The sequence below is a fragment of the Lampetra planeri genome, chromosome 29 (genome assembly GCF_965212315.1).
Source record: "Lampetra planeri chromosome 29, kcLamPlan1.2.h2, whole genome shotgun sequence".
NCBI classification, from domain to species: domain Eukaryota; kingdom Metazoa; phylum Chordata; class Hyperoartia; order Petromyzontiformes; family Petromyzontidae; genus Lampetra; species Lampetra planeri.
In genome coordinates, this window is record NC_136135.1 from 1,602,884 (window position 1) to 1,719,598 (window position 116,715).

The 116,715-nt window shown below is 52.5% G+C and overlaps 1 protein-coding gene across 6 annotated transcripts; it reads right to left on the bottom strand.

Annotated features, from left to right (window-relative positions):
• Positions 1-5,230: 5,230 nt before the first annotated feature.
• LOC144728557 (uncharacterized) lies at positions 5,231-101,561 on the bottom strand. Of its 6 annotated transcripts, none has more exons than XM_078608068.1 (24): positions 101,473-101,561; positions 80,420-80,508; positions 75,079-75,199; positions 46,011-46,102; positions 45,419-45,503; positions 44,126-44,215; positions 40,249-40,389; positions 39,743-39,835; positions 38,828-38,950; positions 34,802-34,879; positions 33,132-33,219; positions 21,639-21,788; positions 20,392-20,494; positions 19,959-20,103; positions 19,736-19,818; positions 19,236-19,343; positions 17,905-18,050; positions 17,197-17,302; positions 16,813-17,091; positions 16,061-16,230; positions 15,426-15,494; positions 13,101-14,354; positions 11,593-11,960; positions 5,231-10,871 (listed from the first exon to the last, which is right to left on the bottom strand). In XM_078608068.1, exons 2-24 carry the CDS (start codon positions 80,473-80,475, stop codon positions 8,529-8,531), a joined length of 6,291 nt encoding a protein of 2,096 aa, XP_078464194.1. In that variant the 5' UTR covers positions 80,476-80,508; positions 101,473-101,561; the 3' UTR covers positions 5,231-8,528. The 6 variants fall into 6 exon arrangements, with proteins under 6 accessions (XP_078464194.1, XP_078464193.1, XP_078464195.1 ...); XM_078608067.1 differs by having other exon boundaries at positions 15,417-15,494; XM_078608069.1 differs by lacking the exon at positions 17,197-17,302 and having other exon boundaries at positions 15,417-15,494; positions 16,813-17,131.
• Between the last annotated feature and the right edge of the window lie 15,154 nt (positions 101,562-116,715).

Consider the following 116,715-nt stretch of genomic DNA (forward strand, 5'->3'; position numbering starts at 1 on the left):
GAAGTACAAATAGCGGGGCCCTTGACAATTCATTTCAGGTCTGTCCAAGGAACATAAACCATCCTCACAGCAGCAGCAGCAGCTTTTGGCTGGCCATCGAACAAAGCCGTTCACTGCATCGCGCGCTTTCAGATGCACGTGTGGCCGTCTGGAACGCTCTTCCTTCCGATATTAGGAAACCGCTGGAGCTATGCACATTTACATCAAGATTGAAAACTAATTTCTTTAAAACAGCTTTTTGTGTTTAGTTTGTTGTCCTTCCCTCGCACCTCCGATTAGCATGGTTGGCTACGTACGGTGTGAAAGAAGTTCAACATACATACGTTTAACACTCTCTGGACAAAAGAAACCTTTCAGTGAGCATCCTTGGTATGTGCGGGACACAAGAGAAACATTGGCCATAGATGAGACTCATTTTCCATTTGCATTCAGAGGGAGAACCACATCTGAAACAAAACTCAGGTATATGGATTATGACTGGTAAGGCATCCCTGAAAGGCAACTAATTATCTTCGTATTTGTGATCATTCACTTATAATGAAATGTACTAATTGCCGAAAAAATATATTAAAATAGATGAGCAGACAATACGCCTCCTTTCCCATGCCTGTCGCTCCACGTAAAAAAGTGAAATATGTATTTTACACATCCCATCAGCCAAATACGAGATGTATTATCTGCTTAACTTGTTTATATTAACCACAATGACCCAAATGATTTGGTTGTCATCAAAATACCAATGTCTCTGGATGGGTGCTTTTATGTTTGTGTGTACAGGTCGAATTATTATCCTGCTAAGACTGATCGCGCATACACACACACGCATGCAGAGTATTTGAATGATATTTCGTCATTTGTTCGAAGTCACACGAACTTCTGCATGGGTTTTCCAGGAACGTCTAAGAGCATGCACACACACGTTCACACACACACACACGTGTGCACGTGTACGCACTACCACATATGCACAACACACACACGAATGCACACCTAAACTCACACATACATACTTGCACATTCATACTCACCATCTCACCACAGGTATAGTGACTGATGGGGGCTTATTGAGCAAAGCAAGGCCACCGTAACGTACATCTAAGTGTACAACACATTCTGCGTTCGGATAACCGGGAAGGACCCGACTGGTTATGGGGTTTGGGTTCGATTCCAGGAAGCATCCGTGGTGGAAAATCTTGGGTAAAAGGTCTAACCCTCTCCACCACTTTATAATGCTCATTTCATGTGCAAATGTGTATATATATATCCTGCCACGAGGCGATTTGCAGGTAGTTTTGTTGAGAATTTGCGGGCAATGGCCGTTTTCTTTTTCTTCCAGAAAATCCCACCCGAAACAAGAGAGAAAAAGCATGCGTATGCATGGATTCTAGAATATATTTTGAACACGTGACCATTCTCGGGAGCATTTAATGAGCAACGATAAAGTTACGTTTCAAGTTGCACGGTGAGACGTTATTGGTAGAGGGTAGGCCACACACACTTGTAGTACTGGTTTCATGAGTTTGTTAAGCACTGCTTTTCATCTCCACGGATTTGGGGGGGGGGTGCAGCCCATTGACCGATGTAACCGGTTCTCTCGACGGCAAGACCCTAATAGAAGCACAACCCTACACGAAAGTTTCATTCACATTGGGCCACCTTTACAAGAGTTATCGTGCCCACCACTCAACCCCCCTCGTTACAGACGGCTGGACAGAGAATGCGGGTGGGCGGTGGGGGGGGGCGGTGGGGGGGGCACAAGGATGGTGGGCGTGGCCATAATGATGGGGGGCGTGGTCACAGCGATAGGGTGTGGCTAAGAGATGGGTGGGCGTCTCCAGAGCAATCCGTGCAGTTGCAGCTCCACAGGTGTTTTTTTGATGGTTAGCAGCCAATGAGTAAGGTTTGTCACGGTAAACAAACCGTGCCAATTCGTTACTACTACAGCACACCGGTGTGTTGGAGAGTACAATCCACAGCATTTACAATTCCGAGTACCGTGACGTTTCGCCAGTAATTACAACCAGCATCATCAGGAGGCAGCCAGAGTTGTGCAGCTCCCCCGCAATGGTTCCCCCCCCTTTACCAGAGGGATGGAGCTTAGAACCGGGGGGGGGGACAAGTCAGTCCGTCGAGTCGCGATTGTAACGGACAACTGGAAATTGTAATCGACTACTTCTTTTTGGAGGTCAATCTACTCGGGCCCCTGGAAAGCTGCCCCTCCCCAACATCTTTACAGGAATAACGAAGGCAGGCAACCCACCCTGCAATCCACGCCCGGCGTGATGCGAATGACATCACCAAGCCATGCCCGTCACCTCCCATCCAGCGGCAAACATGAGATTTGTTTCCCCCCCACAACTGATTTCACACTATCCAATGAGCTGAGTAATCAAACCGATAATCAGTGATCTATTACTTAGATAATCGGAAATCCCAGCGATACAGAGAACATCGTCAATGATGCCCAACACGTATTAAATACAAACATTACAAACACACATTACATACAGCCGCCTATGACCTAATAACTCAACGCACTCAATCCTGTAAGATCTCGCAAGCTAAGCATGTTTGAGCCTGGATAGTGCTTGGATTGGGTGATCCCTGTGCGTAGAAAGTTGATATATGTTGCTGCGTGGCTATGCAGTGGACAGCAGAAGGCAGCACAGAAACATCCATTGTTGTGCTGTACTTCTATGTTCCCATGTCTCTGCTCCCCACCTTCAACCCACACAATCCTCCCAGGCCTTTCCTTCCTTCAGCTACAATCCTCAATCGACATCTGACCTCTCCCGTCTCATCAAAGATCCCCCGTACAGCACAGACTGTTGGGGCAAGTGCTGTTAGCGAGTAGCACCTACCAAGGACGGCACGGCGCACGAGGGGGTGGGTGGCCAGCAACCACGCCCGGCCGCCTTTGTCTCCATAGTGGCGATGTTTACTACGCACCGCACCAGGTACTCGTTTGAGGCTGAGTCGAGCTCGGGGAGGCCCAGGACCGGCTCAGATACTCGTCACTGGTGTTGGTGACCGTGGGCGGGAATCAAACTCGGGTCGCCAGGTTCGTAACGCGGCACGCTAACCGCTACACTCCCCCCCCCCCACTCGTATTCATCAGTCACATCATCACCATCACCATAGGCCTTTTCTACAGTCAACATGTCATCCAGGGACCACCACTGTTACAGTCACCATATCACCACCGACTCTATAGGTCATCCCGTTAAGTACTGACCATTTTAGAACTTTTGACTCCAAATTAAAATTAATGTTGAGCTGAGCCGGTAGTGGCAATTCCACATTCCTATGACAAGGACCGGTCTGTCAACATGACCACCGTTGACTTCCCACTGACTGTATCGGCACATCTCAGTTGTGCATTTGTCTGTGTGCATGAGCGGAGCAATTTATGACCAAGAACTGCATTTCAGTGCTCGCGATGCATTTGTCGCCTGCACGTCAACGGGTTGAGAAATAATTTTGTCATGCACTCCAAGTAATGTTATTGTGATGAGATTACCTTTCATGTAAACACATTACCAAAGGTAGGTACTTGCAATTCTAACAAAGCAGGTGTACGTCACTTAGTTTTAGAATTATTCAGAGCATGTATCGGTTAAATATTTTTTTTTATTAAACGTACTTTCACTAAAAGAAGAAAAACGATTTCAGGCCGTTTCAATTGATGGTGTTGGCAGCTTCAATTAAGAATTAATATTATGACATCAGTGCAAGTGATACTAATTCACATGCATGAGCTCCTGACTGTGGATGTTATTCCCCCTAAGATGCCAGGACGCAATCCAGAGTTGTCGGTGAATGTTTCCTTTTCAGGTGTACATTTGAGCAAAATAAACCATGCCGATATCTCCATCACAATCGAGAAAACAACTTAGAAAAAAAACCACGTGATCTTATTTACGGTCAACGAAAAATCGTGAAAGCGTCCTGGTGACAGTCATCGATGTCCTGTAAAATCCTACGACTGAGCACGTGAAGGATATTGTTGTTCTGATTTAAAGCTTTCGCGACTGCAGGGATTCATATTCTTGGTTCTTTCGGTAAAGTCACGTAGAACGGAAATAACAAAATAATATAAATATAAAACAATAAAAATGCTCACACCTGATGGTGATTGCTTGTGTTGCAGTCGAAACGTCGTGAGAATTTTTATTGTTTTATATTAATATTTTATTATTTCCCTTCTACGTGACTTTACCGAAAGAACCAAGAATATTATATTGTTTGTCAAAAAAATCGGAGAGGCAGTTGAAACGATGGTGCTAGTTTCCCAAATCCCCCACTCCACATCAGTCTATCTCAGTTAGTCGATGGGCAGGTGAAACGTTGCGGTGTGATGGTGCTAAAGTGTGGGCACTCCCATCTCTGCCACGACACCCGTGCGGCATGGAAGAACGTGTCACCAATGCCCTCTCATGGGTGGAGTGTGGGGGTGGAGGTCCCACTCAGGGTCCCACCCACAGTAAACATGCAACGTTGGGACGTTGGTACAACGGTTCTAACCGCAAATGCAAACGTTGTGCCATGCTAACGTTGAGTCAACGTTTGCATTTGTTTGCTGGGTTCTTGAGCTCGTTCTAGTGGAGGCCCATTCCGCCAGTTGTGGCGTAAGATATCCTTGATCTCAAGGTGTGAAGGGTTCACACTCAGCTACAATGAGCTGCACGTTGTTTTGGTGTGCATTGTGCTTTATTAACGACTACATTTACTCCAAATTTACCTAAAATTTATGCGATCTTAAAAACATTTGTTATCGATGTGCATCAAAGACTGGTTACGTGAATAGAAAGAAAGACTGCTTGGAAGAGTTTCTTGGAAGCTCAGGTCTGTGTTTTATCACAAATGCGTTCTTGGATTGTATCAGCTCGTACGCAGGGACTGGAGCTAAGTTTAAACAGCAAATGACCTTCACACAACGTAGTTGTGTTATTCAAATTTCATGCAACATTCCTCGTTGAACAAATACACTTTGCTGCGTCCTCATTGCAACAAAGCTGCACATATTTGAGCCACTTACGTCCAATTATTTGAGCCACTTATGGCCCATTGGATCAATATTGTAGAGCCTATGAAGGCCGAAAGACCGACCCTCCTGCCCTCCCCTCTTGCCTGGAGAGCCCAGCCCACGGAGCTCACTCGAATCGAGCAGAGGAACCTAGGCAAGGGAATTCGGCCTACACGGTTTATAAGTGGGAGAGAAACAACGGCATTTTATAGCAATGTTTTAATGTACATTTTTTTTGCATTAAAAAAGTTTGAGACTGTCATAAAAATGCAAAATAAACTAGTTATCTTGTTAAACATATACATTTTGTCACAAACACAAAAAAATCCGCGTAATGGGGTTTTGTCATTGCGTGACAGCCCATTGCAAACTCATGCGGCCTCTCGCAGTGCTGTTCAATTGTCGAGTAATGCAGTCCGGGGTAAACGAAGCGCAACGCACACACAGCAACTGCGTTGTAATCTCTACACCATGGGCCAGGGGCCCTCACTGGGCGGGTGTCGTTTCTCCGTGGCTGCCTTTGTCCGTGTGGAACGCGGGGGGCAGCATTCTGCTGGGCATTGGCAGCGAGCGGGGCATTCGATCTGCACCCACTTCGATTAGACATTCGAAGGGCCGCGAACCTCTCCTCCGTGTCAAGCCTTTGGCACCTCACTCATCCGAGTCGTGGTTATTTACGTCGGAAACATTGTACGTGCTACAAATCGCATCATTAATGTTACTCTCAACATAACTGCATGAGGATTGCACTGCTCAATTTCAGCCAACATTCGAGAGGGGGTCCATTTATATGTGCTCTTATTCGACAAAATGCGTGCTAAATTGTGGTGGAAACGTGCCAAATTATCATCACCCAAAGTGGGTAAATCCGCAAGGTGATGGTGATTTGGTAATTTTGTTGAGATGCGAATTTAGGGTAGCGTGCGTTTTTTGTCACAAGGTGTGTGGATTGGGTCAGAACTTATTCCAAATCTTGCGTACGGCGACGTGTTCAGGAGCTAAATACCAATGTCGAGGTCTGATAGCCACGAGAGGGCTTCAGGAGAGAGATAGTTCGTGCAAAGATGAAGAGATGATTCAGGAAGGCAAGAGTGGTGGTACAAGTACGGGGGGTCGGGGCGGTCCCCAATATACGTCGGGGTTAGGGGCCGGAAAGTTGCCACTTATAACGAAACGATGTATAACGGGGACTTTTCCCCCATATGGAATACTACTACTACGTGTTAATGGGGGGTAGGGGCCGTAAGAGCGTAAACATTGCCTATGCGACTCAAAGTGGGGCAATTTCTCCCATAAGAAATAATGGAATAAGGTAGGGAAAAGGACCGTAACTTAGGGAAATGTTGTGTTTCATACCTAACAACCAAAATACGTACTGTACATGTTAAGGTAGGAGTTGTGTAATTTGGTAATGGCCAAACATCCCCGCTGCTAAAATATTGCCTGCGAATTGCTCAATTGGGATTGGTCACAGCAGCAGAATCGCCCCCTACTGCGAAAACATGGTAGGACCCTCCTGAAATACAGATGAGACTGTGAGGCTTTTTGGCTATCTGACAAGCTTGGTAATAAGAATAAAAATAGAACTTGGTGGTGGGCGACAAGTCAGCGCAGCAAAACAGATCGTCGTACTGCTCTTCTATGCCCCCCTATGGCAACTCACGCTGAGCGGCGTGGCAAAATATGGTCGAAATAACGCCCAAGATCCACACGGCGTGGGGAGTGGGAGCCCTCTTTCAGCAATGGATGGACAAAAGTGGGGCTGTGCATTTACAAGGTTTGAAAGGCAGATGAAGGAAGAGATTGCCGAAGGCTGAGCTGCGCGAGGATTGGAAGAAGAGGGAGGATCAAGGCTCTGTCCTGCAGTGAGGCTGCTTACACGCAGTGAGGATGATGGTCACTGGCACATTCATTCATTCATCGTCATCGTGAGTTGGGAGTCTCTGAGAAGTCGCGACGACCGACGCAACGAAACCTGTCGCATTAATGAACCGCCGCGTCCTACGTGGAATGGATGTTTTATGGGTTTTTAGTTATTTCGTAAAAAATTTGTTTAGCGGATTTTTTTCTCGCGCAAAACATGATACGTGCCAGAATCGGGGCGACACCGGTGGCAGCGGGCCGCCGGTGGCATCACGCGCCGCTGGCAGTGCGCTCGGCCCGGATCGCCGCTAGCAGCACGCTCAGCTCGATCATCGCTCGAAGCTCGCTCATCGCTCGAAGCTCGCTCGGATCTCCACAGGCAGCACGCACAGCTCGGATGGCCGCTGGCAGGGCGCTCGGCTCGGATGGCCGCTGGCAGGTTGGCTTGGCTCAGATTGCCGTGCACATCTCCTGTTTCTTGGACTCCAACGACAAGGAGGCGTCCGTGATCGATTGTAAAGCTTCCAAAGCCTTTTTTCTGCTAATGTCTCATGAATTCGGCACGCGTTCTGGGTTACCAGACGTGCGGCGATGTTCGAACCAACATGCGCGTTTATGTTGGTATTTATTTGTTGTTACTCAGGGCTGGATTTAGGCAGGGGAAGGGGGCAAACGGGATATTTGTCCATAGTCCAAAACTCCAGAGGGACACACACAAAAAGTTATATTTTTTTTATTCAGAAAAATCTGACTTGATTGGATCTTGTGTGTATCTGTATTTGTCTTGGGAGGAGGGGGTCTCTTCTCTGCCCTGGTGTCCCAGGAGCAACGATACCTAAACCCGGCCCTGTTATTGGTTTGCCGAACCTCACGTGATCGCAAATAGTCTTGCGTGATTGGTGGACTTGAACCCCTGAAACATAGTCCTTCCATCCCTGCATGTGGTCCCCATCAACAAACGGTGACAAACAAATTACGACAACGACGACTTAAAACGTACGGCGATGTCGCAAAATCAATGACGGCAAATATAAAATAAAAACACGCGAGTACTTTTAAAATAAAAATCATAGAAAAAAAAAAATTTAAAATACATGGCAAGATGAAAATTGCATCCCAACCATTTCCCTCTCCATTTTGGGCTCAACGACACCGATGCGCGTGTCGCTAAGCCACCCGAATATCGCGCAGGAAAACCGAGTGTAACAAACAGGAAGGACATTTACAAAAAAATAAAACAGACATTAACTTAAACGAATCATAAATAAACGTGTTGGGCGCTGCCGCTATGGAGATGAAATCTGCCGCTTATCACTTTAACGAGACCGCACAGGGATGAGAGTTACGCATCGGGTCTGAGCTCAGAGCTAGAGTGAAGGTTACCCCCCCCTAGCATGCATGGGTTTTCTCCGGGCACTCCGCTTCCCTTCCGCACAGTAAAACAAAAAAAAACCCCACCCAGATTAGAATTGGCTGGACATCCCAAGCAGGACCGTCACTAAAAACAAAAAACAAGACAACCACAGTCTTGAGATTCCGCGAGTGAAGCTGTCCCGGGTAAACAAAGCATCAAGGTTAAGAGTTCACGGCTAGTGCCGTCAATCACCCCCCCCACCCCTCCCTCAACGAGCGCGGGCGTCTACAGGTCAACCTGCAGCTCTGCTTCCGCCCGGTGAATCGACAGCTCCGCCGGGTAGAAGCCGCCCCCACCCTGCCTCACGTAAGGGCCGCCCCGAGGGCCCCCCGCGGGGGGGCCCGGCGACATGAAGTGCAGCGCGGCGGCGGGCGGCTGGTGCTGCGAGTAGAGCGCCGCCGGCGCCGGCGAGAACGCGCCGACCCTGCGGCCCGGCCCCCCCCCTCCGCCGATGTCGTCCGTCGGCACCAGGCTCTCGTACTGCGGCGCCATCGCCGCCGCCGTGCTCGGCCTCTTGGGCCCCGGCGGCGCGTGGTGCTGATGTGGCGCCGGCGGCGCGTGGTGCTGGGATGACGGGTGCGCGTGCGTCTCCCGGTAGCCGGCCTGCGCGCCGCCGGCCGACACCGGCAACGACTGCCGGCGCTCGTGGTGGTAGTGTTGCTGCTGCTGCTGTTGCTGCTGCTGCTGTTGCTGCTGCTGCCGGTGCTCGGGCGCCACACTGTCCAGGTCCGTCGAATAGAACCCCCGCGCGGGCTGCGCTTGGAGCGGTGGCGGCGGCAGGAGCTGCCGGTGCGCCCCCCTCTCCGGCTCCGCTTTGCCCACATAGTGGACCTCCATGGGCCGCCCGTGCTCGTACCCGCCGACCGGCACCAGCGCATAAAGCTGCGGCGTCGGGCCGTCGGCGCCCCCTCTCCCGCCGGGCGGGCCCTTCCAGTTGGCGCCGCGCCTGTCCGTCACGTGGTACATGTGCTGCTGCTGCTGGTACTGCTGCTGTGTCTGAATCTCGGCTCCATCCAGAGGCGACACCAGCGTGAAGCCTTGCTCCAGCAGCAGCGAACGGCGGCCTGGCTGGAAGAAGCAGCCCTCGGGCATGAGGCCGAAGCGGCCCGGGTCCGACTTGCTCCGCAGGTGAACCGGCAAGGGGAAGGCGTCCGAGCCGCCGCCCAACGGCGCCGGGCCAAAGGCCCGCGACGCAAACTCGTCCCCCGACGGCACCACGTTGTCGTAGCGCGAGACGAGCGCGGCAGACTTGGCCTGCTGCCGGGTGCGTGACTCCCTGCGCATGGGCGGGTGTTTGTCACGGGCGGCGCCGGCGGCAGCCGCGGCGGCCGCGGCAGAGCGGCGCGGAGACGGCGGGACGTCGCGGCTAACGAAGCTGTGCTCGCGCCGGCCGGGCGCCGCCACCCACGCCGGCTCGCCCAGCGCTTGGCGCCCGCCCCACGCCGTCGCCGCCGACGCTTCCTGCTGCTGCGCCATCGGCGGCTGCGGGGGGAAGTCGTCGCGCGTCGCGAACGTGTGCACGCGGCGCAAGCCGAACGGCGGCTGGGCCCCCCCGGCCAGGAAGTCCTGCAGCGTCTCGAAGTAGCTGCCGCCGCGGCCGGCCGCGATAGGCTCGTACGCGGCGCTGCCTCGGGGGGTCTGGTACGCCTCGGCCGCCTCGAGGAGGAAAGCGCCGTTCCGGGGAGGCCTGGCGCCGCTGCCGGGTCTCTGCTGGGGGTGCGCCGCCATCGGGTGGGGGTCCGACAGATTGAGCTGCCCACCGAACCCCGGAGGAGGCGGGTAAGAAGCAAAGCGGTAATGCACACGCCCGTTCTCGAAGTACGGCTGCTTGCTCATGACGTCGGTCGGCTGCTGCTGCTGCTGCTGGAGGTGGAGCTGGCGCGACTTTGACGGCGCCACGTACACCACCGTCTCGGGGCCTGGCGGCACTTCGGTTCGCAGCACGGGCAGCGAGCGGCTGTTGACGGCGTCGCCGAACGCCCCGGGCGCCAGCGCCAGCGGCGTCCTCCCGTCCACGGCACCGGCGCTGCCCACGCTCGGCCAGAACGGGGTGGACACCGGCGTCGCCACGGCCGACGAGGGCGCCGTGGCCGGACCGGGCCCCTCCGTGCGCCGGCCGGCGGCGGTCGCGAACGTCGGGAAGCCCTTGCCGTGCGCGGTGTAGGCGAGCGTCGTTACGAACTGTGTGGGCGAGCCGTCCGCCCTGTGCTGCTGCTGGTGCTGCTGCTGGTGCTGCTGCTGGTGCTGCTGCTGGTGCTGCTGCTGGTGGTGGTGGTGCAGGTAGTGGTTGTGCAGTTGCGACGACAAGAGGTCGGAGGGGAAGGGCGGCCGCGGGGGGGCGATGTCGGAGTCGTGCGCCGTGAGTGGGGGGCTCCACGCCCGTGCCACGGTGCCCTCAAAGCGGCGCTCGGAACCGTCCGCCGACAGCGACAGCTGCCTCCTGTGGCCGTGGTGATGCTGCTGGTGCTGGTGCTGGCGGTGGTGTTGGTGGTGGGTGGTGGGCAGTTTTGAGTGTTGCTGCGGTTGTTGGTGCTGCTGCGACGCCCTGTCCTTTTCCATCGCCTTCTCCTGCAGAGACAGAGTGCAAGTGTCAACAAGAGTTAGCGGAGTGATGGCACCAAGCTTCACGTGGGTTTAAATAAAAAAACATTTCTATCAATTCTAGACATTGTCAATCCACCAATGGATGAACATCCATGACTGCGATGGCAGGGGGTGTTTAAACACAATACTACGCTGGTCAGTAAGGAGCAGGACCGGTTCTGAAATTATCTTGACACAGGAATCGAACTCGGCTTGCAGAGTTCAGAGCGCAGCACTCTAACCACTGGTGCTATCACTCCTCCGCTGAACACACATCTGTGTGCGAGCAAGTAACGGCAGGAAGTGGGTGGGTCTGCTCAGGACACACGGTGCCGTCCACCGCAGAGATGCAGCGAGGAAACTTGCGTACAGGCAGAGGACGTATGAGAAATGGATTGAATGATGGAGCGGAAGAGGAGGATGGAGGCAACAGAGCTGACAACAATGACAAGGAAACATCAGCAGAAGATTAGATACGATGACGATGACGACTGCTGCTGCTGGTGTCACGAGTTTGTGAACAGCGGCCTCCATATAGGGGCTGGACAGGAAGAGGAGGAATAGAGCATCATGGATAAATGCTGTCCCTGCCATAGGAATGCAAAACACGAGAGAGAGCGAGACGTCTTGGGGATGCGGCTTTCATCCAGCAGTGGATTGATCACGGCCCACTGAAATCGATGACGGGATACGCGGGTGCACTCGCCTCCGCGTCGCGCCTCCCGCCCGCATCGTTGACGCCGACCAGCGGCAGCCTCTGCGGCCTCGCCGGCGGCCTGGCGGGCGCGTCCCCGTCCAGACTCAAGGCCCTGCCCAGTCGCTCGCCCCGCCCAGCGGCCGCCGCCGCGGCGCCACCGCTCGCCCGCTCATCCGCGGCCTCCCCGTGCCGCTGCTCCCTCTCCCTGCGGCTGTCGCTCGGCTTTTCCGTCGCCGCCGTCGCCTCCGTCTGCTTTCTCACGGCGCCGTCGGACGATTCGCGAGCCGCGCGCTCCTCCGTCGCGTCCTCCGGAGGGCCCTTGGCGTCGATTCTTTGGGCGGCTGCCACGTCGCCCGTGGCTCCTCCGTCCTTAATGCCTGTTCGACGAGCATTTGAGAGGGACGAGCGTCAAGGATTCGCACGTGCAGGGGGGGCGCTTGCTCGGCAATGAACTGCTGCAGTCAAACTAGAGGGTACCCCAGTGGCAGCTGTCCCTGTGCCACACAAGGCGGGCGCAGCACCGGCCGGAAAATGGGACTGAAGTCTGCCAGCAGGGGGCGATGATTGCTCCGTGTAGTCCCATTCGAGCAAATCGTGGGGCGTTTTTCAACTTTGGATCGTGAAACTGGCACCCAATGGACTACCCTTTTCAAATGACGTCACACGCTACTAAGAAGCAGACGGTGTATATTTTAAGGTTGATACTTATTAACTGAGGCAGCCTGGCAGATTTGAACCGCGAATCTCTGCGTGTTACCGCTGGGCCGGGATACTGACGTACAGACACGCAAAATGATAACACACACACACACATGCGTATACAGACACAAACCTGCGTAATGCACACAGACACAAATATACGCACAATTCAATTACACACAGACACATGCACAAAGAAATCCATTGTCTCCCCGCTTCTGATGTTTACATACCTTGAGGCTGAGTCGACCTAAGGGAGGCCCAGGACCGGTTCAAATTACCGTCACCGATATTAGCCGTGAGTAGGAATCGAATTCAGAGTCGCCCAGTTCGCATTGCAGTGAGCCACCGCTCTCCATTGACACGGATTGACGCGTAGACACAAGTCATGCACACTGCCACCCATCAATACACAAAACAAAGACACGCACAAAGATCCCCCGTATAGCCTTAACAGGCTGTTTAGGCAAGTGCTGTTAGGGCAAGCACCTATGAAGGCCAGCACGGCACACGAGGGGGTGGGTGGCCAGCACCACGCCCGACTGCCTCTGTCTCTCCGAGTGGCGATGTTCACACACCGCACCAGGTACTTATTTGAGGCTAACTGGACCAAGGGGAGGCCCAGGACCAGTTCAGATATTCGTCACAGGTGTTGGCCGTGAGTGGGTATCGAACTCGGGTTCCCAAGTTCGCAGCACAGTGAGCCACCGCTCTCCATTGACACACACGGATTGACACGTACAGACACAAGCCCGCAAATCAATCAATACACACACACACACCGAAACACAGAGACACACGCATGCGCGCGTGCGCACCTTCCGCGGTCGGCGTCCGCGCCCTGCTCGCTCCCCCATCCACCGTCGACGAGAAGTTGACCGTGTGGGCGTCGGGCGACCACGTGACCCCCATGACGGGCGGCGACTTCCCCAGGTACTTGAATCCCTTTGCGGCGGCACCGCCGTGGGGAAGCGGCGACGCCGGCCCCGCGGACCCGGCGGGCCCGGCCGGCGCAGAGGCGGCCGTGGCGGCCGCCGCGGCCGCCGCCGGCGTGGCGGTCGTCGTCGCCGGCGTGGCCCCGATCATCTCGGACACGCGCGCCGGCAGCGTGATGGCGATGGGCTCGGAGATGCTCATGGGCGACGCCTTGGCCGAGTTGCGGCCCGCTTTCGGCGAGAACGCCTGCACCATCTTCTCGGCGAACGACACCGACTTGCTCGCCGCCCTCTCCTCCGACGCCGGCGTCGACGCCACCGCCGCCCCCCCCTCGGGGCCGAAGAAGGGGCTCCGGAGCCGCTCGGCAGCCGGCGAGGCCGGGGCGGCGGCGCCGCCGGCCTCCGACGTCGGCGCCGCCTCCGCCTCAGCTTCCTTCCCCGCGTCCGCACCGACGCACGCCTGCGGCTTCTCCTTGCCCCTGCCAGATTTGGTCGGGGCCGGTGGCGAGCGGTCTTCGAGGACGGCCGCGGCATCTACGAGCGAACGCGGCTCCAGCGGGTCGTTCCGCCCGTCCGGCGCGGCGGCGGCGCCGGCGTCGCTTTCGCGAGTTTGCGGCTCCCGCGAGGCTTGCCCCGTCGGCATCGCCAGCCGCCCCGCCCCACTTCCCGCCTCGAACTCGCCGACCCGGAACACGGCCGGACTCCGGTGGGCGCCGGCGGACGACGCGGACGACGACGCCGGCGACGACGCCGACGAGGGCTTGCCGCCGCTGCGCGCTGGGCTCAGGTGGAATGCCATGGGGTCGAAGTCCAGGCCGTCGCCCCCGACGTCCGGGGGGTCCAGGAGATCTTCGTCGCTGCCGACGGATTCCTCTGCGGCGGCGGCGTTGCCCGTCCTCTCCGCCGAGCCGGCGCCGTCATCCCGAGCGCCGCCGCGGTCAACCCTTCCCTCCGCCGCCGCGTCGCGGGAGTTGATGTGACGGCGGGTGCCGTCGTGCCGGTCCGGGGGCGGTGACGGGGGCAGGTTGTCGTAGGAGCCGTACTGCGAGACGTCGGAGAGCGCCGAGGCGCAGTAGTTGGGGGGCAGCGCGTCGTTGCTGGAGCGAGGGCGGCGCGGTTTGCACGCCTTCACCTCGACTGCAACGAGACGGTGGGGAGGACGGTCACGAGAGGGGGCGAGTGATTAATGCGTTTTCATCGCCACCATCGTCATCATCTATCTGTGTTCCTGAGAGTGCCTTATTGTCTAAATGCATTTGCTTGAATTTCGATTTAAAGCTTTCGTGACTGCAGGGATTCATCTTCTTGGTTCTTTCGGAAAAGTCACGTAGAAGGGAAATAATAATTTATTATGTTTTCTTTTTATTATTTTATTTCCCTTCTACGTGACTTTACCGAAAGAACCAAGAAGAATCATTTGCGTCCTTGTCTTTGGGTGTGCATGTCTGCGCGTCTCTATCCGTCTGTAAAGGGAGCGGTGGTGCAGTGGTCGGCACACTGCACGAAGAGCCCGGCCCCCTGGGTTCAATTGGTGGCCGCGGGTCACATCAGTGATGAGGAATAACTGAACCAGTCGTGGACCTTCCCTAGGTCGACTTGGCCTTCAATACGTACCTGGTGCATTGTATAAACATGCCAGGTGCTCACACACGGTATTTATTCCAGCAGTTTAATTAGGCTACGCAGGGTTCTGTGTATTTGTATGTATTTGTACAAATGAGCACCTGCTACAGGATGTAAACATCGCTACTTGGGAAACCAAAGTGTCCGGGCATGGTTCTGTCTACCCATCTCGCTTGTGTACTAGGCCGGCCTTTATAGGTTCCCGCTTACAGCACTTGCCCTAAAAGTATATCAAGGCTATATGGGGGATATTTGTCTTGTCTTGTATGATGCATTGGGAGCAGTGGTAAGCTGGCCGGATGTGTTAAAGGCACAACTAACGGTCGCTAACAGTGCTTTCGGCAACAGTCAAAGTGCGTTTGTATGTTGGTCTTCTTTCACAACGTACGTAGCGAACCGTGCTAATCGGAGGTGCCGGGTAAGGACAACAAAATCAACACAACAAGCTGCATTGGCAAACCGCGAGTTTGCGTTGCCTTCAAGTTAGAAGTGTAGGCTATACGGGGGATTGTTCCAGACGTGCGTGTGTGCGTGTGCGCGTGCATGTGTGTCCCCAAGCCCTCGAACTAGGCATACCCTCCGTACTATGCAGCGAGGTCAGTGACTCCTCGCTCTTTGCCGACCTCAGGCTCCCGCGTTCAGACCGCACCAGACCTACGGGTGGGGGGCGGACACGGGAACGCAGAGGTAAAGCCGCACGGAGATCAACGATCCAAGCCGCGGTCGAACTCCCAAAGGCCACGTGCGGCTCGTGCAGCGGGGATTGTGAAGCATAATTATTCTGACTTGCTGGGTTCTCCCGTCGACGCCCGGCAAAGTTTCAATGGAAGCGTCATGTCTACGGGAAAACTCCGGTTATCGCGGGGTGATGTGAGGGACCAACCACCTACACCCGGATCCAGTAGTCCGTGGTGGCCGTCACTTGGTTGTGTTTTTGTTTGATAAAACCCGATTCAAAAGCTTCTTAACTCACAGGGTACTTGAAAATTAAACGAATTAACTGAAATTGATTTGCACGGCTGACTACGTACGGTGCGAATCGGAGATGGGGGGGGAAGGGACAACAAACAACAGACTCAACACAATCAGCAGTTATCTGGGGTTTGGACTGCAGATAATCCCGGATAACTGGAGTCCTCGCTCGTATAACCCCGGGGTAAATTTTTTTTTAAAAACACCCCGAGGTAACTGGATGCCGGGGCGTCAGGATTGAATCTCACCGGGGAAGGTGGAGCACTGCGTGGAGGTGGACGCCGGCTCACTCGGGTTGCGCTGCAGCTTGCGCCTCGTGGCGCCGCCGCCCCTGCCCAGCTGGAAGAAGGTGCGCCAGCTTCCGCCGCCGGGCATGCGCTTGCCCTTGCCCCCCGCCGGTCCGGCCCACATTTGCCTCCTGCCGGCACCAGCGTCAAGGGGTCAGGGAGGCAGAGGTTAGGGGTCGTCGGTCGACGGAGTGAGCGACCCCTCCTTAATCGAGGTACAAAGAATCGCATTGGATATCATCGCCGCCATATAAAAGAAAATATATTGGCGAGTGCATTGCCCGAATAGCTTTACCCCTCCACCCAGAATGCAGTTCTACGTTCGAATGTATCTATCTGAATTGACATCATTTAGTGAGTTTCGCTTAAGTTATCGAGGTCACGAAAAACAAAGCAGTTTGACTGTAACGAGACACACATTTCTCTCGGTGGCAGAGCAAGCGAGGTGGTGTTTCGAGGTCAATTGAAGGCATCCCATGGACTGATATCGAACACAAAGGGCTTGCACTGCTCTGCGAGAGATCCGAATGCATTCTCCAAGTCATTCAAAGACAACGATCGGGAGAGGGATAAACAAATGCAAGTATCAATTTAAAAGAGGTTCAACCTAACGGTTGCATCGCTCGTCAACGCGTTGCGCGTTCACGTCCTTCTCTCTCCATCACCATCCCCACCCCGACGCGCGGCACCACCGCCGCCCCCCCGCTACTCACCTCTCGCCGTGCATGTCCAGCACCGGCGTGGCCTCGGCCGCCATCTCCCACGCCCGCCCGCCCTCCGGCGTAGCGGCCGAGGGGAGGCCGCTCGCTCCGCCAGCGCCGACGACGACGGCGGTGGCAGAGCCACCGGGCGTCAGCGGGGCGGGCGACGCGTGCGGGGCGGCAGCGGCGGCAATGGCGGCGGCGGTGGCGGCGGCGGCGCCGGCGGTGGCGGCAGCAACGTCCCTCCGCGCTTGGGCCTCCTCCAGGCTCAGCAGTTTGGTGGACGAGGAGCTGACGAGGAGAGACTTAGGCCTCGGTACGGAAGCGCGACCTGTAACCGAACGAGCGAATTAATAAACGCGGAGTTCTCCCGACGCGCGCGCTCTTGGGCTGTACCGCATGTTTTGCGACTTGTCCGGCATTACGTCCGACGTTTCGCGCCACGAGCCGCCATCAAAATCCATGCAGCCGCTCGTGAATAGTGCAGGTTTCTCAACCGTCCCTGCGCGGCAGAACCCCCGAAAACATACGCACAATGTGGGGAGCGTAATCGCGGCGCTGAGACTCCCAAAGCCGCGAGGCTGCCGACGTGGCCGACAGATGACAGTGCGGCAATTGAGTCCATGTGTGCGGCGGACTTCTCCCTGTGCTATCCCTCTCAATCGTGAGGTTTCGGCGGCTACTTCGTTTTTTTATTTTTTTGCACAGTAAACCAAAATGCCGCTTCATTTTGAAGAGCATTGGTCAAGCGTTCCAATTACGAACCCTTATGAATGACGTTTTGGGTTTTACGGACACAGTAATGATGTCGTTTATATGAAAGAACGGGGCGCTTCCAATCAGCGCATAAACAACTCCTTTCACTTTCCCCTCTCACTCCTACGATTCACTCCTTCCGTGCAACACAGGCGCACTTTCGTGAAAGCTTCCCAGTCGACACCTAAACGTCGGGGGGCCGACGCGGGGCCGACGCCGGTCCAACCGCGGTGCCAACGTTGGCCCAACGTTGCCACGTTTGCCCGGGTGTGCCGCCACGAGAATGAGGGCGCGCGCGCTGACGGAGGCAGCCGACGGCTACGGCAGCGGCGAGACGCGAGTGGTCACCTGCGTTGTCGCGCACGATGGACGAGAAGCGGTCGCTGAACAGCACCTCCGTGTGGTTCAGCAGAAACTCCACCACCACGGACTGCATGCGCACCTCCATGAACGCCATCGTGCTGTTATAGCCCGCCATCTCGATCGTCTGCGTCCTGAAAGGCGCAGGCAAGTCGCCGTAAACGGCGGTGGTGGTGGTGGTGTTGCTGTTGTTGCTGTTGTTGGCGACGGTAGCGGTGGTTGTGATGTTGATGGTTGTGGTTGTGGGGAGCGGTGGTGTAGCGGTTACCGTGCTGCGCTACGAACCCGGCAACCCGAGTTCGATTCTCGCTCAAGGCCAACACCAGTGACGAATTATCTGAACCAGTCCTGAGCCTCCCCTAGGTAGACTTAGCCTCAAATGAGTACCTGGTCCAGTGCATAAACATTGCCACTCGGGAGACAAAGGGGGTCGGGCGTGGAGTTGGTCACCCACCCCCCTCGTGTGCCCGTGATGGCGTTCATAGGTGCTCGCTAACAGCACTTGCCCCAACAGGCTATACGGGGGATCTTTGTCTTTGTGAATGTGGTGGTCATTGTGAAGGTTATGTTGATGGTGGTGGCAAATAAACTTTAGTTTTTGGCTTCCTGGTCTTTAGGAAACTCTTGATGTATTTATGTGAACAACTTTATAGAGAACCCAAAATTGCGTAAATTATTTGTTAATGTGCATTGGCAGTGGTACACAAGCACAATTAACATGAAAGGTCATTTTCATCAACAACACTACCTTCAAAAAATATATCTATATACATATAGAATAGGCAACATTTCTGGCAATAACCCTTCTTCATAGCACGTAAAAATGATAATTGTGCATGTACATGGGTTGTATTAAAGTGGATATTCATTACTCTGAGATAAGTGGTGGGTTTTTTTATTAGAATGTTTATTTAATGGAGTATAAATATCACGGAAAAATGTATAAGCTATGATGAACACTTGTGTGGCTGAAATTTATTGATAAATACTTACATTTAGGTTACATAGACCAAAGATGTGTGTGTTTTGAGGCCTAAAACCACACCTGAAGCTTATTCGTTCGGAAAATGTATCTGGTACAAACTGGTAGTGATTGTGTTGATGCTGGCGGTGGAGGAAGTGGTCGTGATTGTGGTGATTCTGGTGGTGATGGAGGCAGTGGTAGCGATGGTAGTCATGCCGGTGGTGATGGAGGCAGTGATTGTGTTGATGCCAGTATGATGGAGGCAGTGGTAGCGATGGTGGTGATGCCAATGGGGACTGAAACCGGTGGCGTTGGTGACACTGGAGGCGCCGGCAGTAGCCGTGCCGATTTTTACCGGAGCAGGTTGGGCGCCCACACGATGGCCAGGTTCTTGCTGTGCATGCCCGTCTTGTCGCTATGCAACGCCAGGGCCCACAGGTGCTTCATCAGGTACTCCAGCGTCCTGCAGAGGCCAGAGAAACGCACGGCCACGTCCCGCACGTCAGCACTCGCGTCAACGGGTCGCTGGCGCCCGACCGTGCGTGGCTGGTCAACGGGGCTCGCAAGGTGCGCACGTTGACCATTGGTCAACGGGGCTTTGTCACGCAGTCCAATCTCGACCCCCGAAATGTGCAGAGGGCCAGAGAGCTCGACGGGAGTTTGACGCTCGCTCGCCAGCCTGGCTGCATTTCCCGCTCGCCTGCGGTTCTCCTCCCACCTCCTCCAATTCGTTGTCGCCTCTTCGAGAGTGAGCGAATTCCGTGCGGCGGGTTACAAAGTATCAAATTATTATGAAATTATTTAATTGTGGGCAACGGCACGCGCCCGGGCGGTCGCCCGTGCGTGCGCGCGTACCTGTAGTGTGGTGGCGGTAGCTGCTGGATGGCGTCGTGGATCTTCACGAGTTTGTCCTCTTCCGTCGGGGAAGTCATCGCCTCCTGCGCCGTCAGACGGAACCACTCATCACCGACGGGAGCCGCGCAACAACAAAAACGGCGGCGGCGTAACAAAAGGCGCGTCAACGCGCCAAACCCTCGCCCCCACTCCGCCCCCCCCCGAGGGCCGAGTGCACGCTCACCGAGAACTTGTCGTACAGCTGGTAGGTGAGCAGGGGGTTTGGCAGCTCGCGGAAGTAGAGCTTGCAGAGCGAGCTCACGCAGTGGATGTCCTGCAGGAACGCCTCCTTCATGAGGTCAGGCACGTGCTCCGAGTCGAACTCATGCCTGTGTGGGAGGGTGGGCGAGGGGGGGGGAGAGTAAGGGCTCGGCCTCGCCGCAGATCAACTGCCAAGGGGTGCCTGGTACCGGGTCAAACTCTGGATGGGTGAACACCGAGTGATCTACGTGATCATAATGAGCCACGGCCTATCCACTGCTAGATGGAGGTCTCCTCGTCGCTGTCCGCGTGCCCCACGGCTCCGTGGTGCTGCAGGCTATATCACTCATGCACGCAAACTGAGCCCGCCCTCCTGGTGCTGGTGCCGGGAGACGAGTTTCGCCGCGCGTCCTCACCGTAACTTCTGGATGTTGGAGGCGACCCCGGAGAGGCGGTAGATGCCATCCACGATGCCATGCCTCTCGATGAACTCGGCACAGCTTTTCACCACCTGCGGGACTGCGAGCGGACACGACCGAGCGATCACTCGCGACTCCGCACCACACGGGAATAACCCGCCGCCGCATTTCTAGGAGGCTCAACTTGGACCGCAATATGAGCTGGCAACCCCTCCCCACATCTGTCAACCCCCAGCCCCCCCTTCCTCTCATAGGCCCTACCGACCGGTAATCAGGTGGCCCCGCCCACTAATCTTGGCTCCGCACACTAACCAGGTGGCCGCCGCCCACTAACCAGGTAGCCCCTGCCCACGAACCAGGTGGTCCCGCCCACTAACCAGGTGGCCCCCGCCCACTAACCAGGTAGCCCACCCACCACTCTGGTCGCTCTGCCCGTTATCCTCATCATGAGTCGAGCACGTGGCCATAATCTTTCTATCCAGGGACAAAAGCCCGATAATAAATGTTGTCCAGATGCCTTGGACGACGTGCGAGTACCCACACTTGACCCCCACCACACAGATTTAAAACATTTTCCCATCCATTACATCAACTGCCACGCCGGGAGATCGAATCGGAGCGGCCACCCGAGAGACATGCACGCCCAGGGTGCTCACCACCGTCACTCCACCAGGGTGGAGGCGGCGGTAGCCTCACAGTCATCGGGCACCGGAACCGCTAATGGGGTCGTGTAGCCGTTACAGCCAGTTTGACCTGCGAGCCAGCTCTCGCTTCGGAGACGAGGGCAGTGCCGGATTCTCCTAGTAGCAAAAGTAGCGACATATGGAGCAGCTACATGTGTAGTAGCGACATATGTAGTAGCTACGGGCCTCGCATTAACTTTCAAGGGCCCCGCGCTAAATGCTTTCAAGCTATCAATTCCGGTTGAGTGATTCTGCACTTGCACTGTTACTATAGTACTATACTGCATTCAACTTTTATGAACGACTGGGTGTTTAAGGTTAGCGATTTGTCGTATTATCTGGCTGTATAGGAAATGAAAAAATACAATTACTTTACTATGCAAGTAAAAAAATGTGTGTTTTAATATTTGTGTCTTTTAATTTAGGGCCCTTTATAACATATGCTACAGGCCCCGCACTACCTTAATCCGGCACTGGGCCAGAGGGGTTGGTGGATCACGCGGGGATGGGTGGGGGGTGGGAGAGGGCTGGATAGGCTCCCGGCCGACGGGCGACGCTCACCGTCGTGCGCCGAGTTGAGCAGGTACTCCCCCAGGTCGCAGCCGAAGACCCGCTCGCGCAGAATCCCGCGCTGCTTCAGCCGCTGCTTGGACGGTCGCGACTTCATGAAGGATCTGAGGAAGGTGATGAGCTTCCCGTGCTTCTTGGACACTGCGACGGGAGGGGCGGGGGCGGTGCCGGCGGGTGAGACGCGACGAGCACGGCGGGAAAGGCGACGGAGGACAGCGAGGGGGAGAGCAAAGGGGGACGTCGGGAGACGACGGGAGGTCCAGACGGCAAGCGGCAACGCGAGTCAGAAGGCGACACGATAAGAGGCACGGCGATGTACAACATCGTTGCCTCCGTACAATACACATCAGGAGACGGCGAGGGGCAGCAGGCGAACGTGAACGGCGGGACGGGCGACGAGAGCTCAACGCGGCCGCACGCAACACGGCGAGGATGTGTTGGAGAAAACCGAACGAGGGGGGCGACCAGACGCGACGCGCAGGGAGACGCTCTGTCGCGCGCCGTGCGGACCGACGCCAGGGCGAAGCACCGTTGGCGAACACCTATTAGCCGGAGGCACGACGCACGCCCGACGGGTTTGTGCACGCACCATGGTAGCACGTACGTACGCACGCACGTACGTACGTACGTATTTTGAACATCTTTCGCACCGTACGTGGCCAACCGTGCTCAGCGGAGGTGCGGGGGAAGGACAAAAAACTAAACGTAAAAAAGCAGTTCTAAAGAAATTAGCAGACACCGCGATAGCCGCCTATTTTGGGCCGAGTCGATGAAGCGGTACGGAGGTCTAGTCCAAGGTCACAGAGGCCGGCTCCTCGTGTCGCGACGAAGCTACTTCCTGACAGGAGAGCCTCTTCTGTGTGTGTGTCTCAAGAACGTCATAGGGACTTCCTGCTCCGATGGAGAGTTGCCGCTGCGCTCAACCTCTCGTTCACAGCCCTGAGCCTCTGGCGGGAATTCCACGTTCCTACGGCAGCGGCGCCATCCTTCTCCGCAAAGCGGTAGCTATTTTACCGGCCTCCGTAGGGATAATGGGGTGAGTCAGCCCGAAAACCAGGATACGAACTCGCAGCCTTACGGCAGCGAGCCGGCTCGGCGACGGCGAAGGGGACGCCGGTGGCGGCGGCGAGATGTCGCTCACCGCGGAGATGGAGCGACGGTTAAGAGGCCGTGTAGCAGGGCGCGAGGCGGACTGCGGGCGGCATCGCAAGGGGCCGTGAGGAAACGGCGGCTGCGTAGCTTGGGGAACATTCGTCCAGCAGTGGATAGAAACCGATGGCTGGAGGTGTATGTGCATGTCCACGAGGGGCTTTTGAGACTAAAAGTATCTCTACCAAGGGAGCACTGGGTCGCAAATACCATACCTCCGATTAGCACGGTTGGCTACGTACGGTACATACAGCACGTATGTGATGAATGGGCAACGATACTAATTTGCAAGCTCTAACTATTGATCAGAAACAAACGAAAAAGCCGGTATTTTGTTGTCTCGAGGCTTTGAGCAAACCCTTTGCCCAACAAGACCGTTTTTCTCTCTAACAGCGTCACAACTTTACACGCAGGTGCCGTTCACGCTGGCTCATCTCCACGAGCGTCATCGTGCCCCCGAGTTGCACGCACGCACACAGACACAAGACCGACGGGCGGACGGACGGACACAAGGAGAGAGCTGACGCATTAAACAATTGCAACCTCGTCTGGAAAGCGCGCAGAAAAAACGGAGCGTGACGCCCGCACACCGGCTTCGGAAAGTCACACGGGCCGCCCCTTGCCTCACTTGTGGTGGAACAATCCGGCGCGAGCGCTCGGCACCCCCCCCTCCCTCACCGCTCACTGCCGGCGCTCGCCAAAGTGCGGTTCGCTGTTTGCCGAGTCGCTTGCAGGGGTGACTGGCGAGGAACAACCTCGGAGTCTTTATTGAACGTCCCAAAGTTGCCCGTCTTGTTCCCTCTCTCTTGCGCGCGCTCTCTCGCGCCCTTTAAGCCAATAAGTGGTGCTGCGCGTGTGGAATTTGCTCAGGTTCTTAACCCGAAGAGAATACGGTAAATGAAACGTAACCGAAGAAGTGGGCAAATAATTGAACGTCGTAGCCTCTAACCCGACTTTGAATTCCGCACGCCCGTCTGGCGGTGAAACACAAGTCGGCTACGGAAAGTTTTCCAGCGGCGATTTTAAAGCGAGCATTTTTACGAGGAGAAAATAACTTTTTTATTATCGTTACGATCGTTATCTTATTCTTTGGGTCTTTCGGTAAAGCCACGTAGATAGAAAAAATTATTTAAAAAATCACGACGTTTCGATCGCAACACAAGCAATCGTCATCATCGTGTTATATATTTTTTAATTTTTCTATTTACGTGGCTTTACCGAAATACCCAAAGAATATGAATTCCTGCAGTCACGAAAGCTTTAAGTCAAGATTTGATTGTTATCTTCATCGGCCAAGATCGATCCACTGCTGGATGAAGGGCCTCCCCGAGCCGCCGCCATCCGTCACGATGGTGCGACGGCAACACGAGGAGATTTCGTCGCTCCGTCTCCTCGTGAGACGTCCTCTCGGGGGGGGGGGGGTCACGTTCCATCCCCGTCGGCCGCCCCACTCCCCGTCAATTACCCTGAAATATCAGCCACTTCTGGCGTGGCAGTGCCATGCCATTAACCTGCCGCTAACCTGCGCACGTTCTCGAAGGGAACGTTAGTTTGAGTGCGTACAAATAAACAGCGTGTGCTTCGGCTGAAATGGCCAAATCAACATCGCCGCTGCTGCGGAGACCGAGCCCCCATTGTTAGGCACCGAATACCTCAGCACATTTTTTGGCAAAAAAAAAAAACCTGACGAACGTTGAACTTCCTCCGAGATCAAAATCTGGTCCCCGTGACTTTTTTTTATTTTTTTATTTTTTTTTCTCCGTGTAACTAATTAATCCTTGTTTTATTGCTACAAGGACCATGCGAGGCACACTTAATCCTCAACGTTTTTTTTGTTTATCCCATTCAACAATAAACCATAACCACGACGTCATAACTGTCATCGAAAGCAGCCTGCCACAAAGTTACGACATATTTTTTTAGATTTACAAATAAGTCTTTCCATTAAAAGAGAAAAAAACGTGAGTATTTTACAACTTATTTTTTACCCTCTGATCCTTAAAGGTCTACGGACAAACATCACCATGTGCCAGGCTAGGTGCACTTTGAGGTCAATGGCAAGTGCCCCGCCACTGAAGAAAGAAACCGTGAAACATCTTACGACTTACGTGACGCGTTGTCGTTTATCCGCCGATCCTAAACGTCCCACGGCAAACGGGGCCAGGTGTTCTCCTCGCTCCGCAGCAAGCGTGTCCACACGGCGTCGCCCACACAGGGGCAAGTTCCTACTCGCTCGCCGGGGCGATCTCCCTCGTGCGCCCTCTCGCTCTCAACTCGCTCACTCGCACGCCTGCTCAGAGATTCGCTCGCTCGCACGCCCGCACGCCCACTGACCCCGTGCGACTGTGCGCCAGACCGACCGGATTTAGCTGTTAAGTTGGCGAGCGCACGAGAAAAACCCGGAGCACCAACTCCGCACGGAACGGACCGGACCAAACTGGACCGGACTACAAACGCCGGTGACGGAAATCACCGAGTGGTCGCAAACAACTGTTCAGTTCCCCTTCTTGAGCGAGAACACCTCCCCCGCGCTCTGGGGCCCGACGTGTGCGTTAATGTTCTTTCTGCGTTGTACGTCATGCGTCAGCCTATACGCCTACGCAAGAACAAAAAAAAACGGAACACGTGCATTTTTGCCGGTGTTATTTTAAGGATCGCAGGCATGGTCCTTGAGTAAGAAACGAGTACGGGAAAAAAAGCTACAAGTTTGCCAAAGATTTTTTTGCCAAACATATTTGAGGAATGAGTCAAGGAATCAGTGAAATAAGGAAAGGAACAGGGGGGGATCGCCGATGCTGCTGCCACTGTAAAAGCAGAAGGGATCGAGCGGGAATGGGCAGGGCCAGGAACGACTGACTAGAGACGAGAGATGAGACTTGCCTCCGAAGTGGAGACCGAGAGAAGGGAAGAAGAAGGAGCGGCGGAGGAAGAGAGAGGAGGGGGCGGCGTCGGCGAAGCGACATCACAGAGCCCGGCGGTCACCACCGGGACAAGAGGGTTTGAGGAACAGGACCGAATGAAAGAGAACCGAGGTGGGGGGGGGGGCCTTTTCCCCGGCGGTGGGAAGTCACAACAGCGACGCCGCCAGCAACGTCAAGATGCAACTTAATGGGTGTCGTACCAAGAACATAAACAATGAGTCTTTGTTAAGCGCAGCCGAGTCCCGCGAGAGTCTCTCGAGATTCGTTTCCATCGGAGTCCCGCGTCGCACTGGGACCTTGAGCCAAATCCAGCTTTTTGAAGTTTGCTGTGCGTGTCATTGGGTAAAGAGAAGCCAGGGCGCTTGGAAAAAAACCCAACGACATGTGAGAAAGAATGCTCACAAGTCTGCCTCAAAGTAAACTCCTTGCTGTACTGCAGTATGTCCGCATAGCCAAGTGTCACACACGTCCGTTGTGATCAATTAATCGTCCGCACCCTGTGCAGTATGTGTGCAGTATGCGTGCAGTATGTGTGCAGTATGTGTGCAGTATGTGTGCAGTATACGTGCAGTATGTGTGCAGTATGCGTGCAGTATGTGTGCAGTATACGTGCAGTATGCGTGCAGTATGTGTGCAGTATGTGTGCAGTATGAGTGCAGTATGTGTGCAGTATGAGTGCAGTATGTGTGCAGTATGTGTGCACAGTGGTGTGAACCGCAGTGGTGTGAACTGTCGCATTGTTATAGACGTTCACAAATCCGAGCGCTTTCACGCACGGTCACGCGTTCTTAATCTCGCCTACATTCGCTCGCTCGCTCACGCCTATCAGAATATTTATTTATACTGGAGGAATCCGATGAGCTAAAAAGCTATTTTTTTTACAGATGCACCTAACGCGCAGCGACGCTTTCTCCCAGCAGTCAAATCAGTTTGCTCTTCATTTGTATCCGGTGACCTTTCTATGCGCGCCAATGGAACCGTCACTGTCTGTAGATGTTCAGACATCCGACCGTTTGACCCGGACCGATGCCTCAAGTCCTCAGCGAGTCAGATACGCGACGTCGCGTCGCACTTCACAAGCGGACACCAAAGACGATGGCTCCCAGCAGCCGACCGATTGCAGTGACGTCGCTCCAAGGGACGACTCGCTGGCAGTCGAGGCTAACGACAGAGAAGCCGTTACGATCCACCTGGCACCGGCACGCGAGCCGATTTCATTGCTCCGTCTCCTCAGCGGACATCTTCTCGGGTGCATTCCCTCCTTTGGCTGCCACTGCGTCGCTGCTCTTGACCTCTGGCCGTCACCAGCGACGTGTCCTGCCCAAGCCCGCTGACTTTTCTCGACAGTGAGCGACGTCATTAAACCTGGGTTATGTTTTATCTCTCTCTGCCTCTCTTTGTACTTGCAAGCGTGCAACTCTCCACGCATGTTTGTTCCATTGTTGTTGTTGTTGTTGTCTACCATGATTCTGAACCACGTGTTACAGACTTAAAGACTTCTCCACAAAGTGGTACCTATTGTACCAACCCCACAGAGGGGTGATGAGTCAAGCCCCAACTAGGATTTGAATCCTCAACCCCCCGTTTGCGAGCCACTGTGCCCTGCCACAGAGCCTGCTGGCGAGACAGCACTGCGTGGTACGTTGACCACAGAATACGCGCCGTCCGGTTAACCGTGAATGCCAACGATTACGTGACGTTGCGTGAAACGGGAGAGGCCACGTGCGCGACGTTGCAACCCGAATCTGATGAATCACTCGCGGATTTATCGGTCGGGGAAGTCGCATCGCAACGTCGGCCGCTGCCGGCGGGCTCGCGCCTTGTTGCAGGCCAGGTGCCGCCTTCACCCTGCCACAAGATGCGCCGCTGCAGGGGGGTGCGGTACAATCACGGAGCGATGTTGACGACCGCGGCGGCGACGATGAATTTCGGGTGGACGGTGGTGGAGGAGGAGGGGGTGAGTTCGGACTGCGGCCGACAACACAATCCCCGATCCCGTGCCGCCCCCCCTCCCCTCTCGTGCGGCGTCCATCAATGGCAGGAAGCCGGGTGCTGCAGGAGCTTCCTGTGTTTGGCTCGGCAACGCACGGGGGTCACTAATTATAACCGACGCCGTCCTTGTTCGCTCGCTCACCGAGACAAAGGTCCTCCCGGTTAGCCCGGCAGAAGCGGGCGTTGTTAGCGAGCGCCTATTAAACTCCTTGCACTGAGATGGTAATTGGGCCTGGCAAGCATTGCCGGGTGGATTGAGCCTTTGTTTCACAAGAACACATTTTCCCACAATGCAATGCCCCACCTCATAACTTTTCTTTTAATATAAATTAGTTAAATTTAGTAGGAATACTTGTTGACTATTGAAGAGTCTGTCTGATACTCAATAGCTACTATTAGTAGTCCAGTCCAAACAAGCAAACTAACAGACACACATACAGACACGACAAAACCCCCCATATCACCTGAATACACTTTTGGAGCAAGTGCTGTTAGCGAGCATCTATGAAGGCCGGTACGGCATACAAAGCATGGGTGGCCAACACCACGCCTGGCTGCCTTTGTCTCCCGAGTGGTGATGTTTATGCACTGCAGCAGGTACTCATTTGAGGCCGAGTCGACCTAGGGCAGGCCCAAGACCGGTTCAAATAATCGTCACTGATTTTAGCCATGAGCGGGAATCGAACCCCCGGCTCCCCGTGTTCGTAGCGAAGTGCGCTAACCACTGCGCCACCACTCCCCACACACACACGCACACAAAAATCGACGGGCATTCAAAAACGCATGCAAATTCGCATGACACACACAAGCGCGCGCGCACACACACACGCTAATTACGTAAGCGTGCTACAGTGCTTACATTAACTCTGTGTTTATCCTTCGCCCCGAGTGCGTTCGAACGCACGGACTCGGCGCAAACCTTTAAGGGGACGTGGCGCGATGCCCCCCCTCCCTTCCTCCCTCCCCCACGACTCTCAAAAAAAAACCTGCTTCAAGCCGGTGGTCACGGTCAAGGCCACGGAGGTCGAGTCGCGAAGCTTGCCAACTAACTTGGTGTGCCGTCCCCCGCGGTGCAGCTTGGCAAAGCGGTCTCCTGGGCGGCAGAGCGGCCGGCGGTGCGGTGATGATGCTCGCCGCCCCACGGCAAGTACCGCCCTGGGTTCGATTCCCAACTCGGGCGCCTTTCTGCGTGGAGTTTGTATGTTCTCTCTCTCCCCGTGTTCTGCATGGATTTTCCTTACGGGTTCTGCAGTTTCCTCCCATAAGTAAAAAAAAAAGACTACAATGTAACTGGCTTTGGCCAAAACGTCCCAATGCTTAAACATTGCCTGCAAATTAGTCAATTGAGATTACACAAAGCAACGTCTCCCTCTCAACCCCAACCCTTGACTGTGAAAAACTTGCAAGAGTTGAACCCGGGTTGTCGGGTTCGTAGCGTAGTGCACAACCACTGCACTCGCATACAAAGGCAAATATCCCCCATATAAGCCTTTAATCTACTTTTCGTGAAAAATAATGTTAGTGAGCACCTATGAAGGCTGGATTGGCACAAGAGGGGGTTGAGTGGTCAGCACCACGTCCGGCAGCCTTTGTCTCCCTACTGTCAACGTTTGCACATTGCACCGGGCTGAGTCGACCTAGGAGAAAATCGTCACGGTTTATTGGTCGTGAGCGGGAATCGAACTCGGGTCGCCGTGTTCGTAGCGCAGTGCGTCCCCCCCTCCCCCATCCCCACCCGACTGCGAAAAACTTGCAAGGACCCTCATGAAATAAGAGCCTTGAGACTCGACAAAGCTGCGGAATGATAATAACAATAAACAGGCCGCTGTAACACGGCGGGAGTTTCAGGGCGGGCGACGCTGCATCGTCGCCCTGCCTCTCACAAGGGTGACACAAGCAAGCTCATACCGACAGCTCCTGTGATAGGCCCTGCCGTGTCACGTGACCGAACGCACACGAAACCGGGGAGCTGTTAAGAATGATCCGGGCAAGTTTAACGCGAAGGATGTTCAAAATCGATGATAATTACGGTAATGCCACATATTTACCCAGGAAAGCCTCGCTGAGTCTCCAGACTTTTTGTTGTTGTATCAGAAAGGTTCCTGTAAACATTGCGATGTTTGGCTTCATGTGGGAGTCAACCCAAGGAAACCCACTACCTACGAATAGGGGTTCATCTTCTTGGTTCTTTCGGTAAAGTCACGTAGAAGGGAAGTAATAAAATAATAAAAATAAAACATAATAAAACAATTCTCACGACGTTTCGGCCACAACGCAAGCAGCCGTCCTCAGGCGAAGAATGAAACACCCCAAGCTTGGAGCGTATATTTAAGCTTTATTCTCTTACATCACACGCGTCTATACCGTACTATATACTTCCATAGGCAAAACCAACATTAAATTACATACTGTATTGCTATAAACCACCCTATACCTTATACATTTTTAATATAACACTATGTATTATTCTACCCACCCTAATGTGTATCAAAATGGTTTATTACGTCCTTCCAGTGATTGCTAAGCCAGAATCCATCTTCTCGGTTAAAATTGTCTCTGTGTTTGTAAATGTGGATCGCCTCATGAACGAATCTCTCATGATAGCCAGATGGCTTGCAGAGAACCTCTGTCTTGGAGAAGTCAATGTCATGTGAGCCCACTGAGTTGTAACAGTGATCTGCCACGGCTGAGGTGTTTGTCCTACCGTGTTTCAGGTCAGCTTTATGTTCACGGATGCGGTCCGAGACGTGTCGTTTGGTTTCCCCAATGTAACTGCTACCACAGAGGCAACTTAGTTTGTAGACACCAGGGTACTGTATGTCTGGAACCACATCTTTTTTTTTACAACGTAGAATTTTTTTATGTATTACTTACTGTTAGTAACTCAGCTTATTGTAGAGTATAGTAAGTTTACTGATGATGCTATGTAGTTTATACTTTAGTTTGTTATGCAGTTTATACTGTAGTTTTTTACGTGGTTGTTTAGTAACTACAGCTACATACTATTAACATTCCTTTCCTTTGTTAATGCTCCCCCCCCCCCCCCTTTGATGCTGCTAATCCTGCATAATGCACGGGCATAGTATTGATTTGGAACCCCCCCCTCCGCCCACCTCCTACACATTTTCCATATGCTGAATTCCTCTTGATATGCAAATTCTTTTGTTTAGGCGCTCTTCTTCCCACCTCCCCCCCTCTAACCCAGCTTAAATATACGCTCCAAGCTTGGGGTGTTTCATTCTTCGCCTGAGGACGGCTGCTTGCGTTGTGGCCGAAACGTCGTGAGAATTGTTTTATTATGTTTTATTTTTATTATTTTATTACTTCCCTTCTACGTGACTTTACCGAAAGAACCAAGAAGATGAATCCCTGCAGTCACGAAAGCTTTAAATCGAAAATTACGAATAGGGGGTTATGACACCCAGCAATGCCATGTTCTAGTCGTCTTGCAACCCACGCCTACCACACCACCCCAGGCAAGCCGCGGTGGTCACCCACACACTAACCAGGCTCAACTCGACTTATCTTCCATGAACCAATTAAATTATTCCACCAACCAACCTTTTCACCGAACCTCGCGTTTTACTGGCCAATACCTTACATCGTACCCCCTTCCCATGAAACCAGAAGGGTCGGTCTACATGAGAAACAAAATCAGCTGGTGTATCCCCTGATCATCATCACCACTGGCCATGATCCACTGATGGATGAAGGCCTCACCAAAGCCGTCACGATCTCTCACGGCCTCACAACACAACAATCCATCTCGTGTGTGTGTGTCCTATCCTGCGCTACGGACAGCAGGCGGGAACCAGAGGTCGATTCCCCGCTCATGAAAAATAACAGTGGCGATGTGAGCAAGTCCTGGGCCTCCCCCTAGGTCCACTCAACCTTAAATGAGTACCTGGTATAGCGTGAAATAAACCTCAGCACTGGGGAGACAAAGGCGGCTGGGCGTGGTGCTGGCCACCCCCACCCCACCATTGGAACCTCCGTTGCCAGTAGCAAAATATGATAATTGTTTTTTGACCCTTTTATCTGGCAACAAAACTGACACCATTTTTACAAGGAGTCATGTTTGCATTGACCACAATACCTGCAGTCGGAATGCAAACAAAAAAACACAACTCTGATAATGTATGCACTGTCCTTGAAATTGATTGGTCCACACCCGAGACAGCTTTCCTTAGAGCCTAGTCACATGGGTTGGACCAGATGACGCCAAAAGGCGCACAACTCAAAGACAATGCACCATCAGAGTATGAGAGCTCGGGGTAAGCATTTACACCATTGGAACCTCCTTTGCCAGTAGCAAAATATGATAATTGGTTTTTTACCCTTTTATCTGGCAACAAAACTGACACCTTTTTACAAGGAATCATGTTTGCATTGACCACAATACTTGCAGTCGGAATGCAAACTAAAAACACCCACCCCCCTCGTGTGCCGTGCCGGCCTTCATAGGTGCTGCTACTCGCTAACAGCACTTGCCCCTACGAGTCTGTTGAAGGCTACGCGGGTAGAGGCAGGGAGGAGGCGTCTTTGTCTTTATCCCGGCATAATCACGACTCGTGCACACGCAGAGACACTCGCAGCCGACGTCGAGGCCCCCGGGGTCACAAAACCACCGCGTTTAAAATTCAAACTCTGGAGAACTCTGCTGCCTCACGAGAAGCACGTGTTCTCTTATCAGCTGATACAGCAACGCGGCTTTACAGATCACCCAGGGGTGGGGGGAACATGGTGGAGCGCTCGCGTATGTTCCTGCTCGTTGGAGAGAGATTCGCGGTTGGAGCGCCACGACCGCCCGGTTAACGCTGCGACGGACGCGTTAATGATGAGTACTCGCCGCCGTCTTCGCAGCGGAGGACGCCAACGATCACGGGACTTTGCTCAAAGACGAGTAGGCCAAGCGTGTACCGGCTTCACGGTACTAATTTGCCACGTTTGTAATCTGACTTGCAGATTACTCAAAGCTATAAAAAACTAGTTTTTTATAACAATGGTTTTACCCTTTCTGGCAATAAAACAGGTGGTGTTAAGATGTTAAAACACCAAACAGAAACCTTTTGCAAGGAATCCTCTCGGCATTAACCACACACACGTACTCGTGGTGAACAAACTAAAAACGTGCTCTCATATCATAGTTTCAAAGACAATGCACAATATCAGAGCATGGTTTTTTTTGTTTGCATATTCGCCACAAAGTACGTGTGGTTAATGCGGACAGGATTCCTTGCAAAAGGTTTCTGTTTGGCGTTTTAACATCTTTATTGCCAGAAAGGGTAAAACCTATTCTTATACTTTGATACTGGCAAGAAAGGTCCCATGCTACTCTTTTTTTATTTTACTAGGCAAGGCCTGGGGGGAGGGGAGGGGAGGGGTGGGGGCCACGGGGGGGGGGGGGGGGAGCGCGTTGTACCTGCCCTGGTGGGGTGCCCGCACGCTGTGGCCGACTGTGGGGCCCTGCCGTTGATAATCTCAACGCAGCTGCTGGGGAAGAATCCGACCTGCGGATGAAAAGCAACGGTGAGACAGGAGATGAGACGGGAGATGATGGGGGATGCGGGCAGCCAATCAGATTGGGCGTAAAAACAAGGCGCCCATGCGGGTCGGCATAATAAACAAAAACCCACAGACACATACGCACACACACACATACGCACGCACACACACATACGCACGCACACACACGCACAGACGCACACACACACACGCACACACACGCACACACACGCGCATCACGTGCACGCTCGTTCACATACTCAAGGCAAAGATCACCCGTATAGCCTAAACAGACTATTGGGGCAAGTGCTGCCAGCGAGCACCTATGAAGGCCGGCACAGCACACTAGGGGGTGGGTGGCCAGCACCACGCTCGGCCGCCTTTGTCTCCCTAGTAGCGATGTTTGCACACTGCACCAGGAACTCATTTGAGGCTGAATCGACCTAGGGGAGGCCCAGGACCGGTTCAGATAATCGTAACTGTTTTTGGCCGTGAGCAGGACTCGAACTCTGGTCCCCGGCTTCGTAACGCAGCGGCGCTAGCCGCTACACTGCCGCTCCCCACGTATAGAGAAACACACATACACACACACACACGCACACAAAACACATACACACACACACGCACACAAAACACATACACACGGGCGCCGATGAACAGTAAACGGCCGTATGCATACGCACACACAGTATGACAGCTCCATCTGATAGCAAGAAAAATGTGCCAAACACCACATTTGCACAGACCTGCTGACACGCTGGCGCACAAAGGCACTCTCCCTTTTGCCTTACAGATTGTAAGTAATGTTATTGTAACTTCTAAGGCTGGCACGGCACACGTGCGCGTTGACACGTACGCACATTTAATACACACCAATACATGCAAACAAGCGAACACACGCGCACACAAAGACAAATATCCCCAGGTGCAATCTCTTTAACAGACAGCTGCGGGAAAGTGCTGCGAAGGCCAACACAGCGCACGTGGGGGTAGGCATGGCCAGCACCACACCCCAGCCGCCTTTGTCTCCACAGTAGTGAAGTTCACACACAGCAACAAGGTACTGATTTAAGGCCGAGTCAACCTAGGAGAGGCAGAGAATCGGTTCAAATGTTCGCCACTGGTATTGGTCGTGAGCCGGAGAGTTGAACCCGTGTTGCTGGGTTCGTAGCGTAGTGCACAACTACTGCACTCGCATACAAAGTCAAATATCCCCCATATAAGCCTTTCATATACTTTTGGGGCAAGTGCTGTTAGCGAGCACCTATGAAGGCTGGCATGGCACAAGAAGGGGTTGAGTGGTCAGCACCATGTCCGGCCGCCTTTGTCTCTCTAGTGTCAACGTTTACACATTGCACCGGGTGCTCATTTTAGGCTGAGTCGACCAAGGAGAAGCCCAGGACCGGTTCAGAAAATCGTCACGGTTTATTGGTCGTGAGCGGGAATTAAACTCGGGTCGGTGTGTTCGTAGCACAGTGTGCTAACTGCGCTACACTTTCGCGCACACACAGTAATGCACAAACACGCTCATATACACACACATACGCGCGCGTCAAATGTCCCGCGTTTTGCCGTCAATCGTCGCACCTGGAAGTCGTGTTTTCCCCTCCACCACGTCGTGTCCTCCTTGGGAGGCATGTCCAGAACCGACACGAAATTCCCGACCTGACACAGACACGGGGGGCGGTCAGGGAGGAAGACATGGGGTCACAGGGGGTCACGAGGGTCATAGGCGGGACAAGGCGGTGATCAGACGCGATCAATTCAGTTGAGCGTGGGCCCACACGAGTGTCAGATCGTTTTTTTTGGTTCAAGTTACTTTGTACGCTTCCCAACTGTGGTTGAGAGTGACGACACGTTAGCTCCGTTCTACCTACGTCCATCTGTGATGTGAGAGGGGAGGGCACGATGATTATCGTAGGGATGATCCAATATGAACGATTCTTTAGAATGATGTTCCGTAGGTATTAGGGGTCTCACCCTATGGAAGATTGGCCAATTTTATCAAAATATTTCCCCCAAGAGTTGCGAGGTGAAAACCAGCGCCAAAAGGATTGACAAAACCAGCGCCAAAATAATTCACAAAACCAGCCCCAAAAGAATTCACAAAACCAGCCCCAAAAGAATTCACAAAACCAGCTCCAAAAGAATTCACAAAACCAGCGCCAAAAGGATTCACAAAACGAGCGCCAAAAAAATTCACAAAACCAGCCCCAAAAGAATTCACAAAACCAGCGCCAAAAGGATTCACAAAACCAGCCCCAAAAGAATTCACAAAACCAGTGCCAAAAGGATTCACAAAACCATCGTTACAAGTCAGCGCGGCGCCTCCCTTACCGACGACGTCGTTACATGCGACGTGATCTCGTGACGTCACACGTCATGCGCGTAATGTTGTCATCACCAATTACCAACAGCACCGCGACCTGTACCCAAGACAAAGATCCCCCGTGAAGCCTTAACAGCCTGTTGGGGAAAGTGCTGTTAGCGAGCACCTATGAAGGCCGGCATGTCACACGAGGGAGTCGGGTTGTCAACACTACTCCTGGCCGCCTTTGTCTCCCCGGTGGTGATGTTTACACACCGAACCAGGTACTTATTGAAGGCTGAGTCGACCTCAGGGAGGCCCGCGACCGGTACAGATAGTTGTCACTGGTGTTGGCCGTGAGTGGGAATTAAACTTGAGCCACCGGGTTCTGAGCGCACCGCGTTAAACACTGCACTCCCGATCCTCACTACAAATACCACCACCAATACCATAGGCATCATCATTAACATCACGAGTAGCACCACCACCGTCAATGCCACTACCACGACCGCCATAACCATGACAATGACCGCCATCACCATCACTATTGCTCATCACTTCCTGCTATGGTCACTAAAATGACCACCATTATCGTCGCCACTAGAACGACCATGACCACCACCGTCACAACTATCACCAGCACCATCACCACCACTTCTGCCTGCCTCCTCCTACCAAACACAATAACAATAATCACCATCATTATCATCTCTATCACCATCTTCACCACAACCACCACTACCACCACAACCATCACACACTACCACCACCACTACCTTCTGCCAGTCAAGAAAATAATCACATCATCATCATCTCCACCACAATCTTCACTGCTATCACCATCAATCATCATCCCTCCGAGGGTCACTAAAATGAGCAACCGCCTTGTGTCGCCCCACCGCTTGGCATGACGAAGTGAACAGGAGTGCCCGTCCTGTAGATGAGGGGGCGGGCGGGGGGGGGGTGATTTATAGTTTTTGTTTTAAACTAAACAAAGGTTAAGTGCCGGCGGCGGTGGCGGTAGTGGTTGTGCGTGTGCTCTCTCAGTCATGAGCACGGCAGGGGGAAATTCGCCGACAAAAGCTGCAAGAGACTTCCTGGCGTCCCAGCCCAAGTGAGAGGCGGGCTGCCAAGCTAATTATATCCACGGCCGACACGGGGGAACAAAATACAATGCAATATGTACTTGTGTTAAAGCAGTAGTTCTCAACCGGGGGGTACGAAGACCCCTTGGGGGTACGTGGCAATGTCCCAAGGGGGTACCATGAGGTGATTTATAAACGCGTGAAATTATATCATGCGTGAGAGTCACTGGTGAATAATCGCGTATGAATCTGCCATTATAAAATAACTACGATAGCATTCAAATCAGTACGCTAACCTAGAACAATATAAAAGACCTTCCTAAACTCATGGCTCGTACACAATGCGGTTTCCAAGAGTAATCACCGAGCGCGAGCAAATTACGTCACGCGTGCAAGGCGCCGGTTATTTGCTCGCAGTTACTCGCTCGTCGGGATACCTCGCAAAATGGACAATTGGTTAAAATATTGATGTTCTTTTTTCGTACATTTATTTCTCAGAACCATGTTGGGTCAAGGCAAGGGGCGGGGGGGGGGGGTTACAGCAGCCAACAAAAGGTTGAGAAACCGCTGTGTTAGAGCCCCGGCTCCCTTCGACAGAACAAGGTAAGAGCTTCCGCTACGTTCAAGTTCACTCTGATAACTAGCGGTCACGTGACGGACGTCACCGCCGGTGACGTGAACCGTGGAGAGCGGTAAATTATTTCAATTCTGTCGCTCGTCCACACAAAGGCATCGGCCGAGTCGAGAACGGCGAATAAAAAGGTCAAGGCGCCACCACTGTCCTGTGATTGCCGTCTCACGTCCACTGCTGGCGGGAGGGCCTCCACTAGAGGGAGCCCTACACACCACGTGGGGATGAAGAGGCCATTCAAGCGACGCGGTTCTGCCGTGTCCATTGCTGAGGCCGTTCTCCGATGTCACACTGGCCCCCGCTGCCACAGTTCCGACCGAGAAAGTCTTCACCTCATGACGCTGACAACGACGGCGAGCTTGAACAAAGCAAGGCCTCGGCACCGACGTCTCAAGACGTTTCTTTCAGGACGGTGGTAAATGTGATTGTTGGGCTAATTCTATCTATACTGCAACCACAGAACTGCAGCTCACATCACTTCTTCTTATTACTCCTTCGCTCGCATTGACCGACGTTTTGGGATTCCCTCCCCATCGTCTCTTTTCCCAAGCCCTGATATCTTTGCTAAATGTATGACGCGCGTTAACCCCTATCCGTCATACCCACCATGGCACTGGTTGTTGCTGGTCGCTTGACATTTTGGACATTGTGGGCCTTGTGGGTCTTGTGGGTCTTGTGGGTCTGTGGGCCTGTTGGTCTGTGGTCCTTGTTGGTCTTGTAGGCCTTGTGGGCCTTATGGGCCTGTGAGTCTTGTGGGCCTACACAAACTCTTCATTCCTCCCTGTTGCTCCTTCCTCCTCATGATCTCTCGCCGCTTCGCCGCTCTACCATCGCTCTTTCCGTACGAACTCACTGCTCTTCAAGGCGGCGTCCGTGACCGAGAGAAAACAAAATCTCGGACGGAGCAACGACGCCCTCCACGCACGCACGCACGCGCGCAGGCACGTGCGTGCGTGCGTGCGTGAGGACAAACATGCCTCACAGGCAACACCCCTGGGGCTCGTGTACAGTTACGCACGCAACGCGACGCAAAACAATGGCGTATGTAACGCACGTACGCCAGCCACGGCGAGCGACCCGGGGTGGGGTGGGGGGTGCATGTGATGTACTACACGCCAGTTTAACACGTAAGGCTTTCGCGACCAATATCATCCATCCATGATATAAGTTCTTTTTTGGGTTAGATCGCATGAATATAAATGTGTCGTTAAATCCGACACCACCCGACACAGACAATTATTAAAGTTTGTCACGTAAACAGAACATGCCAATTCGTTACTAGTACAGCACACCGGTGTGTTGGAGAGCAAATCTACGACGTTTCACCGGTAATTACAACTGGCTGTCCGCCTGATGATACTACGCTGTATAAAAAAATATTTCTTATACAGCGTGCATATACAGTAGAGCCAATGACCAGTTTTGGTCTACCGCAGTCCACTGCAGTCTCTAACAACCCGTTACCAAATCATCTCAGCCTGCGTCTTGACTCGAACGGGTGTATCTGGCGGTAGTCGAGTCTGCGTCTTCGCTCGGACGAGAGAATTTGGTGGTAGGCGTTGCGTGCCGACCGCCGGCGCTGCGCTCACCTCGAAGGAGAGCTCGTCGGGCGCCTGTGCGGTGTAGCGCCTGACGACCTGCGCCGCCGCGATCGCCGGCACGTTGAAGGACGCCTCCTCGCTCACCAGCAGCCGGTGGCCGTGATTGTCCACCTGGCGGGAGCGAGTGGGAGCCCAGTACGGTGGTCATCGCCGTCGTCATCACCATCGTCATCACCATCGTCATCACCATCGTCATCACCATCGTGGTCGTTGTATTCATTAGCATAATCATCGGAATCATCGTCATCATCGGAATCATCATCATTGTAATCATCATCATAGCCATGCATAATCAATTCCACAGCAATTGCAAATCCCGTTTTCCGTTCTTGTAGTATAACTTTAACTGGAGCGTAACGTGACGTTTGGAACATCATTTTTTCATAATTCCGCGACACATTAGACGGTCTCAATTTGCGTGGCAACGTCAACGCTGTCAGAAAAAAACGTTAAATGCACAACTTCTAACGCCCGACAGTCAGTGCAGTTCACGTAGTCGAGGAGTGACGTGATATCATCATCAGCATCATCATCATCATCAGCACAAGCTATGATCAATCCACTGCTGGGTGAAGGCCACCCCCAAGCCAAGGCGATGCCAGACTGTCACCCGTTACAACAATCCCCCCTATCTCCCGCGCACACAAGCCGACCAAATCACTCCATCTCCGCAGGGTACGTCCTCTCGGGCGCGTTCCCTCCTCTGAATGCAACCGTAGTTCGCCTCGATCCACGCCCACCGTCCCCTCCCGACACCGTGATGGAGCACAAATGTATACTTGTACGACCATGTGTAAATCCACCGCTGGATGATAATGATGATGATGATGGTGATGATGATGATGATGGTGATGATGGTGATTATGACATTTACAAAGACGACGATGACGACGACGTTCTCACCTCCATCCACGTGAGGACGGGTCCGCAGTTGAGTCTGTCGTCGGTGATGCAGGAGAGGTGCGTGAGGTATTCCGACAGCGTCTGCGCCACCGCCTGCAAACCGGCGCACAGTCACCAGCGCGCGACCATTATTCAACAACTCAACGCGTCACGCACCTAACCCGTTATGGCTCTCAGAGCGCTGTTCGTAGCTGGCCGATTAACGTTTTGAGGCTTTTTTTTTTTTAGAGGCCCTGTGCTCAGCAGCCGTGATATTAGAGAGTAATCCGTTCACGAGCAGCGTCCGGTGCAGTTGCTTAATAAACATCATCGGTGACGGGATGACACAGCGGACGCGGCCATTTCTGCCGGCCACACCACCCCCTCGCTCGTGCGCCGTTCCGGCCTTCACAGGCGCCACTCGCTAACGGCGCTCGGCTCGCCCCCAACAGCCCATCACAGAGGCCGCACGGGGGACGTCTGTCGTCGCCGTGCGGCGTAAGCGACGCCACGCGCGGTGCGCTTACCTCGCTGCCCTCCTGGTTGCCCTCTCTGCATGGCAGCAGCTCGGGCAGCTGGCTGTAGCGACGGTCGTAGATGCACAGGTGTAGGTGCTTGTCCAGGATGCGGAAATCCTCGTAGCTTCGCCACACGAGCCAGCTCTTGCCCTGCGCGCGGGGAAGGGGTGAGGGAGGGGGTGACACGTAACTATATGTTATAATAATAACAATAATAATCATGTTTAGTGTTGTAGAGTGTCGTCATTCATGCAAACTGTATCTCTCACAATCGCTGAGGGACCAGAGACAAATGGGAAGACAGCAGCGGCAGCAGCCAGGCCCGTGAGCGGGCGCTATTAACAATTGCCCCAGCTCTGCAGTCCTCTACATACTAAGATGTTTTCAGCAAATCATTGAGTGTTCATATCCGTGCAAGGAAACCGGAGCAGCCGGAGAGAACGCCTGCGTATGAGGGGAGAAACACTCTATCCCATACAGAGGGCGATCGATGAGATGAGTCCGCACTTTGCTGGCATTTCTTTATGTCATGGGTCTTTATCAAGAGGCTCAATACTCCACACGGAATAAAAACATTTGCTGCCACCAACTGTACAGGGAAGCCAACGATCTACTCAATTAATATTCGGAAAATAATGTCAATAATCAGCATTTATGAATAAGGCTTACAAATTTGGCCGATGTTGGAATACTGCTGTCACATCTGCAGTAAAGCAGGTGTGACAGAAGTATAGTTTAATGCGAGTAACAGGTTCAGTTTTTGGGTCTGTGGCTCTCTATGTGAGTCTATGGGTCTCTTGGTAGGTCTATGCGTTTACTTAAGTCTATGCGTCTCTATGTAAGTCTATGAGTCTCTGTAAGTCTGCGGAATATTTGCTAACCTACGTGTCTCTCTATGCGAGTCTATGGGTCTCGACGTGAGAAGGCGCAGATGATGAATCTCGATTGAAAACGAATTTCTTTGCAGCTGCTTTTTGCGTTTAGTTTGTTGTCCTTCCCCCACCCCCACACCTGCGATTAGCACGGTTGGCTACGTACGGCGCGAAAGAAGTTCAACACACACACACATACATACGAGCCATTGCCATCACAACTTCCACACGCGTCCACCACCCGACACTCTACCCCCCTCCCCCCCACCAGGTGGCTTCTGGAGCCTCCTCAAGTTGCAGTTACGAGCCGCCACCAGCCGTGAAGGCCCTCCCTCGTAGGGAACGTCAGGCCACCATGGCGTCTCCTGTCTCTCTCTTCCTCTCTCTCGCGTTGCGATTTAAGCCGTGCGTGTGATTCACGCCGCGAGGATGATTTACAAACGCCGTCACTTCCCACGTCGCAGGCTCGCTCGATGAATCATTGCAATAACAGCGGGGATATTTTTTTGTTTTAACCCTCTTCTCTCTCCCTGGCCAAGAAAGGAAATAAAATCTGAACGTTACAGCCACCGCCGTACAAACTAAAATCAATAACCATACGCGCTTATGTATTATCCGTACCTCAGATTACCAAGGATGACCTACGGCTACGTACGGTATGCGAAATAAGTAAAAAATACATATTCGTGTTTATGCACAAATAATACATATGTATATTATGTACCGCTCGATGTGGACAAACCTATCCTGGAGGCCTGGATAGGCCCATTGAGGGATTAGCGACTAACACGCTTACTTAGACACCACGGTCGTAACTCTCGATTAGCTCTGGCAATGGGGGAGAGGGATGGCCCAGATACAACAAAACCAAGAATAACGTAAGACGCACATGATTTAGGCTGTAAAACCACTAATTCATTTCGTGTTTACCTACGCAGAATGGTGGCGCAGATGCAGAATGCGTTGTCCGATTGTATTGCCTCCTCCCGAAGTAATCGGTTGACTTGCCGACGTGCTTGCAGTCACGTGGGCATCGAGTCACTTACCCTCAGATGCGTGAGGAAGCCAGGTGCATCCAAAAATCATTCCAGCTATTTAAATCGCAAGTGCGGCTATTCTGCAACCCTACGCAGAATGGTGGCGCAGATGTAACCTGTGGACAATCGTCTGTGATTCAGTGGGACCTCCTCCTAAGGAGGAGGTTCATGATTTGTTACCTACAACCCACCGGGAGAGCGAACGATCACAACAGTTACGATCGGATCGTCAACGCCAAGTCAGCGGAACAAAATCATGAAGAGTCGCCGAGAGAGGCAACGCTTGGAATCACGGCGAGAGATGGGAAGAGCGGAAGAGGAAGACGCGGATTAGAGAGCACGTGTAAAGTAGAGACGTGGCACAGACTGCGAAGAGAAGCTAAAGGTCGGCTTGGGTCAGACGCGTCGCCCGATAGGATGACAGCCGGTGGGGCGAGTCTAACGATGGAGTAGCAGCCGAAGGAGTGAAAACACGGCCTTAGAGGACGTCAAATCGGAGATAGATGGAGCGGTGATGTGCAGGTAAGCGAGTACATTTGGTAATCGAGGCATTCTTACAGCACAGAGGCTACCAGAGATGCACTATGTTCATGCTATGTTTACTATATTTACACTACGTTGACTACATTCACTACGTATGCACTATGTTTACTACGTTTGCGCTATGTGTATGCTATGTTTACTATATTTACACTATGTTTACTGTGTTTACTATGTGTACGCTATGTTTACTATGTTAATACTATGTTTACCTTGTGTACTATATTTTCGCTATGTTTATTATGTTTACGCGATGTTTACAATGTATACTACTTGAGTTTGCTGCAGAGCCGTTCAATTGAGGAAATTCACCGGCAATGAGTCCCGCATACAGCAAAAGACCGTGACAGTTGGCGAGGGCCTGAGAAGGCCTTCCTCCAGCAGCGGACAGATCACGGCTAATGATGATCCACATTACAATCATCATCATCATAATAATAGTAATCACCATCATCACTGTCATGCGCAAGGCTAAGTGACCCCTCCGGCCACAAATCGCCGCCTCGCCCGATTTACCTGTCCCTCGTGAGACCACGCTCGTTCCCCGGCCGCTGCGTCACTCCCGCGGGTTTCCCGCGGTGAAACATTTCACAGGGCGCCGAGACATTTCCTCCAAATTCCTTCCACGTCGCGTCGCATTCCGTCGCTCGCTCGGGCAGCTGGAGCTCGCGCCGGCGCCGCGACGCCTGCGGCCCGTTAAGTCGGCGGCCGGTTTAGATTTGTTTCAATTTTTTAAGAATCGTCCGACACCGGCGCGTGAAGAAAGAGCTTGTCCGGATAGCGCGCAGCTCTTAAGCGCGAGCCGATGAGCACGCGAGAATATCCGGGCACAGCCGGTAAGTTAAAGAGACTTCGCATCGACCGTCGCCGGCAACGGTTTGCCCCGGTGAGCGCAAGTTAGCGTGGGGGGGGAGAATGTAATCGCCCACCGAGTGCGTATGTACGTACGTATGCACGTACGTACGTAAACATACGTAAACGTACGTGCAGTGTGTGCACACCGGTGCGTGAGGAAGCGTGTGAGCGAGTGAGCCCGGTGAACGAAGAAAGTGGAAAGAAAAAAAATAAAGAAAAAATAATTGTAAAAAATAAAAACTGGCAGAAAACAGGCAATCACTTCCAGATGTGTCGGCACTCCCTCCTACTTCCTCTGTGCGCGCGTTACAATTACAGCATCGCGAGGGGCCGCCTGCTGCCTCTCGTCAACATGCCGCGTGGAGCAACGGCCAAAGCTCAACACAAAAACACACAACACACGACGCACAACAACGAAAACACAACAACACAGCTCGGCACAAACACTGTGGTCGAGCGCACGAGCTTTACTCGTGGGCGGCGGAAACGCTGGGTTGCGGTCGGCCACGGGGTCGTGGGGTTCTGGGGTCGTGGGGTCGTGGGGCCACGGGGTCGTGGGGTCGTGGGGTCGCGGGGCCTCACCTGGCAGTGAATCTGCACAAGGAAGCTGGGCTCAGCCCTCGGCTCCGTCCCATTCTTGCCAAAGTCGGAGTGGTCCTCAGCTAGGCACAGCTGGGAAGGAGAGAAAGAAGGCGGTGGTGAGAGGGCGGTGGTGAGAGGGGAGTGATGAGAGGCCATTGGTGAGATGGGGTTGGAAGGGCGGTGGTGAGGGGTGGATGGTGAGGGCCGTGGTGTGAGAGCTGTTTCGGGAATATCCCGGAAGAAGGCCGGTTTTTGACGCTTTTCAGGAAACGGAGGGTTGGAATGTGTGGGCGGTGGGAGGGGGAATGGTTGGACATTCTCTCTCCTTTCTCCTCCCAGGCTCTCGTTTAATACCTTTCTCTAAATCTGTCTGTTTTTTGAAAACGTACTATTATTATATGGATATGTTTTTTGCGTGCGTTTGCCATCTAAGCAACACACACCATGCTGGTAATTTCTCGCACTTCCGATTAGCGCGGTTGGCTACGTACGGTGCAGAAGAGGTTCAGCTAAATTTCGATTTCAACATCTGTACCCACTTTATTGCCTTAGTCAAATGACTGCTGGAGACATCAGTTTATCGTTGCGAAAACGGGTGAAATTAATTGATTTTGTTGCCAATTTTACATAACATTGGACGTGATGGTAGCCGAAACCAAATACATTATTTTATTTTGCGTGTACGAGACACATGTGTGGTTTGTTAGAGGGCTAAGAGGCCGGCTCGGCTTGGGCTGCGAATAGGCCCTGGGAGGAGGTCGTTTGAGGCTCCTGGTTACGGGTAACTGAGTGTGGGCCTCAAAAGCAGGGAAAGAGACAAGAGGGCACACAGAGACACAGACACGAGAGACAGAAACACAGGGAGAGGCACAGAAGAGATACAAACAGACGGAGACACGGGGATAGATCACGAAATATACAGACTCGCACAAAGAGATGCACAGAGGATACACTGAAACACGCAGAGACACATGCCCATACATAGACACAGACATAAGAAGAGAGCCACAGAGATAGAGAACCACACAGAGAGATGCACAGAGGGAGACATGCCGAGGGACACGGAGACGCACACTAAACAGAGAAGGACGCGCACAGAGGCTAGACAGAAGAAACGATAGCCGACGGTCGAGACCGACAAAGAGGATTGCACACCGCAGACACGCAGAGGTTCACATCAGCTCATGGGACGGCATGGGGGGAGGCATTCAGCAGTGGATTGATCATGGCTGCTGCTGTTGTTGATGATGTTGGTGACGATGGCGCTACGGGACAATGGGGGCGGCCGTGCACCTGGATGCTGTCGAAGTCCACGTTGTCGTAGTGAAAGTGGGCGCAGTCGGCCAGGCGGGGGAAGTGGCCCTTGGTGACGGAGATCCTGGTGGGGGGGAGGGGGGGGGGGAGAGAGAACGGCGCCGTCGCTCAGCCACTCGCTCAAAAACGACACAGCCGGCGACCGCACGCCTCCTCTGAGAGTTTGCATTTCATGAACGAGTGCAGCAGCAACAACAACAACGACGACAAAAATACACATCAAGCATCACGTTCACCGCGTGCTTACCAAGCCCAATTTATTTTCTTACCAAGGCAAAGATCCCTCCCCTCCCCCCCCCCCATGGTATAGCCTTAACGGACGGTAGGGTAAAGTTCTGTTCGCGAGTTGCACCTATGAAGGCCGGAATGGTGCACGAGGGGGGGAGGGGTGGGTGGGTGGCCAGCACCACGCCTGGCCGCCTTTGTCTTCCCAGTGCTTATGTTTAGACACCGCACCGGGTACTCATTTTTAGGCTGATAATCGTCACCGGTGTGGGCTGCGAGCAGGAATCGAACTTTGGGTCGGACGTATTCCGCGCCGAGGATGTTCATGCCAACGTGGGGCGCTCACTTTTTCAGGTTTGTCACTCTCATGCTGGCGTTGCTGGCACAGGACCTGGCGAGGCCCTCTCCCACCGTGTCCGACCCGTCGTCAGTTTTGGCCTGGAGGTGGGGGGAGGGGGGGGTGGAGAAAAAAATTGGTCAACCCGGAAACGTGCCGCACGTCACGGAGCGGAGGCGACGTCGAAGGGAGGCAACACAGCGTGCCCGCAAATTGTTTATACCGCCACGGTGGCTAGGAGGTGTTATTTCTCTCGCCTGGTATACAGGAGGTCGTGGGTTTGATCGCAACCCTGATGCCTGTATATTTGGAGTTTGCATGTTCTCTCTCCCCGGGGTCGTGTGGATTTTCCTCCTGGTGCTCCGGTTTCTCCCTCCACATTAAGAATCAACGTCACGCGTTTAGAGCATTTGGCTACCGCTATAAATTTCCACACGATGAAAAGCCACTTCGTTGAGCGATCATATGTGATGGCCAGGTCGCTTCTGAAAAAGAGCTACGTAGCTCAGTGAGCCTTACCTGGTAAAATACAAATCCCTTATAGTCTTAGTATAGTATTTTTTATAGAAAACAGGCGTGCAGTGACGTAGCTTTTACTTTGTACATTGTGCCGTAGGTCTCTTGTAACCGCGTGCGTTGATCGCCACGACGACATTCAGTGTCTGGCAAAGCCCCCGGCGAACGGAACAAAGCGTCGGACATCTTCAAAATTCACTTCCTGAAGCTGCTCCCAGCAAGCGGAGCAAACCGCCGGGACACCGTGCTGAGAAAATCGCGCGGCACAACACAAGACCGCATTTTATTATTTTGCTGAAGTTCTCATCCAGGAACGATGGCGGCGCTCTGTCACGCGGCGGCCTCCCCCCCCCCTCTTCCCCAACCCCCAGCTCCACGCGTCGCGCCGAAGAATTCGCACCTGCCATGGCGTGCCCGGTAAAACCGCGCCACCGCCAGCCGCCGTCGCAAGCCACGGCACGTGCACGCGCATTCCTGGCGGACGTGAACGAGCGTCATCATCCATCGTCTTCCTCCCCCATCCTCTCTCCCACCGCCACCTCTGCCACGGCTCGACCGTTTAGTTTTTCTGAAAATGATTTTTATCTTTTGAGGCTTTTGTTTGTAATCCTCCCACGGCAAGGGATGCCATCGTGCTGCAACGGTGAGCACGCTTGGACTTGCATTCCAGAGGTCGCACGTTCGATTCAACCCCCCGGCGGTATAAACCGTAACGCCCACGGTCAGTCGACCGGCAGGTCACGCGTGGTGGGACGAAGTGTAGGTAAGCTCCCACCTCTTACAATAAGTCTGAACAGCGTGAAAGGGCAGCCCAAAAAGATACCCTCACCACAGGGGTGCTCGAGAACGTCCGCGACTGAAGACCCTTCCGCCAACAGCAGCGCGAGGGTGAAATTGCAGGGCTGCCACCCTTCCCTTTAGTTTACTTTCCCAAACCCACGAGCCTCTTCGAACCCGCATGCTCACGCTCCGCTTTGAAGTTGCACAAAACACGCAAGATCATCATCAGCGGTGCGGGCGGAAACCCGTCGCCCGCCCGCTCGCCCGCCCGCCCGCCTGCCCGCCCGCTCGCCCGCCCGCTCGCCCGCCCGCTCGCCCGTTGGCGGAACGACTCTTGACATTACGGCAACACATCACGTCCTGTTTGCCGAGTGGCGCCGAGCGAGCAAGCGGCGATTTCCCGTCCTCGGCGAGCGCGCCGGAGGTTTATTTTTGCGGCGGAGTTTGTCCGCGAGGTTTTGCTGCTTTCCCCACGGCCGCTTTCCTGACGACCGACCGCTCGCCGTCACCGCGGATTCACGGCGAGATTCGGGGCACGGGCGAGACGGCGCGGCGTGTCGTTGTGGTTTCCAGTTGCCCCCTCCCCCCAGACCCTGTTGTGAAGGGGTGCTTGCCGGTGACGCGTGCAATTAAATGACTGCCGCCCCGCGGTAGTTGGCCCGGTTGGTTACGCGACAAGTTTGCCAAAGATCTCTGGGGGAGTGGTACGTTGGAGGTAAGTCGAAGCGACGGGGCGAAGGAATGAAAAAGTAAGGAAAGCAACAGCGGTCGCCGATGATGATGCTGTCGGAATTGGAATGTCACGAGAACAACTGATGAGAGATGGAGACCGAGAGAAGGGAAGAGAGCGGAAGGGACGGCAGCAGCGGCAGCGAGGCGACATCACAGAGTTCAGAGTTCAGTTCAGAGTTCAGAGTTCGGAGGCCGCGGCTGGACAGGGGCAACTTGGGGAAAGGAGTAATGGAAGAGAATGGGGGAGGCCTTTGCTCAGCAGTGGGAAGTTCCAGGTTGACAACAACAGCAACAATCATTGCTGACAACCAGCAATAAAGTTGCCGTGGATTTTTTTTCTTACAGATTTGCTGGCAGTTGCCTGGATTCGGAAGCATGTGACTTGTAGCTAGAGCCACAGCGAGAGGTTTGCTGGATGTGGCGTGCCGGATGCAGACATATTTCAGTCAGGTCCCCAATCCGCAAAGACCCGGTTGAAATGAAGCCCTGGGAATGAAATCGGTGCGAGTCGGCGAAGGATGATGGCGCAGGATCTGTCCGGTTGCCGCTCGCAACAAATGTTGGCCGTGGCCGGGAACTGAACTCGGGTGGCCACGATCAGAGCGCGGTGTGACAATTCACCCAGGAACTTTGCAACCGAGCGAAGTGTCATTGAGAGGCGCACGCTTGGAATTGACACCGAGAGACAGGAAGAGGAACAAACGGTTTGAGAACACGCGCAACAGGTCAATGACGTCATTCAAATTGTTCATAGAATTGAGCGGGATGCCTGGGCAGGGCTCGTCGCCAGGAGTGATTGACGACATACAATCCAGAATAATGACGGAGTGGCAGCCAAGGAACGGGACGCGTCCGAGAGCGCGTCCTCCGCAGAGACGGAGCGATGAAATCAAGCTCGTGCGGCACTCTACCGCAGAATAGTAAGTTGTGGCGGCTTGGGGGAGGGGCCTTGATCCAGCAGTGGACAGAGCACGGCTGATGATGAGATGGCGACGATTAAATCCGATCAGAGAAAAAAGCCCCCGTCTCCCCCCCCCCCCCTTTGGCAAGAAGGGAGAGAGGCAAGGACTGAACAAACTCGACACAAACGCAGCAGCCCAATCACGAGCACAATTTCCCGGGCAATCTCCCCGAGCCCATTCTCTCGGCGAGCTCTCGCTGCGCCGCGTACAGTACGAGCCACCGGGCCTGAATGTTAAGCGGACGAGGTCCATTGAGGCAGAGGCGGCTCGCGTAGAGGAGGATGGGGGGGGGCGTGTGTGAGAGAGAGAGCACGGTGACGAATGTGGGAGTGCGGGCGAGCGAGCGAGCGGGTGGGTGTCATCCGCTCGCTCGCAATGCTGAATCACCAGCGAGCGATGACGCCATCCGTCATCGTCTCCCTCTCTCCCGCTCTCTCTTCTCTCCCGCTGCATATTCGCGCTGCGCCGCGTCTTGTTCGGCATGGAGCTGCCTCCGCGTCATGGTTGGCACGCCGAGTGTGCGATACCGAGGTCGCCGGTTCGATTCCGTCTCCCGTTTGCGGCAGTTCAAACTATGATTGCAAGTTTCTTACACCCCCCCACCCCATACACCACCCAGCAGTATAAACGGATTCCTCACAGTTGGTCTATGAGTGGCAGATCGAACGTGGTGGGGTAAACCGTGGGTGCTCCCATCTCTTCCAAGATGTCTGACCAGCAAAGGAAAAGAAGGCCCAAAACACCCTCGAGAGTAGGGATCTCTCCAGGGCTCCCTCGAGCATTGTTCGGCAAATGGGAAGCTCCCAGCGTGAACCAGCGGGCCCACGGCACGACCCGAAAATCCGCGGCAGGCGAGCCGCACGGCACAGAGCGGCCGGAACGCCGACGCGGCGAGGATTCATTCTCACAGCCGCCAGCGTCAAGCGGCCCAGGCTTCCCTGCGACGTCGCCCGCAAGCGCCGCCGAATGAAAACACATTTCATTAAAACTACTTTTTGCGGTTATTTTTTGTTCTTCCCCATCCCCCCCACCACCCCCCCAGAGCGTCCGATTAGCACGGTTGGCGACGTACGGCGCGAAAGAAGTTCAATACTCGTACGTTCGACGACCGCCGGCGGTGCGGACTGAGACGGCGTGACGTGGACTGCTACGCGGCGCCCGCTGCGAGAGGACGCGCGTCGCGGTCGCGGCCGCGGGGACAACCCCAAAAACCACCTCGACACCCTCCACTGGACCGGCTCGCTCAGCACGAGGGCGCGCCCAGACACAGACCGGCTGAGCTCCGCTCATGACAGCTCACGTGCTCGATGACAGCTCGTGTATTTGTTTTTTTGTTGTTTGTCACGGTTGCTGAGCGCAGGCCCCAGGGGCCCAAAAGAAATGCCAAGCGGCCAACAACAATCAGCGACTGCTGAAGGCACGATCGGTAATCATAATAATAATAGGCAACGGCGCTTTGTGGATTCCAGCAAGACTGTTGTGAGACCTGTAGAGCAGACACGATGGGGCGGAATTGCAAAAGTGGAGCAGTGCGAGGAGAGAAGCAGAAAGGGAATGTGTTGTGAACTGCAGTGTGGTGAGTGGGTGGGTGAGTGGCTGTGTTGTTGTGACCTGCAGTGTGGTGGTGAGTGAACAGTGTGGTGAGTGGGTGGGTGAGTGGCTGTGTTGTTGTGACCTGCAGCGTGGTGGTGATTGAACAGCGTGGTGAGTGGGTGGGTGAGTGGCTGTGTTGTTGTGACCTGCAGTGTGGTGAGATGGTGAGTGGGTGGGTGAGTGGCTGTGTTGTTGTGACCTGCAGTGTGGTGGTGGGTGGACAGTGTGGTGAGTGGGTGAGTGGGTAGGTGAGTGGGTGGGTGAGTGGGTGAGTGAGTGGCTGTGTTGTGACCTGCAGTGTGGTGAGTGGGTGAGTGGGTAGGTGAGTGGGTGAGTGGCTGAGTGAGTGGTTGTGTTGTTGTGACCTGCAGTGTGGCGGTGGGTGAACAGTGTGGTGAGTGGGTGGGTGAGTGGGTGAGTGGGTGAGTGAGTGGCTGTGTTGTGACCTGCAGTGTGGCGGTGGGTGAACAGCGTGGTGAGTGGGTGGGTGAGTGGGTGAGTGGGTAGGTGAGTGAGTGGGTGAGTGGGTGAGTGAGTGGCTGTGTTTTTGTAACCTGCAGTGTGGCGGTGGGTGAACACAGTGCAGCAATCAACGAGTGAAGTTCACAGGAAATGGTAACACCATAAACAGTGGTAACGGGGGTGGTGAACCGTGCAATAAGAATTGCGATGAATCGCCTGCGAGCGAGTGAATCGGTGAGTGCTGGACCGTCGTCCGTCTACCTTTATGCAAGCACGAGGGGTGCGGTCTATGACCTGTTTTCTACTCTGTAATTATCTGCCAAGTCTTGTCTCAAAGTTGGGTTTCACCGCGAGGGGAATATGAACAGTGTTATGCATCTCGCTGCTCTGTTGTTCAACACGTTGAGTAAGCATGCGGTCATTGCCGACTGCACTGACACCACCAAACCCGCTGCACATAACAACCTGCTTCACTCCGTAATGGATGGTCATGGTTACGGGCCAGGGTCTCAGATGTGCTGGCTCACTGATTTGAACCTAGCAATCGCAGCTGTTGGCTCAATGATTTAAAATCTAGGAACCGCTGTGCTTCTGGCTCACTAGTGGAAACCTAGGAATCTCAATTTAATCTGGCTCACTGATCTAAAATTAGGGATCTCAGTGACACTGACTCAGTACTCTGGTACGAGCCCCCCCCCCCCCAAAGCCACTCAGAGACATTGCCACCCACGTTAATCCTTCATTGATTTATGCGGGAAGGACAGGCGCTGTCAGATTAAAGGCGCTAACTGTACCTAAATCCTCTGCGACGCGCTCGGACTCATTCCCGTGCGCGCGGCTCGCATAATGCCACGCTTGCAGCAGCGGTGGTGCCAGATCAGAGGGGGGTTTTAAATCGCTGTATCGAGATTTTTCTGACGGCTGTCGAGGGTGAATTTTAAGGTTGGGAATTTTCCTGAAACGGATATTTTCTTGGGTGACCCAAAAGTATCTGACAGAGTCTCACAAATCCGAGTCAGGATTCGACTCATCCCACCAAACTTGTGGGGGGGGAAGGGAGATAAAACTGGTACCGAATGTAGAAAATTTACAGTTGTCCCAAAAAACAAGTTGGTCCTGCCACAGGAACATGGAATTTCCAGCACTGTCTTAGAGTCGTTTGTGAAGAAATATTAGTATTTTTTCTCTCTGGTTGAAAAATGTTGAGTTGCTCTGAATAACTTCGATTCTTAATTCACAGTCCTTTGTCGATCCACTGCTGGATATGAAAGCCACTCCACGCTGCGCCGGTCACAGGGGTTGTTTGACCATACTTCACCACGCTGGTCAGCTCAGGGAGGGTTGGCGGTCAAAGGAATGGACCTAAACAAAATCTATTTACCTATCGACTCATTTGTTTACCCCGATTACATTCCTATTAAATCCAGTGTCTTGATCGGAGACCAAAGACATTTCAATCAGGAATGCTCGCAGCTAGCAGTGACCTTCCTGTGTGAAGAAGCCGTATTAAATAAGTATATTTAACAATCACCCAGAGTGCCAGGGAATGGCCTCCGGACGGTGACATCACCTGCGCCTGAAGTCACATCCATTGAACTCTTAATCCAAAACTACACGCACACCTATTATAAGAATGTTCACCATGTACCAATCTAAGCAAAATGTATGAAAAAATGAAACTCAATGCATCCGTCGACAAAGGAAGAATATGAAATGACATGATGATGGGACCCTTCCGTCACTGCCAGCTCTGTGTGTGTCGTACTTCTCTGACCTGCCCCAACTGGACATCTGTGAACAAAACAACTTCAGAGCTCATTGGATTCCTCCAGGATAAATAAAGATTCTGATTATGTTTTTTTTTCTCTCCAGCATCATGAGATGGACCGAATGCTCCCCTCGTGTGTAACCTTGCTGACCTTTGTTCCCACGTTATTACGAGTCAGCTGATCTCGCTTGTAAAGGAAAGCAGTGTTCAAGGCCTGGTGCCATCTTTACGGATACTGATCAAAATCACAATTTCTTATGTATCCTCAAATAAGGAATTGTCCCCCCCCCACCCTTCCTTCCTTGTTATGCCGTCAACCAGCATGGGTAAAACAAAACAAAAATCAGTTTTTTTTACTAACTCATGTGAATAGGCGAGTAACAATTCGCCCCCTTGCGATTTGATGAACCGTCACAATTTCGGGGGCTCCGATTCGATTCCATCCCAGACCCCCGATGCTTTGAATATCGAGTGGCGGGGGGGGGGGGGCTACGTAGCGCCTCGAGTGGCTGCAGGGGTCACGTGGACCGACTCGGCACGCCGGAAGCGTCGAGAAACACCTAACGCGGCCGCGGACGCACGCGCACACACGCAATTCGACGCACGCGGTGCGATCTTAAGAATCAATATTGGGTCGATTTTTCAAGGGTTTGTCTGTTTCCCCAATAGCTAATTACAACAACAAAAATGGTAATCGCAACATTGAAAAACTATAATTATCATAAGGCCCCATGGTGTAAACAAGTGCAGTCTCCAACTCTTATTAGATTAACCTGCCAAGTCACCTGTTGTGTGTTTTGTTTCGATTTAAGCCACACGGTGTAAGTGACGAACGTGCCTTTGAGGTTTCTTGCGTTGATTGATTTTGTGGCATTGCAGCAGCGGCAGCATCACAAAACAGCGCGTTTAATTGGATGCATCGTCTCGGCCCTTTAAAACATTCGGGAATTGAGGAATTCAAACAAATTCTCGCGGAAAAGAGATCCCCCAAACACCCCCTCACATGGTGAAAGAGTAACGGTCGCTTTTGAGAAATAATCAAATTCATGTCTCTAAACCCACCGACGCTGTCCAGGATGAAGGACATCATCATCATCATAGCATGGAAGAGCACAAACTTCACGAATACCACCAGAATCATCCACGTTCAATCCGCTCCCAGATGAAGACCATCCCCCGCCGTGGCCATCTCTCACGACCCCGTTCCCTAGTCCGCGCGTTCCCCTCACCGCCTCCGGAACGTCGGCACCGCCGCAGTCTTTCCACTGCTGGATGAGCAGCAACACGGCGGAGGTGTCTCTCCGACCTGCGTGCACGTTCTCTCATCCACGTGCTCCTGCTCCCTTCCCCCGCCTCCCCTGCCCCCCCTCTCTCTCTCCGCGATCGGCGAGGTCGGGCCGCGGTGTGACAGGAGGCGGCTGCCGGTGACACTCCAGCGCTGGAATGTCTCCGAGCCGCTGCGGTTCACCGGGGCACACCGACGTGCCGCCAGATTTGCCACGGCCGCGTCCACGCGTCCACATGTGGACGCGCAACCGGAATGGATTCTCAAAAATGTACGCTAAGGATGTGACACCTATTTACTCATCTTATTGTTGGGTTTTTCTTTTCTTTCTTTTTTTATGCAAATTAATTCCACCGTCTTGTTAGGAGGTCAAGACATTTCAAATTCGGAATGCTCGCAGCTAGCGGTGCATCACCTCGTGTGACATTTAATGGCCTAAGGAAGGTGACATCACATGCTTTTGAAGTGACATCACGCCCCCCCCCCCCCACCAAAGATCCCCCGTGTAGCCTTCACAGACCGATGGGGCAAGTGCTGTTAGCGATCACCTATGGAGGCCGGCACGGCACACGAGGGGGTGGGTGGCCAGCAACATGCCCGGCCGCCTTTGTCTCCCCAGCGGTGACGTTTCCACACCGCACCAGGTTCTCATTTGAGGCGGAGTCATCCTAGGGAAGGCCCAGGACCGGTTCAGATAATCGCCACTGGTGTTCGCCACGAGCGGGAATCGAACTCGGGTCGTTGGGTTCGTAGCGCAGCGCGCTAACCGCTGCACCACCCCTCCGCCGCCACCGCCACCGCCATCTCCAACCCCCCCAAAGTAAGATTTGCTTTGCCCGGGGTGTAAGAGGTCGCTGTATCTCTGCGCATGAAAGGCGGCTTGCCCTGCAGTTGCCCGCTCACGCCACGACTCGTGTAGAACGGCGCCCACCACAAGCCGGAGCTCCAGACAGCCCCCCCCCGCCCCCTCCTCCAGGGGGCAATTCTCGCCTCCTCTTCCACGCCGGCCAAACGTCACAGAGAAAAAGTGGAAGTACCTACACTTTACCCCACCGTACCTACACTTTACCCCACCGTACCTACACTTTACCCCACCGTACCTACACTTTACCCCACCGTACCTACACTTTACCCCACCGTACCTACACTTTACCCCACCGTACCTACACTTTACCCCACCGTACCTACACTTTACCCCACCGTACCTACACTTTACCCCACCGTACCTACACTTTACCCCACCGTACCTACACTTTACCCCACCGTACCTACACTTTACCCCACCGTACCTACACTTTACCCCACCGTACCTACACTTTACCCCACCGTACCTACACTTTACCCCACCGTACCTACACTTTACCCCACCGTACCTACACTTTACCCCACCGTACCTACACTTTACCCCACCGTACCTACACTTTACCCCACCGTACCTACACTTTACCCCACCGTACCTACACTTTACCCCACCGTACCTACACTTTACCCCACCGTACCTACACTTTACCCCACCGTACCTACACTTTACCCCACCGTACCTACACTTTACCCCACCGTACCTACACTTTACCCCACCGTACCTACACTTTACCCCACCGTACCTACACTTTACCCCACCGTACCTACACTTTACCCCACCGTACCTACACTTTACCCCACCGTACCTACACTTTACCCCACCGTACCTACACTTTACCCCACCGTACCTACACTTTACCCCACCGTACCTACACTTTACCCCACCGTACCTACACTTTACCCCACCGTACCTACACTTTACCCCACCGTACCTACACTTTACCCCACCGTACCTACACTTTACCCCACCGTACCTACACTTTACCCCACCGTACCTACACTTTACCCCACCGTACCTACACTTTACCCCACCGTACCTACACTTTACCCCACCGTACCTACACTTTACCCCACCGTACCTACACTTTACCCCACCGTACCTACACTTTACCCCACCGTACCTACACTTTACCCCACCGTACCTACACTTTACCCCACCGTACCTACACTTTACCCCACCGTACCTACACTTTACCCCACCGTACCTACACTTTACCCCACCGTACCTACACTTTACCCCACCGTACCTACACTTTACCCCACCGTACCTACACTTTACCCCACCGTACCTACACTTTACCCCACCGTACCTACACTTTACCCCACCGTACCTACACTTTACCCCACCGTACCTACACTTTACCCCACCGTACCTACACTTTACCCCACCGTACCTACACTTTACCCCACCGTACCTACACTTTACCCCACCGTACCTACACTTTACCCCACCGTACCTACACTTTACCCCACCGTACCTACACTTTACCCCACCGTACCTACACTTTACCCCACCGTACCTACACTTTACCCCACCGTACCTACACTTTACCCCACCGTACCGCGACCGACTGACCGACGGACCGACCGAGAGACCGCTTGCGTGCCCATTCACGCCGCCGAGTGGACAGGGGTGGGCACACACGGGAGGGAGGGGGGCGGCAGGGGAATTGAAGAAACTCTGCACCATCGTTTCAATTCCCACGTCGCTCTGCGAGTCCGGTGTTCTCACCGTCGCAACCATTGGGGCAGCATCGCTCCGCGCGTCTCTCTCCCGGTCCGTCTTCAGGGCCCCCTTCTCATCCCCACACCGGCTCCCTTCACGCTACGGTGGGAGTTAAAAACAAATCATCTCGTGGAAACGACCGGATCCCGTCATGGAAAGTGTGGAATTTCCACCACCGGCTCGCAAACATGGCCAGCGACAGTGCTTCGTTTTGTGACGTAGACGATGCGACTGTTGAACCGTGACGCGAAAGCGGGGGGCCGTGTTGACCGCGGAGCGGGTATCCTGTTTCTCCGCCTGAATGAGTTTAAAGTGTTGCTTACAACGCCAGGTGCTGTCTCTGAAGAGACAAAGGCAGCCTGGGATTTAATCACCGACCTGCTATGGGATCCAATGTGCGTGTCTATTTCTCTCTCTCCGTGCGTCTTGTTTTCTGTCCGATTCCCCATCGCCGTCTCTGTGTGTATGTCAGATTCTCTCGGTCTCCGTGTCTCCGTCTGTATCTGATTCTCTCTGCCTGTCGGTCTCTCTGTGTCTTTGTTGATCTCTGCGAGTCTCTGTATCGGTCTCTGTCTCTCTGTGTGTCTATGCGTGTCTCTGTATCGGTCTCTGTCTCTCTGTGTGTCTATGCGAGTCTCTGTATCGGTCTCTGTCTCTCTGTGTGTCTCTGCGTGTCTCTGTATCGGTCTCTGTATCGGTCTCTGTCTCTCTGTGTGTCTCTGCGTGTCTCTGGGTCTCGCTGTGATTTTATCCGGTTCTCTCTGTGTCTGTATCGACGTGTCTTTCTCCTTGTCCCTCAGTATCCAAGTGTCGATTTCTGCTGCGGTTACAGCCGTGTCTGTGTGTCCTCGTCTCTACTCGTATCTCTCTGTATCTTTCTCTTACAGGTGTCTAAACTCTGTCCACGTCATACCTTCCGCCCACCTTCCCACGCATCGGGAATACTCGTCACTCCCTAGCAATCCACGCTCATTCCCCGTGGTCGCAATTCCTCTCGACCGGCGTAAGTTACCGTCACCGCTGCGGCATCATGAGATGGACTGAATGCTCCCCCCGTGTGTAACCTTGCCGACTTTTATTCCCACGTTATTGCGAGTCAGCTGATCTCGCTTGTAAATGAAAGCAGTGTTCAAGGCCTGTGCCGTGTTTACGAATACTGATCAAAATCACAATTTCTTATGTATTCGCTGTGGCTGAGCGCTGATGAAAACCGTCACTCTCCCTCTAGGCCAGCAGCAGGCAGCCCTCGACGATGATTTATGAACTAATGGGAACACTTTGCTCGAGAAAATTCCGTCTCAAGGCTCGAGAACGTTTGCACGACAAATACAGCTGCCCCGACCCGCAGAACCGTCGGGCTGCCCTCCGCTAAAAAAAAAAGCGTCCCACTGGGTCTAGCAAAGTGACCGAGCGGGTGGCACCAGCCGAGGAATGTAACGCGTCCGAGAGGGCATCTTCCTAGGAGACTGTGCTATGACATCACCTCGTGCGTGGGTACTGGGTGGGGTGTCGCGTCGCGGGAGACGCCGACGGCTCGCGGAGGTCTTCATCCAGCAGTGGACCGGTCACGGCTGATGACGAGCACTGAATGTGACTATTCTGCTTGCCAAAGCTGGCACGCGGTTGGCTGTGCATCGGTCCAGCATTTCTCTCCGGACGCACAAACCGAACGCCGGTCCGCCCCTTCGTCCATTCGCGATAACGCACACCGCCAAATCGGGTCGCGCTTCGCTGGGCGGCAGCGAGGAGAGAATAATAGCCGCGCGGCTATTCAAGCGCGCCGGCCGTTTGGGAGACGTTCTTAGGGACGGACGCGTCCGCGCGTTCCCCGCCCCCGCCTCCACCTGCCTGGCGAGCGTCGCTGAGTTTTTTCAACATCGCGGGAAACCGCCGCCCACGCAGGAACCCACGGAGAACGACGGCGGCGACGGTCACCTCTCGGGGGCTCGAGGAGCTGTTGGAAACGGGCGGACGTCGTCAACTCGGGGGCGCAGCACGCGATAATTGTAATCGCAGCGGGAGCGCGACGCTGAATCGGGGACGACAGCGAGGCAGAGTTCGGCATTCGCAACGGGGAGGCGGAGTTCGGCATTCGCAACGGCGCGAGAGGCGCTGGCGGCATCCAGCAATGGGGCCCACGTAATACGACGATGATGATGACGATAACGGTGATGTAGAGAAGCCTTCATCTAGCAGTGGATAGGCAATGGCTGATGGTCGTGATGATAATGGGAGTCAATGAGGCGAGAGGGATAAGAATGAGACGATTATAGGAGAGGGGATCCGTGGGGGGGGGGGTAGATTTGCGACGATAATCCGATGAAGAGAGAGCGTGACAATGACAGCAGAGACATGTGGAAAGGTACAGTGCAGTTCGTCACATGGCTATATAGGAAACTACCGGCAGCAGAACCGCGACACGCGCATGTGGAGACACGCGGAGACACGCGGAGACACACGCACGCGGAGACACGGGCACGCGAAGAGACACGCGAAACTCACCACCATGGTCTCCTGCCGGTGGAGGAGCGCGGTGGGGTGGAGTGGTGGCGGCTTGGTGAGTGGTGGCGGCGTGGTGAGTGGTGGCAGGGGGTGGGATTTAACCGGGTGCGGCGGCCACAGACTCCCACGGCGGCGACGGTGATGATGTAACCGTGACCCACCTCCGCACACAAAACGCTGCCTTCTACTCCCCTCCTACCCAACTCCACCGCCTCCTCCCTTACTCCCCCCACTCGCGTGCGCGAGAGGTGCCGGCCCTCCACGCCCCCTCGTGCGCCGCCGTGCTCGGAGGTGCTCGTGAACAGCACTTGCCCCGTGAGTCTGTTTAGGATTATATGGGGATTCTTTGCCTTTGTACGCGTAAATGCGCGTGTCCGTGCGTGTCCGTGCAGTGTGTGCGAGGGTGCGCCACAGTAGGGAGCACTTGGTGATGCATCTGCCCGTCATCTCGGAATCAGAATATCTATTTATAGTGGAAGAATCCGATGAGCCGTGAAGCTCTTTTCACAGACGTCCAGTCGTCCATCTCAGTTGACCCAGGGCGCCCGGGTCTGTCCCGTGACCTCCTCTCAACGAGCCTTCCGCACTCCACGTGGCCTCAAAGCGCACCGAGCCTCCTCCCTCACTCCGTGGTGACGTCGCCGTCATTTAGTGGCGAAAGATAGGTGCTCGCAAACAGCGCCCGCCCCAACAGCCTGTGTAGGCGATACCGGGTTATTTGTCTTTTTTTGTGTGTGTCAGTGTATGTCTGTGTGTAGTGTCGTGGTCAGTGCACTGCTCTGTGAACCTGATCCCTCAACCACAGCCAACATCAGCGGTGACAAATATCCGAAGTGGTAGTTGGCCTCGCCTAGATTGGCTCAGCCATAAAATTCGTACCTGGAACGGTGTGTAAACATCCACACAGGTGAGGCCAAGACAACCAGGCGCGGTGCTAAATGCATCACCCCGTGGTGCGCTGTGCCAGCCTTTATAGGTATTTGCTGACGTCACTTGCCCCAATCGACTCTTAAAGGCCAAACAAGGGGGTTTTTTTGTTGTTTTGTTTGTGCTTTACACCCACCACCATGACCCACCAATCTCCATAAAAAAATACACATTGAGAAAGACCACGTCTGCACTCGGGTTGCGTGGGGTGTGTGTGAGAGTGCGAGTTAGCTCCCCGACCTAGCAGCACTTGCCCCAACGATCTGCTAAGACTCTGGTGGTGGGGGATGGGGGGGGGGTCTGTGTCTTTGCCTTTGATCTCCGACCTCCGTGCGGGCAATGGGAGCTGCAGGAACAGCCACCGCAGACCTCGTGCTGCGTGCCCAGCTGTCACATTCATTCATTCGCTGAATCGGCCGATCGTTCGCCCGCTCCTTCATTCGCTCGTTCGCTCCCCTCCCCGCCACTCCCGGCAGTAGGCACACACCGAATGATCTCGGCGGAGGGCATTTCGCACAAACGCTCGCCTGCCACAAAAAAAATCTGCCCGGCCGAAAACCCGCGGCTTCATGAGTCACGAGGACATGTGACAAAATAATTACCGCTGTGCTGAGCCCGGGTCCGCGTGGGGTGCGCGGGGCTCGTGCTCTGACCATTACGCAACACCGCGGGCGACCGCGGTGCTGGGTGCAGCGTCCCAACTGGAAGGACAAGCGGCAAGGGGCCGCGTGCCACCAACAATTGTGGGGGTTTAGATGCGCAGCGGGAAAAACAAGACGAAAATGTGAGCTGGCACAGCGCGCACGCATCACCGCGGCGACGGAGGGTTCGCTCCCAACGTCGACAAGAGCTGCCCACCACCAACTGGCTCTCGACGTAGCCGTGTCCTTCACTCAAGACGTTGGCGATCGTGGCATTCCTTCCATTCATCTCTGTTAGCGATGTTTACTCAACAGCTTCGAATCATTAGATGCTCCCTTACAGTTGCATCCAGTTGTTCAAATTGCTTACGTGGCTTAATTTGCTGTTTTCCCTGGCTTCTTGTACCTAGAATTTTCCCAGTCAAAACATTGATATTCAGTCTCTTGTTTCCTCATGACACGTCCAAAAAATTGGACTTGCCTTTCTCTAATTATTCTCATTCATTTCCCTTTGGTACCCTGCTCTTCGTAATACGTTCATGTTACTCTGCTCGCCAATTCCATAAACGTGAAACATCCTCCTTAAAACCACTTTTGTGTTGCTTCTAATTGCTCTGCAGGGTCTTTAGAATCATCCAACGTTCATCTAGTAACACTTACATAGGGACCCATAGAATCGCAAAGAGACCCAGAGACTCACACAGAGACCCAGAGACTCACACAGAGACCCAGAGACTCACACAGAGACCCAAAGGCTCACAAAGAAACCCATACACTTGCATAGAGACCCAGAGACTCACAAAGAAACCCATACACTCACATAGAGACTCAGAGACTCACATAGAGACCCAGAGACTCACAAATAGACCCAAAGACTCACGAAGAGACCCAAAGACTCACATAGAGACGCAGAGACTCACAAAGAGACCCAGAGACTCGCGAAGAGACTCAGAGACTCACATTGACACTCAAGAGACTCACAGCTTTCACACTCACACAGGAGAACAGACCTGAGTATGCAACACTGTAGAAGTCTTTATATTCTCGTTGCCGTCCATCATTTCTTATTTTTCAAAACAGACCCCCTTTTCTCAAATATATCTTTTGTCAGTGCCATTCTTCTGGTAATCTCCATGAACGTTAATCTCCATGAAAGCAACTTCCCTCCACTGTTATCGGACTACATGAAGAGCCACGATGCTCCGCCTGCACGGCGCAAGTGAGCGGTGGAGGTGCAGCCCTGCAATACCTTCCTGGCAACACCGCTAACGGAACGTGCCTCAACCGAGAGGGAGCTCTACAGAGTCCCTCTAGGGCGGTGTTCTTCACTCGTTTTCAGAGCGGGAGGGGGGAGGACACTTATCCGTGTGCGAGTGCCGCCATTGGGGTTTGACAGCAGCACGACGACGACGATGGGGTTGGGTGTTGTCACCTACCCCCTGGCACACCAGGGGGTAGGTGGCCAGCACCACGCCCGGCCAACTTTGTCTCCCCGATGGCGATGCTTACACGGCATAGCAGGTACTCATTTAAAGCCGAGTCGATCTAGGGGAGGCCCAGGATCAGTCCAGACAATAGTCACCGCTGTTGGCCGTGAGCGGGAATCGATCCCTGGTCTCCGGGTTCGTAGCGCAGCGAGCTAACGTGACACTACCCGCGCTCGTGCAAATCCGGCGCACATTTTCGGCTTCGTCCCACGAGGTCGCGGCGCCCCGGATTTGAGCCCCACCCAGGTTGTTTTTTTATTGCCGTTGCCGAGCAAGGGCAGAGGCGAGGCTGCGTGTCGCGATGCCTCCTCGCATTAGGCGACGGGGCCCCGGGCGCGCGCCGCGCGCCTCTTGTGCATGCTCAGTGCGGCGTGAAGCCCTGTCCGCGGCTATTAGCGGCGCTCGCAGCAACAAACGCACGCGGGACGCAGGGCCACGTGCGCGGAGAGACCGGTCGCATGGCTCGTGAAGCGCGCGCGTGCGTGCACACACACACACACGTGTGTACAGTACACGCACTTGCGCATGCGTGCACGGACAAAGACAAAGACCCCCCCCCTCCCCACTATAGCCTTAACAATCGCGAGCAGCAATTGCCCAAACATACAAAGACACATACAAAGATCCCCCGTAGAGCCTTAACAGACTCTCGAGGCAAGTGCTGTTCGCAAGCACCTACGAAGGCCCGGCACGGTGCACAAAGGGGTGGGTGGCCAGCACCACTCCAGTCCACATGTCTGCCAAGTGGTGATGTTTATACATCGCTGTGGGTACTCGTTTAAGGCTGAATTGACCTAGGGGAGGCCCACGAGTGGTTAGGAGATTTTGCCACCGGTGTTGGGCGTGAGCGGGAGTCTAACTCTGGTTATTCGGTTTGTAGCGCAGCGTGCTAACCCGCGACATTACCGCTCCCCACACACATTCACAAAACGAAGACACAATTGCACGCAGGTGCAGACAACCGCCGTTCGCCACTGTGTGGTGGCCGCGAGATCACCGCGGCGCTTGTGCCAGGCTAGGTGCACCTTGGGGGTGTACAGACGCAGACTCGCACATGCACAAAGCCACATCCGCGCACGAGCACGCACCGCCCTAGACTGACGGATGCGCACTTGAGCTGTGGTAATGCCGACAAAAAAAAGCCTGACCAAGCCACGAACGGCTGACCTTTGGAAATCAATTTCCACTTTAAAAAGACTTAGGGGATCGACTTCGTATCGATTATGTAAGCCGCAGTACGGTAGCTTAATAGGTGTGCACGTGCGTGTGCCCTTCATCCTGGCTGGCACAAGCCCTTTCTCCCTAACGCTGGCAAGTCCATCCCTTCTCCTTGACCCTCGTAAGCTTGGACCTCAACTCTAACCGTGACTCCGTTAAGTCCAGCCCTTCCTGGGGGTTTGATGGGTTGTGTCAAGGTTCTCCTGCTTCCTTGCACACGAAGCCAAATGCTCTTTGAATGGAACCGATCAAACATCCCTAATGGAGCAGGACCCTCCTGAAAAACAGCAGCCAAATAAATGGAAATATTGTCACTCGCCTAGACATTCACTTACCCTCCACACCCCGGAAAGCCTCACAGAGTCTCAAGACTCTCTATCCCGAGGGTCTGGCTCACATTGGGATGTTTGGCCAATTCCATAAAGGGGTGTTTGGCTTCTTGGGCGAGGAAACGGTAGAATCTTCTTGGTTCTTTCGGTAAAGTCACGTAGAAGGGAAGTAATAAAATAATAAAAATAAAACATAATAAAATAATTCTCACGACGTTTCTGCCACAACGCAAGCAGCCGTCCTCGGGTGAAGAAAAGGTCTGTCGAGAAGACAGAGTCTGAATGACAACCCCAGGCTTGGAGCGTCTTTTTAAGCTGGGTTGGAGGGGGGGAAGAGCGCCTTGACAAAATCATTTGCATATCAAGAGGAATTTAGCATATATATAAGCTGGGTTGAAACGGTAGAAGTCTGCAGAAACTCCACCACGTGCACGAGGGGGTGAAGCAACGCTACGCACAGATCGATTCAAGAATCCACTGCCGTACCTGCCATCTCCTGGCCGCCTCGAAACCCAATGCCGACAGCATCTGGTGTTACCAGGAAGTCTCCGATCCACCCTAACCAGGTTCGACTCAGCTTAGCGTCCGAGATCCGAGGGGATCGGGCACAGTGATGGTGTTTTTGCTGCATGTGTGTAGGTGGAACTTATTTCGCGCCGTACATAGCCAACCGTGCTTATCGGAGGTGTAAGAATTACTTGTTGTCACAAAGACAGAAATCGTTCATTGGGTGGAACTGCTAAGCAGTGTGGGGGTGGGGGGGACATAATAATGGGGGCACTGACACCCACGTGACTGATCCAATGAGATCGGGCAGAAGCAGCAAGGTGATTTGGTCACAGATGTTCAACAAAACAAGCCTCGGCCTTACAACACTAAGCCTAATCCCTTAATGGGTTAGCCCTTGCTCCTAACACAATCCGAAAGCTCCAGGAGTGGGCAACATCTTGATTTGAGTCGCCAAACTCCCCGGCATGTGGCGTCTCGCAATCGCGACGACAACGAAGCGGGGCGAGGGACTTGAGAATTCGCGGGAACGAGCGACGCGGAGGGAGCGGAATCGGCGTGACTTCGCGACTCCCCCCCCCCCCCGGAGGGACGGCGAGCACGGTGGGGAGCGAGAGGGGGCGGTGGCGGTGGTGGCTGCGGCGGTAGTTGGCAACGGCGGAACGCCCTTAGACAAGAGGACGCACGTCAAACTTCGACGGCGGAAACTTTGCGAGAGACGGACGGCGCACTGGCTCAGAGGGACAGCGCAACTCCGATTAGTACGGTTGGCTACGAACGGCGCGAAAGAAATTCAACGTACACATGAAGCAGAGGCACCGCTACTCGCGACACTTTAAACACTCATCAGCATATTTGGCATATTTGGCATCGTCGCAGCTATTATCATCATCGTCGTCGTCGTTATCAGAGTACAATTATTTGTTGTGTAAATTACCATTCTTTTATCTCCCCAAATTAATATTAGAATTATTTCTTAGGAGCGGAAACTGCAAACAAAGCGGGAAGGGGCAGCCAGAACTGGTGCCAACAGTTGCCCATTTTGGGGCAGTTTTGCTGATGGTGCCAGGAGACGAAAATCCTTGACAAATCGCTCGCAGATCATTGAAACTCCCCCCCCCGCCCGCCCAACTCCCCCTGTATTAGAGAACGGCCCACAAAAGTAGACATCACAGAGCTTCTTCTGAGATGCCTTCAAGACACCTCTCTTCCATACAAATAGAGGGAAGCACTTGCCTGTACGCTCTGTGATGGTTTTTTAAAATAAAGCGCAGAACCAAATTTAACGTGATTTTTTTTTATGCAGTCATTGGAGACCGAGGCATGCCACTCTTGATTTCTTGAAATATATTTGTCTTATCATTCCTATCATCACTGACATCATCATCACAATCATCATCACTATCATCATCACTGTCACCACCATCATCTCTGCTATCACAATCATTATCAGAATTGAGTCGCATCCAGAGTACCATCATCACCACCATCCCAAATCACGACCAATCACCGTCCTTATCGACATCATTCACATTTTCACTGGCGTCACGACCATCATCATCATCATTGTCGTAATTATTCGTATCAAATATTTCAGCATCATGATCATCACAACACCTCCAGGCGTCCGAGATGCCCTACAGAGATGAGATCATTGGCACCGAGCACAGGACACGGTCGCTCGCGAATGAGTGAATGGTATCGTTTGGGCGAGGGTGATGTTGGAATTTGGACCGTGATCCACATATCCGGGCCATAAACACTCACACTGTGCTCATCATCTCCATAAAACATTAATCAAGCATTTGTGAGCGGGGCATGAGAAATGCAATCTCATTTTTGAGACGAGCCCAGCCTCAATTAACAAAACCACTCTCAGAAGAAAAACCATGCCTACGCAGGGAAGATGTAAACACTTTCTCAACACGTGTCTGTCCTTTAAAGGATTCTTTCATCGTCGTCATCATTATCGTCGGCGGCGGCGGCAGCCGTGACCAATCCACTGCTAGATGAAAGCCTCCACGCTCCCACCTCCCCCACCAAGGCAACGGCATCTCTCACGATCCTGCCATGCAGACGATCCACCCAGCAGCCTGCGCACGAACGGATTCCGTCGCTCCAGCGTTTATCCTGAGCTCTCCGACGTCTTGCCGAAGATGTTCCCAGCACACGCGGACAAACGTCGGACGCAGTGCCGGATAACGCGCGGGCACGTACCCCCGAAAACACGTAGAGCTACGCAGCAGCAGCAGCAGCACGGATCGTGAAAAAATACCTGCACAGTCCAAAGCACCCCAATTATGTAAAGGTGATCTGGCGAGCATCCCAATGCAGATGGACCCTCCTGGAAAAGGGTTGACCTTGAGACTCGGCGAAGCTCTCCCGCGAGACTAATAAACGACGTTACCCTTATCAACATCGATGAAGGGCAAAACTGTCTTTGGCTCGTGTCTCTGTGTGCGTGCCGACCTCGTGGGGAGCAGGTCGTGTAGCAGCGGTTCGCGGTACGCTGCGCCGTGCACCCGGCGACCCGAGTTCAGAATCCCGCTCGCGGTCAACACCAGTGACGATTATCTGAACCAGTCATGGGCCTCGCCTAGGTCGACTCAGCCTGAAATGAGTACCTAGTGTGATGTGTAAACATCGCCACTGGGGAGACAAAGGCGGCCGGGCGTGGTGCTGGTCACCCACCCCCTCGTGTGCCCTGCCAGCCTTCATAGCCGCTCGCTAGCAGCACTTGCCCCCAACAGTCTGTTAAGGCTACACGGGGGATCTTTGTCTTGTGCGACATTTCGGGCAATGGAACTTTTTCTTAGCACATAAAAAAAATGTTGCTACGAAGGGCCATTTTCGTTTGAAAGCCACAGCGTTATAGCTGAACATGTCATCGGGTTTATGGTCATTGTGAATGCAGTAGCAGCAGCAGAAATCACCAAATAACTTGTCTAATTGAGGAAATGAGGGTTAATGTTTCTCGTTGAGTGCGACGGGCTTTTCCCAGTATCACCGTCGTCGTCGTCATCATCATCACCATCACTCAAACGCGCGGTCTAATCGTCCCCGCAATAAGTGGATTCGCTGTAATTTTGTTTAGCAAATCGATTTCGAAATACATGAAACTTGTGGCGCCCGTGTCACACCACGGGAAGGGGGGAGGAGAGTCCAGGATTAATGAATGGGACAAAAGAGAAAGTAACGGCAAAGAGAAGGGATGTGCTGGGATGGCATTCCCCCGGCGACGGACAAAGAGAAGGCACGGCTCAAGATGAGCAGCTGGAAGAAAGGCGGGGCGCCGGGCAGGAAGGGGAGGAGAAGGATTTACCGGGCCAAGATGTCAGGCAGGGTTTGATGAGAGGGTGGTGGTGATGGTGGTGACGGTGCTGGTAGTGGTGGTGGTGGTGCGAGGGGAGGCAAGAGAGGGAGGGGAGAGAAGGAAGGAGCGAGGGGAAGTGAGCTGCACGGAGGAGGAGGAGCAGCATCAGCGTCTGTTCTCACAGCGGGTGGCGATGGAGAGAGGGGAGGGACTCAGTGGGGGGTGGCCACACAGAAGTCACGTGATTTACGGGCGGCTCGAGCTGCTTTAAATACGTTATGTATACAGTTTGATTTAAAGCTTTTGTGACTGCAGGGATTCATATTCTTGGTTCTTTCGGTAAAGTCACGTAGAAGGGGAAATAATAAAATAAAATAAATATAAAACAATAAAAAATTCTCACGACGTTTCGACTGCAACACAAGCAATCGTCATGAGGTGTGAAATCCACAGCAATAAAATGTTATTGTTTTATATTTATATTATTTTATTATTTCCCTTCTACGTGACTTTACCGAAAGAACCAAGAATATTATGTATAGAGTTCCCATCATCGTCATCATCAAGAGCTATGGTCTATCTGCTACTGGATGAATGCCTCCCCCCCCCACTGTCACCGTCCTGTACTGGCACACTTTGATCGAGCTCCCACGCCTGCGCTGGGCTCCATCGCTCCGTTCTCAACGAGCATCTTCGTCTAGGGAGCGTCCGCTCCCTTTCGGCTGCAATTCTGTCACCGGTCTCGTGCGTCGGCCACCATCACCTTACGGATATCGTGCGTCCTGCGCAAGCCGTTTGACGACGACCAACACGGTGTCTCCAACTTGCACGTGTTCATCTTTCTCTCAGTGTAAATCTGAGCACGCATCTCTCCACGCTTTTAGCCTTTGTTCCATTTGACTCTTTCCAGTTCTGATGCATTGATATATATATATTTAATATTTTATTCAATTATTCCGAGGACAAAAAGCATGTGTTACAGAACCCACGTGCATGTATGACCCTTACTTCCTTGTTATAGTCATAATGGAAGCTCGAATTTGCATTTTCTTCCCCGATCCACGTGCCCCTCTGTCTTCCGGCGCAGCTCCGATGAGCACGCGTGTCTCCACGCTCCTTTGCGAGGAATAATCATCATCATTCACGTGTTTACCCAGCAAGTCCCCAATGAGCGGTGAGAATGTCTTAATGAGAAGTCTACTTGGCAGGCACCGACAAATCCTGCTTTTTTGCCAAAGCCGGAGTACCCGGAGAAAACCCACACGCATCCAGACTTATTATCCCCCTCTCCAAGCTCCCCCCCCCCTCTCAACCCCCCCCCCCCTCTCTCCACCCCCCCACTCCCTCTCTCTCAACCCCCCCTCTCATCGTGGTCATCATTGCCAGAATGACGACGATGATGATCGTAACCATGATGGCAATGATGGACCACGATGACGACGATAGTGACTCTGGTGTGACTCCGACGACAAAGCTAACGATAACGATGATGAAGACAGATACAATGACAACGATGATTATGGCAACAATGATGGCAACAATGATCATATCTTCATACGCCCCCACACTCGGGCCCTCACCTGTCAGCCCCACCTGCCCCTTCCCCCGACCCCCACCACTCCAGCGGGCACGGAGGGGGGGGGGAAGGAGCGATCGGCCGCCCGCTCGCCCAGGCACAAGCGAGGAGCTGGAATGTGGTTGTTTCGGTTTAGAATTTCAACCGAAACGGGGAGGGGAAAAAAGATTCCTGGGGCGATTGCACAGCAGGGATGGGTTTTCATCCCAACGAGCAACCCGGTTGACCCACCACAAGGTGACCCACCGACCCACCGACAGTGACCCACCGACAGAGTGACCCACCGACAGGGTGACCCACCGACAGGGTGACCCACCGACAAGGTGACCCACCCACAGGGTGACCCACCAACAAGGTGACCCACCCACCCACAGGGTGACCCACCGACAGGGCGATATCGCAATGGATTATCATTAAACCCATCTGTGTGGAACTTTGGAGCGTAACGCCTTCGTGCGTGTGCTGGGTCTTCTCCGGTTACTCCGGTTTCTTCCCACATGCAGCCAAGGACTCAGTAATGGAATTGGCCAAACATAAACTTCGGCAGGGAGAGACACTGACTTTAGCACGGTCACTTGGAAAAGGAGACTCCTTTTTGTGTTCAATGGGCTCCGGGCCTGATGTAATATTAGATCGTTGGTTGGCAAATGCATTAAATGAATACAAAAATAAATTAAGAGCAACCCAGTTCTTTCGCACCTCCGATTAGCATGGTCGGCTACGCACGGTGCGAAAGAAGTTCAACATACGTACATACATACGTACTGGCAGATGTAGTGGTTGACCACGCAGAGACAAGTACATTATTCTTTGGATCATAAGACACTCCAGAAAGTAAGGCACACCCCAACAAATGTTGGGGCCAAGCCATGAAATGCAACAATCCGGGAAAGCGTCAAGCTCGGGTGTAAAATCCAGAGCAATAAAATATAAAGGCGAAGCGGAGAGGGGGAAAAAAAAGCTTCATATCCAGAAAATACGGTAATGGTGAGAGTGGCTGCATTGTGGTGATAAAGTTGTTGACAGAACCTGGCGCCAAATAAAGTTATTCAAATCAGGTCACGCAAGTGACGGGCGGAAGTGAGCGTGGCGGGGCAAGAAAGGGGAAAAGCGGCCGCCGCCCACAGCTCTACAGGGGAAAATGTGCGGCTTGTAACACACGGAGGGTGCGGTGAACGATGGAGTTCCAACCTCCACAGCATACTTTCAGAAAAACGCGGCAGCGACGTTCACGAGGGGCAATTGTTCTTCTCGCAGGGCCTGCCATCTCTCACTCAGCGACCCAACCTCTCGCTCAACAACCCAACCGTAAACAAACTCAACTCCACAGAGGCACCAGAGCCAGCGCTGCAGAGGTTCTACGTTCAATCCAGGTCTCAACCACCGGTGGTGACACCGGGTTCTTCAGCGCAGTGAAGTGTTTATGGTCTCAACCCGGTCAAAGCAGTTCAAAATACATACATAGACTCACACAGAGATCCATGACTCACGTAGAGACACATAGACTCACACAGAGGTACATAGACTCACACAGAGATCCATAGACTCACATAGAGATCCAAAGACTCACATAGAGACCCAGACTCACAAAAAACCACTCACACAGAGATCCATAGACTCACACAGAGATCCACAGACTCACATAGAGAGATCCACAGACTCACACAGAGGCCCATTTCTTTAGAACTGCTATTTTGTGTTTTAGTTTGTTGTCCTTCCCCTGCAACTCCGATTAGCACGGTTGACTACGTACGGTGCGAAAGATGCTCAACATACATACGTAGTACATACATAGACTCACGCAGAGATCCATAGACACCAATGGCTGCCCAAAAAAAGAAAAAGAAAACCCTGTCACATTACATGTCGTTTTTCACTTCGCTAAAAGGTAAAGGCACAGCCCTGCAACTGACGGCTTGTGCTCCTTCTGGCAGAAGCGCCTCCACGAGAGGAAGCTCTAGGGAGCTCACATAAAAATTTTCACTTCACTTGGCCGAATTGTAGCTCTGAAAAGCGAACATTTTACGGTTTGACTCCCGTGCCAAACGTATCCTACAGCCGTCCAAATCGTGCGGCGGCGCGGACACCGACACTGACATAGAAAAGAAAACACAAAATATAAAACGATCGCCAAAATTTCAAATCGTGGCAGCACTTCCGGCGACACGGACGCGGCGCAGCGGACTGGAGCGTCTAAGAACCAGAATCTTTATCTTTATTTAGATGTCCGGTTCACATTCGTCGCTGTCGCCGCAGCAACTGCAGCTGACGGGTCACACGTGCACGGGCGGCGGTGTGTTTTTGGCAAAACGGACGGACGAACCGCGACCGCGTGTGTTTTGTGCTGCTGCACGACTCCCCGAAGTCTCTCCTGGGTAGTGCCGTGCACTGTAACCCGAAAACGCACCGGGGAGCTCAACGGCGGCCGTGCGGTCGTAGCTTGATCGTGAAGAGGAGGAGGGGGGGGAGCGGCAAGGGAGCATGGCACCTGCTCCCCCCCACCCCGCACGACGGAGCCGATGGCTCAAGCAGCTGCGAGCGGCTGGGCGGGCGCGGTGCGGTCGGAGGAAGAAATCAAGCGAGAGGGGTAGGGACCCAGGCACACTCACGTGGCACCCGGACTCACAGCTTACATTCACAAATGGTCGTCAATGTGACAAGCCGATGAGCATAAACAAGGCAGGCAATTAATCGCTCTCCATCCCCTCGCTGCCGCTCCACCCCTTCCCTGCGTTTCTGCAGGGAGAGATACGCAACTATTTTCCCCTGTCCGGATGTAAACGGTCAACCTCACTCGCATTTAATCCACTGAAAAGTGTTCGAGGCCCTCAAAATAATGTACGCTTGGGGGGGGGCTCCCACTGGGCCAGCAACACCGCTGCAAGGAGTAGGGGGGAGGGTCACCGCTCAATCGCTCGCCCACCTTCCCCCCCCCCACCCGCCCACTCGCCCATCCTTCCTCGTTCGTTCGCTCGCCCGCCCCGACGTTAACCTGCCGCAGGGGGGAACTTTAGGCTAAAGGCGGCGGAGGCGGCTAAGATTTATGGGGCCGCTTTAAAAGCCCTTCCCGGACGACGCTTCCCATGAAGTGCCCTTTACGACGACGGGGCCACCGGGGGGACCGTGCCGGCGGTCGGACCGGCGGGGGAAGGAATAAAACAGAAGCTGTTGTCGGTGTGGCAGTCGGTTGGAGAGAGGGAGGGAGAGAGGGCGGGCGAGCGAGCGAGTGAGCTGGTGGTGTGCCCGGGAGCAATAGGGCTGCCGTGAGGAAAAGCCGGCTGTTTTCATTATTATTTTTCTGTATTTTTTTTTATCATCTCGGTGGTGCAATCGGAGTTGTGGGGGCAGCAGCTGGGGCCGGATGTCGCGAGTTGATTTTGTTGAACCAGGTGAGAGAACTCCACATGACCAGGATGAGTCTCATGTGCAAGAGTGAGATGGAGGTCACCAAACATGACACAGAATAAAAAAGGCAACTGATATAATTTTTAAGATAACTGCGTCGGTAATTATAAAATCATGGTTGTGAAAATTGTATCAACGTTCCAGAAGGGCTGAATGGTCTGCTTACCATAATAGGCTGGTTACCGACGCAATTATCTTCAAAATGATAATGTGCCGAGGGGCATCTCCTTAATTAGAGGCTGTTTTCATGTTTCGCTACATCAGAGAAGCTGTGACATTTAGACATCACACACTCAGAGATCCAGACCCACAAAGAGACCCATAGACTCACACAAAAATTCGCTGACTCACACAAAGACCAGAGACACAAACAGAAACCCATAGATGCACATAGAAATTAATAGACTCACACAGAGTTTCATAGACTTACATATAGACATATAGACTCACATGGAGACCAACAAGCTTACAAAGGTGCCTATAGACTCAAAGCTGCCTTTGTCTACGCAATAATGAAAACTGTAGCTGTACAGCATCTTGAAATGTGGTGACATTTAGACGCAGCTATAGAAATCCAAATTGTTTTGTTCTGTGAGAGAAATAAATGTCCATCGGAAACTCACGCAGCTTGAAGTGAACCACCTCGTGTATGAGATTGGCCGAGAAAGATGAGCTTACGACATTAACTGTGGGGTCATCTTGAGTATCCTCTTATGCACGCGAGATTAAACGCTTAAATATAAATTCTTATTTTTTTTTATTGGCACTTAAAACAAAATATATTTGATATGCCCTGCAAAAAGTGTCGCATATCAACGAATCCAACACATTTGTAATTCTCAGAAAATATAAACAAATTTAAGTGACGAAGCAATCCTGGTGCAATTGGGGTTTTTTTTGGCAGGCTTTGCTGAGCAGGCCAAGCACTTCAGTTGCAAGCTTCGTTATTCGGAGCTGAAACCCAGTCCTCAGCGTTGCCGGCTCAGCCCTGGACATGGCCATTATGAACCCACCAAGTCGCCCGGTCACCCCTGGTGTCACCGAGGTGCACCCAGCTTCTCCCGATGTACTTCGTCGTTTCTTTCTTTTGCCCCACAGCTTGTTCAGCCTCGCCCGAGTCTCATGACTTTTATTCAAGAGGGTCCTGCCGAGTGGCGAGATGTTAACTACCTCGCCTGGTATACAGGAGGTTGTGAGTTCGATCCCAACCCTGATGCCTGCTGCTGTATATTTGGAGTTTGCGCGTCTCTCTTCCCCGCGGTCGCGTGGATTTTTCTCAAAGAGTTCTCCGGGTTTTCCCTCCACATTTAGAATCAACATCCACGTGTTTAGAGTATTTCATTGCTATACATTTCCACGTGATAATCCACTAAATTGCGCTATCATTTCTGGCCAGGTCGCTTCTGAAAAATATCTATATAGCTCAGTGGGCCTCACCTGGTAAAATAAATAAAGTTTAGTTTAATTTTAGAGTTCTAGCCAGGTTTACTAAATATTTGATAATTTAGGTTAAATATTCGCAGTGGGGGGGATGGGGATGATTGCGATGTAGATTCCAACCTAGATTAATTTGTAGCCTAACTTTTCTGAATTTGGACGACGACACCGGCACACAATGGCCTCCCATCGCACGTGACGCCACGGGGTCTATAACGTCCACTGCGAAGCGGACGGCGTGTGGCAGCAGCATGGCGAACGCACACACGACTGCAGTGTTAACCAGGGGCGGCCGCTGGATTTGAACCGCGAGTGAACCTCTGCGACAAGAACGCGCTGCAGGCCGCGCCACTGCCCCACAGTGCTCACGGACACGGGGGTGGGAGCGGTGGGGGGGGCACATAAACCGTCTAGATTAGAAAACACCACCAGTGCGGCGCCTCTTGTCACGTGCCACGGTCGGTAGAGCGCGCGGCTCGCAAATCCCCGTCAGGGTTCGATTCAGAGTTCTCTCTCTCCCTGAGGTCAACGTCGGGAGGTCGTCGCAGCTCCCACACCTCACCGTCGCATCCGTTCATCTGCTAAATCCTGCAGCTGCTTGACAATCGACACGTGACCTCAAGTCTCACCACCCCTTGGTCCCCAACCCTTGAGTACTGTGACCCCCTTATCCACGGGAACATTCAAGCCAAGCCAGCTCAGGGAACCTCACGGGGTACGAGTGGCTGATCACTGGCGATTTGCTGCGCGATGCCGAGCCGGGAATAAACGGTGAAATTTCGCTCGGGCGGCCAAGCAGGGCCAAGGACGGGGCCGACCGACAGGTTTCATCGCGCGCGAGATCAGTCAGTACGCCGCGAGGACACAGTGTCGCCTCGTCATTTACACGCGTGTCGTCGGCGGAACGGCTCGATATCCGCAGTGGAAAAACAACCAGGCGCGTCCTGAGCCACGCCGGTCGGGGCTTTGCCCGGCCGACGGCACAGCTCGGTTGCGCCAGTGGAAAAAAAGGTAAATAGAGTCGTGGGATTTGTGGGTGATGGAACTCACGGAAGTGCCCACGGTGTCGAGGCCGTCGCAGCTCAGCCGCTCCCGCGACGGAATCTTCCACAACGGGTGCAGCTCGCTCGCCATGTCCTCCGCCAGCCGGCTCGGAGCCCGCCTCACCCGGCTGCGCAGGGGTCACAGGAGGTCGCCCGTTGGGGAGGGGGGGGGGCAAAGGGCAACCAAGAAGTCGGTGGAAGGCAGGAGAGGACACGGGGTGTTGGGAGTTGTGTATGAGAGGTGGCAGAGGAGATAAAGACAACGTTGTCAAGAGTTTGTTGAAAAGACGAGCATCATCATCCGTTGAAAATGTCACCGTATTAATATGATCGGGTTGGATTTTCTGCCGATTGAGGTAGCAAACACGGCGGAGAAATCCGAGCGAGCCAAGTGGCCCGATCGGGCAACGACACTTCACGGACGGAAGCCAACCGCGCAGGACCGCCGCCCGACAAAGAGGGCAGAGGTCCTAATAGGAAGACGAACACCCAAAAAATGCCGAGCCGGAGATTACTTCTCACATTGACTACCTGACGCCGTATCCAGAGCGCCGCTCTTCCTCGCCATCTCATTTGTGGTGAGAGGCCACGAGACTGGAGATATCACCGGCTGCTTCTGAGCCGAGTAAACGTAACGAATCTTAGTGGGGGACAAACATAGTAACAATTATAGCCAATGCCTTTGTTTATCAAGGAAAGCCTCACTGAGTCTCAGAGAAAGTACAAGGACAACGTGGGAGTTTGCTGCACTGGCCCTCTGCCCCTCAGATGCAAATCGCTGGACAAATATTTTCCGTGTTACAAACCAGACGTTATCGTTACCCGCCACACGTCACCTTGCAAGCAGCGGCAGAAGCCTACAGCAACCGCGTTTTACGCACGCCGGTCAGCCATCCAAGTACTATCCACACTCAAACGTCCTTTATGCTTGTGCTATTAATTCAAATGACATTGTAAAGAAATTAAATTTGCTTATTTATCCAGGAAAGCCTACCACATTGGTTTTTATTTTAAGATTTTTTTTTTGTTTCCGCCAATTTCTGAGTTGTTCATACAAGTGGGGAGGACACCAAAGCACCCGGAGAAAACCCACGCCTTGCGCGAGGGGGCAACGCTCTATCCCCGTACAGATGGAAACACTCACTGTACCGCCCTCTTCCCTTTGTCAGGCCACACAGGCACGGTGTTATTGACGAGGCGTGTTGGCCTTTCGTTCAGTTGTTCAGCTTAGCATGGGATCTGTCCGGTGAGATCAGAGGCACTTTGGGTGATTGCATCATCGTAGGAATTTTGGATGAATAAAACACAGGGTTACGATCGTTATTGTTATTCATAATATCGTTTTTTTTGGGTTAGATCGCGTAAATATAAAAGTGTTGCCACCGCCCGACACAACCAGTTAGTAAGGTTTGCCACGTAAGCAGAACGTGCCAATTGGTCACTAGTATAGCACACCGGTGTGTTGGAGAGCAAATTGTAGTGCAAATCCAACACATCGGTTAGTGCTGTACTTGTAATGAATTGGCACGTTCTGTTGATTTAACAAAACTTACTAATTGACTGTGTTGGGTGGTGGCGGGTTTAACGACACATTTATATTTACGCGATCTAATCCAAAAAACCTATATTATGGATGATATTGGTCGCGAAAGCCTATGTGTTAAACGTTATTATTATCATTATTGAATTGATCACTAAAAGCATGCGATTTTGTTACCATTATTGTGTTAATCCTCCGCACATTGTTTTCCTCCCACCAGATCTGTTACTCGACCTCAAAATAAATGACAAAATTTTGTGGCGTCACAGCGTCATCATTTGTTCGCACCACTTTGAACGCCTCCGTTTTTAGGTCAGCGTTGGCGTATTTTTCTGGGCCCCGATTCAGCGTTTGATAAGATTACTCGGATGCTTACAAACCCTGCAATTTCTGGATTTGTGATATTTGCATATCTTACCCACGACCGCGTGTCCCTACCCCAACGCCATATTCTCAGAGCAAAGCCAGAAAAAAAAACCCGATAATCATGAGATACGGTCGCAAATAAACTACCATTTTAATCCACATTGCAGTGTATTGACCCACGTAGAGAACCAGAGACTCGCACAGATATCCATCTGCTTAGAAAGAGACCCATAGACACAATGTACAGACCCAAAGTCATGCAAAGATACGTAGAGTCACACAGAAAATCATACACTCACGCAGAGACCCATAAACACAACGTACAGACCCACAGACTCGCACAGAATATCAGACTAACAAAGAGATCCACAGACTCCTGTAGAGATGTACAGTATACTCAATAATAGCGACCGATAGAGACGTACAGAGCACCACAGACTCACACAGAGATCCATGAAATCACATAGAGGCCCATAGATACACATACATACCAATAGACTTAAATAAGGCAGAATAGGCACACATTGAAACCCATAGAATTACATGAAGCGCAACGACTGCCCCTCTGTATCAAATTAATAAGCCCGCTGTGTCTGGACAGTGTTTGTTATGCGGTCACATTGAGACGCTGTATAAATACAAAATATTGTACCATGTTGACTCACACCAGCGACCACTGGACTGACTTATCCCATATGCCCAGAGACAGACTCATAAAGCTACGCAGAGACGCGATGACTCCATCTGTCTATGAAATAAACACACCCACTGCTCCTGTCCACTGTCTTCAGATGCGGTCACGTTTGCACACCGTTTTATAAGTCCACACATTGCACTCCACTGTGTGTTTAATAACGTTTAGTTTCATATCGCTTCGTCGCCCGTGCAAAGTGCATCTCACAATCGCTGAGGAAGCACAGACGGTGCAGCCACGCAGGAGCCGGCGCTACCAACAATCCTCCAAGCTCTGCAGTCCTCTACATATACTAAGACCTTTTCAGCCAATTCATGTGAGTTTAACCACGTGGGAGGAAACCGGAGCACCTGGCGAAAACCGACACGTGCAAGGGGACAACGCTCTATCCCATGCAGAAGAGACAGACGATATTAGTCGGCACTTTGCTGGCCTGCCTTCTCCTGGCGAGCCAGGATTGAGCGCCTCCTCGACGCCCACCGAAAGGGAGTTTCTCAACCTTTGCACGATCCGCCAACCCTCGCTGCCTCAACAGTTGCTGGATGACAGGCCACCACCACCGCCGGGCTCAGCGTGGCTCAGAACGCGCCGACCGCTGCGCCACCACTCCCCACTCCGCAGCAGACCGCCCCCCGTCAGAAACACCATCTACCGCCTTGCGGGTGAGCCGCCTCACACTTCGTCGCTCCATCTCCGCACGATCCACCAATCCCCGGTCTTGTCGAGCGATGGGAGGGCAGAAAACCCCCCCGGGAAGGAGACACGCACAAAGGTGCGCGAGCTCGGATCTCCTCCGCACGCGCCATTCAAGATGTGGGTCAGCACAAGCTGTCGCACGACAACGGCGGCATGTCTCGTCTTATCGCACGTACGTGGGTACCGCCCCCTCTTGTCAATCCCAATTCACTGCTGGATGAGGGCCTCTCCACACCGTGTGGGTCGTGGGGGTTGTGTTGATTAGCGTCTGAGCTGCAGCACCACCAACACCACCATCACCACGTTCAATAGTGTCCCAGACAGTGTGAGTCATTGATGAATATCAAAATGTAAAAAAAATCTTCTTTGTGATTATATATATTGTGCATTTTTAAATGTATGCAATTGTTTGTTGTTGTTTTTGTTGTTGTTGTTAACGTGACAAGTCAAGAATTGTCCAAGTCTGTGTTCTCCAGTTGCCTGGGTGAAAAGTGGTGCTGATTTTTCCTTACCCAATCCTGGCCCAGCTGCTTCAATAGCTCAACAAACACCGCTGCCACCACCACCACCACTGTTACCACCATCACCGTTGCCACCATCACCATACCCCATAATTTAAGTAAATCAATTGGCTCGGGAAGGCCCGATGGCTTGGGGAGCAACATCCAAGTCAGAGACACGGAGCGAGCGACAGTGACACAGACTACGTTCGAATCCAGGTTTGAGCCAGACCATGAATCAAATGGGGTTCTCAAGAGTGTAATGTGGTGGAAGGGACGGTGGTGATGACGATGATTGATGATAGATGATTATTCTGGTGCGAGGTTACGATGATTGTGATGATGTTTAATTTGATTATGATGTTGAACCGCCAGGTAGGATGACTGACGATGATTGCGATTGACATTAAAACCAACTCACTCGCAAGCCCGCCGGCCCGCCCGCCCGCCCGTCTCGCTGCCCGCGCAACAGCACGAACGTCGCCACTCCACGATCTTTGACACCGCATCAGCGCTATCGATTACACAATTACCGCTCTTATCTCCACGCGGCCCGGCAGCCTCAAGGTCACCATTAGCGCCGGCCATTACGGATCAATGCCGGCCCCTCCCTCCACCTCCCTCTCTTCCCCAAGATCTGCGGTGAGCTCACAGAAGGGACGTTAGCGCCACGCGGCACTCGGGGAGGAGAGGGGGCGGCTCGTCACAGCGTTCCCACGGGGACCAACGCCGCAGCGGTCCATCTGTGCCGAGGTGGTTGCCCCCGGTTTCATGTTAGCGGTGGGCACCGGTGATGTTCGGCGTGTTATTTATGTAGCCCTCGGATTACATTCTTCAGACGCGATGCGTTACAAAACTGTGCTTGCGCTGATGTTGGCCGTGGCTGAAATGTCGAATGCAGTAAACCCTTTCCCCCGTTCCGAGATGTCCGCAAGTTGCAGGGTGGGTGGTCGTCGTCCCGCTCGCCGCCGAATCTCGGAACGCGCAATCGGCGGCTCGGCGTTAATTTTACGAAGAGGGGCCTAGTAGCAGCGCCGCCGTCCGTAAAGACGTTGCACTCGCCAAAGAGACCTGCAGCGACGCGATCGCACACTCGCTGAGAGCTGGCGCCAAGCTGTGCCACAGGCCCTCCCGCATGGCCTTTTACTTCTGATTCCGTTTGTAATCGGAAGAAAAACAGACCAAGTACACGTACGTCGTTGGAACGGGAAAGGGTTCAGCTGGATTCGCAGTTCAGCGAGCTAACCACCGTGCCACCGATCCCTTCGTCATTTTCATCACCGTCATCATCCCCACCATCATCGCATGTGATCAATCCGCTGCTGGCTGAAGGCCTCCCCAAGACGTCGCCATCGCCCACGGTACAACAATGTTAGCAAGTCGCTGAGCACCTGCATGAGCCGGCGACCTCTGGATCGCAGGTCCGGCGTGCGGATCGTCACGACCCGCACGCGTGCGAGCGCTTGAGCATGCGGGGGGGGGGGGGGCGCTCGTGAGCGCAATCGGCGGACTTTAATCGACCTGAGGGATCGACACACGGGTCGCTGCTCACCAGGCGGAGTCTTCGCGACTGAAGGGGAGGGACACGGCGGCCGTGCCGGCCTCCATGGCGAGACGGCGCGCTGCGGCTCACGGCGCCAGCTGCACGCGCGGAGACATACGGGCGCACAGACACACAGACGCACGGACGCACGGACGCACAGACACACAGACACACAGACACACAGACACACGGACGCACAGACACACAGACACACGGACGCACAGACACACAGACACAAGGACAGACGCGCATTAGCTCAGGTTTTCGTGCTCAAGCGACCTCCGGATATTGAGGTCACTGTCGTATTCCACCACACTGCCGCCTATTCCTTGCCAAACATGGGCACAGCTACAAAGATCAATACAAAGATAAAGGTCACCCGCACAGACATCTTGACCGTTGGGGCAGGTGCCGGTCTAGCAAGCACCTATGAAGGCCGTCACGGCGTACGAGGAAGTGGATTTGGCAGCACCACGCCCGGCCGCCTTTGTCTCCTTCAGTGCCAATGTTTACGCACGGCACCGGGGACGACTCCCATGTCTGTGTCGAACTTCTTTCGCGCCGTACGTCGCCGACCGCGCGAAACGCGGGATCAAAAATGGCACGTGATCGTGATCGTATTAGAATCACACCGATGCTCGTACTCGAATCGCCCAATGGGAGGGCCAGGACCGGGCTTCAGATAATAGCCACCGACATGAGCCTTGGCCGGGAATTGACCTCGGCTCTCCGGGGGTCGTAGTGCACGTCGACCCATGCAGAGACGCACGCAAAACACCGCACAGACGCGCGCGCACGCGCCCCCCCCCCCGTCACTCGCGCAGCAGCCGTTCCACAAACTCTGGGCGGTGGTGACGTGACAGCGGTGTGCCCGTGACAGGCTAGGTTCACGCTTAAAGCAACATACAGATAGTGATAGGTTTTCACCCTTTCAACTGGTACAAAAACTGACACCTTTATACAAGGCATCATGTTTACAATATCCACAACACAAGCAGTGAAAATGCAAAAAAAAACAACTCTGATAATGATAATGATATGCACTGTCCTTGAAGTTGATTGGTCCACACCCGAGACAGCTTTTCTTAGAGCCTAGTCTCCATTGGTGTTGGACCAGATGACGCCAAAAGGCGTACTTTTGACACCTTTATGATGCCTTGTATAAAGGTGTCAGTTTTTGTACCAGTTGAAAGGGTAAAAACCTATCACTATATTTTGCCACTGGTAAAGGGGGTCTCATAGTGTAAACAACATACAGATGTCGTGAACGCTCACTTGGATAAGGGCAGTGCGTGTAACAATCGCAAACGCACCACGTGCACACTCACACAAAGAATGTTGTTTGACAAACACACTCCCCCCCACTCTCTCAACCACGCGCCTTACAAACTGTACAGGCAAATGCCGTTCGCGAGCGCCTATTAAGGCTGGCACAGCAATGCAGCTAGTGACCCTCGCCTGATAGCCCAGCACCATGTACATCTATTATTTCAGGCTGAGTCTACCTAGAAGAGCACTAGGGCCGAACCTGAGTGATGGACATTGCAAGCACAGGGAGACAAGGGGGGCGGGAGCCGCAAGTATCGTCTCATTTGCAAGAGGACGTGCATATGAATGCTATAACAATAATTTCATTTTATAGAGCGTCATTCGTGCAATTGCATCCCACAACGCTGCACGTGAACTAGCCAATCCCTTAACACAGATAATGCAAGAACAAAACCCCACTCTTTTGAACTTCTTTCGCACCGCACGTAGCCAACCGTGCTCATCGGCTCGACAAAATGACAAAACCATTAAAGTAAAACAAGCAGAGCAATGAAGCAAATAGAAATCTGTGCAAAAACAAGCAAACAGGAACCGGGGCAAAAACAACTGCGTGCTAAGATGTCTATTTCCGCAGTTCAGCCATCATCATGATGAGCAAATGTTGTTGCCTTAATGGAGAAAAACTCAAAAAACACCATGGATTGTGTGGGTGTCTGTTAGGTCCAAACACGTTGAGTCTCGAGGTCAGATCTGAACAGATGGAGGATGTCTCTTAGTCATCATATCTCGTGGCGCTGGGGGTGTCGGCACCCCCACGACACGCACAGCGGTGGTCGCGCCACGGCAGTGATGAGCTCGCTCACAACGCACGGGTGCGAAAGTGACGCCACCGCCGGTCAGCAGAAGCCACCAACAAACACGAACACACACACACCGGGACCGCTCCTCTACCCCCCTCTCTTTCCCTCTGCTCCATTCAAACGTTGCCTTTGCGAAGACCGACCCCGCCTCTCCGCCCCTCCGGCCCCCCCGTACGTAAATTCTAAACGTTAGCACAACGGCCGCGCCGCATCCACCGCCGCTGCACCGGTCGTTGTCGGCGGCGGTGGCATAAAGGAGACCATTGTGGTCCCCTCGGCACTCACAAAGAGCGCATTGAGGAGGAGGGAGAGCGCATGCGGTGGGGAGAGCGCAGTGGGGAGAGCGCACGGTGGGGAGCGCGCACGCGGTGGGGAGGGAGCGCACGCGGTGGAGGGAGAGCGCACGGTGGAGGGAGAGCGGTGGAGGGAGAGCGCACGCGGTGGGGAGCGCGCACGCGGTGGGGAGGGAGCGCACGCGGTGGAGGGAGAGCGGTGGAGGGAGAGCGCACGCGGTGGGGAGCGCACGGTGGGATGAGCACGCGGTGGGATGAGCGCACGCGGAGCGCCGTTGGGTGTGGGCGGGGGGGTCTCACGCGGCGCTCGATGCGCATCAACTCGCTTCGTGAATAAACTGGCGCGGGGGGTGGGTACAGAACGACGAGTTACTCCCGACAAACGAACTCGGGGGGCTGACGACGAGAGACGAACCCCGACTCCGGAGTGGAGACTTGGAGAAGGGAACAGAAGCAGAGAAATGGAGCGGAAAGAGCAGCAGCAGCAGCGAGGCGACATCCCAGAGATTGGAGGACAAGGAGGGACTGGAAGAGGATGACGGGGGGGGGGGACCTTTGCCTAGGAAGTCACAGGCTGATGACAACAACAACCCCGTTGCCTCCGACCAGGGCTTCATTTCTCATTGAACCATTTCTGGGTCGCTGGTGGTTTGAATTGATGTGTGGTGAGTTTAATGCTGGTGTTGGTGAGTCTGTGTGGTCAGTTTAGTGCTGGGGTTGGAGAGTCTGTGTGGTGAGTTTAGTGATGGTGTTGGTGAGTCTGTGTGGTGAGTTTAGTGCTGGGGTTGGTGAGTCTGTGTGGTGAGTTTAGTGATGGTGTTGGCGAGTCTGCGTGGTGAGTTTAGTGATGGTGTTGGTGAGTTTGTGTGGTGTATTTCTTGTTGTGCCATGCGTTGTTTGGTTCCTGACGAAGCTCCGTAGGGCAAAACGTCGGACATCATGCCGGGCAACACATGGCATCAGCAAGCTACTGTGGAGCTCGGTTTTGCGGTTTTGTCATTTTCTGATCAAGCAAGCCACGTGTATGGCCGGACGGATGGACGGACACGGGCCAAGGTACCAGTGGTCAAGGGGCTGTCTCTGACAATTCTGATTACCGTGGGTTTCAACTTTCAAGTTTATTTTGTGCCACCAGCGTGAGAACTCGAGAGACCGGGATGAGTCTCATTTGCAAGAGTGACCCGGGACATTAGCCTGCCAGGAGGGGGCAATGATGTGTGTGTACAATCCCAATTGCGTAACTTGCGGGCAATGTTGGTATTTGCCAAATTTAGACCCTGATGCCGGCACAAACTGGCCAACTCTTGCTAATTACGTCAGGGGGATCTTGAACATCCACCGAGTGAAGCAGATGGCGTGAAGCGCAGTATTATTAATACACACCACAGTATTAACCAGGGCGGCCGATAGATTCCAACCGTGAACCTCGGCAACGAGCAACACACCCGGGCTACCGCTGTGCCGCATCACCGTCCCAGGCATGACAAGATATCCCCCTGCCCCGCTGGCAATTCTGTGTCACAAGATCAGGAACAGTGGGATCTTTGTCCATCACTCTCTCCCTCCCTCCCTCGCCCTCCAACAACAAAAACAAAACACTTCCACCAGATATCATCTTCCACTTTCCGTCAACACCTCCCCTGCATCGGCGTCACTGTGGTAAAGAGGTTTTAGAGAAGCCATGAGAAAGCCATCGTGTCTGGTGGCATCGCAAAGCAAAAAAAAACGATTCAATTATTCTCCAAAACTGGCTGCGGCTCAAAGATGGGCGCACCGCGTGAGCACGGGCGAGTACCGCAGAGATCCTGGGTTTGAATCGGGGTTGCAGCCACGTGCGACTGAACCGGGTTCTCAAGCATAGTGAGATGAGGATCTCAGCTCGGTCGCTAATGACTGCACAGAAGCACCGCCGCTTTAAATTTGTTTACGCCCTTAATTTGGATCAATTCCAGCTATGATCATTCAAACATCGGCTTGCGCTGTCACGCAGTGAACATTAACTGTCATATGCAAAGCGGGTGGGGAAACTGCTGCCCCCTCTCTACCGTGTGAGGTCACTTGAAGGGGCCTGAGAGGTAGCTCAACGATATCCACTTCCGTTGGCCGCCGTTCTCGAAGGGCTGCACTGCTCCCACGGGAGACTGACGACGCGTCGCCCGCAGCGCAAGAGAAACGGGGACACACGAACAAATCACGCAAATGTTTTCAAGGAGACAACGACCGAAAAGGATTATCGACAGTATTTCGAGTCTCAACCGAACGCACTCAACAGCGTGCCACTCGCCCACCAACGCCGCACGACCAGAGCTGCTCGCAAACAAACCACCCCCCCGAGGGTAACCGGCGACTTCACGGCTCAGGTCCACTTCACGCGCCTCCTCCACCTGGCTTGCCTCCTCCTCCGATAGACGGCGGCGTAAACTTTTAAAACGAAAATGTCAAGGAAAGAAAAAAGAGGAAGGAGTCTCGCGGCGCGATCGCGAACAACCTACTTTCACTTTGATGGTATCCGGCAGTGGAATGATATCAACGCTGCCTCGCATGCGATGGCACGCGAGAGATAATTTCTTTTAAAAACAATTTTTAAAAAAAAAATAACACGGCTCTCGAATGTTTTTTTTTTTCTCGCGATGAGTTGTTCGGCACGGTGCACTACGTTCCGCTCCACGCGCCGAGAGAGAGAGAGAGCTTCTTCAGGAAATACTTCTTCGGCTCCTGAAGAAGCCTCCGACGGGTGGAGCGGTTCGTCGGACATCGCAGAGCTGCAGAGCACCACCACGAAGAACCCCACAGATGTAAAATGTGTTTATTTTATTTTCTTACCATTTCACTGTGAAGCCGTCACCCATCAGCTTCAAAAAGATTGCAGTCAATGCAATGGGTTTAAAAGAAAAACGTGACCATCAGGCCACGGCAGCATTTGTTGAACCTTGTCAATTGTCGTCACTGTAAAACCGAGGCATTGTCTGTGACTGCACTGAACACATGGCACAGACTCAAGCTTTAGTTAAGAGGGGACTTAGCGGGCTGTACCAACTAAAGGGTTTGTACGTGTAATCCTTCCCCGGACATTTCAGAGCCAATTTAATTATTGAAAGCAATACACAACCGCGGTGCCTACATCTGAGCGTGTGACATCATGCTCAGAGACACAGCAGAAAATCCCAGTCAAGTGCTTCGCTTTTTATTTAATCAGTAACCTACTGAACGCGGTTGCAACGCGCACACCCCCCCCCCCGCCCGCCACGGCGGAATGGAACGCGCCGCGGGAGGAACCAATCTACTTTGCCGAAGGGGCCAGACTGGTGGCACAAGCGGGGGTCAAGGGTCACGACCTCATTATCATCACAATGCCGCACGCCCGGCTATTTGTCACACGGCTCTGACCAAGTGGGGTAGCTGGCCAGCCGCTCTCCCCCCACCCGCCTTGCCCCAGGGATGGATCTTGCCCCGTGAGCACCGCTTCACGGCTAAACTCGGGAGGAGCGTCCTAAAAAAATAACTTTATATCATCGCAAGAATGTCAAAATCGGGCGAGCGAACCTTGCCCTGCCTGTCGCACGACGTGACGGGAGACCCGCTCGTCCGTCCCGTCCGTATTAAAATGCTGGCCGTGGACCGTTACCACGGAAACAGGAATGTACGGAGCCTGAGAAAGGACAATCGAGAAAGTGCGAGCGAAATTTTTCAGGAATTAATTCCGCACCAGTTGAGGTGAACACTGCGAGCTTTATCCGTGGTGACATGACGTATGAATGTCAACTTCTAAATATAAATACGGTGGAGCGGTGGCGCAGCTGTTACCGGACTGCGCCACGGACGTGACGGTCCGAGGTCGATACCCAGCCACGGTTAACATCGGTGGCGAGCGATATCCGAACCAGTTCTGCGGGCCCCCACCCCGCCATTCCCAGAGCGGCTTCAATGGCAGGAGGTCACGGGGACAGCGCCAGATGTTGTGGCTCTACTGACAATGGTAGCTGTGCATAAAAAAAATGGAGTGACAAAGACACCCCCCCCCCGTAAAGCCTTCCAACACACCGTGAGTGGATGTTACGGTTAGCGAGCACCTGTTATTAACGCTAGCATGGCACACGAGGCATCGGGTGACCAACACCACCGCACCAGGTACTAATTTAAGGCCGAGTTAAGCTAGTGGAGGCCCAGGACCAGTTCAAATATTCGCCACTGTTGTTGGTCGTGAGCGGGAATCGCACTCGGGTCATCGTCGGGTTCGAGACGCAGCGCCGACCACGCCACTGCCGTGTGTCTCTTTGTCTTCTGTCGGCGTGCGGGTAAACCATGCACAGCTACCCGAGGAGGACTTGGCCGCTTATTTATCTTGTTACTTACGCTGCTCGCGATTGGTTTTGGTTACAAAAAATGTTACATTTGACAGAACCACGACGATCCCCGCTTCACTGAACTCTCCCCCACGTCTTGGGCCTGGTCTCCCCGTGTCTGGCGGGGCTACGTTCCGGGCCGCAACACTGCCGCCTTGTTGTGTTCCTGTTATTTTATGTATATATATACAGTGTTAATGTTCTTTGGTTTTTAGTGACTCACCCCGGTGCACTGGAATTCTACTTCGGAGCCATTTTTCATCTGCGCAGCTCCCCGGAGCGTGGCAGAACACCGACGGCCCGAGACGCGTTTCCTCATCCCCAGCCCCGCAGAGCGACGGAACGAACGCCGGCAGGAAACGGCACCTTTTTTTTAAAATCTACCGCTCCACCGGCACCGTCAGCTCCCGGAGCCCGCCACTCATTCGTCACCATCGTCATCATCACCATCATCGCTCCTCATCGGGGCCCGTGAGCTATGAGCGAAACCGGGTGCATGCAGAGCGGCGAGTCGGAAGCTCCCGAGATTTACGTGAAATTATTGCGGCGGGAAGGAAAAAATATACAACGACGATGATATTCCTGAAGAAGCTCCCAGCACGTGGAGTGGAACGTCGGACAACGGGCCAAACGACGGTGATCGGAGAGCAGTGGTGTCCTTTCTTTATCCAGGAAAAGCCTCCGATTAGCACAGTTGGCTATGTACGGTGCGAAAGAAGTTCGACGTATGTACATACAGAGGAGAGTGTGCGTACAATTGGATAGTTGGACAATTGCAATAAAGAAAGTTTGGATTTGTTTGGGAGGAAAGTGGAGGACCCTGAATAACCCACCAGGCGTACGAGGAGGTGGCACAGGTGGAGTCAAGAATCCATCGCTGTACTGTCATCTATTGGCCACCTTGCAGCCAAAGCCAACATTTTTCTAAGTCAAAATTTTTTCACCGATGGGTCTGTGAGCATCCTGTGGGGGGATTTGTTGAGCAGGCGGAAAAAAAAAAGCTCAAAATATTTAAAACATTTCATCTTTTGAAATGTTTTCATGGCTTGTTATTTTTGTAACATATTTTGCTTTAAAGGGGATTTCGTGGGTTGGGTGTTTTTTTTACATCTTTGTACATTTTCGCAATTTTGTTCCAATTGTGCGATGGCCACCATTGCTATTAGATGGAGAACTGTACATTCACAACTCTCGCAGAGGGCAGGCGCATCACCCCGCGTGGGAGAACGGCCCACGGAAGGAGCTATCATAGAACTACTTCCGAGCTCCCTTCCTGCGACCCCTGCCACACAGAAATGCCTGTCACACGGCGGTCAAACAAAGCGATTCAACTCCCAGAGCTGAAATTCTGCTGAGGTCATCATCGCCTCACTACCCTTGCGAACCCAGTTTTATTAGAAGCGACTAAAACATCCTGGATTCGATACTGGGCTATCGGCAGTTCCGGCTCAGCGTCTCGGACCCCTGAGCCAGCCAACAGCCATCGAGTGCCCCACACTTTGCCACACCGCACGTCACCGACCGGTGGACTATCTGCGGGGTTCCCGAATTTACACTGTTGGGTGGACAGAGGCGGCGGTGGGGGGTAGATTTGAAGAAACTTTCCCGATCGTTTCAACCGCCGCGCCGGGAGATCGAATCGAACCGGCAACCTCTCCGTATCGCAGCTGCGGTGTGAGGTACGCAGCGCCCCCCATTACTTGAGACTCGGTGAGGCTCTGACGAGGAGAATGGTGGAACCATCAGCCGCATCAGAGCACGGGCAGGCCCATCGGCACATCTCCTCCATCTATGGACAATTACAGCCGAGCCGCAGAAGTCCGACTGTGGCCATGCAACCCAAACTGTGGACCGTATAGTAAAACACTGGACTCTGCGCTCCTTTAACGGAGGAGGAGGAGGAACGGCGACACAACACAAGCTCTCTCTCTCGCTCTGCTGAAGCCCTCTCATCATGGCCAGCAGCAGCAGCAGACCTCGACGTTTGCACCACATTGCTGCCACACACAAGAAGCGCAGCAGTGAGGCTTTCCTAGTCAAATAAAGGGCATTTAGTCTGAAATAAAGGGCATTAGTAAATATTGTGGCTTTGCGCTCCAACACACCGGTGTGTTGTACCAGTCACGAATTGGCACGTTCTGTTTACGTGACAAACTTTACTAATTGGCTGTGTCGGGTGGTGGCGGGTTAAACGACACATTTATATTTGAGCGATTTAACCCAAAAAAAACTGTATTATGGATGATATTGGTCACGAAAGCCTACGTGTTAAACTGGCATTAGTCTTATCATCATCATCATTATTGTTATGAAGCAGAGGTAGGGACGGGAGTCCCCCTCGATTACTAGCAGTGACTGCCGCCCGACGAAGAGAGGAGGCGGTGCACGCCCCGGCGCTAGCAGCCGCGTCGTTGCGTACACGCGGAAGAATGCACCCAACGAGCACAAACCCCCGGCGCTGATGTAACGAGCGCCATTCCAGAAACGTGGCAGTGGCGGCGGAGTAAGTCGGCAAGCTTCAAAACAATAAAAGTATAAAACCATTACAAAACGCAGGCAAGCCAAGCGTGCAGGATGAATGTTCATGTAGGAGTTGTTCATGCAGGAGCTGTTCTTGCAAGAGCTGTTCATGCAGGAGTGAATGTTCATGGAGGAGTGAATGTTCATGGAGGAGTGAATGTTAATGCACGAGTTGCATTCGTTTGGGTTCGTGGGGGGCAGCCTCGCCTCTGGACTTATTTATTTATATGACCATTTACCCATCAAGTATTTTCTTGCTTATGCACTTACAGTATTCCCAAGATTCTGAAGGCCTCAGTAGATAAAAAAAAAATAATGTGTGGGTGCCCAAAGATGTACTAATTTCGTTGAAAAAAAAGGTCAGAAATACAGACTCGACTATGTTTGTGCCAAATTTCATCTTTCTAACCCTTCTGAAACATCATTAGAAATACATCGGTCACTCGCTAGTGACCAACTTTATATATTAGAAGATTAAAAATAGCGATGAGATCAGCTGCGGGTGTAGGAACTGGATGAATTATTGGCGAGTCGTTAAGACCTTGAAATACGCTGACGGTTTCAAGTAGGCCTTGATCCAGAAGTGGATACATCATGACCGATGATAACGATGTTGACTAAAAGCTGTTTCAAATCCGAAGTTCAAGTTTCTTTCCTTAAAGCTGGCTAGAACTCTAAAATTAAACTATGTTTATTTTACCAGGTAAGGCCCACTGAGCTATATAGCTCTGTTTCAGAAGTGACCTAACCACAAATGATAGCTCAACCAAGTGGCTTATCACAAGGAAATGTATAGCGGACAAATGCTCGAAATGCATGTCTCTAAATGTGGAGGGAAAAACAGAGGACCGGGAGAAAAATCCACGCGACCACGGAGAGAACATGCAAACTCTAAATATATCATCAGGGTCGGGATGGAACCCACAACCTCCTGTATACCAGGCGAAGTAGTTAATATCCTGCCACCTTAGCGCCCAGCTTAAGACATATAGGACAAAACGTCTCATTTGAAAGTGAACTTGGTCAAAAGTGAACTTGGAAAATACTGCCTCCATGCGGGTGCCCCAGATGTGCTTTCCTCCAGCACACACAGATAAACGGTGCCGGTCTACACGTAGCAGACAGTTGATTCAAGAGCCGGAAAGGTATTCGGTGTGTTTACAAAACATGGGGATACTGGACTCAAATGGGGCTCAAACTCTGTGTAAATTTACAACACAGCCACCGACGGGGCGGCCAGGTGGCTCGGAGGTCAGGGCGCTGAGCAGGGGACCGCTGAGCACCTGGGTTGGAATGTAGGCAAGCAAGCGCCTGCAATTAAACCGGGTTCTCAAGCGAAATAAATTCACGCAATGCCATCACGTTAAATTTGGTCGCCCATTCAATTCGACTACATTCCAGCTCCGAAAATTAAATTACCGGTTTGGCCGTTATTCGACGAACATGATCCTCTCGTATGCAAAGCGGGTGAAATGGAAGGTTCTCTCCCTCAACTCTGCGGCCCAGAGGTCACTCGAAGGGATCTCGGAGGTTGCTCGATGAGGTCTACTTCTGTGGGACGTTCTCTGAACACAAGGGTCTACGCTGCACAGCTCTGCGAGATTTTTTTGTGGAATGGATTCTTGGTCTCGTGACGCAGCGCCGATAGCACAATCGGGATTACATTGGTGGGGGGTGGTGGGTAGGGGGGGGGACGATGACGATGATGACGACGACAAGCGAGACCAACACAGCCCGACAAACAGGAACCCGCAGCGGCGTCAGCGATGGATTCAGGCCAAGTCAGCGAGCCGACCGTAAAACAAAGCGGAGGACACGATACGTGCGACGACGTTTATAAAGTGACGATGATCACATTCACCCCCTCTAGTTAAGACCAAAACGGGAGGGATTCTCCACGACTCTGGCTGTCGCCTGATGAGGCTGGTTGTAATTACCGGCGAAATGTCACAGTATTCGAATTGTAAATGTTGTGGGTTTACTCTCCAACACGTTTTGTTTACGTGACAAACCTTATTCATTGGCTGTGTCGGGTGGTGGCGGGTTAAATGACACATTTATATATTTACGCGATCTAACCCAAAATAACCTATATTATGGATGATAATGGTCGCGAAAGACCAACTACCGCCACTCGTTTAAAAAAAGTGCTCGCCGCAGCATTTGTTTTCGGCCGCGCGGACTGCGTCCGCCCCTCGAACAACGCGACACACACGGAGCGTGTTCACGGCGGACGCGGCCCCGTATATTAATCGTGTAACCTTGGAGAGAGAGATAAGTCTGCCAATGTGGCCGCTGCGGTGGTGACGTTTTACGTTCATTGGCGGAGCGCCCCGAGAGCGTGGAATACGGCTGCCCTAAAAGCTACCCTCTGCGGGAGCGGAGTAGGCGTTTCCTGCCACTATATATTTAAGACAAGGTGCTTTTGTGTCCTGTTGCCTTCATATCCTAGAGTTGTTTTATTGTTGAATGCCAGGGAGGGTACCGAGAAGCAAGGTTTTTGGGTCAACTGCGGGAAACATCTTTGTGATGACGATATTTATTTAAAGAGTGTAATCTACTTGTGTTCTATGTGTGTGTGAGACCGGGTGTCTGTGTTTGTTTGCCACCAACAGTCTTGTTACACACAATACAGGGGCAGGCGAGGAGAGAGAGGGGGTGGCGTGGGGGATTTTTGCATTTGTTTAAAGTGTGCCAAACATTCATGCAGTCATCCAGCAGTAGATTGACGAAGGGCTGCAACTTAAAGAATGTAACAGTAATCTAAAGTCAAGTCAAAGTGATGTCTGGCTTAAATGAGCATTGAGCAAGTGCTCAGTTTCCTGCCTACAGCTCTGAGCCAGTGGTGGAAATTCCTCATTCCTACGTTGAGGGTGGTGAGTGTATCGATGGGCCTACCAGTGTCGACTTCCCCACAAAGAGGTACTCATCGTTTCGATACCAGAGGGGGACGATGGGCCGAGTCAATGGCCCTCCAAACGGGATTTAAACTCGGAACCTCCTAATTGCGAGCGGCTCGCTCCACCGCCGAGTAAGTAGATACTCGGTTTGGCATTCCCTCCCGTCGTCCCTTCTCCGAAGCTCTCGCAATAAGTTGTGGGCCTTTGGGCATTTGCGCTCAGCGAGTGCGTTTAGAAATTAAAAAAATCTTAGATTTTTGCATAAAACCGCTGGCCGAGTGCGGCGCGTGGCCAGGAACGCTGCAACACCAGAAAAGTCCGAGCGAAAAACACAGCCGGTGTGGCCGTACACGTTATCACGCGGACACGCCATGCCAGACATAGGTACAGCTCGTGCCGTTTTCGTTTGAGCCGAAGACCGTTTCGGTGACGTCTGAGCGACGGCAGCGACGGCAGCGACGATACCAACGACACCGTCGGTACGGCACTCGTGACCGCTCTCCGGTGAAACCGCCGTTTAAACTAAAACCAAACTATTAACTATTTTTATTTTACCAAGTAAGGCCCTACTGAGCTGTACAGCTATTTTTCAGAAGCGACTTGGCCACAACTGAAAGCTCAACGAAATGGCTTATGATGTGGAAATGTATAGCACCAACAAATACTCTCAATGCATGCTTCTAAAACCCAGAGGACCTGGAGAAAAATCCACGCGATGCCGGTGAAAGAGACATGCCAACTTCCAAATATACAGGCGTCAGGATCGGGATCGAAACCACGACCTCCTGTAAACCAGGCGAGCGAGTCAACATCTGGCCACCGTGGCGCCACCAATGGAAACTGCTGCTCGGGGTCAAACCACAGGTGCTCGGCTATTCAGCAACCCGACCCACGGGCGGGGAAAGCTGCAGACCACGGGGCCGCTCAGCACCTGCGCGCTTCCATTCACATGCAGGTTCAAGCGGTCACGGGAGGGTCGACTGCTTACCGGCAAATATCCGGTCCCGTGTCTGGCACTGCGAGAGCGGGTTTGGGAGCGGAAAGCGGTCACACGCATCGCGTCAGTGAGGTAGAGGGGAGCCATAATGAGTTCTCGCGTTACTGCCGGATAGCGTTCATGTGTGTCTTGTAACCGCTTGTGCCCCGCAGCTGACAGGGCCTGGGTTCCATCCCCGGCTTTTTATGTGCCTTATATTTTTCCAGGAAGAGTTTGTCTGTTCTCCCTCTGTTCTGCATAGGTTTCCCCCAGGTTCTGCAGTTTCTTCCCATAGCTTACAAAACACACAATGGCATTGGGGTTGACTAAACGACCCAATGTGCCAGAAAGAGTCTTCAGACTCGGTACAGCTTTCCTGGGTAAATAATGATGAATTATAAATGTGTGGCCAGCCAAAGGTCTTTGAAAGTCACGTTCAGACCTCGGTAAGTCCCTTTAGCCATCACTTTCAGTGGGCCCTGCTCATGTAGCCAACAGCCTCATTCAATAAATCAGACTGTACAAAAAAGACAGAATGTACGAGACAGACAATACCAAAGAGACGCTACAAACGATACACAGTAACAATCGATACTCAAATTGAAACATGACCCATAAACCGGGACCATTGCATTGCCAAGGGTGAAATATCAAGCACATAAATTCAGTCATGCCCAACACTCCACTTGTTCACTGTGAAACATCCAACGCGGTGAGCCAATCGAAGGTAGAGAATAACAGTGACACGTCAAGAGGACGACCAATGTGGAGATGGAGTAATGAGATATGGTCACGTGCAAGAGTGAGATGATCAGATGGTACCAGCACTGGGCAGCGAGGGATGGTGGCGGTGTGGTGAGGCCTTCATCCAGGAGTCGATAGACAATAGTCGACGATTATGATGAGGATTCAAAATAATAATAACCATTACCCAGAACAAAAGTCTCTAAAAACTCTTTTTCAAGAGGGTCCTGCGTTGGGGACGTTTGGCCGAATCCAAAAGCAGAGCGTTCGGCAGGTGTTGAGAGAAACACAGGATAAGAACGTCATTCCGACTGTTAACAACAAAAAGAGTTCGTGGGCCCGGACCCAGGATGAGTCATGGCTCGAAAGGGGACGATGACCGGCGGGTGAAGAATAGCCATGAGCTGGCCGGCAAAGTCCGGAAGAACGCGCCTGAGACAGACATCCGCCGTGCAGATGCGTCGACGAGGTCAGCTCGTGCGCCGGTGGATTCTAACGCCGCAGCACCGCGAGGGATCGCGACCGCTCGGTTGAGGCCCTTCATCATCCTTCGTCCTTCTTCGTCCGGCAGTGGATCGATCGTCGCTGCTGACGACGGCAGCGGCGACGGCGGCAGCGACACGGGTTTGGCGCCGGTAAAACGAATTTCTGGTCGCCGCGGCCACCGGACGCGCGCCGATGGAAAGGATGCGGCGTCGGTTTTTCGCCGGGATAAATAAACCGCGGGCGGGTCACCTTCACGAGTTCCGCTCCCCCCAACTCCAAGCCGCCCCCCACCAACAACAACAAAAACGCACGCAGGCACTTGCTGGCACAAGCCTCGCCCCGCATCCTGGATTCTAAGCGAGCTTGCCAGAGGCCTGACGACGCTCGCACATTCTTAACGGGAGGAGAATAATCGTGGTGCTTAGATTTTCAGAGCTAGATGGATTGCTCCATCTGGCAGTGTGGGTGCCCATATAGAATCCCAAACAATGGGCATTACCACGGCGCACGGCGCACGGCGCAGATGGGGGCGCCATGGTGGCGAGATGTTAACTACCTCACCTGGTATACAGGAGGTCGTGGATTCGATCCCGATCCTGACGCTGTAAATTTGGGATTTGCATGTTCTCCCCGTGGTCGCGTGGATTTTTCTCCGGGTCCTCCGGTTTTTCCCTCCGCATGCATTCAGAGTATTTCGCTGCTATAAATTTCCACTTGATGATAAGCCACTTAGTTGAGCTATCATTTACAGCCAGGTCGCTTCTGAAAAAGAGCTACGTAGCTCGGTGTGCCTTAACCTGGCAAAATAAGAACACATTTAGTTTAGATAAACGGTGGGGGTTGATTCAAGAAGCTCGCAAACCATTGTCTTCAAGGGCAGCTGCCCCACCAGGAGATCCAAGGGCCAAACCATCTCGGCATGCCAAGTTGTCGCATCCGTCTTTTTGCTTTCCTAGCCAAAAAAAAGAGACACTGGGCACTGTAACAGGGCGACGTCGATTCTCGTTACCTAATCACGTCGCCACTCGGCGCTGCGTCAACACCGCTTGTTTGACCCCATTACACAATTACGCAGATGGGTAGGATTAATTTCTAATCACGGAGTGTTGGGAACCAACTGTGATGGGAGTCAGGGCTCGTGCGTGTCGTTTTGTGAGTATCTTACGCTGCAGGGTGCAACAGCGTCCACATCATCCGCAGGGACTCTCTCTGCTGGATGTCATCGTCATCGTCACCAGCAGCCTTGGTCAATCCACTGCTGGATGAAGGCCTCCCTAAGTGGCCGCAACCTCTCGCGATCCTGCGACACCCCGCAGCGACACTCCACTCCTCGCTGCACGTCCTCTGCTGACGAGTTTCATTCTCTGGCTGCCACTCCGTTATCGTTATTCTTGTTATTGACCATCGGCCATTGTCTGTGACGTGTCCTGCCCAAACCTCACTTTTCTGACCGATGTCAATAAACGGCCGCGTGTTCCGCCTTTCTCTCTTCTCGATATCATTCCAGGCGTGGGTCCATCTCTCCACACTTCTCCGCGGAACTTTTCAGCGACTGTAATTTCTTCGCCGTCGTCATCATCCGTCATCGTTAACTTTAATTAACGGGGGCTGCTCTCTCCCGGCATCGGCAACGGCAGCTGTACAATGGGCGACGGAACGCGCAATTTTCCCACAAGCGTCTCGACGTCGATTTTAAATTATTAAGCGGAGCTGAGCGCAGGGTGGTGTGTACGCGTGTCTGCGCCTGCCTGTGGCACGACAACGGGCGGAGCGCAGGGTGGATAAAACGCAGCGAGTTGGCACAGTTGGGAGCACAAGTGGTGCAACTGCCAGTCAAGTCAGTCGGTCAAGCCCATAACACCTGGGTCTGTCCCGTGGGACCTCCTGTGAGCGAGCCTTCGACACTTCACGCGGCCTCAAGGTGCACCGAGCCTGGCACAAGCGCCGTCCGTGGTGAATGGAGGTTGTTGTGCGTGCGGCTTTCATAGGTGCTCGTCAAGAGCACCTTCCGCCAACAGCCTGCTAGAGGCTATACGGGGGATCTTTGTCTTTGTGTGCGAGAACTCGCGATATAAGGCAATCGCATCCCGCTGTATAGCATCTGCATTGCTATGCCCATTACTGGACGGACCTGACGTGCGGAATCAAAATCAAAACGAATAAACAGATGTCCTTCAGTGCTCGTTCTGGAAGGCCTTACGACAGTGCCAAAGGCTGTGTTAAGATAGAACCACAGATGACAGATAGACGATAACGATATTCGGGTTTGCATGGAATTTGTTTCCCTCCCCCCTCGTCTCTCAAGCCGAGCCAGTCCGTGGTCCCTTGCCCGTGGCTGCTGTCACTGACGGCGAGAGGATGGGAGAGGTAAATGACGTTCATTTATGGTCAGGTAAAAGCCCTTTGAGCCCAGGAGTCTGTTATAAAAAAGGGGGCCTGGACGTACGTAAGGCAAACACAGACTTACATGGAGACATGTAGACTCACAAAGAGACGCAACTATGCACTTTGCAAAGATCCACGGACACAAGCATCTATTGAGAATCGCATGCTTACAAATGCATTACAAACGGCCCCGTAGATTTACATAGAGGCCTGTAATTAAGTAAACTGTATACTTCATTCACATATCTGTCCCTCCACATAACATTTTTTTTTAAAGTTTTGTACACACCCATCAGCCACACGGCCTTCGGGGTTTGTATAATTTAAGCAGCATTGGTTCAACGCAAGCAAACGCCAGACAAGTTTTGACATTCTACGTCTCATCGACAGCCATCATCAGTAGAGAGTGACTTGCACAGAGACCCATAGAGACCCATCGGGACCCAAAGAATGACATAGACCGACACACGAACACCCGTAAACATCATCACGTGTACCCAGAGACCCATATGATCTGTTAAGAGCTGACTGAGGCCATGAGTCTGTCTGGCTACGGGAGACCTGGGTTTAATTAATTACAGCAGAATCATCAACCATTTCCACAGTGTACACAAACGGACGCATAAAAGCAAATCCTAACAGTTTGAACAAAACAATTAGGTTCAAACATTAAAACTAGATTAAACAGAAGGGGGTTATGCAATGGTAAATTTACGGCAGGGCTACGGACTGCCAAAAACGTCACCTACAATACAAATGAGGACCATCTCGGAGGGATTTTCCGAGTAAATTATTTGACAGAGAAGTAAATACGGGCACGCATGGTGACATCGGAACGCAGTCCAAACCAGCGACGGGCTTGCAAGTAAACAGGCACGCGTGTTTAACACGCTAGCCAGGCTGGCACCGGTAGTATTACCGATAATTATCATCGGATTCAGAATGTGTTTTTTGGTCAGGTCGTCCCCGAAGGACGCAGCACAGTAAATAAGTTAAATTTTCACGTGAACAACGGCTGGAAATTTATTAGGGCGCCGCTAATGCGCACCGATGCGTTTGGAGGGCGATCCGCGCGCGTTCATCACCTCGAGGTACGGGGGCCTTTTTCGAATCTTTACGCTGACGATTAGAGAAAGGGGGGGGTCGGAATCAGGGGTACAATCAACCGCGATGCTGGAAAAATTAAAAACGGCGCAGAAACGTCAATCGAAATATTAAATTCGATTATATTTCCTGGAACGAATGCTGGCTCTCGGACAATTGGCCAAGCAGGAAACAATGCTGGGGGAAGGATTGCCCGGCACTATCGACAGCCAACGCAGCAGCGATCCTGTGATGATTGCATCGCTCCATCTCCTCGACAAACGTCCTCGCGAGCGTGTTTTGTAGCCAGAAAAAAGGAAAAAACCTATTCTCATATTTTGGTACTGGAAAAGGAGGTCCCATGATGTAGTTGCTCCCCCGAGCTCTCATTACTCTGATAGTGGCATTGTCTTTGTGCTGTACGCCTTTTGGCGTCCTCTGGTCTAACACCGTTTGAGACTCGGCTTAAAAGAAAGCTTTCTCAGGTGTGGACCAATCAGTTTCAAAGACAATGCATATATTATCAGAGTATGTTTTTTGTTTGCATTCTGACCACAAGTATTGTGGTTAATGCAGACATGATTCCTTGTAATAAAGGTTTCAGTTTGGTGCCAGAAAAAAGGGGAAAACCTATTCTCATATTTTGGTCCTGGCAAAGGAGGTCCCATGATGTGGTAGTATTTGTTTAATGTTGTTGTCTTTTGCCCCTCCCCCATGGTCTTCGCACCTGATAAGCTCACTGTGATGGCATCACGTTCACTCAATTGAAGAACCAAAGCAGAAGACTTCTTCACAATTCTGGCAAATCGCCTGATGAAGCTGGTTGTTGTTGTTGTAATCACCAGCGAAACGTCACGATACTCAAATTGAAAATGTTGCGAATTTACTCTCGAAAACATCAGTGTGCTCAAGCAGTAAGGAACTGGCACATTTTATTTACGTGACAAACCTTACTAATTAACTGTGTCGGGTGGTGGCAGATTTAACAAATAATTTACATGTACGTGATCTAACCCCCAAAAAATCCTTTATCATGCATAAATGGGGCTCTCCCTTGAATCTTGAGTTTCTCACCTGTCTTAAACAAATTCGACTTGAAACAAGAAACTTTATCGTGAGTCTCAACCACCAGGATTGCCGCCGTCCCCTCCTAGCGGGGAACAGATAAGTGGTCGCATTGCCCTGCGGCATTCCCGGGAGAGTAATTCCACACTTTTATGCAAGTCTGGACAATGCGTTCATGCACCATGAATCATTGCCAGCGCGGGGTGCAAGGGCGTAACGATGCATTAAGTGATCGAATCACGTCCACTGCGGAGGGAGGACTTCATCCAGCAGAAGATACACATTGGCTGATCACGATGAGAATAAAGTCATTTCCGTACGTACAGTAAAACCAAACATATGGGAATGTGCATGCATACATACATAAAAGAGACAAATATCCCCCATGTAGCTTTCACAGACTATTGGAGCAAGTTTGTTCGCGAGCACCTATGACGGCTGGCACGGCACACGAGGGTGTGTGGGTGACCAACGCTTCGCCCGACCGCCTTTGTCTCCCCAGTGCTGAGGTTTACAGACCGCACCAGATGATCATTTAAGGCCGAGTTGACCTTGGGGAGGACAGACACCGGTTCAAATATACGCCACCAATGTTGGCCCTGAGCGGCAATTGAACTCGGGTGGCAATATTCATAACCACTACACTACCGCTCTTCGCATACATAACATCATCACAAATCAAAATCATAATTTAACAAAAACCTTCACCAATCAACATCGTCTGTTTAACCCTTTTTAGTCCACAGGATAATAATACTCTTTCTCATCTGGTTTACACCCCCATCATCATCATCAACAACATCCAATAATTATCACTGCCACTGCGTGAAAGCCTTCCACCTTCACCATCCCATCTGGACCATAACGTGAGCGTCGGCACGGCAACGCAAGTGATGGGGGGGGGGTGACGTCACCCTCATCATCTCATCCCACGCACGCGCCCGCATCATCATCCCACGCATCCCCCCCCCCCCCACCAGCATTCTCGAACTGCTCTCGCCGTTTGTTGCTGCCCGCTCGGCGCCTTTGGGTCCGTGCTCAGAATGAAATATTGAGACGGCGCTTACCAGACCGACCCCAGTCTCGATCATCAAGTGCCAAATGCGGTGAACGTCAAGCTCGGAAAAGCCTCCTCCGAGAGGTATCAGGACGCGTTATTCAGGAGGGTCCTGCTACTTTTAGACGTTTGGCGCATGTATTGTTTTAAACGTGATGAGAAATGTGCGGGAAAACGGGAAATCCCGGAGAAAACCCCCACCACGCATGCATACGTGCGGCTAAGAATCAAAATCTCCGCACAGACAGATTCAATAAGCCATTAACGGAGTGCCTTCTCTAAACAAATCTCGAATAATATAGTGTACAGTATTACTACATGTATGTGTGGAGCGGTGTCGGGGTGGGTGGCATGAACCAGGCGACCCGAGATCGATTCCCGGCCACGGCAACATCAGTGGCGATGTGGTGATATCTGAACGGGTTCAGTCGTTGACCCTTCACCAACGCCGTGACCCGCGTGGTGTGAAACGTCGACAAAAACCAGCAGCCTCCCACGATCGACACGGCGAGGAAGAGACCTCAAAACCCCATCCCAGAGATTGACAAGACATCAGCGTCCATCTAAGTGTTGCCACGTAGAGTAGAGAATGGTTGATTGGTCCCTTGTGCCAACATCTCAGAAGCTAAGCAGGTGCCGAGGCCGGACAAGTGGCTGGACGGTGCCTGGAACGCCTGACCCACTGCGGTGGGCAGCTAGAGGGCAGCGCAAAGCACACAAATCCATTGTTGTACTGAACTTCTATGGCACATGCTCTCGCCTCCATGCTCACAGCACTGGTGAAGTATGGTCAAATAACACCGCGCAGGTACAACGCCCCCCCCCCCTCCACCTCCCCAAGCTTTCCCGGGCCCCCCAAACTCGACCGGCAACGGCGTTGAGAGTGTGAAGGAGACAGACAGAGAACGGCGCGCACGCTGACGTATGAATGACTGCGCTACAGGGCTAAAAGTCCTGCTCCGTGGATCACGACGACAGCCGAATGCCCTCCCCTCCCACCCCCACCGCACCACACGCGCACACAACCCCGAGGCCACCATCACTTCAGGAAAAACAAGTGACCTGGCCAGGCCTCGCTCACCTCGTTCATCAGGGAGACGATGACGGCTGCTGCTGCTGCGGTGGTGGTGTTGGTGGTGGTGATGGTTCACGTCTGTGCGTGGCTACGGAAGAGACGTGCGGGGGAGGGGCTTTTGGCGGAGGCGTGAGGATGGGGGGAGGGGGAGAGGTGGGGCGGGGGGCGGGGGTGGGTAGGGGTGAGAGGGGGTAGGAGGAGGGGGAAGGAGATGGGGGAGGGGAGAGGAAAGGGGGCGGGGGGGAGAGGAAAGGGGGCGGGAGGAAAGTGGAGAAGAGGGGGAAAGGGGGCGGGGGGAGAAGAAAGTGGGCGGGGGGAGAGGGGAGAAGAGGGGAAAAGGAGGCGGGGGGAGAGGAAAGGAGGCGGGGGGAGAGGAGAGGGGGTGGGGGGGAGAGGGGGAAAGGGGGCGGGGGGAGAGGAAAGGGGGCGGGGGGAGAGGAAAAGGGGGCGGGGGGAGAGGAAAGGGGGCGGGGGGAGAGGAAAAGGGGGCGGGGGGAGATGAAAGGGGGCGGGGGGAGAATAAAGGGGGCGGGGGGAGAGGAAAGGGGCGGGGGGAGAGGAAAGGGGGCGGGGGGAGAGTGGAGGAGAGTGTTCGGGGGGAGGGGCGAGGAAAGGGGGCGGGGGGAGGAGTGGGGGAGGGGCGGGGCAGTGGGCTGGGCTCAGGGAAGAGTCAGAGTCCACATTGAGGATGCAACCTTCTATTCAGCGTGTTGATGATTCAGAATCACGGACGAAATCCCCCCCCCCCCCGCAAAAATCTACTATTTTGGCTGTTAAATTTCGATTTAAAGCTTTCGTGACTGCAGGGATTCATCTTCTTGGTTCTTTCGGTAAAGTCACGTAGAAGGGAGATAATAAAATAATCAAATATAAAATATAATAAAATAATACAATTATCTATTTTGGCTGTTAACAGCTTTTCGCGTTGATTCGGCCCGCAGGCACCGCGCCTCTTGTCCCCGTTTGCTTTGTCCGCCTCGCGTCTCTCTCCCTCGGGGCTCTTCCGCGACAGTGAATAATTCACTGTGTAACAAAAATGTATTTTGTCCCTGGGTAGTAAGTGTTATTTCCTAATTGCTTATGCCTCAAAAGTACAGAAAATGGCTGTTATTCCCAACAAACTTTGCTTTTGTGACCAGGACATTGATATTTTGAAATGTACCTATTTTCAATGAGAAAACGTGGTGTGCTTTTGTGTCTTTTCCTTCACGTAAAGTCCTGGTCACAAAAGTAAAGTCTGCGGGGAGTAACAGCCATTTTCTATACTTTTGAGGCATAAGCAATTTTTAAAAGATAACACTTAGTACCCAGGAACAAAAAATTGTGTTACATAGTGATGTTGCAGCAGTAGCAGCAGCATCAGCGGCAGATTATAACGATGGCAGCTGACGGCATTCGTAACGATGATTCGCGTATTCTGCGAGTCTAACTAAATTCCCTTCTTCTTGGTTCTTTCGGTAAAGTCACGTAGAAGGGAAATAATAAAATAATAAAAATTAAACATAACAAAATAACATTCTCACGACGTTTCGGCCACAACACAAGCAGCATTTTGATGTGACGTCACATTTCTCAACCCCCCCCCCCACTCGTCACACATCGTCACAAATGTCTGACCCCCCTCCCCCTAGGTGCGTGACGTCATTTATGGACGGCCCCTTTGCTCGCCTTGAGACCACTGCTGATGAAATTGCGCGGCACTCTGTGTGCCTGGACAGACATCATCGGTAAACCGGTTTTTCTGAAATATAATACCGATTTGCGCATTGTGTTGGCACAGGTGACAACTTGATTTGTTTGGCTGTGTCGGGTGGTGGAGGATAATCTCGATGTAAATGACATACCTCCAGGGTATGAACAAAAATAAACTCAATTATGGTGTCGTACATTTTTGGTCGTGACCCCGTACGGATGAAAGAAATTGTCTACAGTACTTAACGGTTGAGGGAAGATACGCAGACAATGGGCCATTGGGGCCGTCCATAAATGACGTCACGCACCTAGGGGGGGGGGGGGGGTCGGACATTTGTGACGATGTGTGACGAGGGGGGGGGGGGTGAGAAATGTGACGTCACATCAAAATGCGCAACTTTAAATAAATATAGAATTGTTAAAACAACACTAATTGTTATAACAACACTCCTACAACATCAGCGTGCAGCGCCACATTAAATACGCACTACAATGACGATTGTTTAAAGCGATTTGAAGCATGTTTTATTAAAACATGGAAATATGTTTTTTGGGGAGGTGGGGCAGAGCTTTGTGACGTCATATTTGAGGGAGGGTCTGACTTTTTGTGACGCCGTGTGACGAGGGGGGGGGGCATTGGGAGGGGCTATGGAAAGGGCGGGGCCAGAGTGGGGGCTGTGCTGGGGGGTGGGCTGTAGGGTTTAGGGGGGAAGTGGGGGGTCTGTTTGTGCCTAACGCTGTGTGGGAGCGAACTGGTCTGTCGCTCCGCACGAAGCTTCGGGTCTTCTCGGCCAGTCATTCCCTCCCTTCTCTACGCTTGTGAAACGTCGACCCCCCTAATGGAACATCTGCGCCGGTTAGAAACATTCAGGCTGGCCTGCCTACGATCCATCCTGGGTTTAACCTGCAGGCTGGATTGTGCGAGGAGCTCACAAATCCTTGAAAGATCTCGACACATTCCCATCGGTGAGCTCCTCCGGCTGGGTCATGTAGCCCACATGCCCAGCCACCGCATGCCCAAACAGCTTTTGTTTGGCCTCATAGAGGGGGCTAAACGCGCGCGGGTACGGACTAGAGGAGAGATGGAGCTGATGTGGCACGGGAGGATGTGGAGCTGAGTGGACTTGCCAATCACTGGTACCAGCAGTGTCAAGATCTGCTATGGAGGAGGCTCATGAAGGACGCTACTGGACAGTGCCAGGCTAGGTGCACCTTGAGGCAACCGGGCAGTTGGAGGCAGTCGCCCTCCAGCAACAACGGAGGGCAGAGGAGCGACGCTCACAACAACGAGCGGAACGCCGGGCGGATAAAACACAGCAAGTTGGCACAGTAGGGGGGTACAGCTGGTGGTGCATCTCCCAGTCACATCTCAGTCAGCCAATCCATGGCACCTGCAGGGTCTTGGTAGCCTCAAAGAGCACCTAGTCTGGCACGGGCACCGTGGTGACGCCACTGTCACTTCGTGGCGAATGGCGGGTGTTGTTATAGGGGGGGGGAGCAGGACGATGACATCATCCAGCACGTGGCGCCTTGTGGGCAGGGCCAGCGTTAATTAATGACTATGACGTCATCCAACACCCCCCTCCCTCCACCTTAAATTATATCTTAAATTATTTGCTGATGCTGCATTTAAATTATCTGTTATTCACTGTGCAGGCAATGGGTTTTTGTTTTAGTAAATCTTATTCGAGTTAAAAAATATTTTTTTCAGTCCAGCCTATATTTTTTTTTAGGCCATCACGAGACCGTTTCGCAGCAGGCAAACTGCTGTAGGGAAATCCACGAAACAACAATTCCTGCATCGCGTGCGGTGTAATAAATTGACGATTTTAACAATTGGCATCATCGTCGGCAGTCGAGTCTGGAACTTCTCCACTGCTGGGCAAAGGCGCGCGCAGGAAGAGGCTCACGCACAAGAAAGCTCCGCTCAGATAGATTCAATAATCTATTGTCTTTCGTATGGCAGGATGGAAGAGCAACAGTTTTTTTGTTGTTCAACCCAATCCAAGTTGACGCAACACCGACAATAATTGTGCGTTGGAGAGGGCGCATTCGCAGTTGATGTGGCTGGAGGTCTTTGGAATTCTCCAGAGTCGCAGCACTGCCACCTCCTGGCCACCTCACACTCAGCCAAAACCCTTCACCGTTCTCATGATCATTGCAACTCCACGAGGTGAGATCTTGCATGGAGCCCCAGGCCGAGGGAGATTGACAGTTCTTTTGTGTTTCTTCCATTTGCGAATACTCGCACCAACTGTTGTCACCTTCTCACCAAGCTACTTGGCGATAGTCTTGTAGCTCATTCCAGCTTGTGCAGGTCTACAATATTGTCCCTGACATCCTTGGACAGCTCTTTGGTCTTGGCCATGGTGGAGAGTTTGGAATCTGATTGATTGATTGATTCTGTGAACAGGTGTCTTTTATACAGGTAACAAGCTGAGATTAGGAGCACTCCCTTTAAGAGTGTGCTCCTAATCTCAGCTCGTTATCTGTATAAAAGACACCTGGGAGCCAGAAATCTTTCTGATTGAGAGGGGGTCAAATGCTTATTTCCCTCATTAAAATGCAAATCAATTTATAACATTTTTGACATGCGTTTATCTGGATTTTTTTGTTGTTATTCTGTCTCTCACTGTTCAAATAAACCTACCATTAAAATTATAGACTGATAATTTCTTTGTCAGTGGGCAAACATACAAAATCAGCAGGGGATCAAATACTTTTTCCCCCACTGTACATACAAAGTGCAAGTCCCGCCGATGAAAATAGCAGAGCCAGGGATGTTTCCCCCGAGGTTCCACCCCGGCCTTCTCCATCTCTCACCGTCTTGCTCTGGCCATGCTAACCCTGACAGTCGGCTGCGAAAATTAGTTACACAAACGAAACATACACTACGCCCCATTCTCGTCTATATATGTCCATATATGTACAGTTTATTGAAGTATGTTTAATGCATCGCATCAGCCACACGGCTTACTTGGGAGTGCATCATTTCAGCAGCATTGGATCGACACCAGCAAACTCTGAACCGGTTTTGACAACAACAACCGCCATTCGCCACTAAGTGGCGGTGATGTCACCACGACGCTTGTGCCAGGCCATGTGCACCTTGAGGCCACGTGAAGTGTCGAACGCCCGCTGGCAGGAGGTCACGGGGCAGACCCAGCAGGTGCCACGGGTCGACTGACTGAGATGACCGAGATGACTGGCTGATGCACCACCTGTGCCCCCTACTGTGCCAACGGTTTTGACACCCAGTATGTCACCAGCACAGTCAAGGCTCGCCTCAACTAATGCTGGTGAACTGCCAGATGTTTATCGGCAAGGACCCCCCCCCCCCCTCTCTGTTAGATGCGAGTGCTAGATTTATAAACTATAATTTTTTTATGTAGAGGGATAAATATGGGAAATTGGCAGGCATCATCGTCTGCTTATTTATTTCGTTGCTGTTATTCTTTCACACGGACACTTGGGATTATTTAGTGTTTTGAGTTGTTTACACGAACGCACAAAAATTCGACCTTTAGCGAGACCCTTTGAAATGTAAAATCACCGCCACCCACCCACCTCTCGTTCCTCACGAAGCCCGTGTAACGTGACCACGTTTACAAGAGGATGGGGGAGACGTGGGGAGGTCTACACACGCTCAAGGTGGGGGGGGGGGGACCACAGTCAATGATAAACTGCATACAAATTATAATGCATTCATAAATACACGGGTCAACCCCACCCGAACCACTCTGTCCAGGCTCAACACCTGCTTAGCTGCCGAGATCTGGCACGCGAGTGGGCACATTCCGAGCGACGTGGTGTGTTGTGGTCACGGGTAATTGAACCCAATTAATCGCACGCGTGATGAAATATTCACGACCGTAACTCATAAAAATGTAGGTTAATTTCAAGATTAATATTTAATTGGCATGTCATTAAATGTTAAGTACCTTTACAAATGCCGCACATGGACGTGGTGAGGTTTAAATGATTGTTTTTTTGTGCTTGTATATCAATTGCCAATGAAACAATGGGTGCGGGTTTCGTAAACTCCCCCTAGCAGTGTATCGATGGGTAGACTACAACGAGTCGTGTGTTGGTGGGGCAAAGTGTGGGGGTACTCCCACGGCCAGGGTGGAAGATTAGGCCAAAATACCCACGACAGAGGGGTTCCGAAGTTTCGTTCTCTCGCTCGAGGGGGAAGGCACCGTCTGCCAACAGTGATGTGAGCTGCCAGTTGCAGCGCTGCACCTTTGTATTCCGCCGTTGGCAATTCAGCTCCTTTGTTTTGATGGACTCTGTTTTAGCAGGTGAGCAGCCACGGGCCAGACGTGACCCACTACTTCAGAATCAAAATGTGTATTTATCCTGGAGAAATATGATGCGCAATGAAGCTCTCTTTCAACAGATATCCAGTAAAGGGGGCGGGTCAAAAAGTTACAAGAACAAACAAATAAGCAATGCAAAAAAAACAATCGTGGTGCAACGTATAGGAAATAAAAGCAAAGGTCGAGCATTGAAGTCCTTTACGATCCTGAGTCTCGAGACGCCCAAGGGTGATCTGGTGGACAAGAGACACGCAACACAGCCCAGTGCAGGCCTCGCTTTCAAACAGTCTCTCACTGTTGTCCGTTCAACTATTGGCACAAAAAAAATCAGAATCAGAATCTTGACTTGTAATGGAGGAATCCCAAGAGCTATAAAGCTCTTTTTTTCCAAAGATGTCCAGTCGGGGAATGTCAGAACAATACAACAACAAACGATACGAAAAAACAAGGAGTACAAAGCATAGGAAAGGTAAATACATCGCTTAAAATATATAGAGTATACAAATAAAACAACTATTACATTTTTATCTGAGGCGTGACGATGGCTCCAGCTGCGTCTCACCTCAGATCGAGGTGCGACTGTGAGACACAATCAATGAGTCCGAGTCAAGACCCAGACTTAGATCGTTTCGTAACATTATTAGGTGCTGTGGTGCACTGGGCAAGAACAACGTTGATTCCAGTATAAGGTTTATGAGACGCACCTCAAACTTGTGCCCGTTGTCATTAAAGGTAGAAAAAAGACAAAGATCCCCCATATACCTTTTGGCTCTTTCGGTAAAGTCACGAAGGTAGAAAAAATAATAGATCACGACGTTTCGATCGCAACACAAGCAATCATCATCAGGTGAGACGACTACTTCAGAAGTGTTCTTGCTGTAGTTGTCTGCAGTCACGAAAGCTTCAAATCAAGATCCCCCATATAGCCTAAATATAGTTTTTGAGCATGTGCTGTTAAGGAGTAGTACCTATGAAGGCGGGTACGGCACATAGGTGAGTGGGTGACCTGCACCACGCCCGACTGCCTTTGTCTCCCAAGTGGCGATGTTTCCACACCACACCAGGTACTCATTTAAGGGTGAGTCTTCTAATCTTGGGAGGCCCAAGACCGGTTCAGATAATCACCACTGGTGTTGATCGTAAGCGGGAATCGAACTCGGGCCGCTACACGACTGCTCCCCACACGTTTGCATCCATCCAATCAACTGTTGCTGGCAAGGAACATTCCGATGAATCTACTGCTGGATGAAGACATCTGCCAGCCATCGACATCTCTCGCGGTCTTGTGATGAAATCCCATAAAGTAGCTCCCGCAAGACGAGCTAATTCCGTTACTCCATCTCCGTGGATGGACAACATTCGATTATTTTTGTATTATTAATTCCATAATAAGGCGCCGTGAGAGTAGCAAGGTCGGCTTCCACACCCCTCTCACTCAATGTCCCCGCTTGACATCGAAACTCAGCGCTCGCGTGGATGAAAACCTTTCGCCACAACCTTTTTTTCTCCACCGTCAAAGAGACGTGAGAAATGCCCTTCTGTGAGATGGCTTTAGGAATTCACTTTGACTGGCGTGCACACGCGGAGCGCGATGTCTACAGTGGCAAAGGTCACATTTCAACCGTTCCGTTTCGTCGGTGAAGAGCAGGGCTCCCGCGTTATTATTTTCGAAGATGCAATATCAAATTTCACGAGCAGGATGTTCGCGATGTCAGTTTTCCCACGACTTTGTAATTACATTTCGGTACGAATAGAGGTTTTTTAAAACTTTTCAACCGCAGCTCACTCAGCATACTCATGCTATCAGTCTGCTAACCATTGACACTTGTAATCTATAACGCGTATAACCTACGTAATAAGTGACTACGCGATTACATCAACTACGAAAACAATGATGTCATGCAACCACCGTGTCGTCGTCATTGGCTTCCCATCATCGACTACAAGATCGCCCGCCTGTACCACGACCGATCTCCTCTGAATCGCCCCCCGAGCCTCTCTCTCTCCTCTCTGCTGTCGCTCTGCACAGACAGCTCACGGTGGAAGTCTCCTACAGAAGAGCCACTCACAACCTCCTTCGTAACTGCCCCCTCCAGTTAAAATTTAAACTAAACTTTTTATTGACTTTAGCAGGCAAGGCCCACGTAGCCATATACTGTAGAGCTCTTTTCAAAAGCGACCTGGACACAACTGATAGCTCAACGAAGTGGCTTATCATCATTATCATCACGTGGACATTTCTAGCAGCCAAATACTCTGAACGCGTGCTTCTAAACGTGGCGGGGAAAACCGGAGGACCCGGAGAAAAATCCACACAACCACGGGCAGACCACGCAAACTCCAAATATACAGCGGGCGTTAGGGTCGGTGATCGAACCCACGACCTTCTGCATACCAGGCGAGGGAGACTCAGCGAGGCTTAACTGGGTACACGAACGGAATGCACAATAATGTGCATTCATGCGTCAAGAATGATTTACATAGATTGTCGCGAGGTGGTAGATACACATTTGTCTTGTAGCATTCTGTAATAACAATCAAGTTGAGTGATGTCTCAAATGTAGTCACCTCGTTAAATGTTAAATCTATCAAACATATTCTGGTGTAATGCAACGTTAAACGAGGCTAAAGCAGCCAACCATATACGTGATGAGTTGCCGTTGTATGCGTTGCATCGCATATATTGTACTTTTCTCGATCAAAATATGTGTGATAACTCTTGACGATTAACAACTTTGATGGTGCTGTTTGTCACTGGCCGTTGTATGTTTTGCACCCTGTGCTCAGCAACTGTGTTTAACCCCCCCCCCCACAAATGTGCGTGTGTGTTTCCACGTGTGTGTGTTTACACGTGTGTGTCTGTGTGTACACGTGTGTGTCTGTTTGTACACGTGTGTATCGTGTAGTGGGAAGCGCGCTGCACTACGAACCCGGCGACCCGGGTTCGATTCCCGCTCACGGCCAACACCAGTTATAGCGATTATCCGAACCGGTCATGGGCCTCCCCTAGGTCGACTCAGCCTTAAAAGAGTACCTGGTGCGGTGTGCTAAACATTGCCACTGGGGGAGACAAAGGCGGCCGGGCGTGGTGTTGGCCACTCCACCCCCTCGTGTGCCATGCAGGCCTTAATAGGTGCTCGCTAACAGCACTTGCCCCAACGGTCTGTTACAGGCTATACGGGGGATCTTTGTCTTTCTGTGCAAGCACGCGAGCACAGGTGAGAGGGGAGGGTGGTAGGGGAGTGTGTACACAGGTAGACAGAGTGAGACCACACACACACACCGGTCGGACCGGCTTCTGCCCGTCTATTTTTATTTTAACAAAAACCCAACTGCACATATAGCACCCACTCCAATTCATCATTCTCTGCCCTTGAACAATAATGCAATATTCTCTGGATTATGAGACACTTTTTCCCCCTCTGTTATAAAGCAAACGTTGGAGGGTGGTGCATCTTATAGTCCAGCACGGATGTGTGTGTGTGCATCTATATAATTTAGAGTATTTTGCTGCTATAAATGTCCACGTGATAAGCCACTTCGTTGAGCGATCATTTGTGGCCAGGCCACTTCTGGAAACGAGCTGAGAGGGCTTTACCTGGTAAAGATAAAAACAAGTTTAGTTTTATTTGTATATTTATGTTTTCACGTAATTTGCTAACCTTTTCTATACTTTGCACTCCGATCGTTGTTGTATTGTTTGTCGTTCAAACCTTCTCACCTGCCCCGACCGGACATCTGTGAAAGAGAGCTTTATAGCGCATCGGATTTCCTCGAGTACGAATACATATTCCGAGTGTGTGGACCAGATTAGCATTCGTTTATACGCCCTGCCGTGAGTCTTCACCGTCAGCTCCTGCAGCCCTCTGCCCCCCGACGCCGCAGGAGCTGTTAGCGGCTGTGGTAGAAGGGGAGGCGCTGTTTTAAAACGCGTCAAGTGCACCTCCGACGAGCACGGTGGGTTAGTTCAGTTCATTTATTTGGTATAGCCCTGTGAGCCATTCGGCTCTTGAATCGGGTGCAACCGCAACAAACATAAAGATGAACAAGACACATCTTAAAGTGACTACGTGCAACAGAAAAATCCAGGAAAAAACTGCAAAGTCTTCCAGAAAAGGCACCGCACATCAACGCTGTGTGCAAACATCCCAGTGGGATGCAAGTAAAATAATAACAGCCATAATACAATTTAGATTAAAGTAATCAGTCTAACTCTGTACCACAACAAACAAATATGGCTAATCCAAAACGTTTTCGAAATCACCAAAATAAAGCTATAAAAACAACGTAACAGTGATCACAGGAACTGTGATTAAAATGTAATAATACACGATATACACAACATGTACGACCAAACTTTTCAGCCATAGCTGACTGCATGAGTCACTCCATAACAGCAGGAGTATCAGTAGGCGTATCAAAAATGTTTCAATGCACCTCTAAAGATCAGCACACTATAATCAAAACTCAAGATCATACTTTGCAGTGGTCATCCGGAGTGATACATTTGATTTCAGGCCACTGAATAGCAGTGGCAGCTGGGGGTGTACAACTCCTCTAGAGCAATTTTTCAATTTATTTCCCTTCTACGTGACTTACCGAAAGAACCAAGAATATCCTCTCTAGCAGTTTTGAGTGAAGATCTCACAAGTTGCAGTTTATTGGCGATAACATTTCAGACCCTGGGGGCATCAATAGCAAAGGCCCTTCCTCCAGTATTTCAACACACGTACACACAATGACATTGAGGCGACGTCCTATCCTTCCGGAGCGTCTCCTGATGTGGAGAACTCGGTAATAACGACGATTGCCCTTCACCCAGAAAAGCCTCCACGAGTCTCGAGACTCGTTTTTTCAGGAGCGTCCTTGCCACGATAGGACGTTTGGCCGATTCCTTCTTACATTGAGAGTTGCGCGTTCAAAGTTAATTCCGTACCCGTGTGCCCCCATCATCCCTGCCCTGTGCACCACTCCTTACCCTCCCGCCCATCCCTTTCCGTTTGCCTGGCGCGCCTGCGACTTTATGGTTACGCGTTTGACCGTTGATGCCAAAATTTGTTCGGTCCGGCATAGTCGACAGGGTGGTCCAGAGGCGTCTTGCGACCCGCAATGAATTGACCCGTGACGTTTGTTTCCCCTTTTTGCACATTCATTTCTGTTTGAAATAAACCTTGCTCGATTTTTATTTTTAAGTTTTAGAGATCTAAATAGGGAGAGGGGGGGGGGTCACAAGACACCTGGACCACCCCGTATAATAATACATTTAAAAAGGTGTCGTACGGCGACTGCAAACGGGACGCGTCGTGGCGAGACGAACTGATGGCCGGGCGGTCCAGAGACGAAGGCGGCGGAGTGGCAGCCCTAAAAGGAGCGGTGGGGTGGGGGGGGTGTAGGCCCACGTCCCACACGGAGATGGAGCGAACAAGTTCCGCTTGTGCGTGTGCGCTGGAGCCAGGCGGATTGTTGCATCGCAAGACCACGAAAGGTGGTGGCGGTTTGGGGAAGTCTTCATTCAGCAGTGGATAGATCGTGGCTGATGGCCATCAGCCACGATCTATCCCTTGCAGTCATCCTGCCTCACTGCCTTACGATGTCTCCACCGTCAATACGACGTCTTTAGCTCGCGCGATGTTCTCTCATCCACGCGTCTCTCGACATCATCCCAAACATGTGCGCGTCAGTCTGCTGCTTCTTCGTTGTCGTCTTTGTTGCACGTTTCAACTTCTGTTCCATTTTCTTTCCCAATATCTCTTTTTGTGGACGATGCGTGCGTCTTGAGCGGTAACAAAGATCCCCCGTGTTTTTACCCAAAGCACTGAGACTGAATCCCACTGGCAGGCTATCCTGCGGTCATAGGTGCCCGCGAGAATGTTGGGTGGTGCCTGCCGCACTGATGTCATTATGTGAGAAATTATTAAAACGATTCCACGCCGTGCGTGATGGCACAAGCCCGTGGCCAGGCGCCGGTAGAGGCGAGGGTGGCTGGGTGGGTCGCGTCGAGATTCGTGAAACTCACAGTCGCAGCCGGGCATGCAAGTGAGAGCGTGAACTTTAACCTCTGTGGCGCTTTGAAGTGTTAGTATCTCATACTCTGGCTGGGTTTTCGTCCACCCACGGGTACCAACTCCACCAAAAACTATAAAATAAACCCCATAAACTATTGTTTATTTTACCAGGTAAGGCCCGCGGAGGTATACAGCTCTTTTTTCAGAAGCGACCTGGCTATCACAAACGACAGCTCAACAAAGTGGCTTATCATGTGGACATTTATCGCAGCCAAATACTCGAAGTGCATGTTTCTAAATGTGCAGGGGAAACCCAGAAAATCCACACGACCACACGGAGAGACGCGCAAACTCCAAACGTACAGGCGTCAGGGTTGGGCTCGAACCCACCACGCCTGACCTGTGCCCCGTTCGAGGTAGTGAGACATCTCGCCACCGTGACGCCCGTTGAGGATTAGGTGAGAGAATCGGGCTTGGACTCATAGCTGCACGGATAGTTGCAGGTCAGGACTAGATGCAGTACTGCACTTGTGGCCGGTTGGTTAGGGGTCGGGGTAGAAATAGTACCCGTGGCTAGTTGGCTGTTTACTTACGGTTATTGGGAGCACAGGGCTTGTATCGTGTGGCTACTCGGCTACGTGGTTAGGGATATGACTTTAGAACTGTTTGGTTGGAACTGCTCTTTAAAACTGCTCTCTGTCTTGAGTTGACAGTATTGTAGTGTCCTTCCCCCGCACGGCTGGCTACGTACCGGTGCGAAAGACGTTCAGCAAACATGCATAAGACACATTACCAGTGGCGAGCTGCCCATGGTAATGAGTGTTTGCCTGGATAGCCACCCCCATCCCCAAACTCCATTCCCCCTCACCTGCCCCCCCACCTCGCCACTCCCCACGGCAATGCCTTGCCTCTGTCTACCGCGTGTGTTTTTTTCTGCTCTTCGTTTCTGCTCTTCGTTTCTGATGCTCGCAGTGCCATCCAGCGGCCACTTGGGGAACACTTCCATTTGTTATTTATCAAGCGATGAATGACCTGTCACGTCGTCGTCGTCATCATCACCCACCTGAGAATATTCATCACTGGTCATGGTCAATCCACTGCTGGATGAAGGCCTCCCCGAGCTGACGCCACCTCTCACGAACCTGCAATGACCATTGCGCCGACGTTTTTTTGTAAACTATGAAGAAGGCATTCAACTCTGTGGACATTTTTTTAATATATAATAAAATGCTGTGGTTTTTTTTAGATAATCAACGGCAATGTTAACCACAACGGCGGTAAATATTTGTTTCAGAATGTACTTTACTTTAATGTTATTACTTTTTTTTTACTTCTCATGTACAGCGCTTTGAGATTACACGTTTTGAAAAGGCGCATTATTAAACTGAGTTTATTATATGAATAAGATGACCATATTCTTTGGGTCTTTCGGTAAAGTCACGTAGATAGGTTCAAAGAAAACCTATCTACGTGACTTTACCGAAGCACCCAAAGAATATGAATCCCTGCAGTCACGAAAGCTTTAAGTCACGATTTAATTAGATTCCCGTTTTAGTCTTGCTTCTAATTTATTTCGGTCGTGCGCCCTAGCCTCGTGTCGCGAACCGACGAAGCCGTTTGGAAGTCGAGCAGAACTGTGAATTCACGAAGCGTTGCCACCTGTCCGGGTTTGACCCCGTTCAGTCCAGGCATGCCCATCGACCTATGTTCGGGTGGTATGATTCGTACCGTAGATCTGGTAGTACCGGTATCACGATGAAATTTATCACATTACGCTTGCATAGTTTTGGCAAAATACCTCTTGCCGGCTCAGAAATGTGTCCGCGCTTAATCCACCGTGGGGAAGGCGGCGACCTTAAATGCCCCCCCCCCCCCCGTGTCTTTAGAGAGCAATTACGGAAGGAGGGAAATAAAAAAAATGTCCACCGGGGTTTTATTGAGAGAAAGAAAAAACCCTTCATGTCACATTTTTGTCCTTTACAGAGGAGGGAGGGGGGGGCGGTTTCCCACACTGAGCTGCTTTGAAACTGGGTCTGTTCATTTCCATGCCGTTTGTAATTCTCGTGGCTGGAATGTATCGACTTTAAATGAGAGGCGACATTGCGCGCGATGCTTTTGTTTGGTGCTGCCAGTCATTGGCGAGCGCCCTGCGATCACCTACGCCGGTACACTTGAGAACCCAGTTGAATTATCTCTCGTTTGGCTGGAACATGGATTCGAACCCAGAATCTCATGTTAGTGCCGGATCAGCCCTCTGAATTCTGAGCCTGTAACTTCTGGCTCACGCCAATGCCGGCTGAACTAAACTAGTTTTTATTTTATTTTTCCAGGTAAGACCCATGGAGCTATACAGCTCTTTTTCAGAAGCGCCCTGGCTATCACAAATGATAGCTCAACGAAGTTGCTTATCACGTGGAAATGTAGAGCAGTCAAATACTCTGAACGCATGTTGATTCTAAATGCGTAGGGGAAAACCGGAGGACCCGGAGAAAAATCCACGCGACCACGGGGAGAGACACACACGCAAACTCCAAATACACAGCAGCAGGCGTCAGGGTCGGGATCGAACGCACGACCTCCTGCATACCAGGCGAGGGAGTTAACATCTCGGTACCGTGACGGAAGTGGCCTCGACTAGAGGGAGTTCGAGAGAATCCCTGCACAGAGAAAGTGGCCTCCGCCTGGCACGCTGGTCCTGCAAGAGGTGGCAGTATCCAGCAACGAAACTCCGCCACATTTAAACTGTACCCCAACATGTTTTTCAACACGTTTATGATGTGCCGCTCTAGCGATGTCAGCAACTATTTGCACAGCCGTTGTAGATTATTATTTGTGTCCACATGACTGAACAGAGTCACGCGGAACCAGGTCAACAAGAAACCGGTAACAATAGCGACTCATCACACATGATTACTCAAGAACGCCTCGCCGAGTCTCACGACTATTTCGGATGTTACCTATCTCGCCTGGTATGCAGGAGGTCGTGGGTTCGATCCCGACCCTGACGCCTGCTGTATATTTGGAGTTTGCATGTGTCTCTCTCCCCCCTTGGATTTTTCTCCGGGTCCTCCGGTTCCCCCCTCCCCACCACGTTTATAATGAACGCTCGTTTCGAGTATTTGGCTGCTAGAAATGTCCACGTGATAAGCCACTTCGTTGGGCTATCACTTGTGGCCAGGTCGCTTCTGAAAAAGAGACATACGGCTCAGTGGGCCTTACCTGGTAAAATAAAA

Coding starts and splice junctions, on each gene's coding strand:
- LOC144728557 (XM_078608067.1), bottom strand. CDS start 80,475: ATGGAGGCCGGCACGGCCGCCGTGTCCCTCCCCTTCAGTCGCGAAGAC. Junction 16,231..16,812: donor CTGGACATGCACGGCGAGAG/GTGAGTAGCGGG, acceptor TGGTGCCGGCAG/GAGGCAAATGTGGGCCGGAC. Junction 15,495..16,060: donor GCAGTGCTCCACCTTCCCCG/GTGAGATTCAAT, acceptor CCCCACCCGTAG/GTCTGGTGCGGTCTGAACGC.